This window comes from Apostichopus japonicus, chromosome 10 (genome assembly GCF_037975245.1).
Source record: "Apostichopus japonicus isolate 1M-3 chromosome 10, ASM3797524v1, whole genome shotgun sequence".
NCBI classification, from domain to species: Eukaryota; Metazoa; Echinodermata; class Holothuroidea; order Aspidochirotida; family Stichopodidae; genus Apostichopus; species Apostichopus japonicus.
The window spans coordinates 7711378-7832200 of record NC_092570.1 but is presented as its reverse complement, the minus strand read 5'-3'; the positions used below and the strand labels follow the sequence as shown (position 1 = coordinate 7832200).

The 120823-nt window shown below is 38.2% G+C and overlaps 2 protein-coding genes across 3 annotated transcripts; one reads left to right on the top strand and one right to left on the bottom strand.

Annotated features, from left to right (window-relative positions):
* Positions 1-4767: 4767 nt before the first annotated feature.
* LOC139975043 (ras-related GTP-binding protein A) lies at positions 4768-27470 on the top strand. 2 transcript variants are annotated; one of them, XM_071982655.1, is made up of 8 exons: positions 4768-4926; positions 12149-12248; positions 13378-13444; positions 13817-14039; positions 14848-15066; positions 16872-16963; positions 18387-18502; positions 23156-27470. In XM_071982655.1, exons 1-8 carry the CDS (start codon positions 4915-4917, stop codon positions 23242-23244), a joined length of 918 nt encoding a protein of 305 aa, XP_071838756.1. In that variant the 5' UTR covers positions 4768-4914; the 3' UTR covers positions 23245-27470. The 2 variants fall into 2 exon arrangements, with proteins under 2 accessions (XP_071838756.1, XP_071838755.1); XM_071982654.1 differs by lacking the exon at positions 4768-4926 and adding an exon at positions 9840-10171.
* Positions 26148-119164, bottom strand: LOC139975038 (glypican-6-like). Its single transcript, XM_071982647.1, has 8 exons — positions 118548-119164; positions 84599-84757; positions 82303-82694; positions 53002-53167; positions 50753-50883; positions 32947-33230; positions 32150-32325; positions 26148-31055 (listed from the first exon to the last, which is right to left on the bottom strand). The coding sequence occupies exons 1-8, from the start codon at positions 118711-118713 to the stop codon at positions 30871-30873; spliced, it is 1659 nt and encodes a 552-aa protein (XP_071838748.1). The 5' UTR covers positions 118714-119164; the 3' UTR covers positions 26148-30870.
* Between the last annotated feature and the right edge of the window lie 1659 nt (positions 119165-120823).

Sequence of the window (120823 nt, the reverse complement as noted above, 5' to 3'; positions counted from 1 at the left end):
AAACCAAAAATTTTCTAGTACACTCCGCGCCAACCGATGGTGGCGCTCCGCTCAGATAGTCGTGCATACAACTTTGCAAATCTTGGCTAAGCCCGTGACTTTTGATGAATTTCTGTGGGTCAAACTCAAAAGCTATTTCGAATGGAAAAAATTTGTTAAGATATTAACAAGAAAAAAACTCTAATTCGGAAGATTCCTACATTAGCAACTAGCATGATTTCACCACATTTTGTCTCAAAAGAAAACTTGTTCCTTGTTTCCCAATTTGCGCATTGGATATTGCAGTGCTATTATGCATATTTTCCTTTAGGAGGGGGGGGGGGGGGCGTTGATGGAGTGATGTGTATACACAAATAAGATAATACAATAAGAGTTACATAAAGGGTACTAAATATAAGGCTGCATCAGTCCAATCGAATTTCTGCAAAGTGCCCTTTGATGTCGGTGCCCCCCCCCCCAGATTAAAAGTGCTTCCGCCGCCCTTGACCTGGACATCCCCAACATCAGTGTATATAAGAAACATTTTCTTTTTCATGGATGGTGGGGAGGGGGGGGGGGGAGTGCCTACAAGCCTAGAAGTACAGGTTTATCGTATTCTTTGTTATATTTAATCCTTTTTTGTGAGACAAATTGCAGTCTCACCCGACACAGCGACATTATCCCGCCTACGTGTCGTTGAACAATGTATGTTTTTCTAGAGGTAGGTGAGTACTGTGTTAAAATAATAAATAAGGTAACTAAATAGGAGCTTAAAAAATATATTTTCCCCTTCAAAGTGATTTTACCATTTTTTCTTCTTCTAATTTACCAAATTTTTGGGGAAGTGTAAATTTCTAAAACGTGAAATTATAAAATAAAGAATGTTTAGATGCAACTTGCAAGGCCTCAGAAGTGCCGTTTCCGGCAATCTGAGAGGCATTGTGTGCCAAAATTTTTCTTGTACGCTACGCGCCTACCGATGGTGGCGCTCCGCCTAGATAGTGTCACGGGAACTTTCGGGCACAAAAAGTTCTGCCCCCCCCCCCAAACTGAAATGGTCCCGTACGCCTATGGTTCGATTGTACTTTTAGGGTTGCTATACCTATTTGAAAGCACTCTAACCAGCTACATAAATTCAATGTTATAGATCCGACAAAACATTGTAAATGTGTTAAACATTTTCCACACCCTTCGATTTCATATATGTAATTTTTCTTCGGTTCTTTTTATACGAACTATACGAGAAGCATCGATTTCAGTGTGGGATACAGATGTTTGATGCCCGTAAGAGCAATAGCGGCGCCACGGGGGTAGAGGGACTCACCAGGACATCCCGCAATAAAGAACCTCCCGCTCCCCTTCACCCGACGTAGGCTGCAGTAATCAAAACGACCGAGAGAACACGGAAATATCTCAAAATCCAACAGTTTCCGGTGTTTCACCTCTGGACCCCACCAGAATTTCTCCCTCACACATATGTAGTTTGTGCTTTAAAGGTAGTCAGTATGAGCCCCAAATTATAGCACGCTATAATTGCTAGAAGTTTTAAAATTTATTTTCCTGGAGGTCTTTACTCTTCAAATTATTCTCAGACATTTTTAAGGAACACACGAGATGACTGAATGTCTAAGTGAGGACAAATTCCTCAACGGTTGTAATAAAAGCAGTTGAAGAATTTTGACCAAAGGTGACCATATTTGAATATCTAGCATATTAAGGGCCAATACAGCATACCTTTAAACTTGCTTCAACTTCAAGTCTTTGAGAACAATGATATTTTAAACACTTGAACTTCCCAGGAGATTCCCCCTGGACCAGCTTTATGGTTCTGAGATACATTCCAGATAAATGTTAATGTGTAACTTTACCTATTTTTGAGATGTATTTTTGCGTTCTTAATTCGCTACAATGGCGAACAATCTAAACGCGCTGCATCTTCTGGGGGCCCCGCACTCTCAGTCAATAGCAGTGTACAATTGTAATTATAAAGTAACTTTCCGATGTTATTATTTTTAGAAACAGTTGTCAGCTAAGGCTCACTGCAAGTCGGTCTTGAAATCGATGAACATCCCACTGATTAAAAATGGTGAATGTACGACCCTACTTATGTGACAGAGGTTTGTCACAATTTTGTATTTCATGTAAATATTAGTTTAGTATAGAGACCCAAAGACCAGGAAGCTTTACAGTAGATTATTTGAGACCCTACCCAAGCAAGTACATCGTGGATGAACACCGGCTTGTTTATAGTCTTCTATTTTCCGATAAGTGTTCAGAGGATAACGAGGCAGGGGTGTGAATTCGCTCCCCTTCCTGCTCCCGGGACCGCCATTTAACGTCCCCATCCGACGGACGAGCGTGTATGCCAAGCATCTGCCAGCCACTTACTCGAATACTGAGGTAGGCAAAGGTACCCCATTCGACATCACTGCAATTGTTTCGAAACCAGGTAAAGAACAGAAACAAACCCCTTTCCCCAAGTTCACATATTAAAATATTCAAAGAAATTAAATTTATCTCACCCATCATAAGCGTGGGATGGCGGGGTGCCGGGTAGGACAGGTCTTGCACCCGCCGTGAGGTGCGTCTTTGCGGTTTCCAATTGCTCTAATTTTCGTTGCTTGCATTGGCGACCTTCATGCATATAGTTTTTCCAAGGCCTTTTCTAAGATCTTTCTAGGCCGAAGAAGTTTGCTGATGATGACACCCGAGTTAAAAGCAGAAATTTTTCTCTCAATCTGGTGCGGATTTATTCCAGAGTTATTTAAATAAAGTTTCTATACTTGGCCCCATGAGTGGCAAATACTTTTTAATGTTATTATAAATGCAAGGTGATGCGTGTTGGTGCAAATGATCCTCGATATTCAGTCTCTCTTGATAATGAGAAGCTCCAGGATGTTTTTCTGGAAAAGTGATCGACAGGTGTTTATCTTAATATATAGGCCTACACGTTACAATCTTCTAGGCAGTGTAATGAGGCTGCGAAGAAAAGGTAATCATAGTCCTTGGTACGATTAAGAGAAATTTGAGGATATTTAAGGAAATAAATCAGTGGCGTAGGAAGGTACTTTTGAGTGGGGGGCTGAAGACTGATGGCCGGGGGGGCAGAAATTTTTGTGCCCGAAAGTTCCCGTGATACTATCTAAGCGGAGCGCCACCATCGGTTGGCGCGTAGCGTGCAAGAAAATTTTTGGCACACAATGCCTCTCAGATTGCCGGAAACGGCACTTCTGAGGCCTTGCAAGTTGCATCAAAACATTCTTTATTTTATAATCTCACGTTTTAGAAATTTACACTTCCCCAAAAATTTGGTAAATTAGAAGAAGAAAAATGGTAACATCACTTTGAAGGGGAAAAATAGGACAGTATAATTTTTAAGCTCCTATTTAGTTACCGTATTTATTATTTTAACACAGTACTCAGCTACCTCTAGAAAAACATACATTGTTCAACGACACGTAGGCGGGATAATGTCGCTGTGTCAGGTGAGACTGCAAGTTTGTCTCACAAAAAAAGTATAAAATATAGCAAAGAATATATGATAAACCTGTACTTCTAGGCTTGTAGGCACCCCCCCCCCCTTACCATCCATGAAAAAGAAAAAGTTTCTTATATACACTCATGTCGGAAATGTGGACTAGTTAGAAAAAAATTGATCGTGCAAAAAGCATGGTAGCCCAGATGAGCTGCGCTTACGGTGGTGTTACACGGAAATATTCGGGCATCATGATGCTAAATAAAGTAAACATGGAATTGTCGGGCAAAAATTTGAAAAAGATCCGGGCAAGCTACTGCATACTTATATATATAAAAAAAAAATCTCCTCTTATGCTGCCCGAATTTTTCAGGACTTTTGCCCGAATTTATTGTCCTCTGGAAATTCAGGGGGCAGTCTGCCCCCGCCTCGTACGCATATGGGTCTAAGGGGAGGGGGTGTCCCTCTCCCCTTTGGAATTTTTTTTCCATTTCCAGGTGGCCTCAGATGCAAGTTGGTGCAATATAGCACACTTCAACACCCACTCCATTTTGTAAACTTAATTTTGTATTTTCACCTGGCCTTAGATGCAATTTGATGCTCCAAATGAGATTTTTTTCTCATTTGGAAATGAAAAAGGGGTTTTCTGACTTGCGAAGCGGGGGCGGAATGATACTACCGCCCCTCCACACTTTTCACTGGGGGAGGGGGGCTGGCGCCCCCCAGCCCCCCGGTTCCTGCGCCCTTGAAATAAATTGTTCTTAGATTGTATAATATAGCCTATGTTGGTAAGGCCTGCTATTCAAGCTTAGCATCCTTCGGCTACTTTTATTTAAAACATTTGCAAGGATGTCATGAAGCGAAGTGCTACTAGGTTAATTCACTCACTGAAGGATATTTCCTATGGAAGTAAGAAGAATGTGGGGTGTGGGGGGTGGAGGTGGGGGTGAAGGTGCACATGATTATGCAGACTTTGATAACTTGGCATTTAGTGACTTTTTTGTTGTTTAAAGGGTAAGAACACTAGAAGTCAGAGTTTGTAGTAGACTGTCCCTGAAGATAACTTCTCTTCTCAGACGGTTATGAATGAATGAATGAAGTGATTTGTATGGCCGGTTGTCCTTTCTACAAGTGCCAATTGTTTTAAGTATGGTTGTTCTCCCATCCTACTGTCATCATTCCTCTCCACGTGATCCTATCGAAAGAGAATGTAAAAGAGGGAATCCTACATGGACAACAACAATTGATTTGTGACATTGACACTATGTTCGAGGAAAGTGACGCATTTACATGTGCGGGAGTAGACTAATAATATACCAACTACTGGTTGTACATGGCTGGAGTATGACGTACATTGAATGCAGCTCACAGTTTTAATTGATCAGGTTAACACACGGAACTAAGCAACTGGGCGATTTATCCTTTAACTGCTGTGGCTAAAGAAACAGACAGAGTGTAAAATGAAGAAGAAGGTTCGTACTCTATCTTATATCTTATTGGCAGAATAAATGATCGTTCACCGGCAAATGATGGACGTGATGCAAAATTTGTTATTTAAGAGCCGCTAGAAATGACGTCGTCGTGACCAGGACTATGCTACATACTGTACAATACAATTGTATAGGTTGAATGTTAGACGGCTCACAAGGTTTTAACATGCTAAGTAAATTTATGTCATAACGTTACATTCAGTGATATGTATGAAAAAAATGACGCCACTATAAAGTTAAACCTATTTTGGTTTCTTTATACACATATTGTTGTATGTTCATTATCACTGAAGTAGATTTTCGTGAATTAGGGCTTAGCCTATGGCTCTATTATAGTCTAGTGTACATACTAGCCTAGTAATACACGTTAGGCCTATAGATGCCTTGTTTATTGGGAATTTCAGTTCACATAGAATTGCATTAGAATTGCTATCACCTGACTTCCCCTGTGTAACTTGTTACTGAAGTTTAGGTCATGGGATGGGACAATAATTGTAGTTATGCAAAATATGTCGTAACCCATAAGTTAACATAAAATAAACTGAATGAAGTTAAGCACTGTAGACTAATACTTCATTCAAGGTTTAATGAGACACTTAATTAGTCTTAATTAGTTTCAAATAAAATGCTGGACTGGCCTTGAAGACTGACATACCTCCTGGGCCTATACTAAGGACATACAGCCTTACATTAATACCTATTTCGAATTACTTGTGAAATTGTGGTTTTGCGTGACTGAAGAATACCTTAAAGCATTTGGCAGGGTTTATTTGCTTAAAATTGCGATAAATTAAGCAATGGGAGATAATTAACATTATATTTTGCAAACCAAAGTTTTCTTACAAGAAAGTTAGTTATGGCACTTACATGTCACCCTGATATAAAATACTTGCGCTAGCCTATCCAACCAGTTCTTTTATTGCTGTTCACTAAGGCTCTTGTGTTCCATGATGTCCCTGCTATTATAGACTATAAGAAGAGTCAGCAGAAACTACATTATTCAATCCTTATTGTTAAATGGTGATGTCTGATGTATTATATGGACCAATCACATGTTGCTTGATTCTTTCAAGCATGGAAAGGTTCTTTTCAACTTTAGTGGGGACTGTTCCAGTAAATTCGACACTGGGTGGTCTACGTATGGTAAGATTTGTTGCTGTCAAAGCGTGCTAGTACGCAATGTGGAGAGATTGCTTCTAAAGGCTATACAGTACATAGCCTATTATCTTCGGGGAAGCTCATAATAAGATGCAAGATGATCTGGTATACCTTTAGATATCACATATTAGTTGTTACTTAATAAGTAAGTAAAGTTCTCTATGTAACAGTGTGAAAGCATATTTTTATTCCTTGGCAGAGGCAAAAGGAATCTATGCAATGGTGATGGCGCATGTGTGTGTGTATGTGACATTTGCTTGTAAACATGGTAACTCAAAAAGGTTAATGGTGGATTAACTTCATACTTGGTATGTGGATCCGTCTTATTGAATACAAGAAGCCCATTGTTTTCTGTGAAGTTCAATGGTCATTTGGGGTCAACAGAGGTCAAAGTCTGAACACTTTGAACATGATAACTCCAAAGGTACATCTTTGTTGAACTTGGTACATATGCAGATTCAGCTTGTTGAGTACAAGAACCCTATTGAATTGGAGGAGGTCAAAGGTCATTTGCAGTCAACTTTTAAGTGAAAGTCTGAAAATCTTGTATTCAAGATAACACAAAAAGTGCATCTTTCTTGGCCTTCATACTTTGTATTAAGATCGAGCTTGGTGAGTGCAAGAGTCCTATGGAAACTGGTAGAGAAAAAGGTCACATGAGGTCATCAGGTATCAAACTCTGGAAACCTTTTTGCAGCATGATAACTTCAAAGTTAAAGCTATATTTAAATTAATTTGGGAATTCTCCAATGCTATGATTTTTTGGGTGAAATTTAGTTCAGTTTAGTTCTGTGAAGGGGCTCTATAGGTCTTCAATGAAACATAGCAAGCATCCAGTTCATAATCTTGCTTGAAACGTGCACTTAAACCCTCATATCAGTTTTCCCCCTCTGAGCTTCGAGGAGTCAACAGGCTGTCTCAGTTGGGCACAAACTGGCTCAAGGGGTCAAAAGGTTATCTCAATTGGTGGAATACTTGACCATTTACTAAAAAATTATTTCAAAGTGTATAAACAATGTACTGGTATGTAACTCTCAAAGGTTATTAAATGGATTTGCTAGCTCAAAATTGGTAAAATGTGTCTACATTTCACATAGGAAGACTGTTCTTTCTGAATATTGAAACATTTTAGTTTTAATATTCTTTTCTGTAAAAACCATATAAATGAATGACATGGTTGATCCCCACAAGGGATTAATACAAATATTTTCACATTCTCACTGAATTCTTCGACAAATTTAACTCATTTGCTCTAAATTAGTCAGATAGATATTTTGAAATTTGAGCAAACTGTATGGCAAGGAATCACAAAGCTGACTGGCTTGCTGGTTTTGTTTTTAATTCCAGATCAACAACAATTGATACATTCAACAAACAATAACAGGGCTAGTAACAGAGGTACTTTGCCCTCTACATTTTTAATGTGACAAAAAGTTTGTACTTTTAAGTTTTTACCATCCTCCTTCCTTTCCTCCCTAATCACTGTTAAACTCAATAAAAAAATGATAACATAATGTATTTTTATATATTTATATCACCCAAACATAGAGATGTTATGAAGTATCCAATCTCTTTAATTATTATGATTAATTATTAAAATTATTTCTTCAACTAAGTCAGATCCTTCTTCTTCCTGTTTCCTAAGCCAGATCCAAATGAGATCATGAAAACTGACGTCCCCTCTCGAAAGAAATTAATCACAAAAATATCATTCGTGAAAACCATCTTCTTCTGTCCTTAATACGGTTCTATGCATACAGTAGCACACATTAAAAATGGCGAGGGCTTAGCTTATCAATTTTACAAGAGCTGTTCAGTATCCAGCACTGAAAGTGCAACATTTATCAAACAACCAGGATCAGACCATCTGGGACAAAGATTCATATATTGCTTTAAGTAGCTGGTTACATTTCTTTGTGGTTACATTTCTTTCTTTCTGGTTACATTTCTTTCTGGTTACATTTCTCTCGCTCCCTCTCCCTTGATGATGCCGATGGATTATTATCCAGAGCGTGGTGGTCAATTTGGCTAAGGCGTCGAACTCGATCCAAGGATTGCTGGTTCGATTCCTGCCTAGTTCATTACGTTGTGTCCTTGCTTTATCTCAATTGCCTCTCTTCACCCAGGGGTTAAATGGGTACCTGTGAGGTGGCTTGTCATTGGGCGCAGTATATAACTGCTGCCGACTGGAGGGATTGTCTCTGGGACAGGTTATCATTGACCAGGGGTAATATAACGTCTGTAAAGCGCTTTGAGACCTATCGCTGGTATAAAGCGCTATATAAAAATGAAATATTTATTATACTACAGCAAGTGAAACAGAAAAATATGTATATTTTAGGGAGTTTCAATGGAATGTGCAAAAAAGGAGGGAACTCCACATGTAGATTTTGTTCCTATGGTATGTCCATATTTTTGTCATTAGGGCAGTACAGTTGGTGCATCTTAAAAGTGTTGTGCCGTTCGGATCGGGTATAAATTTTTACCGGGTTCTGTCAGATCAATTTCGTGCCCACCTCTGGTGTATTATAATGCTTTGAAAAAGCCACATCAGACCTCTGTACAGTGTTTCATCTGTTGCATTTTCTTCCCTCTGTGAATGAAAGAAAGAATGTACTCCAAGGTGATATAAAACAGGTATGGAAATGACGCAAACCCGTCAACGTGTATCTCTTTGAACTTCCACATGTTCTGTTTGATTTAGCATCATGATCTTCTTAGACAAATAAAGCTATGAATAAAAAAAATAAATAAATGTAGAATGATATCATAGGTTGCCATTGGTAACAGGTGACATTTTATGGCAGCATTGCAAGTAGTAAGGGTGCCAACAATAAATTGTTGTCTGTGTGATGGGTTGATTTCAAGCCCAGATTTATTTGAGAGGGCGATATTATGAAAGTGACTTCTCTGATTAATGATTTCAGATGAATTAGTCAGACCTATGCAAAGTCAACATGCAACTCGCTCTAATATGTTAAAGAATTGCCAAACGGTTACTCTATAAACGAAACTGTGGCTATTAACATTTTAAGCAGCTTGCTATAGCTGAGTACAGCATGGACACAGTGAACTTTGAATACATTACAACAAAAGCCTTTTTGGAAGGATTTTAGAAAGTCATAATCCAAATGTGCATTCACTTAATATCTAACATGGAACGTGTTCCGGTTTGGTACAATATTGAATAGATTTAAATCTTAATTTGGTCAATAATTAAAACAAGAAGCATTTGTGCATGAAACTACAGTACTGTATGTCCCACAGTTTTCAATTGTCTTTGTACATGAAAGTTAACTCTTGAAATAAACAGCACGTGCTGTCAAAAGCATTATATCAAAGCAATCAAAAGATTTTGAATAAATTGTTTGTGTAAATATTGTCATGATATATTGATAAGTTCATATTATAATCACACTGGTGGCCATCCTTTGAACTGCTGCAAAAACACAAAACAATGGCATATGAAGTTGATCTTTGAACTCGTAGCTTAGCCTGCAGTCAATTAACAGTCTGTTAATGGTTGTAATGCTTTTGTATTATTTTTTCACGAGGGTTTTCCAAATTCATCAGTTGGTTTCAGTTGTGATATGTTTATACTGCAGCTGTGTGAATGAGTGCTCAATCAGCACTCGGTGTGGATACGATGACTGGCTAGTTATTCATTTTATACGTATCATGTACAGAACCTGATGATACTCACAGTACTTCCTCAAGCGCTTTAAGAGCAAACATTCTCTTCTATCCTGTGACTCTTTAAACGACGATAAGTTGCGTAAACATGGTGGAAACAACTTTTGTGGTCAAGAGGAGAAGGAGGTGTCAACCTTCATATTTGTTGATATAAGAAGAACGGTGGAGCAAGGAAAGAACAAGCCAGCTGATTTTGATCAGGCAGATCTCAGTAAATGTCGTTGCTTCACAGAGTGATGTGATGTAGGAGTTTCAAACATTGTTTCTGTGAACTTTTACTAATAAAACTATGTCTCATCGAACTGATGGTAAAAGACCTTCCCACAAAAAGAAGAGACAATCAAGTCTACAAATCGGTCATATCAAAAGGAAGAAGGTAGGGGCGCGTTTCATGCCTAGCAGAGGTATGGAGTGTCATATACACAGTACAGTAGCATACAGTATAGAGAGGGAGGGGGGAAGTGGGGGTGGGTGGGTCGGGAGGATGGTTCCGCAGATAGAGTAGCAATCGGTGCAGAATGAGCCCTTGCCTCCTCAGATATAAAAGTTTTCACATCGGTCGTCCGGTCGAAAACTTTGAAGATTTTGGTACATAAGGAGTGGTTTTAACTCACTGTTGATATCTGCCATTATGGCAAAGGAATTCCTGGGTATGTAAACAGTGTGAAGGATTAAGGTAACGGAAGGGAAAAGTAATTAGGGAAGCAGTATAGGAATATAAATCTTTGTTTGATTTAAAAGTAGAAAAACAAAAGTTAGGGAATATTGAATAAAGTTACATTGTTTAGGTGGATGTAGATCAAGAATGTACAGTATCTTAAATACTGTTAGCATGCATACATACATACACACCAGTTAGTGAAAGGTATTATGCAATCTGTATTTTGTATGTTAGGGTATTTCCATCATTGGTACGGTAGCTAATGTGTTTGTATCAAATAGTAAAACAACTCTATCCATGTTGGCATGTTCATTAGGTCAATGAGGTAACAATGATGTATAATGATGTACAATGATGGCAAATTGTTAAAATGATAATTATTCATGCATATAGATTAAAGTAATAAGTTAAACAAAGTCAAGTTAGGTGCACAGGGGAAAAACTATGTTAAGAGTGCACCACAGACTTGTACTATAAGTACAACACCATAAGCAAGACCACAAGTAGACACTTACCACCTTCTGCCCCATCCCCCCCCCTTTGGTATGAGTACAAATATGAGTACAAGAGTCTAAGCATGAGTATGTGTACTTGTTGATGTGTAAATACCTAAATATGGTAGATTCCCAACATGCCCAGAGTGCCAGTACATGAGTACATTACAACTGTGCATAAATACGAATGGTACAAGTTCAAAGAATCACTAAAAGTCTGGTGTATATGGTCACATACATATATCATACCATGAATAAAGCCTAGGCTGGTGTATGAAGTCACTCATCATAGTACAGTACATACATGTTAAATAGTAAATGAAGCCTAGGCTGGTAGGTGTATGAAGTCACATACATACCATACAGTAAATGAAGCCTAGGCTGGTGTATGAAGACACATACATATCATACTGTAAATGAAGCCAAGGCTGGTGTATGAAGTCACATACATATCATACAGTACATGAAGCCTAGGCTGGTGTATGAAGTCACATACTTGTTTTACAGTAAATGAAGCCTAGGCTGGTGTATGAAGTCACATACTTGTTTTACAGTAAATGAAGCCTAGGCTGGTGTATGAAGTCACATACTTGTTTTGCAGTAAATGAAGCCTAGGCTGGTGTATGAAGTCACATACTTGTTTTACAGTAAATGAAGCCTAGGCTGGTGTATGAAGTCACATACATCTCATACTGGTAATAAAGCCTAGTCTCGGTCAAGAGGGCTTTAGATCATGTGGAATAGCACCAAGAGGACAAGATATGTACAGTATGCATTGGGAGAACAAGATGAAGCAAAGTATTAGTGGAGTACAAACAGTGGAATATATCTCTAGAGTGCTTTAATTCTGCGGTAGTATGATACTTTTATCCAAAGAGAACACTAAGCACATGGAAATGCTATCACTAAACATAATAATAATGATCCTAATCAGGAAGTTATTGTTACGACGCTTAAGAGACTACAAATGTGGGAGAAGCTCGCAAGGGGCTGATGGATTACAACTTTCACGTCAGGTGGCTTCCAATTCAACATTTTAACACAAATTTTGAATCTTTTCAATTTAGAAAGTCATTTTAGAAGTCATAGATGAAACAGTGTTCAACTGAAGCATGATATGCAAAGTGTAATATAAAGTGAATCTTCTTCCTTTTATAAAAATTAATTGTGATTTTTTTTTCTGTTTTGATTTCACCAGGTCCTTTTGATGGGTAAGAGCGGGTCCGGTAAGACCAGTATGAGGTCCATCATATTTGCCAACTACATTGCCAGAGATACCCGGAGATTAGCAGCCACAAGTAATTAAATCCGATATTTTTTAAATTTGTTGTACATAATAAGAGTCCAGGGTACTGTTTGATAAACGGTGTGTACTCGTTAACAGGTCACCTGTTATCAGATCTGGCATTCTAATTTTACTGATGTTGCAAATGGTTGGTTAGGATTACGTAGAGCTTATCATAGATACACATTGAAATGGTATTAGTATACTAATAGGTCAATATGTACCTGTGTTTAAGGAAACCTAGATTTACAGTCAAGAAGATTGTTTGATACATATGCTGTCATCAACCCTCTTACCAGTCACACACCTCTCTCACCTCCTCCCCCCCCACCCATCCCTCTCCCACCCCCTCCTCCAAGTTTTGTGTAAACATAACAACACTAATATTTATACTGAACAACCTACAGTATTGCACCTACATGAGAGGGCATAATTACATATCAGTTACAGCCCTGGAAGTTTGTTGTATTCATGGCACAGGCCAGTGGTCCACAAACTTTAAGGCCCACGAGCCAGGAGCCTACATGAGAACTGAGGCCACGACCCACCAGACCTCCTCAAGACAGATTTGTTTCTCAGAATACAGTAAATCTAGCTTTGACTATGGATGTTGACAAAAAGTGTAGATAAATTTTTCTGTCATCTGGGAAAATCTTGCAACCACAAAATATTTTTGGGTCATTCCCCATAGCTTGTGGATTTTTTGTCATAGGCCAATTAGTTATTTTCACTGTTTTGTGGCTTTCCTGTATAGCCAGCTACCCCTGTATAAAAAATTAAGGAAGTAGGAAGTGAGTGGGGAGGAAAGGGAATGGAAGAGGTCCAATTCCTTATCGTACAACATTAATTCAGTGTGTAGTCTGTATGCTTACACAGTGTAGCAGCTACCAGGCCTCCAGGCACCAAATGCATGCAGGAGAGATAAGTATCTACTCTTTGATGGTTACATTAGTGTCACAGAAGATGATTAATACTGCAATCTGATATTTCGAAACAAACAAAAAAACTCAGTTGTCAGCCTACCATACATTCATAGGAGCTTCACATTGGCCTAGCTTACTTTGTAATGTGTAAGAAATCAATGTTTTTAACATTCATGCGACACTTTGGTTTAATACTGTCTCTTTGTGTTTGTCTCACAGTCGATGTTGAACACTCTCATGTGAGATTTCTGGGAAATCTAGTACTTAACCTCTGGGACTGTGGTGGGTAAGTATAAAACATAAACTATGTATTACTCTTGTTCGGTATTATCACATTTTACAGGCAGCCCCTGTCAGCAATAGCAGTCTGCTAGGACTGCTAGGAGTATGTACAGTAGTTTGAGGGGGGAGGGGAGGGATGGTGGAGGGTTGTATGTTGGGGGGTGGGGAAGGATGAGGGAGGGTTGCATGGTGAAATATGTGTACATATTTAAGGTGGATCCCTAGATTCCATTTCGATTCAGTCCTGTCATATAGTCTGAGCTATCAAACATCACACATTACTAAAAAAGAAAAACTCAACTCGAAGAAGAAGAAAAACAATCCGAGGGCAAAATGGCATTGTCAGTTCCAATTTGTCTTTTCCTTTCTCTGACAGGCAAGAGGCTTTCATGGAGAACTACTTTGCCAGCCAGAGGGACAACATTTTCCGAAATGTTGAAGTTCTCATATATGTCTTTGATGTGGAGAGCAGAGAACTGGAAAAAGATATGCATTACTACCAGAGTTGTCTGGATGCCATCTTGAAAAACTCAAAGGAGGCCAAAATATTCTGCCTCATCCACAAAATGGACCTGGTGCAAGAAGACCAAAGAGATCTTGTAAGGAGAGTAGAGAGTACAGAATAGTTTAAAAGTGTCTCCTGCTATGATGATGGACTTCATTTTTAATTAAGAATTGATATAAAATGAGCAAAGAAAATTCATCGTTAGAATGAGATTCGAACCAGTAACCTCATTTTGTTTTGTTTAATTATCATTTTTTAATCCATAAAGATATCAACTTTCTTAAGTCACATGACCAAAAAAACAATTTTTTAATAGTGAAGACAAATATAGAAAAGAGAAAAAAAATTGGAAAAAAAAAAGGTTTGGGTCAATTTTATGGAAGGATCTCGGTCCGGTCGCAATTGCTGAACATTTGGCAATTGTTTTGCATCGTTGCAGAACAATTGATACATGTTTACTGCTGCGACTGTCAGTAAGTACTGCATCCTGACAGGCAGAAAGAAACAACATGGCTGATTGCACTAATGAGGCCTAACTCAACAAGTATTCCTTCTTGGTTTTAAGGTGAATCAAACAAAAACGTTGAAATGTCGACAGCTGCAAATTTGACCCTGCGGAAATACATTAGTTTATTAATTAAATTAATGATGTCATTAGTTATAGTAGGTGTCTTACATATTGACAAATCCTTTTGGTCATCATAGTTTTATCAATTACCTGTCAACCATCGTTGAAAACATCAAAATATTGCAAAATAAATATTAAACAGACAGAAAGCAGATGATAAAATCATCGACCACAATTTCTTCTAAATTTAAATACTTAAAATGATTCAAATCTGTGCAGATTATGATAAAACTTTTTAAGTTACAAATTTGTTTGAATTTCTCTCTTTTGACAGATTTTTCGACAGAGAGAAGACGATTTGAAACGTTTGTCTAAGCCCTTGGAATGTACCTGTTTCCGTACCTCCATATGGGACGAGACACTGTACCATGCGTGGTCCTCCATCGTTTACCTCCTCATACCCAACGTGCAACAACTGGAGAACAATCTCAAGCATTTCGCTAACATTATCGATGCAGACGAAGTACTTCTCTTCGAAAGAGCAACATTTCTGGTAAACTTTCCCCCAATTTTCTTCCGTAGTACTTCCATCTTTTATTACAGCAAATGAAGCAAGCATTAGGTTTTGATGTCTAAAATAAAACTAATTAAATGAAAAAAATGTGAAACATGACATATTCAATCATGGGTGGTCCTGTGGTGTGATTTTTTACTTATTTAAGTTTGAGTTCTCACGTATGAAAGTTTCACTACAAAGCCAGATAAATCTATTCCAAGGTACTTCTGTGAGGGATTGAAAGTAGAGAGTCATGAAAAAAGTCATTCCAGAAGCCAAAAATGCTGATTTGCTACATTTATTGTCAGTAATGTGATAAAAAACTTGGTGTAAATGATGAGAGCTTTTACATGCAAAGTGCAGAATGGAGATCCTTTGCCTTTGAGATGTGCAACAAGACTAACTAACTTTTCAAATACAAGATGAAGCAAGTAGCTACCTTCAACCAATCACAATGCTACATTTGGTCACATGAGAACCTAGACCAATCAATCTACAGCAACGTTATTGTTCCTAGAAAATTAATAAGTAGGCAAAGTTAAATTGCTAATTTACATAATGCATCTGTTGCGTCTGTTCAGAGGGCAATCTTGCGATCAATACATGATAAAAAAATTGGTTAGCAAGGAAAAAAATGTCTGAATTAGTTTGACAAGATCAAAGATATCCAACCTCCTTGAAGCATTTAAACTGCTCAGACATTGAATAAACATGACTTTCCAAGAGTCATGTAAATATAAAGGCAAGTCTGTCATAAATTAGAGGGTATTCGACCGCAAAATGTAAGGCATCTTTGCAGTTTTCGTCGCGTTCCGATAACCCAGACCATCTGTTGTGATATTCCGAACGAGTCTTAGCATATAGGCGAGACCGAAGGAATACCTTAAAAAGAGACGAAAAATAAACATCTCATAAGTAAGCCAAAATTATCTTTTAGGCACAATGGCAGGTTGTTTTGTCTTGTCAGTTTGGTTAATATTGGGGATCCTCAGCATCACTGTAACACCTGGATATTATCAGCTACGGTACTCTTGAGAGGCGGAAAAGGTGACTTGCAAGTCATTAACCTAGAAAAAGCTGGTCTGGTTAAAAAACAATGAAGCTCAAAAGAAAGTAAAAGGAGAGCTAGGATTGTTTTCTCATATAGCATGGTTTGCCTTCTTCTTCCTCCTCCTCCACCTTTGTTTTTACTCTTCTTTTCATAATACCCTTTTTGTTTTTGCTGTATGCCTTACCCAAACAAATTTACGACACATTCTTACAACAAGCTGCGTGACAAAAGAATGATTATCCTGCCAGCTCACCAAACTTTTAAGGAACTATGGCAGCCATTTTATCAAGTGGATCAAGTTGGATAGTTCACGCTCAGCCGTGATATATTTTGCCAGGTTTAAGGAATCCCCCGGGCAACCTGTACCTACTCTTTCAAGATAATTAGGTCTGCAAAAACACAAAAAACAAAATTATACAGGGGTGAAAGTAAGAGTGAAAGTAATTACAATGCTAGGGTTTATTTTCATGAAGCCCCAAGTTCCTTTTCATGTTGTTTACACCTCAATTATATTTCCCATATCTCGTGATTGTACTGTTGCCTGTTGAGCTTTCTGTAACATTCTCAAAGCACATATTATGTTGGAATCACTTTCTCTTTGCTCTGCTTTTCCAATGATCTCAGCAATAATGTATCCTTGCTGGTTTAGTTGTATTTGTTTTTGTGTTACACTTACCAAAACATGTTCTTGGATGACATGTAGTAAAGAATCATTTTTAATATCTCCATTTTTTTATTTTATCTCCCCCAGGTGATTTCTCATTGCCAGCTCAGACAGCATAAAGATGTTCATCGGTTTGAGAAAATCAGTAACATCATCAAACAATTCAAGCTAAGTTGTAGGTAGGTTACCTAGTCTACTACCAGGCACTTTCACTAAAAACATCACCTATGTTTCTTAATTCATCCACCTGTTATCACACAATCAAGTTAAGGTTGTAGTTAGGTTACATAGTCTTTGACCAGCCACATTTATTAAAACATCACCACTGTTTCTTAATTCATCCACCTCTTATCACACAATCAAGTTGACTTCTATGTAGGTTACCTAGTCTTCTAGCCACTTTTATTAAAACATCACCTCTGTTTCTTAATTCATCCACCTCTTATCACACAATCAAGTTAAGGTTGTAGTTAGATTACCTAGTCTTTGACTAGCCACTTTCATTATAAAAACCATCACCTCTGTTTCGTAATTCATCCTCTTCCTATCACATAATCAAGCTAAGTTGTAGGTAGGTTACCTAGTCTCTTAACAGCCACTTTCATTAAATACATTCCATCTGTTTCTTAATTTAAAGTGCACCAGAAATTATATGCTATATATAAGTGTCCTCTTTCCATTTAAATTCATTTTCTGATCTTATGTTACACCTTGTTGAAACTGCCTCTCAATGCCTACCGAGAAATTTAAGAGAAATGAATGAATTTACCAAAAAACATTCTCCAACAATGACAAGGTGTAAAGAATACTCGGAAGTGATGTGCTTAGCCAACAACCTTTAGATATCCCTGCTCTTTTATTAAAAGAAGGGCAAAGTGAAGTTTCACAATCTTTCATGTTAACATAATTAAACATTGATGGGTCGACTTGTAACCAAATACCATGTAACATTTTTTGTCCAAAAATGATTATGAAAGAAAAACCCTGGTATCAGAACTCCATCTGCTGTGGGACCATGTGATAGCACTTTCAAACTGAATAAAAGATAAGTTATGGCTGGACTCAGAATCCAGAGAGCAAACATTTTAGCTGTAGCAGACGACAAGTGTGGCAGTTTTGTATTCACCCTCTCATCCAATTAAATCGTAATTGAGAGCATGAAAGAAGGAGAAGAATTCTTTAGAGAATTTAAAGAAATTTAAGAATTTTAAGAAAATTAATTAAAAAAAAAAAAATTAAATTTGTTTCAAATAGGACAATCCTTTGGAACTGTCATTATTAGTATGTTAATGATAGGTCATAGGTCAATCAATTATTGCATTGTCATCATCTCGAAATGCATTTCATAAATATGGCAGTCTGTCAAGTACCAAAAAAATCACCCACCCTTAATACTAGATAAATTATATTACATTTCCAAAGTGCAATTACGAAGTCTCGACGAAGTCAGAAGTCATAAACTAATAAAATGGGAGAAAATTTTACGAAACATTTCACCATCAATTTGCTAGTTCTCTTTGAATGGAATACAGCTCTAATTTTCAGCGGTAGTATTAATCATGTCGATTTCTCTTTTTTTTTTCTCTCTCTCTCTCTCGGCAGTAAATTTGCGGCATCTTTCCAGAGTATGGAGGTACGGAATTCGAGCTTCGCTGCTTTCATAGATGTCTTCACGTCTAACACATATGTCATGGTCATAATGTCAGACCCATCCATCCGTAAGTTGTCTCTCTCTGTACATGTAGACTTCTGTCTGCGAGTTATATGCCGTGCTTTTTGATTCAAACTTTTGTTAGAAAACGAGCTGCCGGAATGTTTTGTCCCCTCTTCTGTGAACATTGCAAAAATTAGGATTCCTCAAGGACTCATTGCACATCAGACGACGGATCGATACAGACATTTTGAAATATGATCTTTTCTTTCCGATAGGACCGATCATGATGATGGGTGACGGTGGTAGGAGTCGGTTGGTTGGGTATGGGAAGGGGTGGGGGTGTCATGGTTGGAATAGGGATGTTTTTCGGATGAAAATTTTCTGAGAATGCTTGCTAGTCGAAATGCTACAATCTTCTGTGCAAGGAATGAGGGTGGGCGGAATTTTCTCATGAATATTGGAACATTGAAAATAAGAATTGATCAATGGCTAGACAGTTGATTATGCTTCAAAGCTTCCAACTTTCACAAGAGAATGGGTTACTGAGATCACACAGTGCAAATTCTCAATAAAACATTTTTTTTTTTTATATGTGTGAGTGTGTGTTCTGCCATCGTAGGCAGTTTTGGAGAATGGTGGGAGTTCTTATATCAAACATTTCCCAAAACTGGTCAAAATATATACCGAACCGTTGTTATGCAAGAGAAACTTCTAAAGGGCCAGCCTAAAGAACTTGTCCTCTAACAAAATTTGACATATTTTAAAGTGACCTTAAAGGCTGCAAGCAGCAGGTTAAAGTTTTAAGGCCAACACTTTACTGGAGCACAAAGTATGTATTATGTTTCATCGTGTCTTAACATAAGTTTAGATCCAAGGGTAAGTCTGTCACTATGGTTACTACAAACCACATTACCACCACATGGTTTACACCCTGTCTGGTACTTGGGTAAAGTAGGGAAAATGAAAAGAGAAAAACCTCCTTTCTGGGTCCTGCTAGTCCTGAATTTTGAAGTTAAGACTAGAAAACTAAGGATAAATTCTCATTTGAACAAATCTCCTTAAAATACGACGTTATGACTTATGAGAGCAAGGTTGTTATGTAGTGTGATATGAAGTGAATGATAACATTAGGTTATAATTAATGTGTAGGCTTTGTAGTAAACTGAGAGACTTATTTCCATCTGAAGAAAAGGCAGAAGTTTCATTTCTTTAAAAGCATTGGAACCATAGCAATACATTGTAGCAGTAATATGTAGAACATTGCACAATACATTGTAGCAGTAATATGTAGGACATTGCACAATACATTGTAGCAGCAGTAATATGTAGAACATTGCACAATACACTGTAGCAGTAATATGTAGAACATTGCACAATACATTGTAGCAGTAATATGTAGAACATTGTACGATACATTGTGGCAGTAATATGTAGAACATTGTACAATACATTGTGGCAGTAATATGTAGAACATTGTACAATACATTGTGGCAGTAATATGTAGAACATTGCACAATACATTGTAGCAGTAATATGTAGAACATTGTACGATACATTGTGGCAGTAATATGTAGAACATTGTACAATACATTGTGGCAGTAATATGTAGAACATTGCACAATACATTGTAGCAGTAATATGTAGAACATTGCACAATACATTGTAGCAGTAAATATGGAGAACATTGCACAATACATTGTAGCAGTAATATGTAGAACATTGCGCAATACATTGTGGCAGTAATATGTAGAACATTGCACAATACATTGTGGCAGTAATATGTAGAACATTGCACAATACATTGTAGCAGTAATATGTAGAACATTGCACAATACATTGTAGCAGTAATATATAGAACATTGTTACAATACATTGTAGCAGTAAATATGGAGAACATTGCACAATACATTGTGGCAGTAATATGTAGAACATTGCACAATACATTGTAGCAGTAATATGTAGAACATTGCACAATACATTGTAGCAGTAACATGTAGAACATTGCACAATACATTGTAGCAGTAATATGTAGAACATTGCACAGTACATTGTAGCAGTAATATGTAGAACATTGTACAATACATTGTGGCAGTAATATGTAGAACATTGCACAATACATTGTAGCAGTAATATGTAGAACATTGCACAATACATTGTGGCAGTAATATGTAGGACATTGCACAATACATTGTAGCAGTAAATATGGAGAACATTGCACAATACATTGTAGCAGTAATATGTAGAACATTGCACAGTACATTGTAGCAGTAATATGTAGAACATTGTACAATACATTGTGGCAGTAATATGTAGAACATTGCACAATACATTGTAGCAGTAATATTTAGAACATTGTACAATACACTGTAGCAGTAATATGTAGAACATTGCACAATACACTGTAGCAGTAATATGTAGAACATTGCACAATACACTGTAGCAGTAATATGTAGAGCATTGCACAATACATTGTGGCAGTAATATGTAGAACATTGTACGATACATTGTGGCAGTAATATTTAGAACATTGTACAATACACTGTAGCAGTAATATGTAGAACATTGCACAATACACTGTAGCAGTAATATGTAGAGCATTGCACAATACACTGTAGCAGTAATATGTAGAGCATTGCACAATACATTGTAGCAGTAATATGTAGAACATTGCACAATACATTGTAGCAGTAATATGTAGAACATTGCACAATACATTGTAGCAGTAAATATGGAGAACATTGCACGATACATTGTAGCAGTAATATGTAGAACATTGCACAATACATTGTAGCAGTAATATTTAGAACATTGCACAATACACTGTAGCAGTAATATGTAGAACATTGCACAATACACTGTAGCAGTAATATGTAGAACATTGCACAATACACTGTAGCAGTAATATGTAGAGCATTGCATCATACATTGTAGCAGGAATATGTACCATTGCTTGTCAGAAGCGGACCGTGGATGTGTCGACGGAAAAGACAAAAAAAAGCAACGAAATGCTTGAAAATTGAAATGTTAGTGGGTGATATTTTATACATAAGGAACTGCTGCAATATTTCTGAATCACATCTAAAAACACAGCAAGTATGACTCATCAGTAGATTGCAATTAACCACACGAAGACTCAGTTCAAGGTTCTTTTGTACCGAGCAAGAAATTACGAAGCAAGAAATTACTGAATCTGATTTCTCGTTTCCAAAGTGGCATTTAAACCATCTGAAAGAAAATTGGGAAAATTTTGCTTGATTCATCATTACTCGAGACAATAACACTTGACTAAACAAGCTTAACGAAGCTTAAATTTGATAGTGGGCAGCATTAATTTGTAAAACATTTTGTTTATTTTGTTTTACTAACAAGACCCACAGTTTATTTACACACACTGCTTAAACCTACAGGTTGATGGCTAATTACCTAGCCGAGGTTTTTTCCCCCTAATCGCACAAGTGATCGACTCTGGATACCTCACCCTGGCGTTGAAAGTGAAACGGTTTGGCGGCTGTTTGCATAATGTAATAACTGCGCTACATTGAATGTACTTGTCTGATTTTCACGTTGTAATCTCCGATAGTGCGTTTGCTCCGCCTCGGCATTAGGGATGTTTTTTCGTCTGGTTAAGATCAGCCTTGCAAGACGACGTCTTTACCGCCTGAGGCTACCTCATCCGGCAGATGCCTAAATGTCATAGTGCTAACTACAGACTAAATTCCAAATACATACATTTTATCCTCTTTTGCTCAGCATATCTAGACTACTCGAAGAAGGATTTAGGAAGCTGGAAAATTGAGCCGAACGTCGTCATGTTTCTCGATGCTCTTATTTCCACTCTTTTAAGGTCTTTTTCATCAGTGCTCATTGTGAAACTTTTGCAAAATCACATGATAATAATAATCATCATAATAATCAAGAAAAAATTTATATTTCCTTTCGTAACCAAAATCCCGGAGCAGGTTTGATTAGGATAAATGATACTCTAAGAAACACACTTTACCACAAATGATTTGTTCCAAGATGAGTCACAATAAATTGATGTTTCACTTGTGATCATCCCTTCAAGTTATATGCAGAGTTTGTCTGATATTTTGATCAGTAATTGCAGTCATGGTGGAAGTTAAAGAAGGATTTAGTAGAAATATTGGAAAACTTAAAATGATGAGGATCAACATCCGAAAGTAAATCTATATATTTAGACTTTCGGTAGTAATTATCAAGTCTTCATCTTAGTAAATGAGAGATGGGAGGGGGTTGGAGAAGCAAGGGGAGGAGAGGGGGAAAAGAGGGGGGAGGGTGATGAGAGAGGAATGGGGAGAGGACAGAGAGGAGTATCAGGGTTATATTGTGATGTTGAGACATTAGAACTGATATTCAATGATTAAAACATATTCATGTATTGTAGTCTAGTTGATCTATGTTGATGACGGGGTGGGGTGGGGTGGGGTGTGGAGTGGAGTGGAGTGGAGATGGGATAGGAGAGAGTATGGGACAGAGATTACAGTATGTAATAGTTATTATAAATTTAAGTGTGTAGTGATTGACAGTAACTTCTGAGAGCATCATCTCTTCTTGGTGTAGATGATGTGGGAGATGGGGGGGGGGGGGGGAAGAGGGTCAGGAGAGAGATATGTCTGACAGAATACAGAACTTAAATGATCACAATAAAACTTAATGCCTTTAGTGATTGTTGTCATCTACTTCTGATCTTTCACAGCATCTGCGACTACTCTCATCAACATTAAGAATGCTCGGAAACATTTTGAAAAGTTGGAGAAGGCTTCGGAGCAGCCATTGATGCGGTGAAGAGGTGATGCGGTGATGTCTATTTTTAGCACAAATTCGACAGTGCACTGCGCATTTCGGGAGGATACCATTTAGCGGGGGGATGTGATAATCAAATTAAGATGTATAAACAGAGAAAGGACATAAACTTAATAGGGTGGAAGAGATATTATGTAATCCACACCTAATCTTATCTATGCCCCACCAAGCGTTGGATGTAAACAATTTTGCTGGGTCGCAGGATTTTTTTCAGACTATTGACAAAAAATTATGCAGTTTTTGGAACTTAACGACAGAGATCAATTCAGTTTTTTTTAATTAGTTTTTTTCCATCAAGCCCAAGCTAGCTTTCATGCTTTCTGAAGTTCAATTCTGATGGGTGGGGTTCTGGTGGGGGGTTGGGAGGACTGAAGATCATGGTGCATGGGGCAAAAAAATGGTGGAATGCAAAAATGTTTGTAATGGATGGATTGTCAGTCACCGAGGCAACGAAAAAAAGATGGGATATCCTCCCTGGTTACACGTGATTTGCATAAGAAATGTATGAGAGTTGGTATAATAAACTACTAAACAAATTGTGGTTTAAAAAATGAGTAAACTATAACTAAATAATGGATGAGATTATCAGGTAGCAACCTTGATACTTGTTGAGTTTTCCCACTTTGAGAGAGGTCTGCAAGTTCGGGAAATTCAGAGGTCTGGTAATTGAATATTAAGATTCTACTGGTGTGGTACAACATACCTGTGTGGCCGCTATCTGTTTGATGTAAGGTAGCAAGGGCATCTATAAGTCCAGCTAAAGTTTAGGTCACCCAAGTGGTTATTTTATCGGTGTTAATTGATCCTAACTTCATGTCTTTTGCATGGATCTAGAGGTATTATGTAAATTTGTAATTGTAACCTTTTAGCTGATAAACTGTACTAACTGATAAACTGTAACTGATAAACTGTTCTAGCTGATAAACTGTAACTGTACTAAACTACACTAGACTATTTATGAAGAAAGTGGTGAATTTAGCACACGTTTTCATAACTGACATACTGAAACTTGGTCTCAACGGAAACTTGGTCTCAACTCACGTAAAAACTTTTGAGGTGTTGGGTATCGTTGTGAGATCTCAGTCTCAAAGTTGTGGCGACCAGGATAAAAATTCCATGGGAGAATGTCGTGCATTCTTTTGGGGAAAGTTTCGATGGTGAATGGGTAAACTATAACTTTTGATGTAAACAAGGATTAGAGAATGTTGTTGTTGACATCTGCAAATCTCTCAGGTTATCTTTACCAGAGAAATGCACACAAAAACAATTATACAGTATAAAACAAATAATACAGCACAGGTAGCAGCAAATTGTAATTTTCCCACGAACCCGATGCCACTCCACCCAAACATTAACTCAGGGAATCCAATGGGTGGCAGAAATTGTGTATACCTGTTCTGACCTTTTTCATCAATTACGTTTTATCACAGAATACCAGAGTTCTGTTTAGCTAAGCTGCTACACAAGTTTAATATAGTGTGCTTAACCTAGCATACAGATTCAGTCTCTGAGGAAAATATTCTTCTAGAATAGGGTTAAAGCGAAAACATACACACCCACTTTGGGGTAAATTGAAGTTTAACCCAGCAGGTTGCATAACAGGTGCCAGTATGGGTTGCAATGTAGCTGAAAGACGTCAATACTTCATGTGCTGTCCACTCTGTGGGCTTTGATGTTAGCATACTATGTTACATAGAATACTAAAGGATGTAAGATAGGCTCAGCCTAATGTACACATCTCCATGTTAGGCTAATGGGTAAATGGAAGCCTAATGCTGCCAGGGAGATCTATTTCCATAGTGTTCATCAGCAAGGCATGGTTACCAAAGAAATTAAACCTGCAGCTTCCATAACAACCTTAGCTATATAATGCTAGAAGCATTGAAAATGTCATGTAGAGTTAGACCCTCGGCTGGGTAACACCTTTGCATCAGTACTAGCAGCATGGAAAATATTATAGAAACCTAAAGGCTAGGCTCTTTGCTCTAAAGCTAACAGCAAATACTATTAGATAATTAACAAAAGTATTCCATGAGAGTACTCATCTTGAACAGGACCCACAGTGTGAAGAGACCTGGCCAAGCAGATGGTTCTCTTTTATATACTATAGTGCTGCTGTGTCAAAGGTCACCTTATCTTCTACATGGACTATACTATTACAGTGGGGGGGGGGATTAAAATAGAACAAAATTGAATTGAAGCAGTCATTACCATATCCATGAGAAACAAATGCCTGAGAAACAAATTACATAATTGAATTTAAGAAAGACATTTAATCCTTGGTTGTTTGTAAAATTCTCCTCATGAGTAAAATTGTTTCTGTATATATACTTAACACTGTATGATACTTTTATAAACTCAGAAGTCTACTTTGTTTAATACTTTTGAAACAGCTTCTTTTTTGTTTGTTATGTAATGACCATGCATGAGAACAACATGGTGAGGATTCAATGCATTCCTCTTTAAGTTCAACTAAGTGGAGAAAATGCACGATGATTTTATGTTCTCTTTATAAAAAAACTTTCTCATTTCAGTCCAATTGTCATGTATTTCCAAAGTTGTATTTACTAAATTTTTTGGCAAAAGAGTTATCTGTCCATTTTGAATGTGAAGTCAAACATTGATGTATAAATCTATTGTGCTCACAATCAAAGAAGTGATTAGTGGAAGGGGGGGGGGGGGGGTTGGGGAGGTATGGGGCATGTATATTTCAATTTTTGAAGGATGGAAAATGTTTTGCTCTTTTTCTAGATATTACATTAATAAGTTTAAACAAGTTCATCTTTGCAGGGCATGCAAGTTTTTCTAAGTTATTCGTTTAGAAAAGTGTAAAGAAAGAAATTTTAGAGGTTCACAGAATAAAGAATAGAAGAAATCACAAACAATTCATTTTTTTCCCCTGTATTGTATTTTGATCCACAAATGCAGCATCTAGTAAACAAAATTATTCCTCTACAAAAACTTGGACTTATATAAAGGAAAAAAGATATTACTTAAGAGACGCTTGCAATGCGATTCGTTTTTTCACAATATGTTCTGTGATTCGGTCAAAAACGGAAAATCAGAAAAAAAAAAAAGAAAAAAAATGAAGAAATTATTTTTCTTAAGATATGAGTTTATATGACATCAGATAATGTATAAGTGACATTTTGATGGAGGGGTTCTGTGGCTCTAATGCCCCATACGCTAAAATACCTGCAGAAGTAAAGGAAGCAAAGGAAAAAAGATCTTTTTTTTTATTTATTAAAAACAAATATTTTATGTATAGTATTAATTGTTTATACCTAAAAAGCTTATTTTAATAATAATAATAAGAAGAATGAAAAAACAAAAACAAAAACTTTTGTACAAAGTTTAAGACAAAGAACTACTTTACATATCATCAGATTACAAACCTTGACTTTTTTTTTGAGTAATTTGGTACAACACAAATTCCTGAACTACCAATTTTGTTTTCTTATTTACAAATGCACATGAAATGTCAAACAACACAATGACCGGAAAACCAGTCTGCACACAAACATCTAACCGTACCATTTAACACCATGTGACTCGCTTCTTCCCCATCCCTCACCCAGTGACTTGTTTCTACCCCTCCCACACATAGTGACTGTTTCTACCCCCTCCCCCACCCAGAGAATTGTTTCTACCCCTCCCCACCTAGTGACTGTTTCTACCCCCTCCCCCACCCAGAGAATTTTATGCCCCTTCCCTCACCCAGTGACTTGCTTCTGCCATCCTCCCCACCCAGTGACTTGCTTCTACACTCTCCCCCACCCAGAGAATTTTCTCCCCCTCCCTCACCCCGTGACTTGCTTCTGCCACCCCTCCCCCACCCATGGGCCTTGTGTTTTCCCCCTCCCCCACCAAATTTTTCTAAGCAGCTCTGCACTTGTATCTAATGAGTTAGCTTCTTCTTTTCTTTACTTCCTCCCTGCAACTCAAAAAGTATTCTTATAAAAGTATACACAGAGAATATTTTCATGTTAATAATTTAAAAATGTCAAAACAGCAAATGGACTTAAGAATTTGCAGTTTAATAACAACAACCATGATAAAAACAAACATGCAATACATATCTTGTGATTCAGCAATGACCCCTCAAACCTTTAAATTATCCATGGAAACATCGCTTCTTTATTTATTACATTACGTCGACAGCAGCATAAGAGACTATTTGGATAACTATTACAGGAGATAAAAGCCATCATACAAAAAAAATGTTCTACCTTCAAAAGGCATGCTTCATGATACCAATAAAAAGCCTCGAATATATATATATATATATTTTACATATGGTTTAAAAAGTGTTGCCTTTTATTATAACTTTTAGAAACTGTGTAAATTGCAAGAACATGATTCACCAAAGAAACTGGACTTCTGAAGAATTTCCCCAATCGATGATCTGTTTTTGAATTAGTTGTATGGATTTTTTCCCCCACCAATGTGAGAAACACGGGTATTCACATTTATAAAATGTGACTTTGTTAATTCTCACAGATGACAAATATTTGGCTTGTTACCCTTGTCAATAGTTTAGAAGACAAGGAGCTTCATTAACAGGCATTACTTCCTAGCCTCATCACAGCAAGCTCCTGTTTAGTTGAATATCAGTGGGGAATCCATTCAGAGAAAAAGTTCATGTAAAGCAGCCAATTAAATCAGAGAATTTAATATGGTTAATAAAAACACTGGTTTGAACATACCCATGGCATGAAAAATCCACACAGGCATGGCAGTTATGTACCACTAAACCACATTAACCAGAGAACATGAGAATAGCACAAAGGGAGGGCTTGATTAAATGGTAAAACACATCCGGAGAGATCAGGACAATTGAGAGCAAAGAAGCATAGCAGCGTGAATGGTTAAATCAGAAGACAGCTGCAATATCACATGATTACCAAAAAATTAATACCCACCATGCACCTGGTCTATGAAATGTGTGCTTAAACATCATAGCTGTGAAGTACAGAATATGTTCATTGTGTCCACACAGGTTACCTGTGAACTCAATTCAAGTCCAGTTTATGCAAGCATTTTGTATGTACGTAGGTATGTATCTATGTATGTATGTGTGAAATATATTATTTATGTAGGTTTCAAAAGATAAAACAGACATGTTAGTGCCTTTCCCTGGCAGTACTTAACTTTTCCTTCTTGTACCTCTCTGCTTAAAACATTTTTGAAAGCAATTTATTTCATAATTACATGCAGATTGTTAGGGAGACAACAAGACAAACTCAAAGCAACTTGAAATTAAACGAATGTTCCACGGAAAACTCTACAAATCTCCCCCTGAACAGAAATTATCAGTCTTTTTTTCTTTTTTTTCCCCCAGTGAATACCAAAACTTCCAATCAGCACCTCGAGATGGAACATTTGCGACTAGCAATATAATCGGTCTTTGATGTGTATAAAATATACTTTTACCACTAATAACAACATCCAAGCCTTAAAGCAACTATTTTCTGTGTTCATAACATTCCATATGTAAAACTCCTCATGCAAATTTATTTCTTAAGAAATAAAAGCTGTTGTACACAGTTCTCTCTCTTGATGTGACCTGAAATCATGGTAAATTATTTCATCAAAATATCAGCCATCAAGCTTAAAAGCCAAATATCTTGTATTATTATTATTTTTCTTTTCTTTTTATTTCCTGTCTTTGGTTTATTAGTCTTTCTTTTTTCCTCGTCCATCTTGACGTTGAGAGATCATTGTGTTTAAAAACATTAAATACCCAGCAGTTTAATTATATGTTAAATTTGGCACATCCATAGCTAATAGCAATACCAGTGACATCACACAGCTATAAAGCAGTACAAACATTCTTGTTTTGCTGCTTCAGAGAGAGATATATACCACATCCTTTTGATTCAGATTTAGTAAACGACAAAAGGAAAACCATAAATATCATAATAACTTCCTTGATCTTATAACAACGGTAAAAGTTAACAACATTTCTATGAATCCAATGATTACAAACTGGCTGCGATTTAAGAAGGGGGGGGGGGGAAAACGATTTAATACTGCATAGTCAAAATGAGGTGTAAAAAAAAATCACGTATCTTTGCAATCACATTAAAAATGAATTCGAATCAAAAACGTTAAAAACGATCGATAAATAATAAAAGATTCAACAAATACAAGATGGATATCATAAACAATTATACAATTTGCCAAAATTTATTTAAAATTTAAAAAAAAAATGATTAAATTACATTATTGTTAGTTTTCTTCTTCCTTGGTTGTTTTTTTTCAGACAGTTAAACAGGAGAGTGGATTGATTCGACCTTTGACCTATATTTCTTAAGCAAACTTAGCTCATTACCCAATGATTATGACAAGCCACCCCCTGTTGTTGTTGTTGTCTTGGTAACCACAGATACTAGAATAGAATTCCCAAGGACAATCTCAGCCTAGTACTTGACAAAAGTCTTTTACTGCAAATTACCAGTTTTGGACAAGATGGAATAAGGACTTTTGTGTTTTTGGTATCAAAGATTTCTAGCTGAATACTTAGTTGTTCATGAAACTTCACATGACACTTACATACAGCTATTATTTTCTGCCTTTGTAAGATTCAGCTATTCCTGGTGAACCTATGTATTAATAAACGACAATTGTTTTTTTTTTAACATCATCTAACCGACTATAATACTCTCACACTTGTTATTCCTTACTTATGAAACAGAGTACTGAAATCTATCCATCAATTGTTTTATCACATAAGTAGCAACCACGATTCTTGACCATGTTAATACTGCCCTCAGTCTCGCAAGAAGACTGCTGGCATGGATTTGCCTACCAGACCGCACTGCTCAATTGCAACATGACCATCAGACTGTCCTCAAGCCCCGCAAGGACAGGTAAAACTGATTTGTGCAGACTTCCTAAATCCAATTTCTATTTTTAACCATCATTCTTTGGAGAGAAAAAAACAACAACGAGAAAACATTCCGTCGTCATAACTATGTACAGTTATCGTTGCTATCGTAAGGTAAATCCTCGAAGGGGACAATTTGAAAATATACTATCGTGGCGCAAGTCTGAAGGCATCACAAGGCTTATTTATATTTAGTTAGTTAGTACCTTTCCGTTCACAGCCATAAGCCACTGGCTCATCGCCTAAAGCACACACCGCACCATGGATGGCGGCGAGCTCAATCGATGAGACATTTTAGTCATCAGAGCATATGCCACCATTAGTGGCATATGGTGGCATGGCAATGGTGGCAATGAGCGCAGTCTGTATACGTTCGTCATAAACAGGGTACACCACCACTGACGGTAGTGAGTACCATATCATAGCACACACCATAAACTGTAGAACCTCTCCACCTTTTTTTGATAGTGACAGAGGGCTTGTCGCTGAAGCCTTTTAAAAGTCTTAAACCTGATCCTCGTTTCTGAAAAGCCAGAATGAAATCTGCCAGATCTACTCTTTTTTTTTTTGGTAACACTCTTCCAATTTGACTTGCCACTCTCCGATAAACCATTTCTTCTTTTAACACTGGGACATGATATCATTGAGAATGACTTTAATGATTATTTTTTCTCTCTTTCTTCCTATCTAATATCTACCCCACCCATACCCCCATTCCTTTACCATCTGAGTATCAAGGATACCAGCAAGAATACAAACAGACAGGACCAAGAAGCCAGTGTGTGCGCTCCGGTCCCTTCCGGTGGTTCCACGGTGGGTCTGTATTTGGGATCCTCTACTTGTACGTCATCCAGTGAATCTCCATACCCTGATCCGCTCCCACTGCCCGATCCACTGGCATACTCTGCAAAAAAATAGAGGAGGAAAGAGAAAGATGACTCACTGATGATGGAACAATAAGCCAGGCTGTAGGCCAACAGCTATAACAGTGATAACTGACTAGATTCAGGTGATAATCTGATCCATCAAATCATAACCTGACCCATAATCATATCTTAATCATATGCTAATCATATGCTTAAGTCACAATTTAAGCAGGAGACCTATATGGATAATATTATACATGTTTCTATACTCTCACACTGATATAACCATTGATTGATAGCACATATTGACCCAGCCATGACCCTAATGGAGACACCCTTCCCCTACTACTACTACTACTACGACACCAACACAATCACTGCTACCAGTTTTACACCCTCTGATGGATACATCCTGGTCTAGTGACACCACCACAAAGCACACTCTTCCACAGCAACACCACTCATGGATACGTCCCACACATTCTGGTCTAGCGACACAACCACCAAGCACACTGATACTACCATCAGCCAACACCCAGTAACACCACCGATGAAAACATCCCCTCCAATAGACACATTCTGCCCTATTAATACCATCATCTGCCAACACCCAGTAAATTGCATATGTAGAGCACCACGGGTGAAAAAATCCTTTCCAATAGACACATTCTGCCCTATTAATACTAACATTCGATTGCTTGTGTCACTAACATAATCCCCAGAACTGGTTTAGGGATTTATGAGCCACAATGCTAACGTATCTCAAACTCTACATTTATGCACTTTCTTATCTACCTGAACTACATGACTGGAACAGTTTTAAAACTGCCCTCCCCCCCACCTCCAGGGCACAGCCCACATTTACTTTCTTCTCGTATACATGACATTACTAGTATACATATTTGTTCTGTGTGGTCAGGATTTAATCTCACCCAAAATGACCACCATACAACTCTGCCACACCATCTGTATAATGATGAAGGTAATGGTACATTTAATGCGATACCGATACTCATAACCACTAAAGGGCAGCTTTTTGCTTTCTGTCCAGCTTTGGCTATCTTAGACTCCCATCATCTAGTTGGAACATTCGGCATAAAAAAAGAAAGAAGTAATTTCTCTTTGGACTTACCGGTGTCGATCCAGTCGGCGTCCTTGCCTTCGACTGCATTCTTGAGTTGTTGCGTGATGGTCCGCAGCTTGGTGATCTGTTTGCGCACCATGAAGTTAGGTTTGGTGAGATCTACGATGACTTCGGGGTTCGTCTGTTGATCTGAGATGCCCTGTCCGACCTGCTCGTGGGTATAACTAGAAAAAAACAAAACAAGAAGAGATGAGGTGGTGTGCACAATTGATGCAGTTTATGGCAGCAATCAAAACCAATAAACCTATTGTTGGCAACGAATAGCCAGGATGCAGATATATAATAGCTAGCTATGTATCGCAATGGGGGGGGGGGAGGAGGGGGGAGGGAGTCTTGATTGTAGCACAAAATGTGAACTATGCAGTGGCTGCGATGCTGAATGATCGATTTGGACGAGAGGGGTGGTTCTGCAGCCGACAGTCTTACGGTTTAGTCGGGCCGATACGAACAATGTAACCAAACTAAAATGGCTGAGGAAAATTCCCTGACAAAGTATCTTTACTAGTATGCTTCTTTTTTTTGGGGGGGGGGGGGGTGATGTATGGTATAGAGCCCTTTTGGCCACAGAGGCAAATAAGCCATTAATGTGAGGGAGGTTTAATCCAGGGGTGCATTCGAGTTTTTTTTTTGGAGTTTATTTTTGGTGCTGTGATGGTTTGGTATTCTATAACGATCAGCCATTCATAGGTCTTATCCAAGGAGAACCTTCGATGTGCAGAGTAACGGGTGACCGAAGGAAAACTGTGTCAATTATAGCGCTGTTTACTCCTCCTTCTCCGACTTACCTGCCGACGGTTTCACCGTTCCAACAGTTCTCTTCCTCTACCGTCGGTGCGGCCACGTTTGGATCGTTACAGACTTGATAGGATAAGCCGGACCAGATCCGTTCCCATTCCTTCAGTTTCTTCTTGACGTCTTTCAAGAGTCTTCTAAAGTCCACGCTCAGAGACTCCGCCGTCACGGCAGCGTACGTCCTCTGGTTGCTGGTCTTCTTGATCGGCGTTCGGGACCTCGACCGGTCCGATCTTTTCGACCTCTTGGAAGGAAGGGGTCCGCAGCCTTCCATAACCTGGTGAACGGATCGTGAGAAAATTTTCATTGCAATTATGATCGAAATATTCGAATATGTATTGACACGACGTCATTAACCATCTCCACGACACTACGATATTACCATCTGCATCTACACGGGTGTCAATGGTGGGCCTTTTGTTTTCATGCACCCACTTTTACTCTTCAGAGTGACCTTGAAGAAAGAATTTGTTTTACAGGTCATTACCATATTATGAACAAATTGTGGCATTACACAAGACAAAGACAAAAACTTTAAACCTACCGCCACTCAGCCAAAGGCTAGTGGCGTTGGAAGAACATTGGAAGGACGGAGGGACGTAGATGAGTGACGACAACCCTACCGTAGATACGCAAAGTGCCGGCGGACACTCAACACCTTGTGCAGGGGGATGGGGGGGATGGTGGGGGAGACACGAAATTGGCAAGGATAAGACGCTCTTGTCAAGGGCCAACGAGACTGACTTTTTAGTTGTTTTCAAAATGTTGGCATCTTCAAACATCTAAACTGTTTCAATTAAAAATTGACAGGTATTTACATCATCATTGCATCTAAATGTGGGTCAAAAAAGCTTGGAGAGTGGCGGCACTTCTCCAAGAACTGCTGTCCAAGTTTGAATAGGAGTGATCAGTTTCGTACATTTGGGGGAAGCAGTACTGTGTTGACCTTTCTTTTCAAAGATCGGTTATCAGTATCAAAGTTTTTATGTCTTCTGTGAATTATTAGTTTCTACCCTGCACAGCCTAAGCTTCTCAAATACAATGTAAAAGTAAACTTGCAGAATCCACCTCTGGAATACCAATAAAGCTACAAGAGTCTATCACTTGTCTCTGTGAACCTCCGAAGAAGATACAACATCCTAATTATGAGAAGAATTTCAAAACGGAAAAAAACCAGTGGAATGTTCCAGGCTGTTGACTTTAATCTTACCGTTAGTCCTAACCAGCATGTTTTGTCTGGCTTACTAAGTAAACCTGAAAAAAGGTGATTTCATGTTCAAAACTGTCAAATACTTGAAGGCTCCTGAGGGTTAGCCTATGTGACGGTGGTAGGCACCCAAGGCAACAAAAATGGTGAACATTGATTTTACACAGCTGTTTGTTTCGTCATGTGCTTAATTAGGCCATCAAGGTCAAATGCACTCTTAAACAACAGCATAAAGAAAAGATGCTGGGGAAAATATATTCTGCCAGAATTTGTCTTTACCCCCCCCCCCCCCCTCGGTAAATTTAATCAAAAAACAGTCTCAGACGGCAGTTTTTTTGGGAAGTAGTTACCCTTAGGTCACAATAAATGGCAGGGCACTGGCAGTCTGTCTTGTAAGTAAAATAAAGCAGCTCCCAGGGATATGTATGTAAAAGGTGGGAAAAGTAATCTTCATAATGAAAGCAACAACCCAGAAATGCATCTATAGCAATAACTATAAGAGCAAGACGTTATTACTTACAAAAAAAATGGGCGGACGTATTTCGTGCGTATCTCTTTTGGTCGTCTGAGTATAATTTGGAATGTTCAAACCCTCAAGAAGAAAGTACTTAGTAGGTTTTTTATATAATAAAGGTCTTTATATATATTTTTTTGGCATACATAATTAATCGCAAAACAGGTAATTCCGTGGCAGACCAAAGTTGTTGTTGTAGTCTATAAAAAGGGTCGTGGTCGGCTTTTTCATTTGTGATGTGCAATCGCTGACGACTCTCTGTCATTGTAACGACCTCCACCTTCCATCCTGACCACCCCCCATCCCCCTTCAATAATGAGAGAAGTACCCCTCCCTCACCTCCCAATTTGGAAAAAATCATAAGAAAAGAAAAAAGAAGTTAAGCAGAAAACTAACATGCTAGTTGTGATAATTTGCCACACTCGATTTGAGAACATTTTAGGGTTTTAATGCACACAACAGTCTCAAGTTACGACTTTTGTTGGCAGTAAAAGATATTTCTACTCATGTGGGATCTACATATCAAGCATGACATTCATCCAATCTTCTTGCTTTCAAAATAATCATGATTACCAAAGTTTAGGTATTTTAACCTCTGTGGACCTCACATGATCTTTGACCTCCACCATTGCACTAGGCTTTCTACATTTGCTACTCTGCATGTAACAATTATGAAGTTATAAAAAAACTGCATTCTTTGAATTTTTGTGTTTAATACAAGGTTGTCAAACTTGGACCTCTGTTGACCTCTAATGACTATCCACTGTTCACAAGAGGTGTCACATACTGTACACAAACACACACACACACACCCATACACACAACATCTTGACTGTGAAGATTCCTTTTGCCTTTGGCACAGAATTAAAAAAAAAAATCCCACAACTGATTGCATCCTTCATAATTACCTCTAAGCAATACATGGGAAATAAGTTTCAGCAGTATATTAAACAATCCCCAAACCATTTGCAGTCACATACAGTGAGAAAATGATCGCAAAGATGCTCATCATTTTCATAAAAATATCTTTTTTTCAAACTGTGGAGCAGTCCAGAGATATGGATAGCCTTCAAACACATTTTTTCCCACCTGGGAGAGAAGTCGCATCTCCGACTGAATTCCTGCAGAAATACTCGGAACCTGTCTCACGTTTTAGTCTCATTTTTGTTGATCTACGCATGCCGACATGTCCGTGGCCAAAGCTGCCAATCAACACCAGGAAAAAACAGCCTAATCTTCTGGCTTGCCCTTCTATTTTTTTTCCTTCCCCCCACCCCACCCCTTGAGCTCAGAGAATTTAAAGGAATGGAGAAGACAAAACAAAATGCACTGGTTAAAACCCAAAAGAGAAGGTTCCTATGTCATCTTTCACACAAGGGGGGGGGGGGGGAGGGTGTGTATGCAAAGTTTGGTACAGTGCACTGAGGTGGTTTCATGACACTTTAACCTAGTCAGAGCGAGTGTCTGGCATTCACCTATCCTTCAATTGATCGATCAAAGAGACCCATTACCAGCCTCTACCTTTCATTGTGTCTACCAAAGAAAGGGATAAAACTTTTCACAACCTCTTTTGTCTGTCAAAAGGGCATTGTTTGAACAGAAAATATCTCCTGGCAAAACACTCTGCCCCTAATCCCGGAACAAAGTCGGGAGCAAAGAAAAGCTTTCCCCATAAGGACCGCGATCTCACCGACCATTTTTTTTTTCTTCTTCTTCTTCTACTTCTTCTTCTTCTTTCTCACATTTTCTCCTTCCAAACAGAAAATTTTTTCTTCCAAAGGGAATTTGAGTCATGTGACACAATTCTATTCATTCGCAGGGATTAAGAGACAGTATCCTAAATGTACAAAAGAAACTAAACTATTGGAGGAAACAGAATGTTCCTTGGGTCTGGAACCACTTTGTCTGTGGAGACCTTATCTGGTGGGCATTATGTGCATTGACAAATCATACCTTGTCATGATAATTCCAAACCAGATTTGCGTCCACTTGGGAGAACATCTGTTTTCTCCCACCTTCCCTCCCCAGATGTTTATACAACATATATGCCTAAAACAGACATTTTTTATGAGTAACATTTAGCAATGCTATCTCCTCTGATCACACAGTGTAGTATTAATTATAAAAATTTTATTTTAGCAGATTTGGCAGGACTTGGTTGTTGAGACTACTTTACCTTGCTCGTAAAGCAACATGCCATGCAATGATCTTTCACTTTAAAACTTTCCATTGCCTGACAATGTTTTTCCCCATAACATTCTCAACATGCAAAAACATTGACTCACCGTCAAAGCTGTAAATGTATGCTAGAGACAGGAACCGATACCGTAACAACTACTTCCATCCTCAATGTGGCTTAACAATAGCTTGCCATGCTCAGCAAATAACACTTTGTTTTGTTTTTTCTTCAATTTTGTTACTTTCCTTCACCCCAACCCCACCCTCCTCCACCTTTATAAAATTGTTGTTGGTTTTTGCTAGGACTGACTTTCTTACATAACTTGTCTACAAACATATGAAACGTTGACAACACAAACTTGGCAGAGATGGAAATGTAATTGTTCCATTTACAGTTATAGGATGTAACATTCATTGAGATGAATCATACATCTAGGATATTATTCTCCCACTCATTTTTTCACATGATGTACTTTTTTTCTGATACAACCACAGCCCCACAAAAAGAGGGAAGTTCTCTCAACTTATATGTAATACTTAATGACCCTTATATTTAATAATCTAATACAGGAAACAACTCCTCCGGGACCAGAACAGTAAGAATCAGTCATATTTTTAGCGTTGGGGAATCATTCATAAAGAGCCAGCCAGTATTCTTTATATATACTGCCGAATACGTACCTTTCTGTCCCTAAGTGGGTCTTAAGTGGGTTCTATGTTGGTGCGGTCATGTTAATCAGTGTATATTTTTAGGGTTGTGGCATTATTCAGTCCCAGCCAGTCAATATTCTCACATCACATAACAAAAAATACATACCTCTCTACCTCTTAGTGGGTTCTATGTGGGTTTTCTTTGGGTTCTATGTGGGTTTTCTGTGGGTTCTATGTGGAGTCCATGTGGGTTTTCTGTGGGTGTGGCCATTTTGATGGTCTCAGTTATTAACTCTTTAAGTAATCCAGTACTGACGCTTTTGTGAGTAAATTAAAGTACTCTTAATTTTCATTTGCAAAACCTATGAAGATTAGCCTGATTATTTAATCCTGGTGTATTCTTGTTTCTCTACAGGTGGAGATGGGGGGGATGGTCTTTGAATTAACTCTGTACACTGATGTTACCCAATGAGGAGAGTGGTTGTGGTTTCAGTTCATACAACTTACTAATGACAAGAGCATTGTTCAACAAGTTTCCTTTTTATCCACTTGAGGATTTAAATTGTCAGAACACTTTAAAGCACACAAAAGGATTTATAGATTTCAAAAGATTAATGGTCAATGGGAGATTAGAGTCCAAATGATTTATTTCAGGGAAAAGTTGATCAACTTTTCATTGTGAGTTAATTATTATTGTTTGCTATTATCGTCAGGCCATTCGAGTCATAGGAGAGAAGACTAGGCCAAGGGGAATTGTCGAACTAAGCTTCTGGTTTGATCAAGAAAAATAACAAAAGAATTCTGTTTCTCATTGACAAAAAGGATTTCAATAAACAACAGAAGATGTTGTTACCTTCAAAGGACACATCAGGTCAAAGGTCATCAGTCATATCCCTTTATAGGTCATTATTAAACAACTTCAGCAAGCTAATTAAACTGAGCTTTTGGGAGGTTCTCACTCCCTAACATTTCCCCCAGACCTCACTCAGAAACAATTTTTCAAGTCTGGAAGGTGCAGAACAGTGCAATTAGTAGACAACTGAAGACAGGGACTATCTTTATTCTATAATATTACTACAAAATACTGACAATACCTGGTTAATAAGTACAGTGACTTGCTTGATATATATATATATATATATATATATATATATATATATATTTATATATATATATATATTTATATACATATATATATTTATATATATGGGCGATTCCGTGAAAACATGGACATGACCCCAAATTTTCAAAATCAATTCTGCAGCCATTTTTGGCTTCTAATATACTATAAACACATTTAGGGTCTGGGTTATGTACTTTTTTTTCCAACTATACCATGTTCTTCTACCAAAAAATGTGAATACCTGACTAATGTTGATTTTTGAGTGAATATTTGAGGAAATAGTATGGATATTTCAAAGTCTCAGATTTCCATATTTGAAAGCACCCTAAATAAATTTGTTATATATGTATTGGTAGTGCCATTAGTGATATATTAAAATATAAATCACCATTCCCCCACACATTTTTGGTTTGTAGGCATATATGGCTGTAACGACACAGAGCAGATTTGAGAGCGTAATGCGAGTTACCGAGAGACCAAGTTTTTAACTTTTTTTTCTCACTGGGGCAGATAATTTCCTGCCATTTCATATTATGCTTCTAGTCAAAGTAAAGAGTATAAAATAGTTGAAAGAATTAGAAATGTACCTAGTATATAGATGTAAAGAGCCATTGAAAACTGTAATGCGAGTTACCAGTAATGCGAGTTACCGCTGTAATGCAAGTTACCATAGATTATTACAATCTCACTTGCAGTAATACTGATCAACAAACAATACAGCGCACGATATACTTATATAAGGTGTGCACAGAAGGTACTTCCTTTACCCAGAATGCACTGCAACCTCCATTACATCACATGTGACCCTAATTAGGACAGTTTCAACAGACATTGCTGATTTTATCACCTGACCTTTGTGGAATCACGGACCTTCCAAGTTGCATTCAACTGTGACATTATCAAATGAGTAACGTTAGCATATTCTTTCTCCATTTTAACATTAGCATTTTCATGGGATATTAATTGCTTAGTACAATATTTAGGACAAATTGTGAGAGCTTAGGCTATATTAGTCTGTAGCCTATCACATAGTAATCTAGTATGTTCAAGGACGGGCAAATATTGTAAATCATGACCATTATAATGTGCCTAACATCTTGATGGAAATTAGTCTTGATATGAGAACTGATGCTGCCAAGGGTGTGGGCACCTCAGAATTAGTGGGGTGGGCAGAGGGGATGGGGCGGATGGGGAGTTTGCATAGGCGAGGATTGGGGCCGCTGGGGGGGTGGGGGCAGATTGCGGAGGCTTGGTCAGTTGGAATAGATTGGTGTGGTTTACCAATTCAAATGTGTGTTCCCCAAATATCATGATGTGCAAACCCCTTTCCCCAATATGACTGTCTTATCACTACAATGTGAAAATCAACCTTTACTCCAAAGCATTTCAAATCCCCAAATTACACAAAATAAGGCAGGCCACCAGATTTCACGGGAACGATCGATAACTGGAAATGTCCGCACCCCAGGGATGACAAAACTTTCTATCGACGAAGCCAGATGATAAAGAAGTTGGGAACGCCTTTGATTGCTACTGTAATAGTCGTGGCCAATTCAAGTTTGCATCAAAATTCTAATTTGATACAAAACACCATCCATTTAAGGTTATCTAGAATAGCCTACCACCATGCCCTCATACCACTTGATGAAACATCTATTGTGTTATTGTTGATAATGTTATTATACTGATAGACAAGGATTGTTTTATTAGTTTCATGCTTTTCCTAAGAAACCTAAATACAAATATTCAAAGGACCAATTAACATGCCAAAGAACTTTTCTTGTAATTCACTATAAGCTGTGAACCTGTTTAACTTTCAGTAGATGTTTCGAGACATTAAAATGGAAGAGGAGAGCTACCAGTTTGCTTGGATTAGCTTGATTGGAAATTTGGATTGAAACTTCAAGAGAGTACATTGCAATCTTGTTAGTCAACAATTTTGGATTAGCTTGATTGGAAATATGGATTGATAATTCAATAGTGTACATTGCAATCTTGTTAGTCAACAATTCTTCAGTTGAATTTCTGGTTCGATCAGCTTCGATTATTATTGATATAATTGTCAGGATGTTTTGCAAATTGTTGTTAAAATGTTGTTAAAAGTTTTGGAAAGAGTTTTACAGTTTCTAAGAGTTTCCAAGTGTTTCAAAAATGGCTTTTGAGCATATCTCTTTCAAAGTATATATGTATAAAGAGCAAAATCGATGACTGGAAAAGGTGTAATGCGAGTTACCGTAATGCCAGTTACCAGACTTTTCCCCCCTCTATACCACATCCGAAGTTGTTTCATATTTTCTATTGCTGATATATAAACATCAGTAGGGTAGATATCTTGCACATGTATGCAATTGAAGAAATCATTCTTTGTTTGAGCACGGTGCCATTTTGTACCGGTGTCAATTTTTCAGTTGTCCTTTTTCCGTAATGCGAGTACCGATATTTGGAAGGGCACCAAACATTAAGGCGAACAGAATTATAATTCTTGATAATTTCATATTGTAGCTATGAATGTTGGGTATAACACCACAGAAACTTGAGGAGCTACACTAACCCATATTAAAGCCACAGCACTTGGATTATAAAAAAACAGCAAAAAGTGTAATGCGAGTTACCATGGAATCGCCCATATATTTATATATATATATATTTATATATATTTATATATTTTCCAACTCATTACGTTTTCAACTTTATACATATATATATATATATATATTTATTTTTTATTTATTTATTTTTTTATTAGGAGGAAATACTGACCATACCCGGTTAATAGGTTCAATGACTAGCTTGATATATATTTTGTTTTATCATATTAGGAGGAAATACTGATGATATCTGGTTAACAAATAACAAGAAATAAAGTCCAAATACCCTTTATACACATGATACAATTTCTGACCCTCCTATGAACAGGAGGGACAGGGAAATAGGGGTTAGTGGTTTGGGAGGCAGGGCGGGGGGGGGGTGTGGAAGGGAAGGAGAGAAAGAAGGACTGGTGAGAAGCTACCATGTAAGTGTAAAAAGATGTTGTAGATTTCTGGCACTCTCTATCTATATAGTTCAAAATCAACACAGTGAGAGATAACACTGCTAACAGCACACGGTATGACGTCAATGTTTGTCACGTTTCATATCAGAGTATCCATGATTCACATCATCTTCATATTTACCTCCGCGAAGATCCTGCCCCCCCCTGCCCCCCCCTCAGAGTACCTACACTTGATAAACATTATAGAGACTTGAACAAACAACCAAGAGGAACACATGCAAAGTAGAGTTATGCAAAGAATTCTAGCAAAGCTAAATAACATGCTAACATTTACCGTTATATCACATGCTCAGGGTAGCCTGGAAAATTAAACTTACTTCCCAAAACGACGGCTTCTAAGGTCTGCACGCTTGTTTCATTTCTAATGTCATTCTTATGATTTTTTATTTTTTTTTACATGATTTCACAACACAGACCTAACAATATTCTAAAACCTGCTTTAACTATTAGGCAAGTTTTGTGTCATGTGACACTTTTGAAAAGTTTTGGCCACAGTTTTGTATATATATTTATCCAAGAAACTTTGGTCTCTGTAGGACTGTGTTTAATCTTACTTTCAATTGCTCTATTATATTCCATGGTTTCTAACTTTCTGGAAAATAATGGCAAACAGAATTGAGATCTACTCTAGACAACAATAAAGTCCTCACATGACATCAACCCCCCTTTCGATTTCTGACTTCCATTGAACACTTCATACATGTACATCAAGAAACATTTGTTCCTAATCCTATCTGAAACCTAATCCTATCTGAATCCTTGACTAAATTTTCCACCACAGATAATCAATATAATCAATAATGTATCACTCATTCCTACCATAATATCCAAAGCAGCATTTCTCCCCTTTCTTTCTGGGTGGAGGAGAGGGAAAGTAAGGGAGGGGAAGGGAAGGGAGGTGGGGTTGGCCAGGAGAACTTTACATTACTAGTTTAACATGTACTTCCATCCCAAGCCATTTCTTGTAGACCTACTGTATTAAGTTTTGGGCTTGTGTACAACAACCCCAACTGGTCTGATCATTCCAACTGTCAGTAAGGTGTAAACAAGAGAGCGAGGACCGGATAATTTATCTTCACGACTAATGCAACAGGAGTGAAATTTATGACCAAGGTACATAGAGGGGCAATTAGCTTTTTAACTGTGCAAACTTGTGAATCACAGCAACAAATGTTTGATGGATAGGTGCCGCAAAAACTGTGGTTCCGATTGAAACGTCCACATAACTTAGTAGGATACTGGGGGGGGGGGATTGGGATGGGGAGGGGGAAGAGATATGTCATCATTCTTTTGTGAAAAGAAAAAAAAAACCACAAACCTCTGATCCAAACCTTTTACTTCCCTAGTCCTCCCTCCCTCACTCTTTCTCAAATCCCCAAATCTGTGACTAGACCAAATTATATTTTGCTATTAATTAGTACAATATCACAGTTTTTTCTTTTCATATAAATCTGCATTTTCTTTAACACTGACATTACAATCCTTGTTTTTCATCTAATTCCTACTGAATATCTAGGTTAATGGCGGCTTCTCCTGTGTCCCTTTTCACAAATCACACCCATTTAGCAATTGAAAAAAAAACAACATTTGTGCCCCCTTCACCATGCAGCTGTGGGTGGGTGAACTCATTCTATGACTTACTTTAGACCTATATATGCCTTGCATCCCACGGTTCCTGCCTCGCACCCCCTCCCGCTTGTGAGTATACCCCGGGGTAAAGAAACCCTGGTCTAGACCTTACATAACCCGCTTTTACCCTTTGATTGCTTGATAATTCAAGTAATTTTGGCACAGGGTTAATAATGCTCAGATGGTACTTGATTAAAATTTGATCTTGAAACCTCCACCAAGTAAGATATTAAAGCAGTCAAGCTTATCACCTGTCTGAGGTAATCACAAAATACAAATCACCAAACCATGATATCAGTTTGAAAGAAACATTGACTACTTCGATATTAAGCAATGTTTAACGACAACATCGCACCATTGCTTTATGTTAAACTTGCATCTAACGGAGATATGAATATTCACGACTTGTTGAATACAAATGTCGATTCAATTAAATGTCTATATAAAGTTGAGGGTAGCGGTGGGGTAAAGAATGGGATGAGAGGGTGATGAGAAAAGAGAATTTTATCAGTTTTGCAATCCTCAATCCATCACAATTGATTGTGATTTAAAGCTCATAACTTTCTGTACAGGAACCATCCTTACATTGTACTCATGGAGCTATACCACTCCAAGCAGATCTGTGCATGGTACGGTTGCTCAAGTCACGGCTGCTTTCCACACAAGAATGATATCGAAAACTGCTGTGCAGCACACGAATCCAATCTTTACAGGCATGGATGGTCCATATTTTGTGGATAATACATTCAAATTACTTTCATTTCTGCCGTTGCGACATATATGTTTCATAGGACTTTCTCACCAAAGTTTCCTAGATGCATGAGCATGGAATATATGTGATCTACCAACGACCCGGTAATAACTCACACATGCTAGGAAAAAGTTTATTATGGAAATGCTGGACTTTTTTGCATCACTTTGTCTACATAGAGGTACCACACTTTTGCAACTTTTCCAAAATATCGATCACATATATTAAGTTTGTTGCTTTATTGGAGGTTTGCATAGCTTTATGTGCAGAAAATGACAAAATTTTATGAACCTTCTCTAAAAAAAAAAAAAAAATTGATATAGAATATTTAAAAGGCAGTTAAAAAAACAAAAAAAACAAGAGCCCTGAGATAATAAATAAATAAATGCCTGACTGTTTCATATCTGATGAATTACGGACTTCCTCATGTAATAATGCAATCGGAAGTGAACCTTCCAAGAATTACTTGTAAAAGAAAAATTGAAAAATGTTTTGCAGGATCTATTCAGATTCAAATGAAAGCAAACTCTCAAAATTTTGTCACGAGTTACAGGAACAATCACTCAATTCTTTTACCATATTTAGCTTTTACTGCAATCTGTGTTTTTCAGGTGAATCTGAATCATCAACAATTTGATGGGAAAAGCCATTAAAGCATTGATTGTGTGGGGGGCTCATTTCAACTATGAACACTTGATCAGGAATTGACTTCCATTCCAAAGAACAAAGGGCCTTAAGTTGCTGCCATTTCATGCTACAGCTATAAACAACCGGCTGACTACAGCCGGATTAAGACGAAATTAGAAAACAATTACGACTTTGAAAAAACTAGTTTTGTACCAACATTTTGAGCGAATATGATGAAATGAAAGCAGCAAATCTGGTGTAGTCACAACTTATAAGTTTGGGGATTTCACGAACGACGATACTTTTCCTGTCTCCATGCAACATATCCACTCAAAACTACCTAGCCTACGAAAGGTGGTAACATTTTAAACACTGTGTCCCACCCCCCCCTTCCCCCCTCCAACTCACCTACTTCAAGGTCAATGTCCTCTTCCTTGCCCCTTACAAGTCTACCTTTCAAATTTGGATAGGTTTGAGTTTTTGTTCATTTTGTGTGATGGGTAAAAATTGTCAATGCCTAAAACTAAACCATAGCTCCTTAAGTACATAAATGAAAACCTACCATAAAACATGATAAAAAATTTGCATTGCAAATTGTTCTACAAAAACGTGAGACAAACATTAATACTGCTAGTCTTCATGACCCTCTCGATGGACGAATACAACATATACATATATACAACATATACATATATACAACATATACATATATACAACATATACTGTGCATGTTAAGTGAGGAGATTTATATCACAATCCTCTTTCCACATACCATCTCTTGTCTCTGACTACATTACCAGCATACATGCCCCAGCATACCCTATACAACTGTATTATACAAAGTGAACTTACAATGATAAACCCAGTGACTGACAGCAATGTAGGTTAATTGCATTTATTGGTGACCCCCTCCAGAGAACAATATCAATTTCAAGTTCCTCCTCCTCCTCCTCCTCCTAGACATCAAAAGATGGAGAAAAAGAGCCTGGCGACATCCCTTAATAACTTAAAGGGAGAGGAGGTGCATGTATGATACAAGTGTAGTGATGGGTTTTTACAACGTTCCTACGAAACAGACGGGTATTTCATCATGTTGCATAAAAAGCATTTCTCAAGAGGCGGAGGGAGGCCTCATGAGATGGTATATAGGTCACATCCCAAAAGGTCATCAGTATTCCGTCTGCAAATGTATCTATAGTAACAACGGAAGGGGAAGACAGAGGAACCCAATAACCGATGATTTGTAGCATCTACAGTTGGTGAATGGTACCAGCAAAATACTTTTAAAGGCATCAAACATTAATTTCAGCGGACCCAGGGGGGCGAGGGTTTATGTTTTAACATTTCTCATAACAACTAGCTGCGGGTCATAAACATAGTTCTGTCTCTTTACATGGCTTCTTTAAATTCTTCCAGATCCACTGATAAATTGTGCAGGTGAAGCTCATATACTTTCTGTATCTAAAAGGTACTCGGAGGTACCAATGAGAAGATGCATATGGGGTTATCAAAGGTGGTGGAAAGGAGAAGGGGGGGGTGGGCAGGGAGGAAGGGAGGAGGGAAGAAATTAAAAAATCCTATACTGAACTAGGTAGGGACCTGAATGCTTCTGGAAGGGCATCCTGGGCCTGGAGCAATCAAATTCTGTTCCAACTGTATGATTCCCTTCTCCCTCCCTCCCTCCCCCCCCCCCCCTGCCAGCTTGCTACCACCTCTACTTTGCAATACCACTGTTTTGAACACATATCTTTCAAATTTTCACCAGGTCCTACTGGGAAGTATTTACCTACCACCCCTCTTTATCCATCCAATCCAAATTCTTCCTTCATTAATTATGTGCAATTTAATCAAAATAATTATCCCTTTTTAATGTTGTCATAGGACCTTCTATAGATGCTGTTTCATCTCTGATACGTACTCCCCTCTTCCCTTCCTTCTTGTTCCCTTCCTCCCTCCTCCCTCCTCCCTCCCTCCCTCCCTCCCTCCCTCCCTCTCTCCTCCCTTACTCCCACTTCCCTTCCTCCTACTTTCAACCTCTACCTCTCTATAAGTGTCCAGCAGACTTTGTGACTTTTTTTATAGGTTTTTTTTATTGTTGCATGGTAAATAAACACACTACATCCATTTCCTTGTTTGTTATGACCCTCTAAAACAAATCCAGGCATGTAGTAGACTTGGTGATATTCAAAAAGAACTTTATGGGTGGAGAGGGGTGGAGAGAGGAAACGAGCTGACTACTAAATTTAGATGCAGCCTCCAATGTCTAGATCTTACAGATCAAACCTGAGAACCCGCAAATAAACAACCAGATAGATTAAGGTCATCATCGGTAGGTTCTTTATTAATGTAGTTCAGACACAAGGGGGCAGTAGTAGAAGTGATATCAATCTCTCAGATAAAATGCCACATTCTACTAGATCATAAACTGACAACTTCAACTTCCTGCAATTTTGTTGCAATCGTGAGATGAAACAGAATACCGATGACAAGTTGTCAAGTAGTAGCAGTAGCAGACAGGACGGAGAGCGCAGCTTTGAATTAACATTACAAATGTGGTTGAGTTGATATAGGAGGCCAGCATCGCTGAGACCTCATCATGAGAAGTACAATTAGTCATATATATAGGTAGAAGGTGTTGCCATGTTCCTTGTTGGAATTATCCAAAGAGATCTCTAACAGGTTGCAAGGCTTGGTGTCCCTGTACATCAGGGTTTCCCTAACTTTATACCCCCACGAACCCCCCTGTGGATGTCAGAGTTTTGTCCTCGAACCCCCAACTTTTCGAGACACGATCTGAGTCATTATTATACTATGATACGCATAACAGCCTGTGTCTGTTTCATAATTCAGTTATTTTTCACAATCACGGTATACGGTACTACTATGGCAACAAATGCGTATGGAACGGAAAAGGGTTTGTCGATAGGTACGACTTTTGTACATTACTAAATTATATGATATATCAGATTTTAGTTCAACAAAAAGTTTTGACTTTCAGAAATGTCTCACAAACCCCCTGGGATGGACTCATGAACCCCCTGGGAGTCTATGCACCCCAGTTAGGGAACCCCTGTTGTACATTATGAATCAGTGAGAGGTGTTTGTCTACTTCCAAGAAAGAAAAACATGGAAAATTCATAAAAGATAATTAGTCAGTGATAATTCGTTCTTTGACCAAGGTTGTGCAACTATAAGAGACTAATAAACCTACTCATAACGAGGACAATCACCATGGGCTTATCATGCAAATTATATGCAAATTAGGACAGATATACTTAAATCCATTAAACAAAGTGTCATAGATGTGTACAACACATCACACAGAGTTGGTATGTACATGTATTTAACTTGAAAAGCAAAGGGCGACAACCTAACAATGGCAATGGATGTGATATGGGTCAGTTTTGCACTAAAAATGATATAAACTTAATAAAATATAAAATATAAAAAAACGTGAAAAATTATGGAGGGACAAGGAAGAATAATAAGTAAAATATGTTTTATTTGTGACAAAACTGATTTATGGAAATTAAATTTGATATAAGGCCAGAGGGGTCAAACGCAATTCTCAAGTTGCCCAACTTAGTCCCCCAATCAAGGGCAATATGTCCACCCCAGGTGTAAAGAGGTCAACTGTAGCTGGTGAAACTAGGTCAGCCTATTGACTGGTTCTGGGCATTTCAATGGTAGAAAGAAATCAAAACAATGGATCAATAAATCTCTTCGCTATTGAAACCTGAAACCAAGCGTCACTTCCCATCTTAATTTTTATTGAATAACTCATTCCCTTACATTTACTGTCCCTGGTATATCACCCTGAACCTATTGCTAACAATACCTTCAATACAATAAATGGCATTCAGAATTTCCTTTAAACTATTATTGTAGCTAATCTGCCCATCATGATTAACATACCCTATAAAAAAATATATATACATATATACATATATATATATATATATATATATATATATATATATATAGATATATATTTATATATATATATATATATATACATACATACATATATATACAAACATATATATACATATATATTTATATAAATAAATTGCTCAGTTCTCTCTCCTCTACATTAGCCAAAGTTCAAAGTAGGTCATAGATGGCAAAGACAGCAAGTCCCAATTTCCGACTTATTAACATTTCAGGAGGGGCGAATAAGGTTAAACAGGGTCGTATTAGAGTAAAGGGTTTCCAAAAGAGATGTGGGGGGGAGGGGAATTGTAATGAAATTTGCCCAAAGGTATACAGGGTATGTTGCAGAGTGGCTGGTAGATTAAATAACAGTATTTTAATGTTTGTACCACTAACTGGCTGTCGTAGCCTGCCAATGTAGCCTTGAGTGTAATAAAGACACAGTAGTTACTGTCTTTTACTTAGAGCGCGTAAGATGTATTTGTGTTCAGTCCTTTACCAGAGGCCTTTTGAAATTAAAACATCTCGGTAAAGGGAACGCAATTTGTTTTACGTATCGCAGTTTGTGCAGTGGTGTCACATTTCCTAGGCAACAGGAAAGAGCCTTAGAGCCTCCCCCCTTCCAATTCACCAAACTGATATATACATACATGAATACTGTAATGCCAACATAAATAATTGCTCTTTTCTTTCACTGACATAAAAATTCCCCCCACCTTCTTTCTATTCTATTTTCTCCCACCACCTCCCCCACCCCCTCTCTTACAAAAAAAAGAAGAAGAAAGTAAACCTATTGCTAACTGTCATCACCAAAACTACCCAAAAAATGAACCCAGTGAGGGCAAAAAAAATAGCAAAATAATGACTAAAGTGAGCAGTTTCTTTACCTAATTTATTAAAGTCTGATAATTTTCTGCATAAAAGATGCAGAAAACTAAAAAAAGCTGGTAAAAAAGGGAAAAAGAAAGTAGACATAGATAATGGTTCTGAACCTAGTACCTTAATCTAGCCTTCTATTCTGAAAAACAAAATCACTTTACGGCTCTGATAGACTGTCCATCAATGTTTTATAGTGAAAACTTCCAATCCCTTTGTCCAGCTTCCTTCAAAGGTCCCCCCCCCCCCCCCCCCCCGCAAGCTTGGACAAAACATCCGTTTATTTATCTCCTCTTGGCATATCATAAATTTGCCTCATAACAAATTGGTTACCACAGACAGAATGCCACCGACTTCAAAAAACCATGGCCGCTTGGTTTTTGCGCCTTGAACTTTCAACCAAATTACAAAGATTTACTGCAATGCACCCACCCACCCTAAGCTACTGTGAGACTGATACTTGCATGTGAATATCAGGGATGAGCCTGGGGTAAAAAAAAAAATGCGGTATAGGCTCCAGTTTGCATATGCTATAGTGTGTTAGGATAATAGTTTTTGTCCTCCTGCAGGTTGGATATCCATAGGTAATGATAAACATGCGAACGACGGATCAAATGATACAACGCTGTTGTTAGAAATTCATGGAAATTGAGAGGTGTAAATCTCGGAGGTAGAAAAGAAATCACGGATATTCCGCGAATTCGCGGAAAAAGCTCATGCCTGGAATATATAGAGATGACAATTTTGACAAAGTTGAAAAGAATTCAGATCTTCATTATTGGAAATACATCACAGTAGAAATACTTTTCGATAACTACAGCAAATCTTGGGGATTTATTGCAAAATGTACTTTGGGAATTGGACATTGAGAGCAAGTGTGGACTTGAACCGGTTACATAAAAGGAGATCATCAGTTTTGTGAGAATAATAATATGAAGCCTATTTTCTGATAGCTTTATATCATAGTACAGTGAGTAATAGCTTATTATTTATGGCCACCTCCTCCTCCTCCTGCTTTGTCTTCCAGTTGGATCAATCCTATTGATGACTGTTAATTCAAGTAGATTATAGGGAAGTGTCCCATAGAAACGTGTCAGCCAAAAAAGGCTGCTTCTGTCAATATAATGTCATAGACCTTCAGAAAAGCACATTTCTTAAAAATGGTTATTTCCTTCATGGATATTTGACTAAAGTTTGGTTGCCAATAATACATGAGACAAATTAAATCATTATTAAACCATAAAATTGCTTTTCTTACCTTGGGACTGATGACAGGAGCCATTTCTTGCATCGACATTATTCCATTGGATATCTCCAGGTCTATGCTACTGAGTACAGCCTGCACATTGAATGGTCCCTCTAACCTATCCGATAGGCTAGACATGGCAGCTGAAATATGGAAATGAGATATGAATAATCATTAAATCATAGAGAAATAGTACAGATGATGTATAGTTGATGTATAGATGTATAGATGATGTTGTATAGATGTTGTATAGATGTTGTATAGATGTATAGATGTTGTATAGATGTTGTATAGATGTTGTATAGATGTATAGATGATGTATAGATGATGTTACTAAGTACAGTCTGCACATTGAATAGTCCCCCTAACCTATCTGATAGTTTATACATGGCATCTGAATATGGAAATAAGATATGAATAAACATTAAATCATAAAGAAATACAGCCAGTAGGGACAATTTCCTAATGCTAATACTGTACTCCAATATTATTCTTCAAAGCACTGGTAGTATCAGTACAAACAGTTCCTAACCTTGATCTGATAGAAACATGATATTCATACTGCTCGTACTGACAATACGAGTGCTCTGAAGCGGGACGTGACACTACAGTGTAGAAAAATTTGTCCCAAACTGGGTGAGAAATATGACAGATGATCTCCAGGTCTATGTTACTTAGTACAGCCTGCACATTGAATGATCCCTCTAACCTATCCGATAGGATAGACATGGCATCTGAATATGGAAATGAGATATGAATAATCATGAAATCATAAAGAAATAGCAAAGATGATCGCCAGGTCTACGTAACTAAGTACAGGCTGTACACTGAGTGGTCATTCTAACCTATCAAACAGCATCTCCCAAAGTTCTATATAAAGTGCATTCAAATTTGTTAAGGGCTAACCATTAGGGGAGCATGTCTCGTACAGACACGATTTGATTCAAAGTTTTATGTACAGCGACTTCCCCTCCTCCCAGTGATTTCAGATTTTGAGAGAACTTCCCCTTAGGTAAACAATTGATAAAAACTCTGGAAATTCATCGTAGTCCTCGAATACCAATTACTGATACATTCAAAGCCATCTATGACAGCTGGCAACTTCATTAGCCTTTCATCACACGGCCTACACTGCTTTGATCTTCCTTTGACCTTTGAACCCGTGAAAAAGTATAAGAATGCATGACGATGACCCATTGCAGGTATGACACCAGTGGATGGACATCTCCCTAAGCTACATCCATGGTTTATCCAAACCATTGATAACAAAGAGAAAACCTAAGTTATGTGGGTTATTAGCAAAGATCAAGTATCGGTTGTCGTCATCGTCATCGCAATCCAGAGACATGAATCACTGGAATGACGTCCCTACGGATCACATGGAGGGCAGATTGGAGACGAAGGAGATCATCCCTCCCATGTGTAGGGAAAGAAAAAACTTTTGTTACTTTTAAAGTGATCCTACCAAGTTTGTGTTATTTTGCAGGATGTCACAAACTTTATATTTTCATTTGAAATGTATCTTTTTGATATATATATTTCTTTGCATTATTTTTTTAATTGTTGAAAAGCAAAAAAAAAAAAAAATCTCTGGTTGTAATGTTTCTATTGTTTACTATCCTTTTTGAGACCCCCCTCGCTCCCTCTACCCTCCCTCCATTAACCAATTGTCTGACCAGAAAGTACAGTTCATGGAAAGTATTGAACCTGTCTGCCCTGTTACAAAATCGATGACAGTATATCCTAATACTAAATAGTATGTTAAAGGTATTTATGCCAAACACATATATTGATGTGCATGAGTGTTTCAGTCACAGGAAAGGGAGACCTTCAACCACACACAGAATGTGTTTATATTATACTATGTTTACCCCCCTGAAATGACACCCATAGAAACTGGTATCCAGATATATTAGTCTGTAATAAACACCTGAATGCAACTGAAAGTACCCTGACCCTCTCAATGTCAATGTTTAGTACTTCATTCCCTTCCTAACGACTTTCGCTTCAAGTAACGCACCATCTGTCTATTATTCATAGCCTGCGTGAGTGGCAACAGTTGGCATACTGCCCTCACTTCCTTCTCCTCCCCCTAAGTCGAAAAATCCCAGAGTATGTCCTGTGACTCTCTCTGGGAATCTTCATGCGAATCAAGACGACACGAGTCATACACGCTGAAGACGACCAAAACTTGGGTTGGAAATATTCTGATAGGAATACATAAAATTTATACTCTGAAAATGAGATGAATAACACCTTACCGACATATTTATACCACTCTTGTTGTAGTTCAACCTCACTGGACAGACATCCCTTCATGACGTTCTGACAGAACGAATAGCAGGGAGGAACCCAGGTGTGTCCATTACAGCTGGCACACTGTGACAGGCGGGTTAGAGCATCTTTACAAGACTGTGATGGATCCACCTATCAAATTTAAAAAAGAAGAAATAGAAAAAAGGCATTATGATATGAATATATGCAACCTTAAAGAAGAAATTGAACAGAGTAGATTTAATTAATGGTAAAGGAACAGAAGGTTGGAAGGCTTGGAAGTCTCGGGTATAGAAGGTTGGAAGGCAGAATTCAACATGACTACCAATTGAGACATGTTAACTTCTAAAACTTACCGGAAAGAATCAGAGTATTCCTACTTCCAGCAAAAAACCAAACAAAGATCCTAGAAAACCGATCCGATCGACTTTAGTAGAAATTAAATCCACATAAAAAAATGTTGTAGACACTTTGGGTGGTAGAATGAGAAGGAAGGAAGGGCATTGACCGGAGTGGTGCGGCCACAGAGGGCGCATAGTGTTAAAAGGTTACCAGTTCATTCTAGCCACGGTAGAACAAGACTGCTAAGGTTGTGGGCAGACAGGTAAGAGAGGAATAAAGTAAATCTGATGGAGACTGAACATACGGTACTGTAGACGGAGTGTAACATTCAGTGATGAGCCTTGGGTAAAAAAAAAATCACAGAACTTTGCAAAAATTGCAGTATAGGCTCCAGTTTGCATATGTTACAGTGTGTTAGGATAATAGTATTTGTCCCAGAGGTAGAAAAGAAATCACAAATATTCCGCGAATTCGCGGAAAAAGCTCATGCCTGACATTTTATACTCAAGTCTAGACAAACAACAGGGAGAGGTTCTTAAATCTCACAATTCAACGACCATGGAAGTTATTAGTTAGTTTTCATAACTGCTCAAATTGCTCAATAATACAATACCACTCCATGCCTTCATTTGTATGAATCTCATTAAAATGAAAACACAAAATAGTATATTGTACGATGCCATTGATAAAGTTCATAACAGGCCTACCATCAACTCTGTCTATAAATGCAATGGTCACCATATGCCCCCTCTCTCTGTAACGTCATTCCATTATAAAAATTGTCTGCACGCCCCCGCCTGTATATTTGACCAGGGTATAAACATCACATAGCAACCAGCTAGTATACATGCTGTTTGACTAAGGAAGAGTTAGATATATATATATATAGCACTTTGTTTACACTTTTGAGATAACATTCATCAATAAATTTAAGGATGCTAAGATCATGTAAATCACATGATCTGGTTCTAATCAAACGTTGTTTGATTGCTTTATAGACACATGCAAGAATTTTCACGAGATCAGATCCGAGTTAAAACAAAAAAAGAAACAGAGGAAAGAAAGAGAGTGTGCCGAGTTTGAAACACTGCCTTTCTTCGTGTGATTATTTCAAATCCCAGAAAACAGTTTTCGACTGCTTTATATCGTAGCTGAAAACTGTATGCAATGTTGAATTCCAAGCCTTTAGATAACAACAATTTCGAGATGCATGCAGACAGGACAGAGTCAATATTGACTTTCCAAGATGTGACATTACATGGCGGCATTCATAAAATTGCTCGATCTCAAATTTACGGGAACACCACCGGCCCGACACGACATTTCATTTTGTTGATGTACCCGATCCGATGACATCACTTCCAACTGTGTTCTTGATAGCTCCCGCACTTTTAAGTTAAATGTATAAATACTTGAGCTACTAAACATTACATCAATGTTTGTTAATCAAACCCACAGAGAAAACCTAGTGATAGACGTAAAACCATACATCAGACCATGGAGCTATTCCTGATAATGGTAATAGCTCCATGATCAGACAAACAAGCATGGATATCAATGTGAGAGGCAAGTCAAAAAAAAAAAAATTTGCAATATGAAAACACTTGGGAGATATTATTGTTAGGGATAGCACAAAGATACAGATTGTGTTAATGTAATCTAAACTCAGCTATTTAAAGCTGTAAATTGATTTAGTTATACTGCAATGTGAGTTACGAGTTACATGACATTCCACTTCTCGCTCATTAACATGACGCGGAGGGAGTATGGTGAAGTATGACGGAATGAATATGTAAGAATGATATGGAGTACAATGATCTATACTATACCGTACAAGTTCATGCTGAGTATTATTATATGATATGGGAGTATGGCAGAAAGTATTACTAATGCATGCTATTATCTATAGAATATATAAGTATAATATTCTATACATAATAACCTATACCATACAAGTTCATATGAAGAGATTTATTTTGTATGATGTGGAGTATGGTGAAGTACATGGCACAAACTATCACACGCAATGTACTGATGTAATGTTAATGTAAAATGGTGTATGAAAATGAATATGTAAGAATGATATGGAGTATAATGATCTATACTATACCATACAAGTTCATATGAAGAGATTTATTTGGTATGATATGGAGTATGGTGAAGTATGGCACAAACAATCACACACAATGTACTGATGTTAATGTTAATGTAAAATGGTGCTTGGAAGTAACAGTCTGCTCAAACAGCACCAGTCCCTTATATTTTAATACCCTTACAATCTTCCAATGTTTGTTTATGACTTGTTTGTTTCAGTTTGCTTTAGTTCTTTGATCAAACATCCTTACATGAATACAATGCTCTAATCATTATATACTTTAATGTTTACCGTTTTTTTTATAAACCATGCCAAAAGTAAACAATCTTTGCCACAGATGTAGGCCTTATGCTCCTTTTAAACGACATCTATATCACTTTTATTATCGCCAAATACAAACCCCTGATTAACCTGCTCTCTGAATATGGTGAGTACGTTGCACAATAATTCATATCATCAAACAGCTCATGAAGGAAAGAGAACAGAAAAAATCCACTAAACTACCAAGCAATAACAATTACCTACTGATTTTTATCAACCTCTAGAGATTAAATAAAACTATAGTTCCCTCAGGAACTGAAACACCCCGGCTGACTCATTTTCTATTCCGCAATTTTTTTTTTTTCCCCCACTTATTTTTTTTTCCGAGTATTCTCGGAGACGATGATTACGATAATAATACGAAGAAAATATACACGACTGTGCTATTAAGAAACAATGCAACTTTCCGTACGGTGAGTAAGAATCACCGACGACTAAAGGCGGGTGGCGACAGCCGCGGTTCCGAATTGTTTTGATGATGCACTTTTCCTTTTTCCCTCTCGGATTCTTCTCTGACTCACAGGTCATTATTCAACCAATTATACGGCCGCAGTGTGTATGTCAGGTTATATTCAGAGGTGAATTTTAGATGACAATCGAACTTGCTTTATAATATATATATATCGCATGGTTTTGTGCGAAAACCTCTAATACTACATGTGTGCACAAACAGACATCGACGAACAGTGGGTGTCACAGATCAATTATATAGTTACTATGCATGCATAAAGTGTACTTCTCTGTGAATATACATTTTGCACTAAAATCACTTATATTGTTATAAATTTACGAAGGTACATTAATGTATTTTTTAGTAAACACGGCTTGAAATTATGAAGATTTGAATAGGAAAAAGTTTCTTTTTTAAATAGGCAGCAGTTTTGACTGGACTCAAGAAATGGGGGAAACAAATTTAGGTTTAGGTTGTAATGTGAGTTTTGAGAATGGGAGGAATAATAAAAGGGGTGTTGGAGAAGAGTGGCTAGTGGGAGAAGGGGGATTATCTGATACCTGGAGTTAAATTTAAGAATTTGTTCCATATAATGTGGGTTAAATAAATGAACCCAATTACATGTTCTTAAGGAATAAATGCTAGTTCTTGGGTTTATTTTATAGCATTTCCATATATCCGGATATCAAGGTCGGGGGGGGGGGTAGTGGGGGTGCAGTGCTAAAATGTAACCAACTTTTGAAGGCTAGGTAGAGTAGTAGGTAGAGTGCAGAAGTAGATTAGAGAAAGGTAAGAGAGAGGAGTGAAGTTAATCTTCAGATTAATATTTTGTCTCAACAGGGAGCAAAGATAAGAACCTTGAAATGAGCTCAGTTGTACTTTCTAGCAGAGGTTCTTTGAACACTTGACACTCGCGATGGGAGTTGTTTCTGGTCACAGCAGAGTGACTACTGCTGTATGTAATGACAGTAATGTTCTAGGTAATGGAATACTTAGCTATGATAGTTAGTGTGTGTAATGTGCCAACAAATTTTTGATAAAAATGAAGTTCAATCAAAGGAGTGTTTGCAATGGATCATAAATTTTCAACCTTGGTAAAATTTTTATTTTTAGGTCAGACTCAGTACATAGTGTATATGATATATGTTCAGTATCTTCACTACAACGATTGCATAGAGGATGTACAACACAGTTTCAAAACCCATTCATTGGGGGGGGGGGTGCAACACCTGCAAGAATGTTTCCAGTTGGTATAGGCTAGGTAGATTGGAGTGCATATGTATTAGAGATAGGTAAGTGAGGAAGTAAAGTAATTTATATTAAATATTTAAAGACTTTCAACTGAGTTATTGAAGGCTTTAGAAAAGAGACCAAATTTATTACTACTCTGGCATGACGAATTACTGCAACGTTTTGTTTGAATTTTTTTTTTTTTGAGAATGGACATATCTTGAAATATTTTAGAAGAATGGTACTGTATTGCCCACCTGCTTTAAGAATGTACCTATATACAACATATATGTTTACAAAATTAAATGAGAAACAGACACCTGAACTACCACAGAATATGTTACACTCTGAATTGTCACATTGCGAACATTCAACATTTCACCTAACTTTGCTTTCTTGATAATTGAGCAAAATTTTGCAACTCAAGAAAGTGTGTCATACTTTTTGGTCGAGCACCATGCTAATCTTAAAATCCTTATACACACAAGTAACCTTTAAGATTGAGACAACAGAAATTGATGTGGGTGAGATAGGAGGGGTGGGGTGGGGGGGGAGAGGGGAAGGGGAAAAGGATGATCAACTACTGGTTGGATATATCAGAGGTACTGTCATCATTATGTAGACAGGCACAGCAGGAGTGCATGGCTCTATTCAAACCCGAAAGAAAGGAATGTGGACAAGTCACTCACTCCTACACTGTTGTTTCAAATATCACTCAATTTACGCACACCACCCCATGTCGTCGTACTCATTACTCTCTCGATTGAAGACAACGTGTCCAGTTCTGTAAATTTGGGTCAAACTCTTTCAGGACTACTTGATGATGTGTTTTAATTGAAATAGATTGGCATTTGAGGAGAAGATGTTGGACTCAACTTGTAGCTGCCAAGTTGTACACCTGAGAATGCTAGCCAATTTATTATGTGACATCGCAAATCTATACTCAAAATTACCCACAGTGCACCTCACAATTTTTTTTCGAGTGAAGTCATATTTGACAGGGTTCCTGCATAGGTCGGTCGTTGCGTAACATACTGGTACATGCGTGCCGTAGAACTGCAGAGAATTTTGAGAGACTTGTTGGCAAGAAGCTGGAACAAACCATCCAACTTGTTTACACAGTTGAAAAGCAGTCTCTGGTGTCAAAACATGTTGCAATGAATTTCCAAAACAACCCTGACAAGAATGGCCTAAAGGCAGAAGATAAAAGTGCTGATATGCATGATTTACGAGAGGGGTGGAAAGGAGAGAGGGAGGGTAGAAAAAGGGTAGGGGGAGGGGTAGGGGAAGGAGCATGATCCTCGGGACTGGTAGGGCCTGATGTACCATCGACAGAGTCAATGTTAAATGTTAAACCATTAATTAATCAGAGATAGCAAATAGCGAGTCACTTATTTGAGATATTTAGATATTTGATCTTTGATTGCACCATCTCAAATTTACATATATCACAAACCTACTGTACTATTAACTGACTTGGACAATTGCCAGTTATCTTATCTTATCTTTTTATCTTCATAACAATACTCATTTTCAATGTTGTAACACAAACTAGTAACCTTTAACACCATACGATCCACCTTTCTACTTGACCTTTGACCTCACATAGCCCACTTTCATCCAAACCCATAGTCCACACATACAGTTACAGTAGCTTGATATAATATTTCCCAAATGGTGTAAGAAGATGGAAGGGAGAGTGTTGGATGCATCGAATCGACAGAACTTGAGTAGACGCTAGGGCAAAACTAGATGATTTAAGTGTTCCATGGTAGAGGAGACATGAAGGGTAGGACGTGGGAATAACTCCAAAACAGAGAAACCAATTTCAGTGAACAGCTGGGACTTAATGTACTACTTACTTATCTACTCAAACTCATTAGAAAAGTGATTCATACTACATGGTATCAGCTGTTGCTGTTAACATGGAAACCTAGGGCAGGAGTCGCTCTTAACCAAACAGTCCCCGAAAACCCTCACTTAAAACAAGAAAAGGATACTTATCAGGCTGTTGAAAGACTGTAAACTCCTTATCAATCCAAGGGGAGAAAATTTCTGAACCCTGGGTTACCAAGCAGGGACGAAATCCGAATGGAGGAAAATCCACTCGAAAATGACGTGTTTGAGACTTTGAATGGTAGAATGATAAGGAAGGGCAATGACTAGAGGGGCCGGTCATAGAGGGCGCACAGTGTTAAAAGGCTACCAGGACATTCTAGGCACGGTATAACGTGGTGCTAAGGTTGTGAGGAGACAGGTAAGCGAGGAGCGAAGTAATTACAGCATCACCCAATGCACAGTTAATTAATTTCTAAATGCTATTTTCCACCTTTAGGTAACTTTTCCAACTATGTACTTACTGTTATGTGACATCTACCACTAGCCAAGTTCTCATAATTATCATTATCATCATTGATCATCATCAACATCATCATTCTCAAATATCACAAACACTGCCAACTTTTTTGGCTTCAATGAGATTGTAAATAGCATGATCATATATTTTGTATAGCCTAAAGTAGGACTTTTGCTCGTATTGCTCAGTTATTGGGCAATTTAAAAAGAGAGACTAGGCTGAGAGTGCACTTCTGTAAACAAACTGACAGCCAAGGTCAAGAGGTCAACACCCACAGGCTCTCCAGAGAGTTCTGACCACCAATTTCCAGATCTCTGTTGTTATGAGTATTATTATTATTGTTATTACTTTGAAGTCTGTTCAAACTTGGAATTCCTGGGAGGAACTGCTCTACTACTATCAGCCAGTGGTTAATTAAACCACAACAGTACACCAATGGTATGATTTTGTAAGTCTGTGCATGGCATTACTACAATGTGGTTGCCTTCATTATTGGAAGTAATCAGGTCCAAACTGTTCAAATTAAGACATCCTTAAAGTAGTATAAAGTACATATCAGAGGATACAATAATGGTATGCTTTATATACAGTACATGGCATTCCTATAATTTTGGGTTTGCTTTGATGGCTAGAAGCTCAAGCAGTTCTAACCTTTTCCAATTAAGATACCCTTAAAGCAATATATATGTATCAGAGGGTACACTGATGGTGCGCTTAATATCACTCTAGTTAGCATATTAAAAATAATTTGAGGTTGTGTCAACTTCTATACATATATAAAACCATGTTATGCATATTTTTATTTGTACAGTGCTTTAAATTGGCCACCCATACAGTAGTATGTGTTTTTTTTTTGGCTAAGCTAAAATAACTTGCAGGACCACTATCAACAATATTATTCAATGATATACATGTGGCAATGAATCTGTTAAAACCTAGAAACAAGCAAATCAATTATCTAAAGAAACAGCTTCAAACTTAAAGGGGAGACCTGGCAAGAGGAAAAAGAAGACGAAAAAGATGAAATCCACACACAAAACGTACGTCTAGGCACTTTGGGTGGTAGAATATGAAGGAAGGGTTATTGACCGGACACAGAGGTCCAGACACAGTGTTAAAAGGTTACCAGTTCTGCCTAGGTACGGTAGAACGAGAGTGCCAAGGTTGTGGGGAGACAAGTTAGCGAGGAACGAAGTAACTCTGGGAGCACTGTACAATGAGGTCAGAGGCTGATGAAAGTGATTTAAAGACAACTTTTGACACAACTCAACATGCAACATTGGGGTACCATGACTATCAATTCCTCACCCCCATGCCCAATGACTGGCAATGCTTCATATTAATCAAAGATGAAATACCTATGTATATCTATTTTTTTTTAAGTAACTCTCCATTGAATTCACTCTGTCCCTCACCCCCCCCCCCAATCTCCCACTGCCACATTTACAAGGAGGAAGAGAATTTTGTGTTCAACCATCCGTGAATTATGACATATTTCATTATCGATCATTTCCGTTTTACAAATCATCATTTTTGTTTATCACCTTATGCCACCCCTCACTCCACCCCCATCTTTTTGACACCTCTCCTAGCTGCAGCGATATGAGGTATTTAAATCACCAAAGAAGTGCGATAGGTTAGAAAAGAACAAACTCTATGAACCACAGGCGTCGTTGTAACATCAGTAACGTGGCTGTTAAATTTATATTACATCCTTAGCGCTGAAACATTCAGTAACTTGGCTGTTAAATTTGTATTCCCTGCTTAATGTACAAGCCGTTTTTACGAGTAATTCCTGTTGATAATTTACGTACAAGTCATCTAGACATATGCTTGAGAATGGTTTTTAAGTGTCAGAATGAGGCGGCTTTCTCGATCAATGACACATGAAATATGTACGCATAATTTGTGAAATGGGTATGCACATATTAAACCAGTTTTCTTTATATCTGGGGAAATTTTTCATTGCTTCTTATAAACTTTATTCTAAAATCAGTAATCACAATGCATTTTATGAGTTCTAGCAAAAGTTAAATATTTTCAAATTATGAGGAAAGTCTCCATATTGCAAATTTCTGTTAAAGCCATTTTGTAAGTGTTTAATACTATTATTACACCTAATTCTCAAGTCACAATGCATTTTATTAACTTATTAACTGAGTTAATACTAACTTATTAACTGAGTTAATACTAAATCATTAACTGTGTTAACTAACAAAGTTACATATTCTCAAATTATGAATTACCAAATTTCTGTCAATGTCGTTTGTAAAGTCAATAATAACTGTTATATATCATGTCTTGGATGACAACATTTTCAGAATTAAATGGGTCTGCTTCATCTTGATCTTTGACCAAGATAATCTTTGATGATGTCATTAATAGTGTGATTAACTATTTTTAATAAAATCCTCAGTGGATTTGGTAAACCTCAATAAAAATTATTAAACTTAATCTGGTGTAGAAAAATTTGTTCGAAAGGGACTGTTTTACTTGCAAATCTTTGAAGTTTACCATCAAAAGAGTCATGTCTATCTAGTAGATAGGCTCACAGTGCTTAAAGTACCACAACTATGCTGAGCCTACACCTGTATCCTAACAAGACAATCATTATGATTAAGATCTTCCATTAGCTTACTAAAAATAGCATACTTGTAGTCAACACCAACAGCTCAAAACCAGAATATATTTGAAAAAGTATTTGAACCTAAGAGCATGCTACAACTCAATTGGTATGTTTTTCACAGAGGTAATGTAATTAATCACCGAGCTCTAATACTCTTTTTTAAGTTTCCGGAAGGCTTTCATTTTGTCAGCGGCAGCAGATTTGTGGGGGAATGCAATTAGCTCCAACCCAATCCTAGAGCGATGTATAAATGAGATGACAACCTTAAAGGAGAAGTCGATTCTCATTGGTTGAAGAACGCTTTGAAATAAAGTTCTTAGGAAGAGGAAGTTGAATGGATGGACCAGGAAATTTGCCCCCCCCCCCTCCCAAAAAAAAAAGAATGGGCAAACATACAACAATGCTAAACAGTGCTTCAATACCAACCTCATCTGAACCATGATGCAATACCCAATATAGTCTAGTTTCACAATGAGGTCACACTGATACCAAACGTTGATAAATCTGAATGGTATCCATGGCAACAATTTGATCATTTATTATTACCATATTTCTTAATGAATACAAAACTGTACCCTTAGTATAAACTGTACTGTATTTAATCCTTTCACAGACTTACCCCAACGTTTTCAAAGGCGTGCACGACAACATAACAGCACAATTATTTGCTGGTTGAAGATGCATGGAGTGGTATACGCTGTGTTGAGTGTATTGGTGAGCATCTCCCATTAATTACCTGTCTACTGTTTCCGGGGTTTTGGGAATTCGCAAACAACCAATGCCAAATCTTAATTTTTTGTCTACTGTACAAATGTCAGTTTTCACTTCAGTCACTATTCACCAAATATGTTCCAAAGCTGAAAGCACCTTTTTTGTTACGATTGATGAAACATTCGTAATTTCATACCCGTCCTCTTCCAACTCACCTCCTGGTCGGAGTGAGAGTGTCAAGCAGGGAGAAAGACATGTTAGTTTGGATACCTTAGGTGCCATTGTACAGAGGAGACAGGAAATTGTAACACTACAGGGAATATTTTTGCTCCAGTTACCATCTAAATTTACTCGTTTTTGCTTTCATTCTTTCCATCAATTCTTTACATCTATCCTTCATGTTCATTCGCTATCTATGATTTGGGTGACGATGAAGAAGGCTTTCTTTCCGATGCGACCGGCCTTAATGATGCCCTGGCAACCATCTTCTGTAAATAGGCTTGACATACATTGCTTCCTGCTATATACAGAAATTCAGTTTTGGTAATCCCTTGTTTTTTTTCTTTTGGTTTTTGAAGTTTTAAGTTGAAAATTGAATCAAATCACATCAAGGCTTCAAGTTTTCAACACAAGGTAGTAGAATTTTTATTAGAAAGAAGTTTGGAAAAAATTGATGGGATGAGATTAAATTACTCAGAGAGAGAGAGAGAGAAGCTTACACGGGAATGGAAGGGAATTATCTTCAAGTCGTAGAGCAGTTAAGAAAATGTGTAGGCTTGGACTGACAAATTTATATCATCCCCATGGAGGATCTACAGTACGATATAATACAACGGTTTCTTCCGCATCTGCTCGCTAGAGAGATGGGAAAGCGCAATTTCTAGACGAGAGGCGAGGTTAGAGAGGGTAAATATAGTTTATACAATGGTGTTGGTAGACTTAACAGCAACTTCACCCAAAATACTAAAACGCTTTAATGAAACAAGTTCTTTCAAAGCCTGGTAGTAAAAATTCTGGAGTTAAAAAATAACAGAACAATATTCAGCCTAAATTTTTAAAAGTAAACAAACATGTACACTGTCGGAAAATTTGCAAATCATCGTTGCATTTCTACATCAAGTGTCAAGTTTGAACGAACATCCGGCCGTCGGCTAAGATCTCAACCTTACATATACAGAGAAACAAAATGTTTGTGGACGACAAGGTTTGTACATACGTGCTGACACATTTTTCAGCAACGATTCGTGCCACCTCGATTCATTGCTTGCTGAATGTAACCAACTGTTCACATATGATGTACATGAGCTAATAATGTTTTAGGATTCAAGATTCTGAGTCTTCGTCTGTCATAATTCTAGGAATAACTACTGCCTCGGTTCACTGTCAAGCACGGTTCCTTCTACTACCGAACTTCTCTCTATCTCCGTCCGTCATACTTCTACGTCCAACGAAGACGTTCGGGTGACCCCAGGGAATTATTTATTCTATATTGCATCGCAAAAAAATGCTATGCAAAACTGGTCAGATTGACACACAAGTGCAAAGATGTACTACATATGTAAGCAACTGTTGTACATAGGAACCACAGCATGTTATATGTAGAAAACAGGGATGTGCCTGTGGTAAAGTAAAAAAAAATCAAGAAACTTTGCAAAAATTACGGTATAGGCTCCAGTTTGTGTATGCTACAGTGTGTTAGGATAATAGTTTTTGAGTGAGAAAAGAAATCACTGATATTCCACAAATTCGTGGATAAAGCTCATGCCTAAGAAATGGTTCAGAACCTTCAAAATTCCTACACAAACTTTAACAGTAAATTATTCCGTGTCCCCCCTCCTTCCACTCTCCCCCCACCCCCCATTTCTATTTGTTTCTTATCATTATTTTACGTATATTATCATATATCCCTTTAAGGAATTGACACTGCATGCCACACATACTTGGTTAGTTCACTGCTGCTGCTGCAGTAGTAGAGACACCAAGCTGTGGCTATGGCGATGAATGGTAGATTACCTTTCCCACTGCTGGATGTTAATCAACAACAGTCCAGAAGGACCAACTCCAGGTGACTAGTACTACAGACTAAGTCAGTGCTGTTATTTTCGCTTCACTCAATCGTCTCTGAGTCCTCAAACTTCTCTTATACCAATAACTGGTCATGCCAAATACATATGTTGGGTTGTTTTCCATGGCAACCAGTAACCAGTCATTTTTTTAAAAACAGCAAAGTAGAGTTCAATTTCAATCCTTTCTTCGCATAATATAAGATCATCACAATTGATGTTTCACAAATTCTTCTTCTTCTTCTCTGAAATTTTGCAATTCACTGACATGGATGTGGGAAATCAGAAGAGATGTTTACTGGAATGGAACTTTGTATATACATACATAATGATGTAATCAGAGTGGTGCACAGACTACGCGAAGCAATATTTCAGTGAAGTTATTTAAGTCTTTACCTACAGACACTTTACTTTACTTTCGCTTCACGTGTCATAGTGCCATGTTCCTCATGATTGCTTTCGAAATGATCAATTCCAACCCCAATCATGTGCAGGTAGCTGGAAATTAGACAACTCACTTGCTTGACGATAACGACTTTTATAATAATAACAGCGGCTCATTAGGCTAAGCTCAGACTCATCAAACATCAATCCTATCTTCTTTTCCAGCCTCTTTTGATTGGGAGGAGAAAATATTACATTGGAAATGAGCAGGGTGACTTGCGTTCTGTCCCGTTTGTATTGCTACGTGGCAACCAGGAAGAGTGAAATAGGATTCATACACTGTAACACATGAATAACCTGGCAGAGATAGTTATGGCTATTGTAGTTTATATGGGCCATAAGTTATCCCTGGATAGTTCATAGCACTATATACGCAATCACCTGTTGTTTTCGCCCTCTGAAACACATACTAAGTCTTTTTAGGATGTTCTTTCCCTTTCATATTCTTCATAAACCATAAATGAATTAAGAAATCCTTGATTGAGCTTGTGTAAATATGCAGGAGAGGATAAAATCCCATAGTCTTAAAGTATAAGGATGCACAAGGAGACATGTCAGTGAGGAGTGAAGTAAATGTTTTTTCTCCGTACTTCATAATTTGAAGACAATGCCCTCCGGTGAGATGCTTATAAAGACAAAGCCTACTCTTAAGCAACATACAAACTAAACTAGTTGTCAAAAAAAAAAAAATTAATCATTACATTTTATTTCATGAATAATTACAAGAAACAATAAGCAAACCAAACACAAATTAACTTGTGAAAAAAAAAACACCTGTATGTCTTTAGAAATCACAGGGAATTTTCCAAATGTCATCAAATCCATCTATGCCTATAGTTAATTTTAAACCTGGATCTTGATTCAACAGTCGTATATATGCGCAGTCACGAATAGATGCTCGAAAACCACACAAACGAGCAGCAGCCACAGCTATGGCTTAAGTGGTCTACATGAGCAATATTTGTTAATTTTTTGTTTTTGCAGATAAACAACTGAACACTTAAAAAATACTGCACCAGTAATTCATGGCAAGCAAAGAACATGAGAATTTGCTGTGGATGTTCTTCTTTCTGTACGTGTGTCGAAGGGAGTCGACAGTGTTGTTGTGTGTTATAGTGATTATACAGTATATATACCACTGCAGGTATTGTAGGTGATGCATTAATTAGTCCTACTAAGATACATACTGTAGTTAATGCTATAGATTGGTGATGAACATACTGAATATGATGGTGAGCACTGTGCTGAACTACATGCAGTGATGACAGACTATATTATATTCTCCATGTACATCCCCGTCACCTTCCCCCCACACCATTCCCTCTCTCAACCCCCTGCCCCCCATCCCAACCCACCTCTAGCTCAAATGTGAAAGCAATACACACCGATTGACAGCCATCGACAGGAACGTTCGGTTTTGATTGATACTTTCTAAGTGGTAAGTAATGGTTAGTGGACTCGCTAACACCAATGTTCACGCATTCCCAATTTCCCAACACCATTCATACAGAGTTCAAGGAGAAAAAAAGAAAAGAAAAGGGGCTTGACAAAGTTGTATAGAGTCTAACAGTCAATACAGGGAAATGTCATAATGTAGTGCTGTGTATTTCCACAGAGTTCTAAGTATCTTCAGGAACTTTAAGATCAGTAAAACCTAAAACGTTAATGGTTGGAGTAGTAATGACCGACAACTTACCATACAAAAGCTTTTAACATTTAAAGTTCTCTCTCTACCCTCCCTCTCTCCCATCCCTCTCCCCTCCCCCCTCCTCTCTCTCACTTTGTCTCTTCTCCTACCTCTCCCCACTCCCAGGTCACCTCAATTCATCTTCCTCAGAGAACCTACAGCCCTATTTTCTATCAAGACAAATTTCCCTTGGTTTTCACTCTGGCAATGTTTTCTTGATTACAGATTGCCCTGCTTACATGTCTCCTCCATCTCTGTCTGCACTCTAGTCCTCCTCATTCAGCATTGTATAAAACTATATACCAGTATATATACTGAATAATGGGGGCTTGGATATATTGTTTGTGAATTATAGTACTACTACTACCTATACTGCTGCTACACACACTGTGACACACACCATTTCTTCTGAAATAAAAGCTGTGAGATGTACCACCCAAAAAGATAGAAGCCAATCTAAATACCACAGAAGCCTTAACAATATCTCTGCTAACAAAAAGATTAAAAACTATGGCAATAATTTTTTTTTTTTTTGGGGGGGGGGGGGAAGAATATTTTATGGCTAAATAAGAAAACCTGGAGTGTGGCAGTATAAATATATATGCAGTGCAAACAGTTTATATGTTACCAATCATAACCCAATTCATCAATCATACTGTTGACCTCATATTGGGGGACTTTTGACAGGTGGGCCAAATAAAGGGTGTCAACTTTGTCAGCTTATGGAGGGAACTGATGTTTATTCTTGGTTGCATGATGATAGTTTGGAAAAAACCTTAGAGCTATTAAATCCTGGAGGAATCTAGGACTACAGACAGTCTTTGCATGTTGGAGCTTTGAAGCAGGGGTATAGTTAGATCTATATATATACCTGGTTGCTAGTAACTACCAAGATATGGGCAAAATTAATGAAAAACTTTAGGAAGAGGTTGTAAGAGATGGCAGTCTGTCCCAATGACCACTAAGGTCATTATAAGGTCACAGAAGTAACAGACAAACAGACAGACAGACAGACAGATAGATAGATAGATAGATAGATAGATAGATAGATAGATAGATAGATAGATAGATAGATAGATAGATAGATAGATAGATAGATAGATAGATAGATAGATAGATAGATAGATAGATAGATAGATAGATAGATAGATAGATAGATAGATAGATAGATAGTTGAAAGACATATCTTGAAAGACCTCAAATACAAGCTTGCTAGATAGAGCCCTTGTTCCGGCATGCAACCATGCTCACAGTGAGCAATAATTCCGATTTGCGATTTACGGCCTCGTCTTTCGAAGAGTATGCCGATATAATGCTGCTTAATATCATCTCTCTTTGCAGTAGTTGAATGCCGTCCACGTCCCCCTTATAATTACCACTTACCGGTGGTTTTCCCGTGAGCTTACCACACGAGCGACTGTAGCAGCTAATGAGTGACACTTTTCCATTTTCTTCATTTATGTGGTGGGCCTTCTTGGTGACAGAAAAGGCTTCGAGAAACAAGTCGCTATTTCGGGATCTTAATTAGTTATGTCTGATTTCGCTGCATTATATCCTAGTCCCTTGGCAGCCACACAAACCGATAGCATCGCTATCGTACGATCGAGCACAGGTAGTGTAATAGATATATATATATATATGTGGATTTAGCGAGGTGGAAAGATCTGTTAGGATCACTTGTAGTACTCTTCACACATATAGACGTACTCTTACGACCAAAGATTCCCTATCAAACGATGATCTAGAAGATGATGCCTCGACTCACCGGTCAATAATTGGCATATTTGTCAAATAAAATTAAAATGTATGTTAACAATTTCAATCAATAACAATGTTTATTTACTCTAGAAAGCAGGTTGCAAGATGCATTTTGGGAATACGTCACTCAGATGTTAGAATGCAAAAGTTACTAAATAAAAAAATAAAAAACGGTTAAAATAAAAAAAGCATGATGATAAGGGATTCGATATTAACGGATATATTGCAGGGCTGCTATAGACACATTGGTTACGTCAAACGGCGAGGTAGTAAAACAAGAAATCACGTTTCCAAGCAGGTCATTGCTAAAAGGCGACCTGATTGATCTCTAGAATTTGAGAGTGCAGTAATACAACTTGATCTATGAAACCATGTCCTCTTTATCATATTTTATACATTGAGGTTGAAAAAAAAACACATGCAAATGTGCATATAGACCGAACTTGCAAGGAAGTTTTAACTAGGCTATTACTAGTTCTTTAAAGACAACTTGTGGAAGTGAGCCTAGTATATATCAATATATTCCACATTCATCTGCAACGTCACTTTATTTGTTTGGTAAGGATATATATTTAAAGATTTCTAGTTGTCCCTTGGACAACTAAACTAGGTCTTACATTTTGGCTGTCCAAATATAAACAATATTGGTTGTCTGAAAATTGTAGCAAAATAACAACAAGATGGCATTCCATGGAAGTTGCAGATCTCGTGGAAGTTGCAGATCTCAACTCTTATATGAATGGAAGGGATCTTACATTGAACTTTCAAAAATTTGCCTGATCATTCTCTATATATCATGTGGTTTAATGCCCTTTTCCAACATGTTGGCACGCAGTAAACCGGCAAAAAGCCATTTTTAGGTTTCTTGACCTTTGACATCATCAATCACTTAGGCATGAGTTTACATGGGCAGGCCACCTACCCACCAAGTTTGAATTTGATCGGACTAATGTTCTAGGAGGAGTTCGAGAGACACTTTTTCTGCTCACTAACACATTCACTCACACGTACCTTTCCTAACATTCCTGATGTAGGATAAAGTACAATATCTCATCTCCCTATACATTATATATGTAAGGAGATAAGATATTGAGTAATGACCAACCTGTACACTTTAGAAGAGTGTAGGTTGGTGATTAGAACACCAGCTTTGGGGTGATAGCAATTATCACTTTACCTATTTGGGGGAGGGGTGGCAGAGGGGTGGGGGGTAGGTCTTAATTATTTAGTTTAATACAATGCAATTTGAATTTGATGCAAACTTGTAAGTAGTTGTCTGCTGGACAATCTCCACAGCTTATCTGGTTATTGGTAGTCCAGGACTACCAAAATTTGCCTGTTTTGTTAAACTTCTACTCAAGTGTACATATTCCTAAGAACCCTACGCTTTGTTAGAATTGCCCAAAGTGAACTGATGTGAACCACCTTTATATACTGAGAGCATCAAAGGTAACTTTATGCAATATATGGGAGAAAAAGATAGACTAATACAGAGTCTAGTTACCCTAAAATTGAATAGAAAATAACAAACAAATTAACTATAACTAGAGCCAGCATGGTAGACTGTATCTCGCTTCAAGGCTTTTCACTTTTCCTGAGAATGTACAAGGGGAGAAGAGAGGGGTCTAGATTTGATGATCGTGTTGGGGGTTAAAAGGGGACATTCCAGTGGCTGAAGTTGATTGCTTGATAAAAATGCTGGAAATTTGTCAGCATCTCTAGGCGAAGAACCGCATCCTCATAGCAATTTTGTTAAAAATTTGGTGGTATTTTGTGAATTAAATTTGGCAACTGCAGACTCAAAGTAATTAACATTTTTGACAATTTTGTTGGCCCAGCCACTGATCTCACCAAATAACCACTGTCATATTTTTAAAACATCTTTGTAGAAAGTAAGCACATTTTGTATTTATAAACATATCCTTGTTGTATTCAATAACTTCCATGGCGATGTCATACACAGACATCAGATGTTATCAATTAAAATTACCTTGTTAACCTCAACTTTTTCATTTTTCAAAGTTACCCGGTCATCTCAACTATATAGAGTGCTTACTGCTGATCTTGCACATGTTCCTTACTGACAACAATAGACTATAGCCTACGGTTTCCAAAGATGAAACACACTTACTAGGAGGCCCACCCCTTCAAGGACAACAGAGGACTTAGACTGATTAACGACAGCGGCCATCCATCTACGCAGCACATACTCTAATGCAAAGGAAGAAACATTCTGCCTACCAGCCACCTGTGATTCACAATACCAGCAAATAGAAGTAGTGAAGTACATATGGTGCCTAACTACTGTATAAATTAACCAACAGTATGATCAACAGTCAGGTGAACAACTTCCAACAGCTTACTGTATAAACTACTACCATAAATCAGCTTACAGTGACTACTAGCAATGCTTACTACATCTGGTGCATACATAGTATTAACCTATATGAACAACTGTCAGGTGAACACAAATAGGTATATCGTGAGAGGGCTGAGTGAATACCATAAATCAGCTAACAGTGACAGTTACTATCAATGCTGACTACATCTGGTGCCTACATAGTGTATATTAACCTATATAAACAAGTCAGGTGAACACAAATAGGCATATCGTGAGAGGGCTGAGTGAATACCATACATTAGCTTACAGTGACTACTAGCAATGCTGACTACATCTGGTGCCTACATTGTGTATATTAACATATGATCAACTGTCCGGTGAACACAAATAGACATATTGTGAGAGGGCTGAGTGAACACCACACATCAGCTAACAGTAACTACTAGCAATACTGACTACATCTGGTGCCTTCATTTGTGTATATTAACCTATGATCAACTGTCAGGTGAACACAAATAACCAAAAACCATCCATCAGCTACCAGTTGGCTGATAACAGTTGGCTGCTAACAATGCTGACTATGTCCCACTGATTTTTTTTAACTCGCATAACTAGTTAACTAACTAGTTAAAACTATATTGAACTACATTGTTATTTAAAGGTTCAAATAAAATTGGAAGATTGATTGAAAAAACAAGTCAACAGCCTGCTTCAATTACTATATATCCTGCTTATCAGTATCGTGAAACACCTGTACAATTTACCATGTTGGCTGGCCCTACAGGCATAACAGCAGCACAGTGACAGTAATTAGCCTGAAATGTAGTGCTAAGTCAGTGTACAAAAGAGGCACTTGATGAAATGTTGTCTATTGGAAACAAACAAATCCTTTGTAAACTGAGCAATGGGGATTAATCATAGCCATGAGACAAAACATTTTTTGTGTGTATTTCATCTCTGTTATTAAACTCACACTGATTGACTGACTGACTTTACATGAAGGAATATGACTTTTGGCACGTTTCCGTTTCTAATATGTCTAATATATACAAACAACAACAGATAGGATAATGCCTTTGCTTTGATTTTCTTTCCACTTATTTTGCTACATTTTGACGTTTGAAAACTACTGTAAATGCCCGTCTTTTTGGATTATGTGGTCCACTGTGGGTATGTGACTCATCACTTTCATTAGTTTCATTCTTGACAGGCTGACCGAAACCTGGTGTCTACCCTGTAAAGCCATCTGATCAAACAATGAAAATAGATCCAATCCAAGCCAAGGAACAGTAATTTTACCCATATAACTCACATTCCCAGAAATCTGGGTATCACACACACACACCATTAAGTAGTAGTACAACCATTGCAGAACCCTACACCAACCAACCTTTTCCATTCCCCCTGTGAGGCAAAGCAGTACCAACTAGGATATTGGCAACAGAAAAATTCCCATCTAAAAGTCATCTGATCCCATAGGGAGATGACCTTTGACCTTCCAGCTAGTTAAGAGACCAACAAAGAGTCACAGAGGGCTGGAACACCAACTGTGATTAGTCTCAACTATGGAATGGCATTTATTAAAGGAACACATCAGAAATACAGTTCTTCATCTATATATATGTATTAAACCTACAGTCCCCTTTCATGACTTCTCCACGTGAAACTTTGATCAAATTTATTGGATGAGAATTGGAATCCCTCAAAGCTGTAGTAGAATCATAATTAAAAAAATTGAAATGGATTTTAGTAGAAAATTAGCAACAATTTTTCCCTTTTTATGGCTTTTTCGGGTTAGTAAGTAAAGTTTAAAAAAAACATGGAAAAAATGGGGGTGCAAAGTAGAAGTCAGATTGAAAGAAAACGGTTCTTTAAATTTTTTTTCACCGGTTTCCCCCCCCCCTCTCTCCACACAGTTTTTTCCCCCACTACATTCTATACTGGTTCTATCTTCATGAAAGTAGATAGCATTTGAGGTGCACCAGACATTTAATGTTAGATTCTATACCTTAGCCAGGTGGGTGGGTGTACTGGTGTATCCTGTTGTCAAATCTTCCCATCAGAATTTTATCCAGGGAATGTTCTTCACTAGCATTAAACAAACCTCCAAGGGGAGATTCCACACTGGTGTATAGAATATACTTGATTTCTATACTGGTGTACTGTAGACTTATATATGTAAACTAGAGAAAATATACCAGTAGAATTACATCCTTGAATGTACCCAAAACTTAACATTTACTTTTTTTTTAAAGATTAGCCAACTTGAAAAAAAAAAAAAAAATTAGCAGTGTGGTCCTTAAAGTTTACCAAAGTTATTTGACAGAACGCAAAAAAGTACACAATTATAGCATAGTTAAGGACAATGAGATGTTGTGCTTAAGACCTATTGAATCTGCCTGGAATTAAATCTACAACTTGGGTACATGCACCCCGCAGTTAGGAATTCTGAATCGGAGGGACACAAACAATTTAAGGAGGGGCACGATACTTGTATCCAGTAACTTGTTAAGTTTTTGCACATATGGTAGCAAAAATCAGGAAGGGGAAAGGGGTACACATCAGTTTGTATTGGGGGGAGGGGAGAGGGAAAGGGTGCATGGGACACTGGACTTGGCTTGGACTCTCGATAAATTGAACTGGACTACAGCTCCCACAGAATATCTGCTAGGGCTAACTGTTAATTTATCAAGTAATTAGAAGGTACAATTAATGAACGAGTGAATCATACTGATTAAATACGAAAAAATGAAATGTCATCTAATGACATCACATATAAAAAAAAAAAAATGATCGAAATCAACTTAAACTAAAGCAACTTTTAATGTTAACAAAGTTTTATGTTTTTGCAAATTAAGATATTTGGGATTAACGATTCATCACCCAACCGAAGATAAGAACCTTTAGAAATTGTCACAGTCCGCCAGAGATGCACTGGATCAGAAATTTGAAATTTTGATGGAACGATGCCAAGCTTTCAAATCATACAGATTACTCCCTACCGATCACTTTTTATTTATATACTTATAAAGGAAAGACCATTAAGAAACTTTTTTTTCCAAATACAGTCAATTAATGTTCCAATAATGTTTTTCTCATTTTTTTTCATTTTTATTAAAAACAACAAAAGATTTATTTTGATAAATTACAATTTGCAAAGCAATTTTTGCTGTTCACACCTTTCCTGTTACCATACAGTAGAAATACTGGTAATACTATCGTTCTGATATAAATGTGATACCTGATAGGATTCATTCGCTGATATGTTACCATGAAATTCAAAAAGGACCATGGTTACATGGTAAAGCTGTCATGATCCTTAAAGGATTGGTTCAGGTGTTTGACATGTCTATTTTGTATGAAAGAGCACAAAAAGACAAAAAGAACAGTGATGAAACTACCATGATAGCATGCTCTGTTAAGGAGATATGACACTTTGAAGATATCAAAATTTCTTTGAAAACGACTGGTGTAGAAAGACTTACTGTGAGGGTGTGACGTCACATCCTCACTTCCTTAACATTTGTGAATATATTTCTTTAAAAATTATTTACATTTTTTAACACATTTGAAAATAGTATAATAAAAAATTCTTCAGATGTCGAATCTCAAAAACTTCCTTTGGAAAATATGAGATCACCTGACATATCTTTTGGTTGAAAGTCATGAAATCTCACAAAATATTTACAGAAAAAAACAAAGACTTTTAAGGAATGTGAGGATGTGACATCACAGCTAGTCAGATTTCAGCAGTTTCTACACAATCTGATACAACTTTACACTTGAATATCTCTTTAACCGAAAAAGATATTTGAACAGTTTTTTTCACCATTGTGTTTCTTTTATTGTCCTCTTTCATATAACATAAACATGTATGACAACTGAACCAATCCTTTAACTGTGCATTTGTTGTTGGGTCTTGGATTGAGTCAAGTGATGCAAACATAAACATGAAAGACACTTGGTAAATACTGTACTTTCTTCCTGGGAATTTAATGAAGAGAAGAATTGGCGAAATTTTTACAGTGAGCGATTTTCCTTAGATGTATGTATCTGACAGTTCTGAGTTCAAACTTTACCTAGGGCCTAAAATGACCTTCAAATTATGCACAAATAGAAGAGATGGGCTTGAATACCTCAAAATATGTTTTTTTTCAAGTTCTGCACCAGCGTTCTATTCGAATAAAAGTTTGAGACAAACGTCGATAGTGCTATTCTAAAGATCCTCCATTTAAAAAGCTAAAATTGTATTTTGGACTTTTCGTCATTTTCTGTGACCTTAGACCTATGACTTTTGTCACTCTTGATTGACCTCGAACCAAAACTACTGCGCTTTAAGAATTCAGTATATGTATGCAAGTATATGATCAAAGTGCAATGCTATATCCTTGATATATGTTTGCAAGCTTGTCAACAGACACACCCACACACACAAGTACCCAGAAACACAGACATAAAACACAGACTGACACACATCCTTTAATATACAGTCCAGCTGCAAGGTTCATAACTTTTCCAGCTTGCTTCAAATCAAAACAAAAAGTGAAACAAAAACTTGAAGAAACATTCATTTTTAACATTGAAGGAAGTCATACAGTTCTAAGAGAATCACGTCGCTACGGCAACTCAAACAACTAGGTGCCAGTTTTATTTAACCCACATGTATTGGCACCATCTGGCTTCTTGTTCGCAATCAGAATTTCACGTTTAAAATCATGTGGGAAGCTACAACAGACCATGAAATTTGCTAGACATAGAATTGTATTAGTAATGCACAAAACAGACAGGTTAGACAAATATACAACAATGTCATAAATTAAGATTTGGATCAACTTCAGTAGCAAAACTAGTTTGAAATAATTGCTTAACCATATCAGGGTACTGGTGTGCAGATATATATCTCACCTTGTTTTGCGGATCCCAATTACCCAATTGCATGTGGAAGCTGGGATCAATATATAGATACATTGTAACCTCACAAGATCATGGATAATCAGAATGCAGTAATCGATGGGAGACAGGTGAGTGAAAACCTGCTGAACTGTGTTAATACATGAATGCATATGTATGTGTACTGTGGCTATTAGAATATATTGTTATGAATACTGACATCCAGCACTTGAGTGCCCGGTCAAGAAGGTACCTGACAAGGGATAATATACCTCCTTACCAATTAAATAGCAAAAGCAGCTACATACCCAATGTTTTTAAAAGAGAACCTCGAATATCTTCAGGAAGTATTTAAGTGACCCACCCATAGACGTACTTTGTGCAGGATGGGGCATTGGGCAAGGGGATTTGGGGGTGAGGCGTACCTTGTGCGGAATGGGGAATTGGGCAAGGGGAATTGGGGGTGAGGCGTACCTTGTGCGGGATGGGAAATTGGGCAAGGGAAATTGGGGGTGAGGAAAAGCAAAGGAGAGGAGTAAACAAGACGTTTCTAGTGAACACACTAAAGTGGTCATGTTTGAGAGTAGGTGGATGGGTGGAGAGGGGGGGGGGAGGGCAGGGTTAGGATAACAGCTCTAGCAGCAGCATAGTACTTGACTCCTTGTAAGGCAACGGTTCACTACGACTCATATTAACCTTTACTATTAACCAAAAGTACGACAGACTTGTGATTAACAAAGTGGCCAACCATTACTAGAGTTATATCCAAAACCTTCCAGAACAACTTGTAGCTTCTTCTAAGGTCTTTTGATTTTAATATTAAATGTTTGAGAAAGAAAGACACAAAAAGTACATAATCATATTGAATTCCATACAATAGTTTTCAACCCCCCCCTCCTTCAGATAATAATAATAGTAACAATAGTAATGTAGATTTATATAGCGCCACCCCAGGAAACGAGTAACCGCCCATGGCACCCTCTGACTTTCCATTCCTAGATGAACACATCAAAGTGATGGATGGTTTCATTAAACAGCTCCATTTCCACTCCAGTGCACTGGTGTTTATTTATCCATGCGAAGACCATATGCTTAATATGCTACCCAGTGAAAAAACGGTGCAGAAACTAATAAAACGCTTCACTTGCAACCCATATGGGTGTTTATTTTTTTATGGGTACCAACTTGTGACATTGATACCAAAATTTCAAAATAAGTTGATTCCATAAAATAGTGACTCATTCTAGAGTTCAGTATGTGCAATTGATAATTTACAAGCAATTTTTGAGTTCAGGTCAACCTTATGTGCACAGTCACAACTTTAAATTTGACGTTTCGGATATGGTTCCACGTGTAAGTGGGACACCAAAGTGACTTGAAATTCCTGTTAGTAGTTACAAGCAGGTTGCACTTCTGAAACTTTTATCACTATTGAACTTTGTAATGAATACCGCTTGAATAAATCAGCACTTGACAGTTCTTGCTTGAATGTGAAAAACAAATTAGTGATGATAACGAAATTGAAATTGGCAATAATGTGGTTTTCCCCATACGTTATAAATATTTATTTCATTTGAGTAAACAATAGCCTTGAGTTCAATGAAAAACACTTTTGTACATTGCAAAGAAGTTCTTTCACTACATATATCCATTTCATAGAACCATCTACAAGAATCTTTCAGCAGATAAGACCAACTATCAAGATTCCCCGTGTAAGTGGGACACAAAATATTTGGTGTCCTGCTTACATATGGAACAACTACCATCGATCAAGTTTATATTTGCATAACATCCAACACGATATTAAATATCACTAGCAGTAACAAGAAACAATTCATTAGCAGTGTCTACATGGTAACTAGATACAAGTCTGAACTTGATATCCAGAATTAATATAACTGGAACACACTGTATACTGCACTGAAATCCGAAAAGGAAGTCATGCTGACCATAAGTCAGGTAAGTTTGGTATATTGTATTAATTCCTTACTAGAAGAACCATCCCACAGAAATCAAAACCATTGCAGTGTTTCCTTAGCTAAGTACACTGGTTAATAGAGAGGTGGGTATGAGGAGGAGGAGGGGAAGGGGGTCAACAGGAATAATTTTTATCAACCTGCATACATTGTTACATAACTTCCTATTTACTGTACAGTAAGGTGTACAGTACACTAACAAAAAATTGTACGCAAACAAGGCTTGAGAGTGGACGGTTTTCTTTCTTCTTACAAACAAACAATTAAACTCCAACCTTTAAAAAACAATTGAGAATATTAAAATGTAATAATATGAACTTTCACTATTAAACTTGCCAAGTAAAGTGCAAAGTTTTTCATACGATAATATACTCGCTATCAATTAACTAACAAAGTTTGTCCTTTATTTTCAAATTTAAATTCATTTTCATGCAGTTTCCACAGACATCAAACAAGGCTTGAGAGTGGACGGTTTACTTTCTTCAATAACATTTAAACTCCAACATTTAAATTTTTTTAGAATATTAAAATGCAATTATGAACTTTCACTTTGAAACTTGCCAATTAAAAGTGCAGTTTTGTCATATGATAATACACTCACTTTCAATTAACTAACAAAGTAAGTCCTTTATTTTCAAATTTAAATTCATGTTGAGGCAGTTTCAACAAACAGATCTACTTTTTTCTTGTAAATAACTCAAACAGTAACTTTATTAATTTGAAAATATGGAATCGTGCAAAGAAAACACTTGCCACTAATAAGTCTTCTTTTAATGCATTTTCCAACAAGAAATCCATACAAAATAACTTTCTGACCTATGGCTACCAATTAATAACTTTATGCCTCCACCCACCTAAATTATCAGCTACATTCAACTGCTTAATCATTTTTAGATTCATCAAGATGAAGAATTACAAAACTCAGTAAAAGTTACTTTTGAATGCCATCGCAATGCATCACACACATACATACACACATCATCACCATTGCATAGATCATGTGGACTTTGGCATGGAATAAAAAGTGGGAAATTGATTACTAGACTTCATGCTGAACTTTCATTTTCATTTCATTATACAGAGCATCAACCTTTGCTTGACCAACAATCGCAAAAGGCCCATTTCCAATCATGTGAAGTGGCCCATGAATAACATACTTTCCATGAATTTTCTCACTGTCAGGCCTTTTTGGCCAATCATATATCATGCTCTTTGCGTTTCGCACCCTGTGCAGGAATTTACAGATAAAGAAATCCCCGTCTAAATCAACAAATTTTCCAACATAGTACTCGTTGTCATAAAATACTGCATAGTATTTTTCTTTTTCCATGGTGATGCCCCGTTGATGTGGTCCAATCTTATATCTAGTCATTTGAGGGTCAGCAATGACTTCTGCAGAAGTATTAGGAGGAGCATCATGAGTCTTGGAGTTGCTGGGAGTAACATCATCATGACCACAGTCTGCCGGCTTTACGAGGCGAACCCGAAGATTAAATGGCAGTGGCATATTTCACCACAAACTACTTGCAATGCAATAAAAAATGTAGCAGATCAAATAAAGTCCTTATTACATCATAAAAAAAATCAAAAAAGATCACAAAAAACTGAGAGGATTGCTTCCTGGGCAGCTGGGGGATAAAAAAAATAAAATGGGGGGGGGGGGGTAGAGCAATACTGTATAGACTTTCTCAACCTGCTCATTTCTGCCAGGGCACTTAACTATGCTAAAAAATGTAGCAGATCAAATAAAGTCCTTATTACATCATGAAAAAAATCAAAAAAGATCACAAAAAACTGAGATTGCTTCCTGGGCAAGGGGATAAAAAAATAAAATGGGGGGGGGGGGTAGAGCAATACTGTATAGACTTGAAAAAGATCAGCTTCAAATAATCAACACTTGACAGTTGTACTATTTTTATTAGGCCTTTTATTATTTTTCAAGGTGAGGAGGGGGGGGGGGGTGGGGAGGAACCTATGATAGCCCATGTCATAGACAGTTCTCTGGTTAGATCCTCGATGCCTGTTTGTTGAGCTCATCCTTTCTCAACCTGCTCATTTCTGCCAGGGCACTTAACTATGCTATCCTAATCATAGCCTAATGTTATACTTATTGCTATGTGTATCTTAACACTGGGCTTAATAACGTTAGGCTAGGCTTATACGTCTATGAAGTGAAAATAAAGGTATTAAAAAGATTTAGGCAAAGAATACTGAGCTATAACACCAAACAGACCGAATTCCATACTGTTCGCTTCACAAAAGATGCCTAAAATCAACGAGAGTTTCTCATCGTAACAACGTTATATAGGCTCGGACCTAGGCCTAGCCTACACAACATTTTGGTGTCCTGCAACGAACGTTACGTTGTTACCAGTATTATTCCATCAATTCAATTATAATGAACGACAAAGCGTTTTAATCAGCTTAAAATGTGTTTGAAGCTACTTCGCGGAAAATATCCTACACATTATCCAACTCAGCCGCGCTTCGAACGTTGCATTTTAATATACGCTTGCAGTAATTAACAGTTTTGTTTACATCGTAAGTTCAGGACACGAACACCATAGTGTCACATTTAACAGCAACACTACATTGTGAAAGTAACCTTAGGATACCTCCGAGATAAACGATTACGTGAGGGACTTTGACTTCAGTATTAACCTCGATCTAAATGTTTTGCATAGTTTAAGCTCCAAAAAAATAATTCTCACCTGTTTTTCTGCCACAGAAAGTTGTCACAACGTAAAATTAGCTACATCGTAAAAGTTAGGACACGAAATAAAACTTCAGCATTTGTTTTCGTCTGCTACCATTTGTGTCTACGTAAAAGCGGGAATTCCCTCATCTACATCCGGGACATTGAATTAGCAGACGATAGTAAGCTTTACGCAATGTGTTAGTAAATACTGATCACTGAAGTTTATAACAACGTAAAATATTTTTAGGACACGAAATGAAAGACTAAAAGTTTCACCTGTTTATTTTCGAGACACTTTTAGCAATACCGTAACATTGTTTTCATTTATAGTATTGTTTGTCATCATTAACTCTTAAGCAGATAAAACAATGTAGTACATGCCTTTTATTTTCAAATATACATGGTGGAAAACTGATGTTCCCTACGTAAGTGTTAAGGACACGAAAACTTACGTCGTAAGTTGCAAAGTGATCAATTCACTGCATAACGAACACGAACCAATATAAAGCGAAATTTCGAATAACGTGAAGGAGACCTAGGTTATTATTTACTTCGAACAAATAATCGACGAATTTACCCTGTAATGATAAAATACAGCATATTTAATAACAACTGTTGAAATGTCACAGATAAACAGCAAAAAATGATGGGACACCATTAAAAAATCTACAAAAAAAACATGGTTGTCAACACATTTATTTTTTTGTGTTGGTACCATAACAAAGACATATTAATGCACATAAATATTTACCACATGAATAATTCATTGCAACTTAGTAGTGAGAAAGGATTAGTACACAAGGAAAGTGGTGCCTTAAACAGCATTGGTACCCATAAAAAAATAAACACCCATATATAAATACACATGGTACACCCATTCTTTCGTCCACCGAACCAAAATGTTGCAAACTTTTTCATCCCTAGACAGGAAAGACGAAAATTGATAACATTTGAAGTGAAACTAGACTGCAGATCTCCTGAAGGAGTTATTCTATTGATTTGATTAGCTCACTGTTCGGTGAAAGCTAAATTGCGCATATATGACGGTATTTCTCTCCACTACTGTGTGATCCAACAGTGAAGTCCATATGTACTGTATATATGTGGTTAGGCCTCACTATACCTATCCTATCAAGGATATTGCCATTTGTGTTATTTGTCTAATATTACCCTTAAAAAAAACATCACCAGCAAGTATGACATCTTTGAGTCATGAGCCTTTCTGACCTCACAAGAGAATTTTTCGGGTACGCAGGACGCACCGTAACCACGGGGTTCTACACCGATCGTGCGACCTACCTTTGAGATGTCCGTGACCACGTCCCTGCCGATTCCGAGACCCTGGACGAACGTTCTCGCTGCAGTCAGCGACCGTCGGATCTGAAGGGTCAGCTTCTGTGGGATGTTTTCAAACGGCATGAGTTCCTCCATATAATTCCCTGTGCACATCCAAAAGCTACTTGTGTACTCGTAGTCAACGTTCAAGAGGGCAAACATCTTTTGGAAGAGTACAAAGAAAAAGTCGTCCATGACCTGCTCGAGGTCAATCTCGATACCAAAGTAGTAATTACGTAAACTGGTGAAAAGATCCATGAATAATGCATCGTTTTCCCTGTACATTTCCCCGTAGGTCGTTAAAAACATGCCATTCAGGTCCTGTTGTGAGACTGCTATCAATCGTTTCATATAATCTAGGAGGAAAAACGAAGACATAAAAATATTCATTTTTACATATATATATATATATTTTTTCCTTCAAATGTTTTCAACAACTATTTACACACAAAGTTTAATTAGGGGGGGGGATGTTGCCGCCAGTTGTAAAAGTCTAAGAGATTTTGCTGATATTGATGTAAAATAAAGGTAGTGGGGGGGGGGAGACTCACTTTTCAGGCTATCAAGCCAATCCCTTAAGGCTTGGTCAGTCAGAAAATACCTCTTATTACAGTATATCCCACTAGAGTTATGAATACATGAATATATTATAATTTAACTATGGAGAGATGCGAAGGGAAAATAAGAGTAATTAACTGAGTATGATGGATGGACTGAATGTAGAAAAACTTGACAAGCAAACCAAAATGGCTGTATAAATTTATTTCATTTGACTTAACCGCCATCATTATATGTGGAGGGATATATAGCTGCAAGTTGCCACGACTTATAACTGCCTGTATCTTCCATTGACCTAGTAAACAAATCAAATCCAACTAGTTCACATCTATTGTGAAGTTTAGCTCAGTGGGAAAGGAAATGTACCCAGTGTGACATGTGTTCCGTTGTTACCAAGGAAAAATTCCAATTGCTGTCGAAGCTGCTTCCTATGCTTTGCACAGAGAGAGTTAGGTCCACAAGCCTAACAGGCAGTGGCGGAGCGTCCATACAGTCAAGGGGGGCGGATGCCCCCCCTGACGGACTCAAATGGACTGCTGGCGCCCTTTTCAGCTCTTTACCACTTTTTACTTATTCATGATTATTGACTTTTTTATTGCTCTCTCATCTACTTATTGCCTTTTGTCACATTTGGTTGGTGTAATTTGGCGATAACACCTATTTATTCTTCGTTTATCTGCAAATTAGCCAGGCCCGGAAAGGGTCATTTCCGGCGATCTAGGGAGTATCTCTACTCAAAAAATTTCTGTACGCTACGCGCCAACCAGTGGTGGCGCTCCGCTTAGATAGTGTCCAGAGCCGTATATAGCTCTGATAGTGTCGATGGCGCCCCTACAGAAAATTCTCGCCCCTCCTGACCAATACCCCTAGCTCCGCCACTGCTATCAGGTAGTGAATATGTGCAAGGGTAGATGAGCAAATGGGGGTCAAGAGGTCATAGAGAGTTCAACAACCCAGGCCTCATGGCTCACTTACATGACAACATAAAAGACTGGAACTAGGAGATGGCCCATTAAATCTGTTTCATACAGAAAATCCTTGTTTCCTTAAACTAAGCAGCATTCAAGCAGCATTGATCGAAATAATCGAATGTTATGCGCGATGTGACGTTCGTGATCAGTTATAAATGTTATGACGTAAACGACAACAGAAGCATTGGGAAAAATATGAACTGTGCGAAATGTGCCATTGAAATGGTTCGTTCTGCTCATAGATCTATCCAACCTAGTTGTAACCCTACTCTGATAGCATCTGCACAATCCCAGTAAGTACCAATGGCTACATAGTCTTCTTTTCTTTCATGTTGGTTGCCCAAAAGGAAAAACTATGGAACCGCTCTTACCGACCTCGCAAAATGGGGGGGGAAGGGGGATCACAAGTCGCCAATGACTATCACGCGGATCGCAAAGTCGGTCATTACTATTACGGTTAGATTTGTCCAACGCGACAGCATATACAGAAACCTTGTATTCAAATCCGAAGCTAAACAGGATTAATCAGGTCACATGTCATCAGGTAGTCTATGCATGCTTAGTTCTTCCATATCACCCTCACTATCTTTCGGGGGAACATTTCATATACTGCGCTTCTGATTTTGTATGCGAGGTGTACTCACATATATATAGCACTATACATGCACACTTTTACCACTCTAGGTCGACCACATGGGTAAAATCAATCCCTGCTGCCCCTCTATACTTACCATCAAACTTTTGAGTCCGTCTGACGAAGTAATCTCTGAGCATACTGGTTTCGTCTCTTATCTTGTCTTTAAAATCCTGCTCTGCAATGTCTGCTAACTCATTTACCATTTTGGAAGTACAACATGAGTAACTACTGCTACATATCCTCAAATCATCACCTGCAAGTCAAAAGAAAGAAAGAAATTTAAGAAGTACAGTAGCAGGTGGAAAGTTCCATCATTGAGAGGTGATTGCTATTTCTGTCTCACAGTACACAATTTTTACTATGTACCCCCTCCCCATCCCCCTCCCCCCCCACCGACCGACAGATTTACTACCCTGTCCATTTACCTTTGTGTACGTACTCAAGTGTACCATGGAACAAATGGATCAGGTTGTGCAGTTGTCTGTGTACTGGGTTATTGGGGGTAGAGAAATTCAAGTAACCCAAAAATATCACAAACACCAAACAGTCTGCACCTCCAGTTTATGAGTAATGGTAACATCCAAGGGCGTAGGAACCGGGGGGCTGGGGGGGCGCCAGCCCCCCAGTGAAAAATGTGGAGGGGCGGAAGTATCATTCCGCCTCCCCGGTTCGCAAGTCAGAAAACCCCTTTTTCATTTCCAAATGAGAAAAAAAATCTCATTTGGAGCACCAAATTGCATCTTAGGCCAGGTGAAAATACAAAATTAAGTTTACAAAATGGAGTGGGTGTTGAAGTGTGCTATATTGCACCAAATTGCATCTGAGGCCACCTAAAAATGCAAAAAATTCCAAAGGGGAGGGGGACACCCCCTCCCCTTAGACCCCTCCCCCAGGCCGACCATCAGTCTTCAGCCCCACCACTCAAAAGTACCTTCCTACACCACTGGTAACAACAAACTGGGAAAGTTGGAATCGCTATGTAACATTAAAGGTACCATACTAGTAACACATCAGGTACCAGTACAACACAACAGCGTAAAGAACGATGCCAAAAGACGGGGCAACGCCTAAGACAGAACACGATCGAAAAAAGGTGTGAAAAGGTCCATGGATAATTACATGCGAGGCTCGGATAGCGAGTTCATCAGTATAAGATCATGAAGACCAAAATCACAGGTAGGAAGCGTCTAGAAAACAAATTTCCAAACAAAGGCAAAGTATCACTACGATAGGTTTCTAAACCCCGCAAAAAAGAATGGTACATTCCGAAGGGTCAATGTGGAATGCAGTGGGGAAAATGCTACCGATTGATATGCTTAGGTAGATGGGAGGGTGCAATAGCAGAGTCTAAACAGGGTAGAGAGGAGTGCAATAGATCTTCTGGGGTTTTATTTTCACACAACAGGTATGGGGACAGGGGAGGGGAGGGGGAGGCCAGAGGGGAATTGGGAGATGGAGAGGAAAGGTGAAATGGGATTGGAAAGATGGGAGGGGGAATGAAGGAAAGTGATTTGGTGATATTAGGGGAGGAAGAGCCAGAGAGATAGGAAAGGATGGGGAAGGATAAGGGTTAAAGGAAAAGGGGACGGGACACAGGGCAGATCCAGATGGAAGGGTGGGGGGGGAGTTATAAGGGAAGGATGGGTGTTCAACTTATACTTCAACCCCAGTTAAGCTGAATTTTCACAATACCATATTTGCTGGGTAGGTCAGTGTTACCCATAGGGTGAGGATACAGAGTTTAAGAATAGATAATTTGTAATTGTATTCCAATTATCACCATATATCACAATATATCCATTGATTACTTGGATAGGCCATATGAACCCTGTGATAAAGGAGTCCAGTCAAATAAAACTATCATTATGTACACAAATCAACACAAAACAAAACAAAACTCAAAGAGCCCTTATTTACAATGACAACAATTGTATTTATGGGGGAATGTGGTGTACTGTAGCCGAGTAGTCGTTTATTATTTTGCTGCAATTGCTAAAAAAAAAATGTTTTGTTTTTTTTCGCCAATAACAGCAGGACACCAATTTTGACAGTAGTGGATACAGCATTGTTATATCATCAGAGCTGAATTGAAACATTAGTATTAACAATTAACTGTACACAAGAACCGCCTTGACGAGATCGTTACCCACGAAGTAATGTAAATGTAATGTTATCAGAGTGCAGTTGCAGTTAAACACATAGTTGGAACAATTTATCGACAACAGTTGTGGACAACTCAATACCTTTAAGATCCAGTCAAAGTCTGCTGAGAGACTACCTTACACATAAATAAACACTTGATTTGCTATGTTACACCGAGCATGAATGTAATCATCTCCAACTATCTCCTGAAAGAACCCTGACATTTTCAAATTGGCAATCTTCTGTGCTCTCTCTCTCTCTCTGTCTGTCACGGAAACACAATCACCTCTCTCCATCTCTCCCTAGTAAGTATAACTGTGCAGTAAACCTCATCCTGCTGCTAAACAATTTACACAACACCTATATATCTATCTATCGCTAATGTCAAATGGCCAAGTACATGCACCTCCCCCTCCCACCACTCCAAGCTATCTTATTAAAACATCCCTCCTCATATATCCTATCTTGACGTGCAAGCTTTCCAACCCATCGCCCCTCCAAAAAAGGATTTATATATAACTGAAAGTAACAACTATGAAGAGAATATGGAGGCGTTTTGAGAATAAATGGATACAAAATTTGATTTATTTTGTAAATTGAAGACATTTAGTGTCCCCATTACCATTCCTCCCAACAGACCCCACCTACCGACTTACACCAAAAAATGATGAATTGCATAATTAAACACAAATTACTCTTTGTAACCTCAATGATTTATACTCCTCTTATGCACACCCCCCTCCTATCTGCCCTCCCCTTCCACTCCCCCCACCCCTCCCACTCCATCTCACAAGAAAAAATTTGACTATTCACTTTAAAAGCTACAATGTACAGTAACTTAAAAAGTAAGACTCACTGAACACGTACAACAGAATTTATTGCACTTGCATAGCAATCTGTAATTCAAATCCCATTTCACATGTCTGCAAACTTTACCAAGGTACATTTTCCCATACATTAAAAAAAACGACAGGTCCATATATATTAAATATATCAACCTAGCCTCTACCGGCTGAGCTTCCTCGCCTTAAGACCAAACAAATCAATGCTGTCATACTCCACCACGGTGCAGACTACCGACACCTTCCCTACGCTAGAGCTTCAACCCGAATCACGAAGAGTGCACTTCATACGAGTTTAACATCAACGTGAATAAATCCACAGCCAGGCTACGACGACGAGTGATTCTGGCAGTAGAGGCCAACCAACTCTTTAAAGCGACACCATAAATCATCGTCGAATAAATCAAGACGTTTAATGAAAAGACGAATGTTCTACTTCGGTCGAGAAGGACATGGATTTAATGGGCGAGGCAATTAATACGATAACTATTATTGCACATCCCCATTAGCTTATTATATTAGATTAAAACACTTTGGGCTGTTTTTGTAATAATGAAAACCAAGGCACTAGTCTTAACTTGCCAAAAATAAGCCAATGCCAATCGCTCTTTAGTGGTTTGTATATATATTTGTACAAGAAGTACCCTCCATAATTATCCCCAAGTCAATTCAGTAAATTTAAAAAACAAATATTTACCCAACCATGAAGGGGGGGAATCTGTGTTATGAATACAAATCCATGAAGGCTTAAATGTGCAAAAATCCAAAGCTATATCTTTTTAATGTATCAACAGATGTTTCGCTTGAATTACGGGATACTGTTTATATTGTATAAAGATTTCTATTCAATAATCTGCATAGCTTATCATCCGTTTCATGTTTCATGTGAGCTAAGTTTTCAAGATTTCACTCTCTTTTGTGTCAATTGTGTGGCATCTGATTTCTAAGAGAAAATTTCTACACTGAACCACATTCATATACTGTTGAGCAAAAACAACTTTAGGTTACTTGAGAACATGCGAGTTAAGTCACACTGTAACAAATAATAAAAGTTGTTTTTCTATCTGAAACAAATAATGAAACAAACGTTACTGTAGGGCCCGATATGACAATGATATCAACAAGATCTCTCATTGAAAAGACAAACAGACAATAAAATTTGTTGCTAATATCGAAACTTTTGCCCCTTTTTTGTGTTATACTGTTTATCTGGATGGATGGTAGACCAGCGGTTGGTTAACAAGCTTATCGTATCCACCCAAGTGATTCGTTTGTGAGCAGAATGAACCAAAACTGTTCGACGCTGAAGTGAATTTTTCGATCATGTCGCGGTCTACTTCTCAGTCTCAGCAAAGGAAAGGGACTCAAAGCTGGCAGTTTAATTGTGTCGTTCCGTTCATCCCCGTCCCCTCCCCTGGCACTCACCGTAAAGACAGGAGGGACTTAAAGCGATCGAACCTTCTCGTGAGCTTCGGCTACCCAGTGTGTGTCGATAAAACCTGCGACAAACTGATCCCCGGACCAGACGACGAGTAAACGTTTTTTTTTTGAAATCAATATACCGCTTTAAATGCAAGGTTTTAATCACAGATGGATCAATAAATGAGATTGAGTTCAGTTCTTCTTTGTTAGTCTGTCAATCTCTACTACTGCTGCTACTGCTGCTGCTGCTACTACAGTTGAGGAGGATGGCTGTAGGCATCTCTCTTTCTCTCTCTCTCACTATCTCTCTCTCTATTATGACTCATGGCATAACCAAGGTAAGGCTGGTCTGATCAGCTCAGATCTTCCCAAGACCAAGCTAAATCTCAGAAACGACGCACTGCTGGACGTAAATATCAGAGCAAGTTTTTGTTATTGTTTTTTTTTAGACTTGATGTGCTTCCATTCATAACGGCAATTGGGTCTTCTTCACGTTCCCAGTATTGGCCGAAAAAAAGGTGCTTGAACCAGATCTTAAAATATTCTTCTACTACCTGGAACTGTTAATTTTCTTGATTATTTCGCGATTATTTCTCTTAAATATGCTTTAAAAAGTAACGTTGTCTTATTATAATAATAATAATCATAATAAATGAGACTTATATAGCGCCAAATCAGTAGACAAAAGTCACTGCTCAAGGTGCTTTACAAAGAAAGCAGATTAATTTACAAAAGAACAAGTGAAAAGATGGGTCTTCAGTAGACTTAACCTGACACTGATCCATCTTCACCTCCTCCCTGCCTCTGCTCAAGCAAGTCCCAAATATTCCAAAACTTACTGGTTTGGATATTTACGAGTGACGAGCTTACCTGTCTCCTCACAACTTTAGCACCTCATTCTACCGTGCCTATAAAGTCCTGGTAAAATAATAACACTGTGCGCCCTCTATGACCGAACCCCCCCCTCGGTCACTCCTCACTACTCATGAGACCACTCCTTAAAAGTGGCCTCACGGTCACCGAAATAGGGGTGGCCAGAATCCTCTGGCCACCCCCAAGGACTCCCGTCGACTAAACTTCTCAAAGGTGAGCCCTTAACAAAAGGCACTGATGCCTTCCTAGCAGGGAGAGTGTAATCCTCCCCGCCGCAGCGGGTAAGGGGGGGGGACACTCTCCTGAGCCCTGCAGGCGAAACTACCCCTTTTTCCTAACAAGGAGCCTCATCCTGTAAAGGCCCAACACTTGCTAACCCTAAGACAACTTAGGTGAGTACGCATATGAAAAACACAGGGTGCAAAGTTACCCTCACCGATAGACCTGGCCGGTGACTCTTAGTAGTTGTTGGCTCTGTCTATCTGGTGTTGTGCTTGGAGTCGTGAGCCTAGTCGAACGACTGCTCTCCCGTCCGGCTGTGTCCCACCCCCTCGGGGGAGGGAGGCGGGAATGGAGACAGGTAAGCTCGTCACTCGTAAATATCCAAACCAGTAAGTTTTGGAATATTTACTTCGCTCCTCGCTTACCTGTCTCCTCACAACTTTAGCACCGAGTGGCACTGCCCGATGGTGGGAGGCCCGAGGGGTGGGACCAAGTACCAACCAGACCTCGCATCGCCGAGCTACCAAAAGCTGCCTCGGCGTGTAGAGTGTCAGGTAAGTAACAGGCGACGAACGTAGTTGGTGTTTTCCACGCTGCCACCTTGAGGATGTCCTGTATCGGGATACCGGCAGAGAGAGCTGTGGAAGCCGAGGCCCCACTGATGTTGTGATCTCTTGGCCGGGTATCCCCCCATCGTGAACGGGCGGATCATCTCTACTAGCCATCGGGATAGGGTATCCTTGGCGGCTGCTGTTTAAGGTGGTCGTGGCAGGATGAAAAGGGAGGTTGTTTGTCTCAACTTCTCTGTCCTGTTTAAGTACCACTTCAGTGCCCTGACTGGGCACCATCGCTTGTCCTCAGCCACTGATGAAAGGGTTTTGATTTCCGGAAAGAAAATGTCCCCGGGCAAGAAAGTCAAGGCCCGGTTCTTGGCAATAAGTGACGGGTCTGGAACCGTCCTCGCCCCATGGCCCTCGAATCTGATGTGGTTCTGTTTGGTTGTTAGGGCTTGGAGGTAACTCCTTCACGCTGACGCTACCGCAATGACGAAGAGTGTTTTCTTTGTAAGAGCAGCCAGGGAAGCGTTCCCCGTTGATTCGTACAGCAGCGCTGCTGAGAGCCCCGCAGAGGGGGCTAACTGTCTGACTCGTGGACGGCGATTAGCCATGCCTTTGATGAGCTGGTCAATGTCTGGGCTAATGCCCAGCGTGGAGCCGTCTGGAAAACCAGACGTCCCCGTCTGGGGCCTGCGTGTGGGACCTGGGACCCGGGGTCCGGAGGGAGCCACTAGGATGAATTTACCCTTGGAGCTGCGAATCTTCCTCAGTATCTGGATGATCATGCCAAAGGGGGGGGGAAGAATTTAAACCTCTGGTCCGTCTCAAGGCAGGGACCTGGCGCTATGTGGAAGGCTGCAGGTGGGACCGCCTGTTACAAAAGATGGGCAGCCCATTGTTGCCCTTTGTCGTAAGCAGGTCTATCAGAGGTATGCCGAACATGTGGAAAAACCTACCGCATATTCCTTGCGAAGGGTTCACTCGTCGGGGTCGAGTTGTCCCCTGGGCAGAGCATCGGCCCTCACACTCTCCTTTCTGGCTATATGGGAGACCCATAGGGCCGTGCCAGATTCTACAGCTGTGGTGAGGGTCTCCCATGCCAGACGGCACAGTCTCTCTGCCCTGGTGCCACCCTGTCTATTGATGTAGCTACTGTACAGTATGCCACCACCATCGTGTTGTCTGAGAGGATGGTGATCAAAGTGCCCTGTACTTGGGCTTGGGAGGGCTCCAGAGAGCCCCAACCCCACAGTCCTGAGAGCGAGGCGGAAGTACATGAAACCTGGTTATCTTTGCAAATAGGGTGTTGGGGCCGATCCTTTGCCCTGCTGACGCCACTGTGGTGCAGGAAAGTGGTTTCTCTGTATATGCTGCTAAAGAAGTCAAGGACAGTGGCCTGTATGATGACCTTGTTAGCGCCTGCAATACAGCAGCACTCGCAGTACTGCTTGCAGTACCACAGTACCGCTGATGACCCCTTTAGTTATCCACCAGCTGCAATCAGAAAACCTCTGAAGAAAAGTACTGCCTTGATGATGTAGACCTAAGCTGTACCCTGTAGGGAGGTTTCATGGAGGTTCTTTCCATGAAAAATAATATTAATAATAATATTGAGGGTTGAACTGCGCCGGCCTATCTATCGATAACGAAGCCAGAGGCGCTAGCAATATTACCCTTCTCAAAAATAACCTGTTAAACAGAGAGAAATCCCTCCTGGATGGAAAGACGCAATGGAGATAAAGTGCCTTGCCCAAGGAAACAACAGAATGATCTGGCCAGGACTAAAACCTGCAAGCCTTAGATCACCAGTACACTGCCTACACCGCTTGACCACAGTGCTCTCCAAAAATTGAGTACTGAATGGATAGTTTGCTTCATCAGAGTCTTAATCAATGCTACAGCTGCTATGTGGCTTTTACAACTACAGTATATGTATGTATTTGTGTATGTAATTTAGATCATCCTGCAAGTAGGAACTTGTGAAGAAGCCTCATTGGCTTATCAAAGCCGCAAGCAGACCAAAGTCAGTCTCGTACATTCATATTTAATGTCCATGACTATGAATTGTCAACAGCTCTGTAACTGGACAATATACATTAATCTTGGGGTGACTTGAACCGGGGACCTTTTGATTGGAAGGCACCGGGTTTAACCACTGAGCTAACTAAGCTACAGCCCTACTCACCAGGAACAAACTCCCAACAGGGGATGTGTAGGGTGGGTTTGTAGAAATTCCACCTCATAAATCCTGGCTGTTTAACGGAGTCCAGGGAGTTACTCAGCAAACACAAAGGCGTTACTAAATGTTTAGTCTTTTGCTATGATAGCGTTATTAGAGGTGTAAGAAATATGTTACCGAAACCCTTTAGGGGCTATTATTTCAAAACAATTTCCGTTAAGACATTAATATAACATTAATATAACGTAATATCTCATAGACATCTTATGTCAACGTTTTATCAACACCACATTTAACGTAATAAACACGTATTGAATGTTATGATAACGTACCCGTTACTTCTCAAATCTCTTCCTGTCGAGATGTGTCCATTTCGTAGTGCAGTAAAGGTTTCCAGCTTCCTATTGAAACCACCTAGCGCCTAGGCTAGTCAAGACTAGGCCATCAGGTGCTACGAAATGCAACTCTGCTTAAGATGTCGGAACATCGAACATTGCTCATGAAGCGCATGCTGTATGTTCGGAGCGTGTTAGCGCTTGTAACTTGCTGGGGTTGTATCCTACCCCTTTTTCAACTTACTAACGCGTTTGTCTTGGTAATTCACCAAAGAAATAGGAAGAAAGGCTTATTCCATAGGATCGCTCACGTAGTCGATAGCTCGTTGCGGTATAAGTTGAGCTTACACGTGTCAAGCCAGGTGGCTGCTTGGCCCCCCTCCTCTGTTAACAAATGTGCCACGTTGTACCATTTTTTTTTTCTGGCAGTTTGCCAAGGATCTATGAGCGTTATGTTTCCTGGCACTTTGCCAAGTCTCGAGAAAGTTCTCTTCCTAGCAGTTTGCCAAGGTTTTAAAGTAAATAATATTGTACGTCATGAGAACCGATTTGAAACCCCTCAGTCTTACGCATTTTAACATGTTCTGGAAGTGGGTTCACCAGTGTTTTAAACGACAGTGTTTTTAAACACAAGTAAGATTTTAACCTGGGCAAATGGCGATGAATTATGATTAGAGAGGAGTATAATTAGCGAGGAGAATATGACCCCTGAGTGTCTGCAGGTACTCGATAAATAAACACACATTTGGGATGTGTAGTGGTAGCGGTGTTTTCCCGCAAATGATTCGAACCTGTCGTCGCCGCTCAAGCTGCTAGTTCCGGGGGGGGGGGGGACACTCCCCCTATTCTGGGAAGCGGGAGTAACCGTCCTCTGTAACCCCGAAATCTAGGGGTCGACCTCGTCGTCTAGGCCGGACAGGTTGCCCGACGCTCTGCAAACCAGGTCGTCCTTGCCGGGGAACAAATCAGGTTCCATTCTTTGGTCTGGGATTGATCGTGGTGTCGCGGCCGGGCTGGCCGTGGGTTGCGATCGCTCCTCGGCACCGATGTCTGTGTTCGGTGTCTGGGGATAGGTATTTCTCCCTTTGCCGTGGGAACCTGGCTCGGGGCTGGTTCTCTTTTCGGATTGGGCGCTTGCCCCTGCTACCCCGTTCTGGGGGCCCGGCATTGGTAATCTCATCGGTTCCCGGCCTCAGGACCGGCCGCAGCTCCGGTTAGGGGGTCTGCGGGCCGGGCTTCTGCACCTGCTACCCCGTTCTGGGGGCCTAGCAGTTGTTAATCTCGTTGTAAATGTTGTTTTAGTTGTAAATGTTATTGTAAATGTCGCAGTTGTAAATGTTGTTACTCTCGTAGGCTCCCGACTTCGGGACCAGTTTTGGATCCCGTTTGGAGATCTGCGGACCGGGCTTCTGCCCCTGCGCCCCCGTTCTCGTCGGGCCCGGGCCCTCCGGAGCCAATCTCTGAGGACCCAGCAGTCGATTGTATAGCTCTGGTTCCCGGCTCCGGGGGCGGTCTCGGATCTGGAGTGAAACCTCGGTTCTGCCTTCCCTTCGAGTCTCGCCGGACCCGGGGTCTCGCCGGACCCGGGGCCTCGCCGGACCCAGGCTCCCGGAGCCCGTCTCTGTGTGCGTACCACGCCGGGTACCACCACGCCGGTACTCCTCGACCCGGACATTCTGTCCTTTCCGGTGGGATTTTTTTTTTTTTTTTTTAATATTTTTTTTTCTCGCCGGACCCGGGCTCCCGGAGCCTGCTATGGGACCGGCTCCGTTTCAGCGACCCCTCGGTCGTACTCTCTCTCTCGGACCCGAGCTCTCCGTGGCCTGTAGCCCGCGCTCCATGGGTCTCTCTTGCTGCGACCCGGACTGAGACGTTGCCTCTAGCCCGGCCGAGCCGTGCCTCTTCTCAAGAGGTCTTTTCTTGGCGGGAGCCTTGCTCCTGCCCTTCCCTCTGGCCGTAATCAACCGGACGTCGCCGGGACCGTTAGGGGTACTCTTTGCTGCGACCCGGACTGAGACGTTGCCTCTAGCCCGGCCGAGCCGTGCCTCTTCTCAAGAGGTCTTTCCTTGGCAGGAGCCTTGCTCCTGCCCTTCCCTCTGGCCGTAATCAACCGGACGTCGCCGGGACCGTTAGGGGTACTCTTTCTCTCTCTCTCCACCTCTCCTTCGGCCCTCTCCTGGCCACTTTCCTCCACCTCTCTCACCACTTCTCCCTCCTCCTCTCTCTCTCTCTCTCTCTTGTCTCTCCTATATCTTTTTCTGGGGCACCGATGGCCTAAGGAATCAAGTCCAGCCTGCCCTAAAGCTTGCTTCTTAGACTCGTAAGCCACTGGTCTATCTAGTGCCACTGGGCTGGCGAAAAATTTATGCAGACCAGTGTAGGTTCTACACTTAGGACACAAATCGTGTTCGACCCAGGTTCTGCCTGGCCGAAACATCGAGTAGTTAAAAAGCTTTAGCTGGTTACGAGACAAACTAAAACGCTCGAATTAAGGAAAGACTAACTCTTAAGCTTACGGAAAAATGCAAACTAACAAGAGAACGGGAGATAACGGGAGGTACATAACGGTGAGTAGAGGTACGTAGCGTAACCTAGCAACGGCAAAATACGAAAAACGCTACGAAGTGGCCTAACAAAATCAACACAAGCTGAAAAAGAACATGAGAGAGCGAAATATAGAAGAAGAAATCGTGAATAGAAATACAATGTAGACATGCTATGAACATGAAAATACAACGACACGCCTATAGCGTGGGGAAGGGAAAATGGCGGGAAACCTAGGCAGTTCGCGGAACTGCTACCCCCGCAAAAAAACCTAAGGGCGGAAACGCACTAGGAATAAAAACAGTCCCCAAAACCCTCCCTTTCAACAAAAAAGGATACTTATCGGGCTGGAAAGGACTGCAATACTCCTAAGAATCCGAGGAAAGAAACTTCCAAAGATCGCTAAAGAAAACCAAGACGAAATCCAAGGGAAATATATCCACAAGAAATTCACATGAAGACACTTTTAATGGTAGAATGAGTAGTGAGGAGTGACCGAGGGGGGGGTTCGGTCATAGAGGGCGCACAGTGTTATTATTTTACCAGGACTTTATAGGCACGGTAGAATGAGGTGCTAAAGTTGTGAGGAGACAGGTAAGCGAGGAGCGAAGTAAATATACCCGTTTTAGGAAGACTCCTACTCACACAGACCACTAAACTATGATACCCTCACAGAGCCTATTACTATTACCACTGTTTACTTGTTTACTATTTTTTAGTTCACTGGTTGTTAGTGGTTTTGTCTTTATTGTCTCTTTTCTTGTTAATTGCCTCTGACACATCATCTATATTGGTTAGTACACACTGTTGTATACATTCATACATTCTTAAATCATAATAAAATCCATCTGTCATATTCCACAATTATTCATACACTTTTCTCAACATTGGTCTCTCTGATATGAGGGGCACATGATGCCGCGCATCATATGTTAACATAAATCAAGTGTGGAAATCTACTAATACCTACACATACTGTTATAATAATAACAATAAAAAAGCGATTTAAATCAATTCGATTGTAGATTCTTCCTTATTCCATGTCTAAACACTATATCCAACCACTACGTACCCAATCATCTACAACTACCCTAGTGACCCTATTACTCTTTGTTCATTCACCTCATTCTACATGTGGTTCCCTTTCCTCCTTGTTCAATTTCACTCTCTTTCTTCCATCTAACCCTGGGGCTTTCACCAATTCTTTTTCACTCTTAGATCTTAAATGCTATCTGTTTCCTAAATAAATCTATACTAATCTCCATTCTTATTTCTCTTCAATCAATTTCCTTTCCTTTTATCCTATTCCCTCAAAACTTTATTTCACTCACTTTCTTTCACTTTTCATCTAGCTTTCACCAATGCTCTTAGACGCTATCTGTTTCCCAATATCTTTTTACCAATTTCAATTCCAATCTATCTTTCATCAATTTCCATCATTCCATCCTATTCACTCTCTGTTTTATTTCATTTATTTTCTTTAAATTCTCATCTAGTTTAAACAAACTCTTTTGCACTCCTGACATGGTTTCCCAATATCTATTTACCCATGGATCTCAATTCCAATCTATCATCAATCAATTTCCTTCACTCTATCATATTCACTCTCAGTTTTACCCTTCATTCCCTTTCTTTCAATCCTCATCTAACTTTCTAAAACTCTTTATTCACTGCTGACACTGTTTCTCAATATCTATTTACCCATTTTCAATTCCAATCTACTATCTTCAATAAATTTCTTCTTTCCCCCCCCCCCCCCCCCGTTTATTTTGTTTTTTATTTTCTTTCTAAATGTGTTCTTAAACCACTTTCCAGGTTTTGACGAGAGGATTTTCAAAAACCAACAACTGTGTACAAACACTCTTCTTTGCATTTCTCTATCGTGTTATTAAACAATTTCAGTGCACTTTACAGATGAGTTGCTATCCATTGACAAATATATACATATTAAATATCTTCTAAAAAATTAACCATTTTCTCCCCTTCCTCAAATTATCAGTACCAAAGGGTTTAAATGTATACATAAAACTGACATTGGTTGAAGTGTAATGAATCATACTACTGTATATTGCTCGTGTCTTTAATTTTCATGCACTCGTATCTTTAGTCTAGACGAGACATAAGCAGTCCTGGTGGGAATCTTTTCATGTGGCCTGATCATCGTCGTCGTCTTCTAAAGCATTTTTTTTTTTTTGCAGATTGAATGACTTGCCAAAGTTTAACCACCAGAGTAGTATGATTAAAGATGATTCACACCACACAACATTGAAAATTGATTACAACCGTCTAGATGTGAAATATTAGCTCTTGAAAAGGCTGTTAGTCTTTAATATGTGTGTATATATATATTCTTCTAACCCTGACCCATGTGTGACATCTATCTATCTACTGTAGATATCAGGTCTGAAGCTGTTTAAGTGCGGTAATATATTCCACTCCTACTTTGGTTTTTGGATTGAGTATTAAACCTGGTCTAAGACGGGTTGACAATGATATTCCACTGGACTGGCGTATCGGTCCTAACAGCGCCGTTTACTGATCTCCGAGGATTTTGTATAGCGCTGTACATCATATCTCGATAAATGTGCTAGTTGTGAAATTATGACCCACGAGATCCGGTCTTCAATACTACAAGAGAAATCGCAGGTTCATGAGTCCTGTCTAGTCCATTTTGGAGACTTTGGATACTGTTTAAACTTTTGCCGAGAATTGTCAGACAGAGATTCCTCAGAGGAATTCTCAGAGATTTCAGGAGACTGCAGCTTGTCAAATTAAACTTAAAAAATATCAATAAAAGAGACATCCGTAGATTTTGGGGGCGTGGCTGTAGATCCCCACTGTGTCCTTGAAACGCCATTACCCACTCCTCTATTTAAAGGAGCTTAGAATATGTTCTAAATTGACACCAGTGTCAAAGCTGTGCACGTCCTTCGTGCGTGATTCTCATAGCCAAATGAAACCACGAATGCGGCTTTAAGACATCCTTTCACAGGCTTAATTCAGTTTATCCACCCAATTCTCAATTTGTCTGAAGAGCTTTGTGTCACAGGAAGAGGTCTACCACTCTTTATTATTATTTTCACTTCTACTCCGGTTTTAATATGAGGCAATCTATATATATACCGGAAGTGGACAGAAATTGACCGGATTTTACCAAAAACGTTTCCTATGGCTTAGGTGATGAGCATTAAAACGGCTTCCTGTCTCCATGGTGCCTCACCATAAACGCTTTTTTTTTACCCACTCGCTAGCGGAATACGTTCTACCTCTACAAACTGATGCATACACCAAATGACAGGTTCTTACTTCCTGTAAGAACCAGATAAGCATGCCCAAAGGAATCAGAATCAATCTTCTTTTTTAATGCCACAGCACAGTTATAAAATACTCCTTTTAAAAAAAATATTCTCACGCAGTTGGTGAATGTTACGTGAAAGAACAAAGTTATTTCAGATTTTATGCAGTGCCAGAGTAGAAATTGCACCTGAGATGATGGGAGTTACTCCATTGCTTACCTTAAGTTTCTATTTTTGCTACGTTTTTTTTTGGTGAGGGGAGGACAGGCAGAGGAGAGAAGGGGGGGGAGAGATAAAAGGGGAGGTACAAGTTAAAACTGCAGATATACCAACCTGAGGGCTTAGTCTGTCTAAAAGAATGCAGTGACTATCCCTACATCCCAGCCAAACACTCTCTACCAGATGGAGAGTACAGTCAATGTTGATTTTAATAAGGACTCCATATTAACCGTAATATATTCAATGACTGTTTTTCTTACATCTTTTGCCCATGCCATCATTATACTGCCTAATTTTCAAAAACCTCAAGGATAAAATTTTCAATGCTGTCCATGCGTGTAAAAGCAACCGATCCATATGCTTCTTATCAGCAACTCCCAAAGGTTCTTCTAATGAAAACACGAGCATGGACACATTTTTTCTTGCCCTAAATGGTTCCCATAACACAGGTTTGTCTATGATTCATCATTTTCAATTTTCCCATTTTCAGACAGGTGAAATTTCATTCCAAATATATCTGGAAATAGGCGAGGGATTGCTGAGAAATTTGGGAAGTGGTGCTACTCTAGTTAAGAAATATATATATATATATGTGTGTGTGTATGTATATGTATGTGTATGTATATACATATATACATATATATATATACTTATATATATATATATATGTATTTATATATATAAATATATATATATTAGTGTTCAAATGATTAACCTAATCGAAATCTGAATCGGTACGAATATTGCATAATCGGAACATAATCGGAATCGGTAAAAATTACGTGGAATACCAGTTATGTCATACCGATTATTCATAAACATATGGAAGGTGAAAATATCATTATTCAAAAACCTATGGAAGTTGAAAATATCAACTGACGTATTAGGTTTGTTCTTTTACTACGAAATATTAAAATAAGACACCCTCTATACGTCTTTCACAGTGTATACTTTCATCAATTTACGCTGCCAGGGTCGCCGATTTTGCTTCCCTCGTGGTTAGTGACTTCAAATTTCTTGGCACAGTAAGCATAGCAGCAATACCAATTTCGCGAATTAACGAATGTGCTTGGCAGGGTCGGAAATAAGCGGGGGCGATGGGCGATTCGCCCTCGCAAGTGCTAAAAAGCCCTCCTAAAGCACAATTACGAGTGCGAAAAAGAAATATAAGAAAATCGCCCTTGTTATATCAGGTGTCTGTGTAAAATTAATTGTGACATGCGTTTGCTTTAGCTAGGAATTGCAGTTGCAGCGCGAATCGCGCAAACAGTTTTCACATCCCGCATCAAATTTGAAGCAGTGCGGGAGGGTTGCGCACAATCACCGGGAACTTCCCGTGGCAAATTACGGCCTGCACGAAGCAATTTTAGTACCAGCGAAAAATAACCTAAAATCCTCACAAATCTCCGACCACATGGTAGCCTTACTACACACTAAGTCAACTGCATGGAAATCTAACCTTGCCATCTGTTTATTCGCTCTAGTTGTGTTGCAAATAAAAAATAAAAATATCCACGGATACTGCAATCTTCGACCACATGTTAGCCTAACAACCACACTAAGTCAATGGGAAATGTAGCCTAACCATCGGTTTGCAAAAAAAAAAAAAAATGCGTAGCTTACGTTACAACTTTCAATTTGCTGGAAATCCGCATTTGTTTGGAAGGTACTGTAAGTGATATGTTTTATAGAGGGAATGTTAAATTTTATATTGGAGTAGTTTCTAGTTGTTATTATTTCTTTACATCAATCTGGTATTACATTTTAGAGTAATTTTAAACAAGTTATGATGGTACAATTTGCTTTTCAGTTTGATTGGCCTAAGCTTACATTTTCTAATTGAACCTGAATGGAGTTAAATAGGTAACGAATAGGTATGTTTAACTTCAAGTTCGTAACATTTCTATTTGTTCATAAACGGTATAATACTGAAAATAAGTACAAAATAATATCGGAATGAAGGCAATATGTCATTAAAATTTACACTTTAGTAAAGATTGAAGATGGATGGTTTGTCTGAGATACTTTTTGAGATGGATATTTTGAGTAACTATTCTTAGCCCATTTCAAGCCATTAACAGGTGACATTCACGTCGAGGTGGTTAGGCCATTCGCTTAGCACAGTGCTGACTAGGTAGGATGTCATATTTCCGTATTTTGGAAATTTAAAAAAAAAAAAAAAACTTTTTTTTTCTTTCCGAGAAACTCCAGAGGTAATTTGGTACATACAAAATGATAACTTAGAGCCTTGTATAACAACGAAGCAAAAGGAAACAGGGGAAAATCACAACAATAATTGTTTCTGTCAAACTTTATTGCCGATTGCGTATATATACGGGATATTTTCTCATTTTCAAATAATCGGAATCGGTACGATTATGAAAAAAATAATCGGTAATCGGTATTTTCTGTTATGCATAATCGGTTGAACACTAATATATATATATATATATATATATATATATATATATATATATATATATATATATATATATATATATACATATATATACATATATATATACATATATATACATATATATATATATATACATATATATATATATATATACAGTATATTCCTCTGCATGAAACTGCCATGTTTGTTGTCAACCTTTGATTACTACTCACATCGATGTGGTCGTCATCATCGCCGGAAACTGGCCTATTGGCTGCTACGGTGCTGGCTTAATTTAATAGTGTCCACACAGTCACTCGATATCGATCGATAACAGACGAAATGAAATTAGGGGATGGATTTCATATACAGGTGCAACTAGTGCTTAAACATGTTTACAGTCAAAACTGACGTAACCAACACGGTTCTGTCTTACACTGTACTCTTATTATGTTGTCCAGAAAAGCAACTGGAAATTAGTTTACCGTGGGTTAGAGCATGGGCAAAAGATGATGCAAGATGGGATGAGGTAGGGGAGGGCCAAATTTAGGGTGAAGTATAGTGATGAACAATTGAAAGGGGTGGAGGGTAAAGATAAGGAGAGGGTAAAGGATATAAGAGAGGGGTACAGGTTGAAAGTGAGGTTGCACAATGGAATATGGGGAAAGTAGTAGCAAATGGGTACAAGCAAAATGGGGGCAGACAGAAACAGGACTGATTGTTCTTTTAAACGTCTTAGATCTAACTTCTCGAGTTTCAAAAAGTCCATAGTGCAGCAAGTAGAGACAGGTGAGGGCTATATATACATGGATGTGGAATAACTCCAGTAGAGATTACATAACTATTGGATGAGAGATAAAGATTATTGAAATATCCCAAAACCTACTGGTTCAGATCTTTTTACAAACAAACAACCCCACCTGTCCCATCACAACAACAGCACAGAGACACTTTGTAGTTTATACTGCTCTAGACATTGTATACTATAGTATGCTATAGCATCGTATGCTATAGAATGCTATATAGTATGCTATGCTAGTATGCATAGTATACTAGTATGCTATAGCACACTACTATGCTATAGCACAGAGACATATTGTAGTTTAGACTGCTCTTGACACTGTATGCTCTGAAAAGTAGACTGCTCCAAAGTAAGAAAAATATATAATTCTGTGCTGTTGTTGTGGGTAGACAGGTAAGGTATTACTTGCCATTAATCTGAAGTATTTCAACAATCAGTTACAGGTTGTACTGACAGCAGAAATATAATACAGTACAATATCTAGGTAGATATTTCAATAAGACCTAACAGGTTAAAAGCCATCATCATTATTATTCTTGTTAAAAAGCGAAAACAAAAGACAAACAGGAGGGTAACACAGTTAAAGCCATCGACATCGTTATTCATGTTAAACGAAAAGAAAAGAAAAACATGAGGTTATAAATGAAAGGACTACAGGGAATCACTTCCCATACTTGTTGCTAATGACTGTTTTCTTGTTCTGTTATTGCCTTAAAAAGAAAGAAAGGAACTAAACATTGAAAGAGAGAGAAGTGTTATATCGTTTCTCATTGAAAGGTCGTCTGCCATTTACCGATATCTTTGTTCATCAATTTGAGCAAAGTTTACCATATTTCAAAGTCGACCATTTCCACTCTTAAATCTACGACCCAGAAAGCTTTTGTTGTAGATTGCCTTGAAGTTTGAATGAAGAAGCAATTATTTAGAATGCAGGCAGTCAAGTGATAATTGTCAAAAATCCCTTGAACTTTGAGTTGTTGTGGTTTTGTTTTCTTATAGAATAATACAGAGCTCTGAATAGCCGGCTTATTCAAACCCACAGTTGCCGATTGAACAAAGTGCGGCATCGTTCTGAAATATGTACATATAACGTATACTAGCTCAGTGTGTGCATGAGTATATGGATTGAAAGTGAATGGTACCAATTAATATGTACAACACGTTAATGAGTGATAAAGGTATTATTGACTTTTACAATTTTAAATATATACAACACATGGATAGGATAGAATAGGATAGGCAGAATCTATGTGAGGTACTAACTGCATTATCGCACAACAGGTACCTGTAGCAAAACCCCAGAGTCACTTCATATTAAGACATTCTATTGGGGAGTTTTTTACTTGGACTAGAAATCTCATGCGTAATTGAGAGTACTACATACTGTATTGTTGCAAACTTCACAATTTCTTTTCAAAATGTAAGCTTCCTTTTGATAATTGTACATAGAAAAAAAAAACTGTTTGTAATCATGAAAAGTTTGAACCAAATCATGGGATAGGCTCAGGTTTTGACCAATCAATGCAATCCTAGAAAGCTTATCAGATTTATTGTTTTGACAGATAGGTTTTTCTGTTTTCTTCAGGTTTCTGTTTTACACCAGAAACAAAAACGTTTAGTGGTTCCGATGCCTAAACATATTCATAGTGTGTAAAGCTATACATATTATATATCTTGAAATGCACAAAAAAAAAAAAAAAAAAAAAAGGTTGATTGTATGAATGTAGTGTGACAAACCTAATATGCCTAGGATGAAAAACCATGGAACATTTGGTTCTTGTCTTGTGTTTAAAAGGTCATTTCTGAAAATTTGATGAATACTAATGACATAAAGTTGGAGAAGTCATGAAACTGTGCTTATTATGTACCAACATCACCATACCAGCTTGAACCAAATTCTATGTTAAACCCTGCCCACTCATTAATATTCATGAGATGAGATACAAATACAATAGGACACATCGACACATCATGGGAAATCTACCTACCAAGTATGACATTGATTCAATGTGCGTTTTCTTGAGATATGTTTACAAGCTAGTCGCCAAATACACACACACACACATACACACCAGCACGACTGCAAAGGTTTTTACCGAGCCTTCGGCATCGTAAACCAAAAGTTGCAAAAACAAAATCTTTTGGGTTAGTCTGGATAAGAAAAGAACACATGTTGGTTGCTATCTTGACCTTATCAGTAAATAATTGACCTTATTCAAGAGTAGATGTAACAACTGGGGCTACTGTTGTGGTATCCTGCTGATTCCACTGGTGATGTCATTCTCTGGCTCTCTGCTACCAATACCACACAGTAGTAGCACATATACAGTATGTATATATATATGGTACAGGGCATGGCTGGCAATATCTAGCAAGCCTAGTACACTACTTCTGTAATATATATAAATGTACACATTCAAACATACATACATACTTGTATGTTCTGTCGTGTTGGTTTTTAGGTTCTAGGCGGCGTTCTAGCTTCAATTGGAATTTTCACTTTTTAGCACTCAAATTGTAGATTTTGTAGTCAATCTGTTTTATCGCTTTACTCTTCACCAGTGCTTTTAATTGTTTTTCGATCTCATATTCCTGTATATATCTGAAAATGGTATATATGTATTTACTGTTATATGTATTGACTGTTTTATGTCATTGTATATTCTAGATTGTTTGTAAAGCGCACAGATGCATCGCGCCTAGTGTGCTATATAAGATTTTATTTACATTACATTACGTACACTACACACTATCATTTACAGTGACAGAATAAATGGAGAACAATTTTATATATGGAGTAATATTAAGTCTGGTATCTCAATGCAAACTTAGTCCTTTTTTGATTGGCCGCCGGATTGATACAAAAAACTTATATGCAACTTAACAATGACTTTAATTTTGAGTCAATGGCTCAAGACAAGGTCAAAGAAAATGAGGTATATTTTATATGCCCCTTCATCATAAAAAACGATATTAATCATATTAATACGTCTTCAACTTTTGATAAAACCCCCTCCATTCAAGAAATGCTTTGTTATAACTTCCAAAAGAAACAAACAAAGAGTTGATCATTTATGAGAATTGCTAATTAATATCCTCCTCATTTCTCATAGCCTTCCTTGTTGCTGGACCGTTTTACTTAACCCATGACCCCATTGTCCTTGTAATTTCTGTCAGATAAAAACAGTATCTTACTTTCTGTTTGTGTACAAAAAAACACACGATCCATACAGAGTCCCACACAATATAGAGAGATGTGTAGGAGGAGGATTCTTTCTAGCATCAACAAAGCCTATATTTTTATCACACGTTATTTCATATCACCCGTAGTTATATGAACCGTATTGATGTGGAGCCGGAGGCATGTATCCGAGATTATAAAATGTTCAAACTTAAAATCTTAGTTAAACCGTGACAGTCTGCAAGTTATTGGGCGCGACCCATTTTTGGGGCTCGCATGTTTTCGTCCAGATATCAGACAATTTTTCAGAGCTTTCAGTGCATTCTGAGCATCAATTCAGGGGAGGGGGGTGGAGCAGGGGAAAGGAGGAAGGAGAGTTTGTTTGGTGGGACATGGCTCAGTCCTTATGGAGGCTCCTAGGTGACTGCAAAAAAGTGTTCAGACCACTGAACTGGCTGTCATCATCATCACAGCATTTTGCCCATGTGGAGATAGTGTACTTATCTTATTTAACATTCCTCAATGTCTAGCAATACTTTTGAGGTACAGATGCCACTGTATCATCACTTCATTAAAGGCAATGAAGACTCGCCCCAAACCGCGTGCGGCCATCTGAAAAAGTTAACTTTTCGTTGCTTGCAAGTGACGTTTGGGCGTGTCGCTACAAAATACAGACAGTAGAGTAATGAAACGTGTTACCTTGTTATCTTAAGCTGGACCTGAGATGTCCATCGCTGTATTGTTTGTACACTGTGCTGTGGGTTTTGACCGCAGCTGTATGTACTGACTGTACACTAGTGTCTAATTACCGACGGTAGCAAGCTGTGTGTGTGTATTTTCTGGGATCCATGGTGGTATCTAACACTTCTGTTACACCTCCTTCGAAACTAGGTCAGGTTACCGGCATTAGACGTTTCTTTTTGCACGAGTCTTCACACCCTTTAAACACAATTCCCTTTCAGGGCCGACGAGGACGACACTCCGACAAAAACTTAAAAGATAGACATCCCCTAGCTAGTTTTAAGCTCTCCTGTCATATAAGATTATCATATGGAATTGAACGGGAAGGTACATACAACGGTATGGAAAGAGAAAACAAAACTCATTTTCATCCCACTCATATCATCCACATGAAAAGCACTGATGACTTATGGGCAGTGTCCCTTTGATAGTTATAGCATATATATGGTCCTATTAAGCTAGCCAGGTCACAATTTTTTGGTACCTGGTACTTTTCTGGTTTGTTTGCTACGACATTGTTTTCCTTTTGTATCATCTTAGTTCAGACAATGGTTATTCACTTGCCCTTTCAAGCTTTTACCTATATACAGAAACTTCAAAAGCGAAAAGGCTACTCTTTTTCTCCTTTTTTTTTCTTTCTCAAGTGTTTTGTGAGCAAAACAGAAACTCCACATTATGAATGCATGCTGACAATACCTTATTATATATTCTTTTTTCTCTGATCATTGTCAAAAGCAAAACTCACCCAGAGTTGCTTTTTAGAACTCTTTATTACAAGACATGTAAATTCGCTCTGACAAAACAATGGACTGCTGGTGTGAATCCTAGCATTGACCCCCTAGAAAGCACCGCGAATGTCACAGACGGTGGAAATATTTTAACCCCGCGGCCTGAACACAAGTGACCCTCTATCAGTGCGCCCGGGGCAAGTGCAGCCTCCACGCACCATGTGATCCTAGCCAGCTAAATTCAATTACAAGGACACAAGCTGTGTTCCTCCTCTGAACATGAAATAAAATAAATTGAGTGCTTTAAGAAATGGTGGGTAGAAAAACTGTAGCCTTACACTGGGGCCTCAGGATCAAACTACTTGGTACTGCAAGTATGAAATCAATATTTTGATTTCTGTTGACGATGTGTGTCAACGGATTGCGAGATAGAATAACTATTTCATTGGAGGCATGCATATCGTTGTAGCGTCGCTAGGGGTAACTAACAAATTTAGAAAACTGTGGGGTGGGGTTGACATCAAGAATCGATTTCACGGCCGCGTTTACCTTCGACCGTGAGCATCGACTGTGTTGTTGAACCCAGTGCTCGGTTTTAAAATATGTGACGAAACCGCAGATCAGACCCGGCGATTTGAATCGCAACACAGACTGGGGTCGAGGGAGGATGAGACTCACCCTGGACTCGGTTTTCTTTAAGTTGTGATGTTAAAAGGTCGAGCCTGGATCAGCATTGACCTTTGACTTTCATTATTTTGTCCTCTCTCTCTCTGAGGATATACACTGTACTGTAGCATAGATCTATACACATGCAGTACAGTACCTGAAAAGAATTACCATTCTTTCATTACCATCGAAAATAAGCAATCACGATAAGTAATTCATCTCATCCCAACATTACCACATAGATTATCCCCCCGAGGACTTGTAATTGTTCAGCATGGCTTTCTCTGGTTTCAAAACCAGAAATTCAAATTATACTTTGCATACAAGTAGTATGAAACTTTTACTGGTAATCTTGGCGAATCCTGAATGGTACTTTGAGATATTGCCACGAGGAGGAGGGGGGCGGGGGGAAGGAGAATAACTGTACTACAGTAAGTTAGCGAGTCTTCTCTTTTGTGCCTCAAGGCTTATATGAACAGGAAAAGTTGAAACTTCAAAGATATGTTTGTTTATTCTTACTCAACAGGGAAATATTAATAAGGTACATGTAGTTAAGAGTAAAATCACAGTAAAGTAAATATGGAGGTTTAATACTAGAAAATGATCTATATATAATTGCATAATTGCATAAGTTGCAAAAGAAAGTGTTTTTGCATAAATTTCATGAGTCAGACTATTATTACGGATGTAAGTTAAGTGATGGGCAAACACTGTCTACCCAATAGTTAGTTTACAATGACATCACATTCCTAAATTTAGTATTATTAGTATTACAAAAGATTGTTGCAATGATCAACCACTGGTTAATTGGAATACTCCTGAAGACTTACCCAGTTCCCCGCCCTCCCCCCCCCCCCACACCACCCCACTCGTGATATACTCCTTCAAATAGAATAATGTACTTAGCATTGATCATACCAACATAATATTCTTTAACGGGAGACTTGGGAAACAAGTGAGATAAACAATACAGGGATGACTTCAAACTCCGCACTAACTTTTCATGGGGTTACTAAGAAACTTTAAAAAACAAGAAATTTGAGGAATACAAGTTGGCATCCATGAAGTATTTCTCTACTCTTATTGTATATCATTTGCACATATTCACAAGAATATTAAACTGGCATAAAATGTATTTTAAATGAAGTCTGACCAAGTTTGTTCCTCACATTTGCCTAATAATTTGATCCATCAAAATACACTGTATGCACATTCATGTAGGAAAAAATATGTCTTCAAATTGAAAGCGATTATACTGGAAATCATAAAAACGAAAACAAAACAAAAAATTTCAATTTCAAACAAAATACACAGCCACTATTCAAAGGATAGATTCTAAGAAATTTGATTTCCAAGGCAACAAGGCATTTCAGTTTTACAACAGGCACGATCAGCTAGTCTGTAACCATAAAATTTATAACGTTATGAACAACATTTACCATCATAATCTGAAAAAGCTCAACACTAGTTACCACATTATTTAATGCAGAATCTTTTGATATATTTATGTTGTGACAAAATTTGATGTAGCAAACTCTCCAACAACTGTATAACAACATTTGACAGTCATTTATTTGATTTCAGTAAATTCAGTCATCTGCATCTTTTGAGGGTGCTTGATAACGCTTTGCAAAGTGTTCAGGCAACAATATGTCCAGGACTGACTGTAAAAATAAATGAATGAACTGGCTCTTTATTTGGTGAAATTCTTGCAGACAACTTGTACACACAGTTGCATCTATTGCCTTCAGGATTAATTTGTTAGGCTAGCTTCAATCACTACTAAAAATCCCAAAACATTTCTTTCTTTCTCTTGGTGAGGTATCTCGTCGAACATTTACATCCACCAGGTTTTCTACAATAAATCACTTCCTGAAACATTTCAAACTGCTTGTTGTGATTAGTAATACTGGCTATTGACTACTGTACCTGATGCTGTGCACATGGTCGCTTAACCTTATCTCATTTCCTGTAAACAGAGGATAGAGTCAATTGATGAAAGTAACACTGGAGTTACCTTTTTACACTGCTTTAGCTGTTAGATAGGATGGCTTTGTGAGTACCACAAGTTCAAGACTGTGATAATCACCAGTTTCTTAAGGTGTGAGATGTTGCTGTGGTCATCTTATAAATTGGTCCTAGGTAGACATAGAAAGAGCCAATTATGAAAAAGACACATCGCTATCTTAAACACTGCTTAAAATGGCTTTGAGTACCACAAATTTCTACAGGAGATTGTAAGACTATGATAACCACCAGTTAGATAAATTATCAGGTGTGATGATACTGTGGTCAGCTTATTTAAATTTGTCCTATGGTGGTAGATATAGAAAGAGCCAATTTATGAAAACGACACATGGCTATCTTAAACACTGCTTGGCTGTTAGATACAATGGCTTTGAGTACCACAGGTTTCTACAGTAGATTGTTAGACTATGATAAACACCAGTTAGTTATATTATCAGGTGTGATGATACTGTGGTCATCTATGTTATTTCCTAGAATTACAAGAGAGCCAATAGAGCTAGCTCTCAAGCCATGTCCAAGATCAAATGACCAGTGCACTGTCATATCAGTCTTAGCTAGTTCTGCGAAACTTGACAAGCTGCAGTCTACTATGACACAGTGGTCAGTCATCAAACTGTGGTCATACGCCAAGTTCATCAGGCAATGTTCGCACCCTGTGAGCACTTAAATATAATGTTGATTGCATTGGTTCAATTCCAGACATCGTTAAACAATACCGATCAGGCCCATCAGGATGGACATGACAGTACCCTCTGTATTACCCTCTCCCCCTCCCCCTCTCCCCCTCCCCCCCCCCACCATTGATGAAAGAAACAAAGAGCCATCCTTACACTGCTTAATGATAGATACCATTCAGGGAATAATTTATCAGGTATCAATCCCATCACAAAATGCTATGCATAATGGGCAAATTGCTGTACGTACAAGTGTAATGATGTCGAGCAGTTTTTTGTACACAGGACACAATTGTATTTTGTAACGGAAAGTTCAAAGTTTTCAAAACTGCTATACAAATTTTGGCTACTGCAGTTCTCAGTATAAGTTCTACAGAAGATTGTACTGAGCAACGTGCCTGACCACCACCAGGACCCATTAGAACATGTAAATGACAGACTATTTTTGTTCGTCTTGTTCTCTATTGATAAAGAAGAGAGGAAATTGATCAAGATCAACTCTGAAACTTTTCCAATGAAAAGAGCTATGACATCAACACCGCCTGAATAGCAGTCAAAGACTCTTGTCTGAAGAGTTGATAAATAGTTGATGAAGATCTAAGACATGTGATTATATAAAAAGAAAAAGAAAAAAATAGAGTGCAGCTCGGCTTAGAGTGGAGGGTCATCAATGGTCATAACAATCTAAACCATTCCACACAAAAAAATGTATTGATCTCACGAACTCCCCGACAAAAAGCTCCAATGATTGGGAATAAAATCTAATTTCCTGCTGATAGGGAAAGATAATAGCCGCAGCTTATGAGACTGTTGTAGTTGGATAATTAGAGGGCTAACCCATGCTGTGTTGTGTATGGTATGAATCAGATCCACTCATTGAAAAGGGGGCGGTGGATGGTGATCATCATTGCATTGCAAGGATTAAAGAGAAAGAGGAATAGTTTTTAAGTCACGCAAGTTTGTGTCATTCGGACTCTTTAAGCTTGTTAGCATTGTTCAGTGAAAGGGTGGGGGGGGGGGGGGTGGTTTCACCAGGCAAACAGGATTAGTTAAAGAATCTATTGTGAGTAAAGGAAATGCAAAAAGGCAGTGATGTTGACACTAGGAAGAGACGGATTACTTTAAAGATGATGTAAAAAAAAACTTGTGTGTACATGTCAGGATAGATAAGATGATGGACAGTGTATATAGGAAACAGTTGTGATTAAAAAAGACCTGTTATCTTAGTAACGAGGCTTTCCATGTTGTCACGGGCACCAATATCTGAGTTACAAGGGCTTTCATGTTATGACTTACACCAACAACAACAACATAAGATCCCAAAGTAAGAAACGGTTTTTCAATCTATCAATATATTATTATCAACTCTTACCGTTTCTGAATATATTGTTCCCCCTCTCATCTTCCCCCTCCCCCAAAAAATTAATTAATTAAAAAATATATTTCAGAATACTTTCATTACTTATATCAGTTACACATCTTGACCATTTACTGATATATAAGTTTTACTTTTACATCTGGAAATTTGTATTCTTTTTTTTTCTTAAACTTTTTTTTTTTTTTCAAGTTTGAAAATGGTGAGCCACCTCAAAGTCATGATGTCAAAGATCGCTTTTACCATTTAAATCTTGTCTGAGATCGAAAAAAAGGTTGACTGACCCCAGGGACAGTTTCATGTATATATATACAGTAAATACTCTCATTCGGTTTGTACAGTCCCCTGGTTTGGGGATAATATTAAACTTGTTCGTTTTGTGTGTCATAGGATGATGTTATGATGCCGTGACTATTTCTGCCGACATTTCAGTACCAGTATCAAGGGTTACAGTCTCCTCAGTCAGGCACCCCTTTTATGATATATATACGTCATCTTTTGCATTTTTCTTGCAGCGAATCTGGCACCAAATGACATTGATAATAACAACATGCAGAGATATGATTACTGGGCAGAGCCCGTACCTCCATCTCTTGTTTAAAGAAAAAACATGTAGTTGGCCATTTTAGTAGACCCACGCCGTACCTGGCACTCCCAGTATTTCCCATTGTACCTCGTCGTTAATAGCATCCTTATTAATTTCAGTAGTAGCCTAATACGCAGTACCTGGCATCCTTTCTAGTTTTTCCAGTTAACCAATTCTTAGTAACTCTTCTAAGGCCATTAACTTCATCATAAGGAAGTATAAAACATCATGGTATAGGGACTCTCTTAAAAGTTATGTGATACCTCATTTCACTGACGTTTCTTGCATGATTCTTGCAATTTCAACAAACGTTCCAGTAATAACTCTGTCATGGATATCGTGGAAAATACAAAAACAAATAAAAACTGGAAATGGGTTCTTGGCTCTTTCATATCGTGACAAAGGTTGAATTATAACCATTTGTTTCCACAGCCTTTAGTATAGCTGAAAAAATTATTTAAGATGTTTCTGGTTCTGTGTTGCAGAGTTCAAATGTGGTATCACTTGCTAATATGACCTGGTGTCAGTCAGAAGTGGGACTATCGCATTTAACCAAATATTTATCACAGCCATGGAGCATTCCATATCTCATTAGTAATGAATGAATAACCCCATCTGAGGAGGTATGTGAAAGTACATGTATGCCTTAGAAAGTCCATATAAATTAAGGGGAAGGGGTGATTCGTACTGTAAATTACACTTATAAGTGACTTCAGTACAGAACAGTTCTACAAAATCTTCTCTTTGTTCAATCTCATCCCTAACTCTCACCCCCCCCCCCCCGTCCCCCCCCTCATCTCCATTACAAACATTGTGTTCAAATACACAAAGAACCTGATCATCTCATTTTGTTTTCTTTTGTTAAATCTCACTTTTTCACTTTAATAATGACCTCTGATCTATACCCACTGTTTTTGTGCAATTTAAGTTCCTTTAAGTATGGCCATGAACTCCCTCCCCTGAGTCCCCTCCCCACCCCCCCTCCCCTCTCCCCCTTTCGACCTTTAGATTCAATGTTTAGGGTGAGTTATTTACAATTTCAATTTCAATTTCTTCTTCACTCAAAACTATCCCCACTTTATTAACGAAACCTCTTAATTAACAAACCCTCATATAGTTCTGATCATGAATGCCTAGTCTGACCAGGAAGTGTTTCTGACAGTAGTCCTGCAAATAATATGAATTCAAAGACAAGTTAATATCTCAAGTCAGGTCCACCACAATCATGTGTGCAGTTCTTTTCTCATTTAATGTAAAGCACACACATGCACACACAACGGTATCTTCCTTTGATCTACTACCATTGGTATATAATGAACAAGGTCTGTCAATGATGACACGTTTATGTTGAGATGACTCAAAGGACTTAGATTTATCGAGAGTGTGAAGAACTGTAAGCACTTTTACGTAGTTTGTACTGAATGGTTTTGAATTTACGGACCGGTCATGAAACGCACTAATGGTACAGTATCTGTTACTAGTAGTAATACATTGTAGATCTGGTGAAAATAAGGGATTTAAAAATTTGATATTTTCAGATTGATGAAGTGGAATCTCATAATATCATATTGTAATACTAATACTAATGATCTTATGCACAAGAACTGTTAATACAACTTTTTATATTTGAGTAACAAACAATTTATACAAATATTTAATTGTAGCACAATGTACAAAACACATTCAGTGTTTGGGAAAGACTTACAAATCTCATTCAATAAATTTCACCTGACGACTTACTTTATTAAGTCTTTTGTTGTTACGGTGACATAAACTTTTAACAGAATAATGGCAATGGTATTCTACTACAGAGCTGCATTCCTTGAGGCACAGACAAAAAAACTTTAAAACCAGGGTTGACCGGGCAAAGCCATTGTTTTGCTAATTCCAGCAGACCTTTATCAGACAATCATTTCGGTTGATGACTAATACTGTTGAATCCATTTTCTGGTTTGCAACCAACAATAGAGTACAAAGACTTGACACTTTCACAGTTTGTGTGAAATATGGATCAAAACACCAACCAGTGCAGGAACAATGGTCATAAATTTCACACATTGGCCCAATCCACATGTACTATACCCTCGATAACTATATATGTATTATTGTGGCAGATGAGTTCCTCTTAAGAAAGATATATTATAAGTACTAATAAATCTGTGCTGCATTTTGTGTTCTATTTGAAGTCCCTTCATTAATATGTAGAATTTATGACTGGGAATTATAAAGATTGTACTACAGTACAGTATGAGTTGAGTTTGGCTTAATCTGGTGTTCAAATCTTGCAATTTTACCAATCACCGTACGTACTTTTACTCATTGATCTTCCACAATCTACTGTAAACTCAACTATTTGACTGTACAGATTTACTGTAATACACTGGTTAACATCAAAGTCTCATGCTGTCCCACCAAACATCATGCCATGCCACCTTCATGAAAATAACACAAAGGAGTCTCTAATGGCTTCTTCTTCAAACACCAACAACCATAACCCTCAACTGATCGAACTTTGTAACTTGTTTTCAATAACTTGGTAGTTATTTCTTTCACAACACACCAGAAAACAGCTTGACATTGCTCTATGTTATAGTTTAAAGTATGTTTTAAAATGCATGTGCTGGTATGCCCCTATAACTTTAAATACATGTTGATAGTACCAGCACATTCATTGTACTGTACATGTATAAAATTGTCTGCACAGTAAACACCTCTATCTAGTCTTGACTTCTGACAAGGATGACTAATGAGTGTGTGATGTATTTTCGCAGTAAAAGAAGCCATAATACTGCTATTTCTTCAGCCGGACACTATTTCTTCAGCCGGATTCTAAGACCCTTTGACAAGTTGTGACTCGTCCTTAGATCTCCTTGGAATAAGGGCTTACTGGTTAATCACTACCCCCCTTTTTTCATGTGTATTCTGAGCAGTGGGTGTGCAGTTTTCAGTTTCTCTTGGGCCACAATGTATTGAAAGTTTAGAAACTGAATGGGTACAAAAGAAGAAGAAGAAATGCTGGGAGCAAAGAGCAGGCAACGGCCTTGAATGGGTATTAATGACATCACAATAGAGTGCTTAAATTCCATTCCTAATTAGTAAACTGCAGTTCCAAAGAGGAACCCACTCATGCAGATTGAAGCTAAAAAAAGGAAGCACACTTTTTTTTTTCTCTTTTTTTTTTTTTGTTGTCGGAGAAAATGTAAAACTTATCTGCAGGAAAGGGGAAAAGTTGGAAGAATCAGGTTTTAACTTTACTTTTAATACAACCAATGGTGGTATGAATTAACAGATATCTCCAAACATATAACTATTTGGTATATTATATAAACTTAACAAACCCAATAGAGTTGAGTGTCCAGACAATCTTCCTAAATTTTTGTCCTTTTCACAAGTGGTGTCATCACAAGTATGTATACTTTTTTGGGGTGATTGAAGGGAGACCAATGTTAAGATTGCAGAGTTCTCAGAAAGAATACCTGCAGGAGTCCCACACAAAAACAAAAAAAATACCTTCCTCCATTCTACATGAGAAAGTGCCATTTCTCTGCTTGACAATCTGTTAAATTATTTTGGCATGGCATGGCATGGCAGTTGTGAGCAGATGAACCCAACATTCTTGTTTTTGTCTAAGTAAAGTTTTAATGAATCCTGTTAGATTAAATTAGCTAAAGATATGAACATTGTAATATTTACTAGGATTCCTCAAAGTGCTAAAAATTTGCCCCTCTCATTTTTAAGTAACTTCAAATTTTTCAATAGGTAAGCTAGTGACTTAAATATCAAGAAAGTGTGGAATGAGATAATATTCACATTCAATATCAGGTGCTGCTTGTTCCTCTGACTCCTACCACCTGGCACCCACCATATCACCCTGGGGTATAATTAACGAATTGGTTGCCATGCACATTTTTTTTCTTATATAATATTTACTATGTGAGAAAAGTTCGGAAATAAAACTCTGGCCTCTCACAAGCCATCTATGAACTAGTACTGCATACATGTACAGTAAATAACTATGTAAAATATAATATCTGGTCTATATATTTATTTCAATTTTTTACTCATTTTGCCAAAAGAAAAACATATTTCTTTTAAAACTGAAACAAGAATTCGAGCTCATTTGGTATGGTTTGTGTTGTGTCTACATCAATTTTTGGACCAAATCCTCACAGATGCTTTAATATTAAATGGGGTAAAAATTGCAATCAATCAAAGAAAATGAAATATTTACATTTGTAATTTTTTTCTTGATCAATATGGAAATTAGTCTTTCCACTTTCTTGAAGGATAAAACTTATCCTCCCTCCTGAAAGGAGAATCTAGCTCAATAATTGGTATGTTATTGACTTTAGAATACAGTACTGCCAGCTAGTTGCTCTCCGAGTTAATAGCAAACACACCACCAAAACAAACATCAAAGGATTTCTTTGTAAACTTTACTTGGAACAATGAACTGTTGAAATAAGGTTAACGGAGTATTTTGAACAGGTGGCAGTCCGTTTACACTATTCTGTCGTAGGCTAAAATGTTACCAATTTATTACACTAGGTATGGAGATGAGGAATGTGCAAAGTGGAATGGAGTCAGGTAAGAAAGGCTCAAGGTAAATTATTGAGTTACTTTCAGGTCTTACTATAACTATATATAGCAATTTCATATATTTCACTGGCAGTATATATATAGTTTTGAGGGGTTAACACATAAATTTTCCAGTAGTTACAATTGCCATCTTAGATTACAGAAGTCCAATTATGCAGCAAAGGTGACGAGGAAAATCGAGGAAGTCACATTGGTCACTTTACTTATAATCTTCTGGATGAGGATCAATTTACTGTTGATGAGTCAATACAGTATCATATTTGCGTCATAGACAAGTTCTACAGTGTATACGTCCTACTAACAATAATAGATCGCAGCTATCCATTACAAACAGATTGACGAATACAGGAAGTAATATTTTGACGTTATTCCAAAAAGGATTGATAAGTGATAACTTCCTTTATCTCCCATCCTCTAGTTCAGACTTCTTATCTCTCCATTTGTTGTTCACTTGACATAGACATGATCTGGAAGTACGTTCTCAGTTCGAACTGAAAAAGTGGTGTCTAATATTAGTGAAATGCAGGGATGGGCCAGTTGTAACAAACATATAGTCATAGGATAAGACCACTTGAGAAAGTTTGTTTACGGAATCCTTAAGTGTAATGTATTTCACAGCAACTGGCAACTTATTTCACAGTTAAAAATTGTTTCTACCCCTTACACAACCTACTTCCTCCCCCTTCCCCCGATGTGCCAACTGGTCCTCCTTAGAAAAACAACCACTTCACCCAAACTGACACAATACGCACACATCACATAGCTTGTGAAGAAATGTCAAGTTTTTATGGCAAATTACAAATGCTTCCTTCCTTCCTTTGTAAATCAATTCCATGCCATTATATTATGTCTTGCTAAGTATGTTTAATGTGAAGTTTACAATGTTTTGAACCCTACGATAAATTTCTTATTAAGAATTAATTTTGGTACTGGGGAACGATGTTATTATTATTTAGCCTAGTGTGTTTTTGTGCAAAGTGGCAATCTTTTTCTTTCCTTGTTTTGTTATGGTCGGCGACGAATACTAGCATTTGTTGTTCATAAATAATATCCAAGTGTTGTCATCTTCAAAACAAACTTAATTTATAGTAATGTTTTTGTCCCTAAGAGTAAGAAATGATCAGGCAGAAAATGAGAGATAAAAAAGTAAACATCTACAAGATGGTCACTAATTAATGTTAAACAACAGTACTAGTACGCTTGTACTAGGAGTAATACCAAAAAGAGCTTGTTTACAGCCACGATTTAATGCATAGCCTAATTAAGCTTATATCACTGTACATCCCTACTAACCCTAAGCTTGTATATCGCTACACTATATGAACCCAACATGACTAAAAACCCTGTGTTATATATCAGCCATTTTCTCAATACCACAGTAACATTGGGCATAATCCATAGATTAATAAAGGATAGTTCTTGCCTCTAAGGCCCAATGTAATGTGAGTGGGACTATTCTACGAGGTAATAATAATATATATGTGTATGAGGAAGAATGATTAATTGGGTTCAAAACAACTTACATAGGCATGTGAAGTGTGGGTCTAACTTCACAGTGTTTCTTAGACTTTGATCTTAACTTTGCACTAGCCTGTCCTGTCGTTCGCTTAATTATCCTTATTCATATTTCTTACCTGGTATCGCGTATGTAGGAACTTCATTTGGGCTTACTCCGCCAGCATTACCGTATGCTAATTTTACATCCGAACAACCACTTCTCCCCGTTAAGGCGATTGCTATATTTATTTCAACGGTCATTATGGTCCAAAGGAAGCAGAAGATGTCATTTATCCGAGCCATTATGCTCTTCTAACATGCGGTACAGAATTATAAGTAAAACAGAAATGTGTAAACTACTTATCGATGGCCTTCACTCCAGTTCAGTGCAATACCTCACCAATCGTAACTGTGGCCCTACTGAACACTAACACTGACAGTAAAACTCAGGTGCTCTCAATCACAAATTATGTTAACCTGCAAACAAGAATTCAATAACTAAAACCAAGCGATCTAAAAGATTTTAAAATATTCCTCAGTGATGAAAATATCTTCCAATTATATTCCTAGCTAAGAGGTATCCATGTTTATCTAATCCAAATTTGTCCCCATCTTCGCAAGACCAGAGACTGTAATTCCTCAAACTCGCTGTTCTACTCTTGTAGTTGTACGTCTTACTACTCGACTCCTTTGTGGATATTGAAAGCCGTACATATGATGCAGTCCACAGTCTAAATTAGTCTACACATTGTGGGAATTCTGGCATGAAGTTGTATTGTGGTTACTCAGCTTTTGGTGGAAACTAGAATGGGTAACCCAGTCGTTCTCTTTATCGCTGTCAGGTGTGTTTTGTAAGTGCTCAAACAAGCGCAGACAATTTCAGCAGTCAAGTAAGTTTTCAGTAAGGTTTTTAATTCATGCGATTTCCAAAGAAATTCAGGTGCAGATTTCACTTAGGATTTCTAAGGTTTAATCCGACACTTATTTTCAATTCTCCAATATATATCATGAATTGTGAGGACTTGAAATGAAAGATTGAGTTTGGCATGCCTTCAGTTGCTAATTCAGAAGATTCAGTAGAAACATACAGCCTTCCATGAGGTGCGAGCTTAAAAGTGCCATCAACATAAGATAAGTTGTCAATTGAACATTTTGCAGAAAATTGCTCAATTGCCGAGGCTCAGTTGGAATGAAGTGAACAATTTAATATTTTGCAGAAAAATGTTGAATTGACGAGATATGATAAGTTGTTAATTAAACATTTTGCAGAAAATTGCTCAATTGACGAAATATTATAAGTGGTCAATTCAACATTTGGCAGAAAATTGTTCAATTACTCAGTTGGAATGAAGTGAACAAATGAACATATTTCAAACAAAATGTTGAATTGACGAGATCTGATAAGTTGTCAACTAAACATTTTGCAGAGCTTGTATCAGTCGGCAAATCGCCCGAATTTTTGAGGTAGACTTTTTATAGTCAGTATACGTAAACAAGATATGTATCTTTCTGCCAGTGTTTTTTTTTTTTTTTTTTTTGACATTTAAATTTCATTGGGGTGGGGGGGGGGCGGGTGCGAGAGGTTGTTCCACTTTTAGTGTAATTCTATTTTACTTTCTGGGTCAAGAGTGCTGAACAATTCTGTAAACTTCCTACTCGGAAAACGTAATACCATAGTATACAACCGTAATGGTGGGAAGAATGCTAAGCACTTAAGGCTAAACGTTGAAACTATAATCAGCACGTAACAATTAGTTGAAAGTTCAATACAAATGGTTTGAATGTAAGTGCAATTAAGTGATTGCCCATTCAATGCCCCGGGAATTAATACTTATTCATAAGCGATTATTGTATACAAACTGAGCCTAAAACCTGAAACGATGCCGGATTATATAGCACAGAAAAGACACAAAAGCATCTCTCTCTCCGAATTGTATAAACCTCTTTCCGTCTTTGATCGTTAGAGGACCACAAGCAGCGACCAGTCATGTCTTGGTCCTTGTGACGTAAAGGCTTAGGAATTTCAAGAATGTGCGGAAAGACCACGAGACTACATGCAAATATAAAACCGCTTGGGTTTCTTTTGTTGGGAGAAATTAGCAACAACACAATAGAGATTTAGTTCTATTCTTATACCATGGTTCAGTGAATGGTCGGACCGCCAACGCAAAATTTTTCGAGATGTATACCAACAATTCATGCTAACAAATTTCACAAATCGCTTACGTAATCATCCATGTGCTGGTCAGAGTATTTGCTTGTAACACTTGTAAGTGTGTCGTAGACGGTGGCTTTAGAGAGATGGCGCTATGCTTTATCGATGTCAGATATGTAAGCATGTGAACAAACTGCTTATCTACAGCAACAATCCTGTGTAAACATGTAAAAGTTAGAAGGCCCGACCTCTAACTTT

Excerpts from the sequence above, each read along its gene's own strand:
- LOC139975043 (XM_071982654.1), top strand. The coding sequence starts at position 10,085 with ATGTCTCATCGAACTGATGGTAAAAGACCTTCCCACAAAAAGAAGAGA. Across the intron at positions 14,040-14,847 it reads AAGAAGACCAAAGAGATCTT|ATTTTTCGACAGAGAGAAGA; the intron begins GTAAGGAGAGTA and ends CTCTTTTGACAG. Across the intron at positions 16,964-18,386 it reads CAATTCAAGCTAAGTTGTAG|TAAATTTGCGGCATCTTTCC; the intron begins GTAGGTTACCTA and ends CTCTCTCGGCAG.
- LOC139975038 (XM_071982647.1), bottom strand. The coding sequence starts at position 118,713 with ATGGCTCGGATAAATGACATCTTCTGCTTCCTTTGGACCATAATGACC. Across the intron at positions 84,758-118,547 it reads TCCTACATACGCGATACCAG|GTGATGATTTGAGGATATGT; the intron begins GTAAGAAATATG and ends TTTGACTTGCAG. Across the intron at positions 33,231-50,752 it reads CTCCTGTCATCAGTCCCAAG|GTTATGGAAGGCTGCGGACC; the intron begins GTAAGAAAAGCA and ends TCCGTTCACCAG.